Source organism: Budorcas taxicolor, chromosome 3, assembly GCF_023091745.1.
Source record: "Budorcas taxicolor isolate Tak-1 chromosome 3, Takin1.1, whole genome shotgun sequence".
Taxonomy (NCBI): Eukaryota; Metazoa; Chordata; class Mammalia; order Artiodactyla; family Bovidae; genus Budorcas; species Budorcas taxicolor.
In genome coordinates this window covers 117,317,185-117,460,112 of record NC_068912.1, presented here as the reverse complement: position 1 = coordinate 117,460,112, position 142,928 = coordinate 117,317,185, and the positions used below count along the sequence as shown (strand labels likewise).

General features: G+C 47.8%; 1 protein-coding gene across 1 annotated transcript; it reads left to right on the top strand.

Annotated features, from left to right (window-relative positions):
* The first annotated feature begins 41,472 nt into the window (after positions 1-41,472).
* Positions 41,473-132,539, top strand: COL6A3 (collagen type VI alpha 3 chain). The gene is made up of 44 exons (XM_052638006.1): positions 41,473-41,705; positions 58,909-59,026; positions 60,535-61,152; positions 66,088-66,690; positions 70,608-71,192; positions 73,293-73,892; positions 75,215-75,787; positions 77,872-78,480; positions 81,009-81,614; positions 84,790-85,404; positions 87,213-87,812; positions 88,439-88,776; positions 89,810-89,888; positions 91,323-91,468; positions 92,779-92,871; positions 93,376-93,429; positions 94,416-94,487; positions 95,248-95,274; positions 95,365-95,409; positions 95,529-95,582; positions 96,029-96,091; positions 96,724-96,789; positions 97,220-97,273; positions 99,570-99,605; positions 100,209-100,271; positions 100,994-101,056; positions 102,330-102,392; positions 103,234-103,296; positions 105,196-105,246; positions 105,442-105,477; positions 106,158-106,220; positions 107,242-107,304; positions 108,532-108,564; positions 108,648-108,684; positions 108,781-108,792; positions 108,895-109,388; positions 111,185-111,281; positions 112,039-112,737; positions 113,950-114,052; positions 117,051-117,700; positions 119,404-119,667; positions 120,726-120,824; positions 130,234-130,398; positions 131,731-132,539. Exons 2-44 carry the CDS (start codon positions 58,939-58,941, stop codon positions 131,772-131,774), a joined length of 9,786 nt encoding a protein of 3,261 aa, XP_052493966.1. The 5' UTR covers positions 41,473-41,705; positions 58,909-58,938; the 3' UTR covers positions 131,775-132,539.
* Positions 132,540-142,928: the final 10,389 nt, after the last annotated feature.

Genomic DNA, 142,928 nt, shown 5'->3' with positions numbered 1-142,928 from the left:
CAGTTGAAAATGGGCCTCAGACATTTGTTATTCCCATTTTTTTAAGTACAAAGATAATTCTCCCCATCTTGGCATTCTGAAGGGGACTTTTGTTTTCCCTCTCTTCTGAGTGTTCTTTTCCAAGCCTGGTAAATGTCTGCTCAGATGACGGATAAGAAGGACCACGTGACTGAGGAAACTTCCCGACTTGGGGGTGGGGCCTGGCGGCCTCCTCCTCCCCCCACCTCAACCAGGCCAGGCCTGGCCCAGCCTCCCTGTCTCAGTTCCAGCCTCCCTGCCTTGGGCCCAGCCGGGGTCTGGGGGTAGGTGGGGCCCAGGGATGCTGCCGCAGCCCCGTCAATCCGAGCCTCTCCACTGTGCCTGCCCTCGGGCTTACGATGGGGCATGATCACCACAGCCCTGTGTCTGGGTCTCCACTGCGACTCTGATGTCCTGGGAAACTGGGGGTCGCAGGTCATCTGCGCCCTGAGCATGCTGCACCCCCCTCAAGTTCCTCAAGCAGCCCCTCCCGATTCAGTCGAGTCCGACTCGACTGCAGCCCGCCAGGCTCCTCTGTCCATGGGATTTTCCAGGCAAGAATACTGGCGTGGGCTGCCATTTCCTCTTCCAGGGGATCTTCCCGGCTCAGGGATCGAACCTGCATCCCTTGTGCCTCTTGTGTTGGCAGGCAGGTTCTTTACGGCTGAGCCACCTGGGAAGCCCAGCCCCTCCCATGGGCAGGCCTAAAATAAAACTTTGTACTGAGATGGCGTGCTCGCCAGCCCAGAGAAGCCCCTGCCCACATCCAGGCTTGGGAGGGTGATGGGAGGGCCATGAGGGTCTGAGTCCCATGTTCTGTGCCTCCCTGAGGGCTGGACACCTTGAAGGTCACAGTCATGTGGTCCCTGTCCCCCTGAAGTACTGGGACGAGTGTGGCCAGGAGCAGTTGGGGACCGTCCCTCCTGAGAGCAGCCTGCCTGCTCATCCGGAGGGACCTGCCCCGTCCAGCGGCAGGAGTCGCCCCATTCAGCTTTGTCACCGGCTCGGGCAGATGGCCGAAGGACAGGGCGGCTCAGTCATGCAGGCAAAACCAGACCACCGGTGACCGCGAGCTGGGGGAGAGTCACCTCTTGAGAAGCCGGGGTGCAGGGGAGGGCCCCTGCCTGGCTCCCTGGTGGGATGCTGTTTGCTGGTGGGGTGGGGCAGGGAACTTAACCGCATTTTGTTCTCCTCTGTGTCCTCAGGACCCAGAACAGTTCAAGACTCCTGGGCTGGACACGTGAACAGTGTCCCAGCACCCCCCCTTCAAAGCTAGTCTAGACTAACAGCAAGGTGTGGGTTAAAAGGTGGATTGAAGGAAAATCCCTTGGAGCCTCCAGGCCCAAGCTGGAGTCTGGCCCTGCCTCCCACTGGTCACTGGTCTCAGGCCTCCTGCTTGACCTTTCTGGGCCTCAGTTTCCCTGTTGGGAGATGTGGGAGCAACAGCTGGTGGTGCTAACTTTGTTGGAAGGCGTGGGTGCAGGGGCCGTGGGGAAGCAGCCACTAGGCCTGATTATCACGGTGATTTGTTGTTCACCAGGGAAGCGGTGACTCAGACGGTAAAGGATCTGCCTGCAATGTGGGAGACGTGCGTTCGATCCCCAGGTCGGGAAGAAGATCCCCTGGAGGAGGGCATGACCACCCGCTCCAGTACACTTGCCTGAAGAATCCCCAAGGACGGGGGAGGCTGGCGGGCTATAGTCCATGGGGTCGCAAAGAGTCGGATGTGCTGAGCAACTGAGCATAGCGAAGCGGGAGCTGGGCTGGGTCTCGTCACATCTCATTGTCCAGTCAGTCACCCAGGACTGCCGGCGGTTCGCCAGGCTGATGGAGCTGGGACACGGTCTCCCAGGACACACCCAGGAGGCGCAGGCAGAGCCCACCTGAAGCCAGAGAAAGGAGCGGAGGTGCAGGGCTCCTGGAGGAGGCGGGTCGTCAGGGGAACCAGGCGGCTCTGCCAGGGGTTTTCAAATTACCAGCCACATCAGCGTCGGAAGAGCAAGTCTGACTCCACATCAGATTCGTCCTTTTACTTACCTTTCTATTCTGCTGCTTTGGCTTGAGTTAAAAATGTTGCCTAGAGCCAGTTTTGATGGCTAAATCAAAGGTCTCTCTTGGTGAATGTCACATTGCCCTTGAAAATATGTGGGTTATTTTCGAGTATCTTTTGATATTGAATTCTGACGAGCATAATCCCACAGTGATCCGAGAACAGACCCCGAAAATTTGCACCTTGTTTTATGCCTCCGGATACGTTCCACTGGCCCCTGGTTTATAGTCCGTGGGAACTTGAATTTGTACCCTGCTGTTGTGTGAAAATTGTATTAATCTTAATTATGTCGAATTGGTTCACAGTGCTTTTCAGATCTGCTGAATCCTTCTAGTCTTCTGTCTACACATTCTGTTAATTTTTGAGAGTTTGAAACTCTAACTAAAAATCTTAATTTATCTGTTTAAAAAATAGTTGTAATATATAGTAGAACCGTATGTAACTTTGTTTTGTATTTTCCAAGTCTCCTGTAAATATGTTATCATACTTTCATAATTTAGAAATTAAAAATTAAAAGTTTAATTTTTTGAAACAAAAAAATTTTAAGTTATGAGGAGTTCTGATTCTTTGAGTGCCAGCTGCCTGTTTTCATTGCTTTGTAACTGCAATAAACGCTGTATCTTCCTTTACCACACAGACAGACACAGACACAGACACACACACACACGGAGATGTTGCCTATAGCCTGAAATATACAGGAGACCCCAATCTCAAGGCTCTGACCTCTAAGAGTATAACACTCTTCCATTCGCATAAAAATAATAAAAAGTTGTGGGACAGAGAATAACAGTGGTCCTGTTAGAGGTTTACAGGAACACTGTGATCTGATCTGCCATGGCCCTCCCTCACCTGGCCTTTAAAAATGCTCTGCTGAAACCTTTGGGGAGTTTAGGGTTTGGGGCATGAGCCACCATTCTCCTTGCCCGGCCCTGCACTAAACCTTTTTCTGCTCCAAACTTCAACATTCCGGTATTGTTTAGACTCTCCGTGCATCAGGTACACAAACTTGCGTTTGGTAGCTCAAATAATCAAAGTCATTTACTTCCAAGCATAATCAACTGTCTGCTCAGTAATATGGATTTTTCCCAGGTTGTCTGCATTTCCTGAACTCTATGTCCCCTTTGGAATAATTAATATAATGAGATGTCGTGAAAACGTCTCTGAACTTTGATAGAATGAGTAACACACATATTTGGATTTTTTTTTCTTAGTTGAAAAAATAAAACTTATTAGCAAAATCCATAATGTAACACTGTCGGAAAATTAAGCACTTCCTGGCGCTGTTCCTGATTGTAATGATTTCAGGTTTTCCTAATTATTCTGCCCCAAATGTTCATCTTTGTCTTTTGTTCTGGTGTGAAGATGCTCTGTTCATAAAACATCATGAGGCAAAATGGCTTTATGTGTAGGTCCATCACTCCTTGGTAACTGAGGCAATTAACACACACTGATATTGAAGTTTTACGTGTATGAATTCTATATCATTAGCGAAACATTAGCCTGCTTGGCTTGACATAAAATCTCTTTTTCCTCCTCCCTGATGAAGGAATTTTTTATTTGGAAAGCCTAACAGAGGCCTGAAAACAAAACCACATGCAGTTTTGTGTATCACAAACTCTCTGCTGAAAGCAACAAAGTTGAGAACATCCCTGGTGCTAGGGGTTACGAAGGCTGCACGCATCATGAGTGCAGAGGGGCATTTATTTTTTGAACAAACAAATGACTTTTTGTACTCTCAATCAAGAAAAAAATCTGAGTATTTACTTACTGTCTGCTAATTTGCTAATCTGGTGAGTTAATCCTCCACAGCTTCAAAATCCCCATTTGAATACAATAATTTGTCAAGCCCGGAGCTCCTCCGCATACTCTTTTACTCCACAAATACTTGAATGCCTACTAAGTGTGTGTGTTGGGGCTACCCTGGTGGCTCAGAAGTGAAGAATTTGCTTGCTGACACAGGTTGGATCCCTGGGTCGGGAAGATCCCCTGGAGGAGGAAATGGCAACCCACTCCAGTACTCTTGCCTGGAGAATCCTGTGGACAGAGGAGCCTGGCGGGCTACTGTCTGAGGGGTCGCAAAGAGCCGGACAAAACTTAGCAGCTAAATAACAGCCACAGTATGTGTGTCTGGAGGTATACACAACAGAGGAAGTCCCTGCAGTGGGCGGGAGAGCTGATATTCTGGTAGAGGAGAAAGAAGAACCGAGAAGCTAATTGCACTGTTACTGAATCCAGACAACAGGCTAATAAATTGGGGAATGAGTTGGGCAAGGAATAATGACTTTATTAGGAAAGCCAGGAGACTGAGAAGACGGCAGTCTAGTGTCTCAAAGAACCATCTTACCACAGTCAGAACTCAGGCTTCCTTTATACTAAAAAGAGAAGGTGGTGTGTGTGTGTGTGTGTGTGTGTGTGTGTGTGTGTGTGTGTGCCGGGGGGAGGGGGGCGGGGGGTGGTGGTGGTGGTGGTGATTGGTTTTTGGAGCAGAAATACTTCCTTTTGCAGCTGCCCACAGAGGTCAGCTTGCAGATGCTCCTGTAAACCTCCAAGAAGACAGGAGTTCTGTATTCTGCAACTTTCTATCTCCATATGAATGGAAGAGCCTTACACTCTTAAAGGCCAGAGCCTTGAGAACAGGCTGTCCTGTGTAATTCAGGCTGTAGCAACATTCTTCTACAAAACAGCCAGCCTGACTACCTGCCGGCAACAGAGCTCAGGGTTAAAGTAAAGGAACAGATGTGACAGTCAGGTTGGTTCTTCCTTATCACAGCATCAGGAAGACACTTTCTGATAGTGGGAGCTCCTCCAAGGTTAACATGCTGGCAGTTGGGATGGGGGCTCCCTCCTACGGGGGTGGGGGGTGGTGATCTCACTCACTACGGTCACACCGTGGGCTACTCCCAGGCAGCGGCCGAGCATGGGGAGTCCTGACCCAGGCCCCTTCCAGGAGCGGAGGGGCGCTCTCCAGTGGAGACTTTGCCTCTCGGATGTCTCGATGGCCTGGGTGAAACTTTCCTGAAGCTGCGGTGGACTCGGAGACTCTTGCATCCTCTTCTGCTTTCGCAGGTGTCAGACCAGCATCCTGCCTGCAGGCTGGCCCCGCCCCCACTGCCCCTCCCCGTCCTCCTGCACAGGGTCCCCCCACCACGCCGTGACTCCTGCACGTCCAATCTCTTCTTGGCCCCAACTTCTTAATAGGACTGAACCCATGGAGCCTATTGGAATAAAATATGAGTATTGAAAACGTGTGTTGTGGCAGGAACATAAGGACGACACTTGGCTGGAAGCATCTGACCCCATCCATGTCCAAGGTTGCTCAAGGCCGCTTGCGTGTTGCATCTTATTACCAAGCTGCCACCGTGACAGCATTTCTTTCCCTCCTTCCCTCCGTCCTTCCTTCCTCCCTCCCTCTCTCTTTCCGCAGAGAACAGGGTCCTGGCCACGCTTGCCTCTCTGTGATTCGTATTGCGCCCTCTCAGAGGGTCCCCAGGCTCTGCCAACCCCTGAATAGCTTCCTTCCATTTCAGTGGCCTCTGCAACATTGTAACAACCCAGCCTGAAGGAACATGTGTGGAAATCTTAGCTGGAGAATCAGAACTGGGTGTTGCTCAGGATGCGGAAAAAATGCAGGGTGTTTCCTCTGCTAGGCACTTGATCCACACCGCGGTCTGTCCCGCAGCAGCGCTGAGGCCCTGGCCAGGGAAGCTGCTGGAAGACCCACCCGGGATCTGCCCACCCTGCCCCCTGACCTCAACTGTGGGTCACCCCACGCTTCCCTGGGGATGACACCAATGCCCCAAACCAGAGCACCCCCTCCTGGGGGGCTGCTGTGTCCAATGGCGGGTAATGGAGCCAAGAAGTCCTCCCCTCCTCGGGGTCCACAGCTTCTCCCACCAACAGCACAGACTTTTCTCGGAGAAGGAAGGGAAGCCCCGGCAGCTGGTGCTGAGTGTGATGCGCTGGGTCTGTGGGAGGGGTGAACGTGATGGGCCACAGCCGAGCCGCCAGTGGTGCTAGGAAACACTTCCCTCCTCATCATGGATCTGGTGGTGCTCCGCAAACGGCAGCTGAAGTCTCACCTCCTGTGATGGAATGAACTCTATGCTGTATAACTGTGCGCATAATTTAATGCAAATTTCAGAATTTAGAAAGGTGTCAGGGTGAAACCCTTTCAAGCCTGGCATAAAAAGTCTGATGGGTTGAACTTTTAATGTATGTGCATCTTACCTCTGCCCAGACTGACCGTGGGCCCTGTCGGGGGGGACATAATGTGGGATGGAAGACGGTGCCAAGGGTGGGTGTCTCTGACCCCTTTGGTCTGTTCTCCCAGGCTCTGCGTCCAAGTGGGTTTTGAGGTGTCTCCTGGACACTGTTCCCTCCTCCAGTGGCACAGCCCTCTCTTCTGGACACTGGTCACTTGTCTCCACTGCATGCCTCTGGCTAGAGACCCGTAGAGGTCAGAACAGTTCTACTGTGTCTGGTGTCCCCGAGGTGCCCCACCCAAGGGGTGCCTTCTGGGGACAAGTGCAATGATGCTGGCTTTTGTGTCTACACGTGGTCAGTGGGTGACCAGCTGCTGAGCCACGGGGTGTGGTGACCTGGCTAGAGGCAAGCCCTGAGGTGGGGGTCTAGAGGGAACCTGCAAGGACAGGGTGTCCAGGAGACCCCAGGATGGCCCTGCAGAGGGGTCCGGCTGAGCCACTGCTGCAGGGAGTTTCGTGGAGATGTGACTTCTTTGCTGAGCAGTTCGGAGAGACACGGAGGCGACTGTCGCTGCTGAGGAGTCTCTTTGGATGGGACTGTGTGTGGAATGGGATGCATGGCCTCCCTTCCCACCAGCCTCTGCAGCTGACCTTTCCATTCCCCAAATGAGCTCACGTCCTCACTGGGCAAGGGGGCCAGACAGACCCCTTCCAAGGGCAGCTCCCTTTATTGATTTCCTGTGGCTGCTGCAAGTCATCACAAACTTGGTGGCTTCAAACAATAGAAACTGATTTCCTTGCAGTTCTAGAGGCCAGAATCCACCTGCAATGCAGGAGACCTGGGATCGATCCCAGGGTTGGGAAGTCCCCTGAAGAAGGGAATGGCAATCCACTCCAGTATTCTGGCCTGGAGAATTCCATGGACAGAGGAGCCTGGCGGGCTACAGTCTATGGGGTCTCAAAGAGTTGGACATGACTGAGCGACTTCCGCTTGCACTTTCCGCTTTCTAGAGGCCAGAAGACCGAAATCCAGGGGTTGGCAGGGCTGCGCTCCTTCCATCGGCTCTCGGCAGGGAGATGTCCTCATTTCTTAGAGCTTCTGGGGATCCCAGGTGATGCTTTGCTTGTGGTCACGTCACCTGTCCTCTGCACCATTCTCTCCTCCTCTCTTCTCTCTCTAGCCTCTTATAAGGGCACTGCTCATGGCATTTAGGGCCCATGCAGGAAATCCAGGATGTTATCCTTGTGAAACCCTTAATTACATCTGCAAAGACCTTTTCCCGAATAAGGTCAAATTCTGAGGTCCACGGGGGTTAGGACAGATCTTCTGGGGGAGCTGCCAGTCAATCTGGGCTTCTTGGGTGGCTCAGTGGTAAACAATCCTCCTGTGAATCAGGAGACAGAGGAGAATGTGGGTTTGCTCCCTGAGTCAGGGAGATCCCCTGACGGAGGAAATGGCAACCCACTCCAGTATTCTCGCCTGGAGAATCCCATGGACAGAAGAGCCTGGTGGGCTACAATCCATGGGGTTACAACGAGTTGGACATGACTGAGTAACTGAACATGCACACAGACACGCTGTTCAAAACACAGTAGCTAAGCATCCGACACATCCCCTTCTCCAGGCGTAATCCCTGTAAGACTCTGCAGAGGCTCACAGAGGAAGACACGGGACACAGCTACGTGTTGATCTCCGGGGGCCTCTCTGCCACGTGACAGTAAACGGTGAGAAGGAGAGACGTCTTTTAATTTCTATTTGTTTAGTGCGGGTTTGCATTCTGTGGGCACAGAGCAGGTAGAGGGGCAGACCAGCTTCTCCCGGATATACAGCTACTGCCTCTTCGTGTCATGCTGGTGCCTGACTCCTTCTCCAGGCTTGCAGACCCTGTCAAGGTTACACCTTAACATTGGCCTTGCTCCCTCCTGGGTTGGCCTTCCTCTGGGGTTGACCAGTTGTTTGGCCACCAACCAATGCCTTGATATCCCCCATGGGTCACTCCTCAAACACCCAGACCCCAGTGAGGGAGCATGGGTTCACTGCGGCTCCAAGGGGGCATTTCAAGAGCAGAGCCTTCCTCCAGAGAAGGGGCTCCGTTCATTCCAGCTCAGTTCAGTCACTCAGTCGTGTCTGACTCTTTGTGACCCCATGGACTGCAGCACGCCAGGCTTCTCTGTCCATCACCAACTCCTGGAGTTTACTCAAACTCATGTCCATTGAGTCAGTGATGCCATCCAAACATCTCATCCTCTGAGAAGGGGCTGGCATGATAATTTTAGGCTGGGTAGTATGTCAGAAAGAGTCCGTTTAAGGAGGTAGTGGAGTTGCTCAGTCATGTCTGACTCTCTGTGACCCCATGGACACCGGGCTCCTCCGTCCATGGGATTTTCTAGGCAAGAGTACTGGAGTGGGTTGCCATTTCCTTCTCCATTTAAGGAGGTAAGTACTCCTCAAATTATAGTAATAAAAACATACGTGAACATTTAAAAGCAGTGGTAGAAATAAAAGAGCAGAAACAGGATAAAGAGAAGGAGTGGGTGAGAGTGGGCCAGGAACACTGCATTATTCCTCAGAAGTGCTGACACTTTCTGTTTGGGGCCTGTTGCTTAGTGAAATTCCACAACTGGGGCGTCATTCCTACCGGATTCAGGCTTGTTCAGAAACCTCATGAGACCAACGGTTTCTACTATTTTAATATATGGGTCAGTGGAAAACGGTTGGAAATCTGGTAGCTGGTTAAAATTTCACAGGCCAGACCCTGTTTGAATAGACACATTTATACTTGAGTTGATGCTCAAATAAATCACACTGAGAAGGGTAGAAAGTTTGTCAGAAAAAAGTTTTGGAGGGTGGGAGGAGTGGGACTCTCAGAGACAGGTTGCTGTGTGGGCGGGCCACTGGAAGACCACCGCCCCGCGCTCCCTCCCCCCGCCAGATGCAGCCTCAGGTCTCAGGACCCCAGCTGTCTCCCTGCTGTGACAGAGGTCACGACCTACGACCTAAGCCCTGTGGCGAGTGTTTTGTTTCCAAGAAAACTTGCCCCAAGCTTGAAAACTCCAGATGGACACAGGGTGAGATCCCCAGCTTGTCCCGAAGGGCCAGGAGTCCTGGCCACTGGGGGCTGGCATGCCTGCAGGGCAGAGGCCCCTTTGGCCCCTGGGTCCCACCTGGCCTAAACCACACGGGACTGTAGAAATGGGTGTGAGAGAGCATTTGGGAGGGCAGTGCCAGAAGGGGGGCGGCATCTAGGAACCCCAGACTGGTCTCTGGGAGGTTTGTGCATGGAGGTGGACATTGATATGGACACACAAGCATACGTGCACACACACACACGTATGTGTGCTCATGTTTACGTGTGTGTGTGTGATTCTATCACTGGTCTATCTATCTGTCCATCTATCCCACAGGTATAACTGATAAACCTGGAGCCAGCCTGGGAGCCTGGGCTCTGGTGTGTGGCCCCCTTCGGGGGAGCAGAGCAGAGACTGATATCCTTTACCTGCTGGTGGGCCAGATGAAACCTCTGGGGAAGGGAGGATAGGGCCAGTTCCCAGCAGCTGGGCCTTGGCCTGAAATCCTTCAGGGCTCCAGAGAGCCATGGATTCCTTCATCAGCACCTCCAGAGGGGAAACAGCCCAGTAAAGATTCTATAGAACTGGCTTCTGAGAACTATGCACTATGTTTAATTAAACAGTAAGTTGATTAACATAATATATAATATATTTAAATATATTCAGCTGTATAGTATAATTAGGTTATATATATTCTATTGTGTGTTAATGTGTATAATACATAGCATAATATAATCATCAATCACTTATATTCTGATTTTACCCAAAAGATATTGAAAGGGTATTCCTTACTATGCACACACACATACCCTCTTATAGAAAGTATATAAAATAAGAGAAAAGGCCAAATCAGCTGGAAAAAAGGGTTCTAAGATAAAGATTGGGAGAGGGAAATTTCTTTTCAAAATTAGTGATAGAAGGAGGTGACTGCATAGCTTCTGAGACAAAATTCTTGAAATGTAGGATCTCTGGAGAAGGCAACGGCATCCCACTCCAGTACTCTTGCCTGGAAAATCCCATGGGTGGAGGAGCCTGGAAGGCTGCAGTCCATGGGGTCGCTAAGAGTTGGACATGACTGAGCGACTTCACTTTCACTTTTCACTTTCATGCATTGGAGAAGGAAAAGGCAACCCACTCCAGTGTTCTTGCCTGGAGAATCCCAGGGATGGGGAAGCCTGGTAGGCTGCCGTCTCTGGGGTTGCACAGAGTCGGACACGACTGAAGCGACTTAGCAGCAGCAGCAGAGGATCTCAGTGATGTCTTTCTGCAGCTGGGCTCTGAAGATGCTGAGAACGTGGTAAAGAAGGCTTTCGGTGGGGTCAGGCTGATGGAGTCCAGGAAGCTGGCTTCTGCCCCTTGGATCTGAGATGATGGTGGGCTTCAGACTGGAGAAGGAACCACATTTCTGTCACCCCTCAGAGAAAGTGAAACCGAAAGTGTTAGTTGTTCAGTCCTGTCTGACTCTGTGTGACCCCGTGGACTGTAGCCCACCAGGCTCCTCTGTCCGTGGGATTCTCCAGGCAAGAATACTGGAGTGGGTAGTCATGCCCTTTTCCAGGGGTTGAACATGAGTCTTCTGCATTGCAGGCGGATTCTTTATTGTCTGAGTCACCAAGGAAGCCCACCCCTCAGAGGGGACCTCTGAAATCACCTAATCTCAGGTAGCTTGCAAAATCAGAGAGGAAATAGCTTATTACAACGCTGTAAATTCCTTTTATCAATTGGATACTGAAAATGAGTTTTAAAGACTTGTATACATTTCATCGCATTTTGCCATAACTCGTAGCAGAATTAATGGAATAACATAGGTTAAGGTTTCACTGTTGACCTTGTTTGGTTTGGATCCAATAATTCTTCACCTCAGTGGACATGAGTTTGAACAACTCTGGGAATAGTGAAGGACAGGGAAGACTGGTGTGCTGTAGTCCCTGGGGTTGCAGAGAGTCAGACACGACTTAGCAGCTGAACAGCAATAGCATACTTCTTTCTGATGCATTTTGGCAAAACAACTTATAGAAAAAAATTTCTCTTCCTAGTAGAACTGACAGGAAGATGGATCATTTCATAAAGGAAGAGCTGTGAGCTTTTGAGGAGGTGAGCTCTCTGTACCATGGGGACTGTAATGAGGAGGAGGTCCTCAATCAGCAGAATAGCTGATGCCGAAAGTGATTCTTGAAGTTTCAAAGTTCTTTCTTCTGCTGGACTTCTGGCGCCTCTCTGACCAAGGGCGAGGGCACCCCCAGGCAGGGTCGCAGAAGGGCTCTGCCTGGATGAGGGCTTCCCACATTCTCTCTTCTTTCCTCTTTTCTTCCCTCCCTTTTCTAAGGCTGCTGTGGTATTTTTATTTAAATATCACCATTACAGGCCCAGAGTGTTTCATCATGCAGATCAATTCTAATCACTTTAGACATCTCTAACCTAAAGCAGGAATGTGTGACAGAAATAACCCAACTTACAGATTCATTTTGGGGGCCTTTTCCTGTGTTTTACTGTATATTAAGTTCTGCCAGGGCTGGGGCTGCCATCAGCTCCTAGCATCTGCTGTCAGATAGGAAATGCTTGGCAAATCCTTAAGGATTAACAATATAGCATTCAGATGCACTCGCCTGAAATTCCTGCTTTCTGGGATTCCTTCTGTGGATGATCTCAGTGGCTCTGGTATCTGGAGGAGTTTCCAGCTCTCCTCACTCCTTCTGAGGGTCTGGGGAGGGCAGGACGCACCCACCTTGGGATGTGAATCCAGCCTTCTTGGGAGGGAAGCAGCGCCCACCTTGGTCCAGCAGATATCAGGGTCCTAACAGGATGAGGGAGGGTGGTGAGGGAGGCCTCTAGAAGACACTCTGAGGTCATTGGAAAAGACCCTGATGCTGGGAAAGCCTGACAGGAGGGGAAGAGTGCAGCAGAGGAATGAGAGGGTTGGATGGCATCACTGACATAATGGACATGAGTTTGGGCAAACTCCAGGAGACAGTGAAGGACAGGGTGGCCTGGCATGCTGCAGTCCACGGGGTCACAGGGAGTCAGACTGAACCCCAATAAGCACCGAGGTCTTTGGAGTCACTGTTAGGTTCTAGTGGCCTGATGGAGACGACTGGTCAAGCTTGGTCCCCCTACAGGGCCTCATTCATTACTTCCTGGGTGATGTGGGGACAGAATGCGTGAGGACAGACAGACAGGGGGCTGGGAACATCCACAGGGGTCATGAGAGTCTTCAAGTGCGGCTATTGCAGAGACCAGTACTCGAGAACGCGAGCACCACTCTCGGAGAGTTGGAGAACTCAGGTTTATGACGCCGGCAGGCCCAGAGGAGTTACCACTCCAAGCTCTGAGCCCCCAACAAAGGGACAGGCAGGCATGATTAAGTGGGTTTGCGGGTTTGCAGGGGGTGGGCGATTGCAAAGAGCAGGACAAGGGTGAGTGAGATAAGCTCCAGTTCCTAGTATTGTGAGTCCCCGCTTTCTGAGACTGATGTGATCCAGACTTTGCAAGGAGCAAGCAGAGTCACAGAGGAAGAAGGAGCAGGAGGTTACGTAAAAGTTAAACTTCTCCTCTTCACAGCCAGGACAGCAGCATGGCTGTCCTGGGCACCGAGTCACTCACCCCAGGTCCAGCTCATCCCAAGACCTGTCCCTCCCTCACGTTCCTGCCTCGCAGGAACGCTCGTAGTTCTGGGCACCCGCCACGCAGCTCCGGGCTTCCCCTCTGCTGTCTCTGTCCCTTTTCCCTGGGATGCCTTCTCCCCGCTGCCTCCACACTCAGAAAACTCCTATACATCCTTCCAGATGCGGTTTGGGCATCCTCTCCAGGAAAGCTTTCCTGACCCTGCCACCTGGGGTGCTCAAGGAGACAGGTCCCAGAAATGACTGAAGTAGGGGTGGCGAGGGGCATTAGTGGGGAGCTAGGCTTTGTAAATAAGTTCCAGATGATTCTGAGAGGCAGCCCGGCTTATAATCACTGCTCTGCTCCAAGTGTTGAAAGCGAAACTCGCTCTGCTGTGTCCGACTCTTCGCGATCCCATGGACTACAGCCCACCAGGTTCCTCTGTCTTCGGAATTTTCCAGGAAAGAATACTGGAGTGGGTTGCCATGCCCTTCTCCAGGGGATCTTCCAGACTCAGGGTATGAACCTGGATCTTGTGCATTGCAGGCCAGTTCTTTACCGTCTGAGCCACCTGGGAAGCCCAGTTGCTCGCAAAGGCCATGCTATTTATATGCTTATTTTTGGGGTAAGCTTCATCAGTTCTTCAAACTTTCTTCCTGGAAATGAACTTTCAACCTCAGGTGCTGGATAAGACACTGCCAAATGAAAACGCCAGGCATGAAAAATCGGTGCCTGGCTGGTTTGACGAGGATGTTCTTGGGGAGGTGAATGGATGAGTGTCAGGTGCCTGCCTCGTGGCTCAGAGCAGCTGCTACACGATGAAGAGAGAGCAATGGACGCCACAGGGGTTTCCTACAGGCAGGGAGCGTCCCACCCGTGGGCATGTTAATGTACACACACAGTCTGCATGACACCCTTGTGGGCAAGTATTCCCCACCCCTACCTTACAGAGGTGGACCTGAGACTTGGGAAGAGCAGGGCCTGGCTCTGGGTGACTTGGTCCAGATGGGATTTGGTGCAGACATTCTGGAACACAGCTGGCTCAGGTCTGACTTCCGCAAGCAGAGGCTGAGATGGATTCTCCCCCGAGTGACTGACCGAGGGATGCCCCCGGGGACACAGGCAGGTCTGGAGGATGGGAGCAGGGGATGGGGGGAAAGGGAAGCCGTGTGCAGCCATGCGGGCTCTCACCGCGGCTCTGGGGCACACGTGGAGTCTGTCCTGCACCATTTGCACCCCCGCTTCGGCCAGTCTTGTGCTTTGGGCCTTGCTCAGCAGCGGGGACAGTGGGGGCACAACTTCCTGGCACTTCTGGAGAGGTGGCTCCCATTAATCAAGGACGATCCTGCAGAGAAGGCTGCCGGGGAACGAGAGCCTTTCTCAGCCACACCTGCAGCTGTTTGGGGCTGGGCTCCCCTGACACGACAAGGGGCCCCAGGGGCTGGACAGGGAGCCCCAGGTGCGGCAGTAAGGGCCCTACCCCTAAACAGGGTGCAGAAGTGTCATCCGCCCCACCAGGCCCAAGCCTGGTCAGTGCCGTTCTTGAGAGTGGCCTGCTTCTGGGGTCTTCCCTGGGCTCACGCATCGTGAGCGTGGCAGCCATCAGTAGGTCTGATCCCTCGGCATCTCTTTACCACTGCCGGGGGGCATCCGTCCCTGGAGGGAATAAGGAGGTGACAAAGGGATGTCCTGAGGTTGTTCAAGCCCTTCCTCTGTGCTGAGGCCCACTTGGTCTGTGTTTTGTGTCTGTAGCCCTTGGCAGGTCCTGGCATGAGCAAGCCCTTGGTAACAGCTTGCTTGTATGAGTGAATGAATGAATGACTGGCTGAGTGAGTGAATGAATGAGTGAATGAATGAGTGAATGAATGACAAGTGAATGAATGAGTGAGTGAATGAGTGAATAAGTCAGTAGTGAGTGAGTGAATGAGTCGGTGAATGAATGATAAGTGAATAAATGAGTGAGCGAATGAATGAGTGAATGAATGAGGGAGTGAGTGAATGATAAATGAATGAATGAATGAGTGAGTGAATGATAGTGAATGGATGACTAGAACTAATACGTGAATGAATGAGAGTGAGTGAGCAAATGAATGAGTGAGAGAGCAAATGATAAGTGAATGAATGAATGAGTGAGTGAGTGAATGAATGAGTGAGTGAATGAATGAGTGAGAGAATGAATGAGTGAATGAATGAGTGAGTGAGCAAATGATAGTGAATGAATGAGTGAATGAATGACTAGAGCGAATGATGAGTGAATGAATGAGTGAGTGAATGAATGAGTGAGTGAATGAATGAGTGAGTGAATGAATGAATGAGAGTGAATGACAGTGAATGAATGACTAGAGCAAATGATAAGTGAATGAATGAGTGAGTGAATGAATGAGTGAATGAATGAGTGAGTGAGTGAATGAATGAGTGAGTGAGTGAATGAATGAGTGAGTGAGTGAATGAATGAGTGAGTGAGTGAATGAATGAGTGAGTGAGTGAGCGAATGAAGCAATGAGCCTCCAGCCTCATTGCTATCAAGTTCCAGCCAGGAGGCTGCGGGGGAGACAAGGTCTTGCTTTCCGTCCCTCCTCAGTCTCTGGGCAGGACTGCAGCCCGCTCCCCACCCCCCTGCCCGCCCCCTACCATTCTCAGAACTTGGGTGGCAGAGTTCACGTGTGTCTGTCTTTTCAAGTGTTCCCTGTGCTTCCTCAGGATGCTCGGCTGCTGGGGGTGAGGAGTGATGGGGAGCTTTGGCATGCCCGGGGCTCAGGGCTGGAGGGGTGAGGCGAGGCGAGGGCGGGGTGGAGACCCGCGGGCACCGCCGTGGTTACCGTTTACAGCGGCCAGGCTGCAGCAGCCGGTGGAAAAAGGACTTCACCGGTGCCTGTAAACTGTGAATCAGGGGCCGCCCTTGCTCGCGGCTTCCTCGGTGAGTGTCCCATTCATTCTGCCTCTGCAGGGAGGGCTGAGGGGCACCGAGAAGGGTGTGCTCCTGCCACCCTTCCTACGACCGGCTGCGGGGCAGTCTGTCTGCTCCACCCGAGATGCCTCATCGAGCCTAGCCCGCCGGCCCCTCCCGGTCCATGGCTGCGGCGCAGGCCGGAGGGGAGCTGGCCCTCCTTTGCCGGCCTCCACCCTTATTCACTGCCAGGTCATCTTCCGCTGTCTGCACCCACCTGCTGATCGCCTCCCGGTCCTGGGCGGGGGCAGGGAGCCCACCCTCCTCTCTGCGGTCCTCCCATCTCCACCCACCCTCCTCTCAAAGGGTGCCTGGCTTTCCCCTCTCTCACGGCTGGCAGCAAGGTGCTGGGTGTGGAGGGTGAACCGCCTGGGTCCAGGGCACAGAAGTGACCTCCCACAGCCCCGGGTCTGAAACGGCAAAGCTTCTTACTTGTTAGATGTAAGAAGCTACTTGTTAGATGCTAGAACATTCTGCAGCCTTTGAAACGCTTTCACTTAACTCCTCTCAACCACGCTCCACTACAACCCTGTTGGACCAGAAAGATGGGCGAATCCTCCTCATTTTACCAGAGAGAAAACTGGAGCTCGGCTGGAGTAACTGGTTCAAGGTCCTACAGCCAGTCGGTGCAGAGCTGTGTCTGCACTGCAAGCCCCTGGGCAAGCCAGACGTGCCCCCACCCTGCGCTCTGCCCCTGCTTGTCCGCGCGCGGGATGTGTTAGTCTGTTCTGTTCTCCCCCGCCTCCCCGCAGCCTGCAGCTCTAAGCAAACACTAATATTCTTGTTTCTGTTGATTCTCCTATTTGGACAACACGTATAAATGGAATTATGCAGTGTGTGGCCTTGTGTGACTGGCTTCTTTCCTTTAGTGTAATAGTTTCAGGCTTAATACAGACCGTAGCATTTCTCAGTACTCCATCTTTTTAAATGCTGAATAATACTCCAGTGTATCAATATGGCACATTTTATCCATCCACTCAGCCGCAGGTGGACAGTTGTGTTCTTTCCACTCCTGGATATTCTGAATAACGCTGCCTGTAACATTTTGTGCACGTTGTGGGTGTGGGTATGTATGCTTTTCCTTCTCTGGTATATACTTAGGAGTGGAATTGCTGGCTTCTGTGGTGACTCTATGTTTACCCTTTTGAGGAACTGCCAGGCTGTTTGCCCAAGTGTTCACCAAACTGGTGGACTTTCACACCCCCACCAGTAGTGTGTGAGGACCCCACTTTCCTCATATTCTCACCAGTACCTATCATCTACGCTGCCCCCGGCAGATGGAAGTGGTATCTGGTTGTGGTTTTGATTTGCATTTCCCTGAAGGCTGTCATGTTGGGTGTCTTTTTATATTCTTATTGGCCCTTTGTATATCTTCTTTGGAGAAATGCCTGTGAAGATAGCTTACCCATTTGAAAATACTGGGTTGTCTTTTTATTAATGAATTGTAAGAGCTCATTATACATTCTAGGTACAAATTCCTTACCAGACAAATGACTTGCAAATATTTTCTCCCATTCTGTCTTTTGACTTTCTTGAAGATAGATTTTGAAGCACAATAATTAAAAATTTTGACGAATTCAGCTTGTCTATTTTTTCCCTTTGAATCCTTGTTCTTTTGGTTATATCTAAGGAACAACTACCTAATCCAAAGTCATGAAGATTTAGCCCTATTTTTTTTTTAATCATTATAGCTTTTAGATTCATTTTGAGTTAGTTTTTATATATAATGTATATGATGTAAGATAGGGATCAAATTTAATTCTTTTGAATTAAATATTCAGTTGTCCTAATGCCAATGATTGAAACCTTTGTTGAAAATCAATTGAACATGAATGTGAGGGTTGATTTTGGACCCCATTCTATCCCGTTTATCTTTATGTCTATCCTTATGCAAGGCTCACGCCGTCTTGATTACTGTTGCTTTGTATCAATAATAAGCTTTAAAATCGGAAAGAGTGAATCCTCCAGCTTTATCCTCCCTTTCCAAGCTGGTTTTGGCTACTCTGGGTCCCTTGAAGATTTCTATGAATTTTAGAAGCAGCTTGTCAATTTCTACAAAGCAGTCAGCTGGAATTCTGATAAGAATTGTACTAGATTGGTTTGGAGAGCAGTACCACGTCAGTATATCAACTCTTCGAATCCACGAATGCAACATGTCTTTCCGTTTATTTAATTTTCCCTAATTTCTCTCAATAATGTATTGAAGTTTCCAGAGTATAACTTTTGCACTCCTTTTGTTCATTTTTTCTAGGTAATTTGTTCTTTCCGATGCTGCTGTTAGGTTGTTTGGTATTTTCTGCTTAGATGGTCATGTCATCCGTGAACCACTGCAGTTTTGTTTCTTCCATCTCAATCCGTGCATTTATTTCCTTTTCTTGTCTTATTAGACTATGACTTCCAGCGTGATGTTATTAGGAATGGTGAGAGAAGACATCTTGATTTTAGGGGCAAATTGTCCAGTTTTTCATCACTAATTATGACAGCAATACACTTTCTGTAGCTTCCTTCTATTTCAGATTCGCCAAGAGTTTTTCCTTCATGAATGGGTGCTGGATTTTACTGAATACTTTTTCTGCATCAGTTGATATGATCATATGATTTTTCTTCTTCAGCCTATGGATTTTCAAATGTTGAACAGACTTGCATTCCTAAAATAAATCTCACTTGATTATAGTGTATAATTCTTTCTTTAAACTGTTAGATTCAATTTGCTAATGTTTTATTGGTGACTTTTGCATGTATATTCAAGAGAGATATTGGTCTCCAGTTTCCCTTTCTTGTAATGTCTTTATCTAGTTTTGGTAATAGGGTCAAGCTGGCTTAATGGAATTAGTTCTGAAGTGTTTTCTCTGCCTCTATTTTCTGGAAGAGACTGTGGAGAATTGGTATCATTTCTCCTTAAATATTTGGTAGAATTGATCAGTAAAGCCATCTGGAACTATTGTTTTCCTTTCTTTTTTTGTGAAGTTGTCAGCTATTGATTCTATTTCCTTATTAGATATTCGGATGATATCTTATTCAGATGATCTGTTTCTCCTTGGGTAAACTTTTGTTCTTTGTTTTTCAAGGTTGGTGCATTTCATCTAAGTTATCAAATTTGTGGGTAGTGGGAAAGAAGTTGTTCAAAGTATCTTTCATTGCTCTTTTAATGTTAATGGGATCAGTACTGATGACATCTCTTTCACTTCTGAGAGGGGCAATTTGTGTATTCTCCCGTTTTTCCCGATTTCCAGCTTCTAACTGGCTAGAAGTTTATTAATTGAATTTATCCTTTTAAAGAAACAGGTTTTTGTTTTGACTTACTCTATTATTTTCCTATTTTCAATTTCCTCAAATTCTGCTAATTTTTATTCTTTCTTTTCAACTTAAGAAGAAAATTAAATTGCTTTTCTTTCTACAGTTTTTCAAGGTGGAAATTTAGATTACTGATTTTAGATCTTTTTTTCTTTTCTAATATATGCATTTAATGATACAAATCTTCCTCTAAGCATTGCTTTTCACTGCATTGCACCACTTTTTAAGAATTATACTTGAATTTTCATTGAGTTTGAAATGTTTTAAATTTTCTTTGATACTTCTTTGACCCACCTGTTATTTACAACAGAAATACGTGCTATCTCTAAATATTTGGAGGTTTTCCAGCTATTTTTCTGTTACTTTAACTTCTGTTAAAGTTTAATTGTATACTTTACTTGATATGATTTCTATTCTTTTAAATTTGCTAGGGTGTGCTTTAAGGCCCAAAGTATGGTCTATCTTTGTGAATATTCCAGGTGAATACAGACATTGAGAAAAATGTCTCTTCTGTTGTTTTTTGATAGTTTAGTTCAGTTCAGTCGCTCAGTCATGTCTGACTCTTTGCGACCCCATGAATCACAGCACGCCAGGCCTCCCTGTCCATCACCATCTCCCAGAGTTCGCTCAGACTCACGTCCATCGAGTCCGTGATGCCATTCAGCCATCTCATCCTCTGTCGTCCCGTTCTCCTCCTGCCCCCAACCCCGCCCAGCATCAAAGTCTTTTCCAATGAGTCAACTCTTCACATCAGGTGGCCAAAGTACTGGAGTTTCAGCTTTAGCATCATTCCTTCCAAAGAAATCCCAGGGCTGATCTCCTTTAGAATGGACTGGTTGGATCTCCTTGCAGTCCAAGGGACTCTCAAGAGTCTTCTCCAACACCACAGTGCAAAAGCATCAATTCTTTGGTGCTCAGCCTTCTTCACAGTCCAGCTTTCACATGCATACACTACCACATGAAAAACCATAGCCTTGACTACTACTACTACTACTACTACTACTAAGTCGCTTCAGTCGTGTCCGACTCTGTGTGACCCCATGGACTGCAGCCTACCAGGCTCCTCCACCCATGGGATTTTCCAGGCAAGAGTACTGGAGTGGGGTGCCATTGCCTTCTGCATAGCCTTGACTAGACGGACCTTAGTCGGCAAAAGTAATGTCTCTGCTTTTGAATATACTATCTAGGTTGCTCATAACTTTTCTTCTAAGGAGTAAGCGTCCTTTAATTTCAAGGCTGCAGTCACCATCTGCAGTGATTTTGGAGCCCCCCAAAATAAACAGTCTGACACTGTTTCCACTGTTTCCCCATCTGTTTGCCATGAAGTGATGGGACCGGATGCCATGATCTTCGTTTTCTGAATGTTGAGCTTTAAGCCAACTTTTTCACTCTCCTCTTTCACTTTCATCAAGAGGCTTTTTAGATCCTCTTTACTTTCTGCCATAAGGGTGGTGTCCTCTGCATATCTGAGGTTATTGATATCTCTCCCGGCAATCTTGATTCCAGCTTGTGTTTCTTTCAGTCCAACGTTTCTCATGATGTACTCTGCATAGAAGTTAAATAAGCAGGGTGACAATATACAGCCTTGACGCACTCCTTTTCCTATTTGGAACCAGTCTGTTGTTCCATGTCCATATTGTAAATGTTAATTAGATCACAGTTATTGATAGTGACATTCAGGTTCCCTATATCTTCATCTCTTTGACTGATGTAATAACCCCTGACAGAGGCAATTGAAGCCTCCGAGTAGACTTGTCCGCTCCCCCCTGCAGTGCCGTCAGGTTTGCCTGGCGTGTTCTGATGCTCTGTTGTCAGTGCGTACATGTTAAGGACTGTTGACTCTTCCTGGAGAAATGACTCCTTATCATTATGTAGGAGACAGGGATCAAGACCATCCCCATGGAAAAGAAATGCAATAAAGCAAAAGGGCTGTCTGGGAAGGCCTTACAAATAGCTGTGAAAAGAAGAGAGGTGAAAAGCAAAGGAGAAAAGGAAAGATATAAGCGTCTCAATGCAGAGTTCCAAAGAATAGCAAGAAGAGATAAGAAAGACTTCTTCAGTGATCAATGCAAAGAAATAGAGGAAAAGAAAAGAATGGGAAAGACTAGAGATCTCTTCAAGAAAATTAGAGATACCAAGGGAACATTTCATACAAAGATGGGCTCGATAAAGGACAGAAATAGTATGGACCTAACAGAAGCAGAAGATATTAAGAAGAGGTGGCAAGAATACACAGAAGAACTGTACAAAACAGATCTTCATGACCCAGGTGATCATGATGATGTGATCACTAATCTAGAGCCAGACATCTTGGAAAGTGAAGTCAAGTGGGCCTTAGAAAGCATCACTATGAACAAAGCTAGTGGAAGCGATGGAATTCCAGTTGAGCTATTTCAAATCCTGAAAGATGATGCTGTGAAAGTGCTGCACTCAATATGCCAGCAAGTTTGGAAAACTCAGCAGTGGCCACAGGACTGGAAAAGGTCAGTTTTCATTCCAATTCCAAAGAAAGGCAATGCCAAAGAATGCTCAAACTACCACACAATTGCACTCATCTCACATGCTAGTAAAGTAATGCTCAAAATTCTCCAAGCCAGGCTTCAGCAATACGTGAACCTGAACGAACTCCCTGATGGTCAAGCTGGTTTTAGAAAAGGCAGAGGAACCAGAGTTCAAACTGCCAACATCTGCTGGATCATGGAAAAAGCAAGAGAGTTCCAGAAAAACATCTATTTCTGCTTTATTGACTATGCCAAAGCCTTTGACTGTGTGGATCACAAGAAACTGTGGAAAATTCTGAAAGAGATGGGAATACCAGACCACCTGACCTGCCTCTTGAGAAATCTGTATGCAGGTCAGGAAGCAACAGTTAGAACTGGACATGGAACAACAGACTGGTTCCAAATAAGAAAAGGAGTATGTCAAGGCTGTATATTGTCACCCTGCTTATTTAACTTCTATGCAGAGTACATCATGAGAAACGCTGGACTGGAAGAAACACAAGCTGGAATCAAGATTGCTGGGAGAGATATCAATAACCTCAGATATGCAGATGACACCACCCTTATGGCAGAAAGTGCAGAGGAACTCAAAAGCCTCTTGATGAAAGTGAAAGAGGAGAGTGAAAAAGTTGGCCTAAAGCTCAACATTCAGAAAATGAAGATCATGGCATCCGGTCCCATCACTTCATGGGAAATAGATGGGGAAACAGTGGAAACAGTGTCAGACTGTTTATTTTTTTGGGCTCCATAATCACTGCAGATGGTGATTGCAACCATGAAATTAAAAGACTCTTACTCCTTGGAAGGAAAGTTATGACCAACCTAGATAGCATATTCAAAAGCAGAGATATTACTTTGCTGACTAAGGTCCGTCTAGTCAAGGGTATGGTTTTTCCTGTGGTCATGTATGGATGTGAGAGCTGGACTGTGAAGAAAGCTGAGGGCCGAAGAATTGATGCTTTTGAAGTGTGGTGTTGGAAAAGATTCTTGAGAGTCCCTTGGACTGCAAGGAGATCCAACTAGTCCATTCTGAAGGAGATCAACCCTGGGATTTCTTTGGAAGGAATGATGCTAAAGCTGAAAAACTCCAGTACTGTGGCCACCTGATGCGAAGAGTTGACTCATTGGAAAAGACTCTGATGCTGGGAGGGATTGGGGGCAGGAGGAGAAGGGGATGACAGAGGATGAGATGGCTGGATGGCATCACGGACTCGATGGACGTGAGTCTGAGTGAACTCCAGGAGATGGTGATGGACAGGGAGGCCTGGCGTGCTGCGATTCATGGGGTTGCAAAGAGTCGGACACAACTGAGCGACTGAACTGAACTGAATGCCCCTCTTTATTTCTGATCATTTTACTTGCTCTAAAGTCTGCTTTGCCTGAAATTAATATGGCTACTCCAACTTTCTCTTGATAAATGTTAGCATGGTGTGTCTTTCTCCTGTTACAGTCTATTTATCTCAGTCTTTAAATGTAAACTGAGGTTCTTATAGAAAATACGCAGTTGGGTCTTTTTAAACGATGCCCTCTGACAATCTCCATCTTTACTTGGCACGTTAAGACTATCACCGTCTCAAGTGACCACTACCGTAGCTGGGTCAGCATCTCCCATGTTTGGGACTGCTTCCTACTTACTGCACTTGGCCTGTATTTCTTTTCTTCCCCCGCCCCACCCTTCTTACGCATTGTCTGGTTTTCATTGAGAATTTTATATGATTGAATTTACTTTCCTCCCTTGAAGTGAAGTTGCTCAGTCGTGCCCGACTCTTTGCGACCCCATGGACTGTAGCCTACCAGGCTCCTCGGTCCATGGGATTTTCCAGGCCAGGGTACTGGAGTGGGGTGGCATTGCCTTCTCCAGGGGATCTTCCCGACCCAGGGATTGAACCCAGGTCTCCCACACTGCAGGCAGAGGCTTTACTGTCTGAGCCACCAGGGATATCATTATACATTTTAAAAAGTACTTGCTCTTCTGGAGCTCACTGTACACATTTACAAATAATCGGGGTCCACTTTCAAGCAACACTCTATTGTTTCACAGACAGTGAAGATATCTTACAACAGAGTATTCCCCATTTCTCTCCTCCATCCCTTATAACATTGCTGTTATTTAATTCATATCCATAAGCTATAATCACCTAATATGTTGCTTTTACTATTACTTTGAGCAGTTAACTATTATATCAATTAAGAATGAGAAGAATTGTTTTGTTTTGCTTATACATTTACTGTTTCTCTGATGATCTTCCTTTCTTTATGAATATATATGTTTTTGATATCCCTGCCTTCTTAAACCCAAGGGATAATCACTGGCTGGTACTGGAACAGCACTTAAGAAAGTCACGGTACCTTACCATATGTGAAACAGACAGTGGATGGAAGCTGCTGTGTGACACAGGGAGCTCAACCTGGTGCCCTGTGATGACCTGGAGGGGTAGGGTGAGGTGGGGGTGGGAGGGAGGTTCAAAAGTGAGGGGACATAAGTCCGCTTATGGCTGAGGTTCGAAAGGGAGGGGACATATGTCCGCTTACGGCTGGTTCCTGATGTCGCACAGCAGAAGCCAATATAACACTGTAAACAATTATCCTCCAATTAAAAAAAAAAAAAAGCCAGGTACCATGGAGACAGGAACGGGGAGAGCAGCCAGAGCGGACGCAGCAGAGCTTATGAGCTTCAGTGGGGCCATGGGGCCAGGCTTGCCTTGCCGGCTGCATCTGTCCTGGGACACGGGTGAACTAAGGGTTCTGACAACCCCCAGAGTCCAATGGAGCTATTCAGCAGTTTATGCTGAAAGTTCTTGCCAAGTTTGGGACAAACTCACAGTTCTTTTGGGTTAATGGAAGAAGAGAATTTTGCCCCCATCCCTGTACTTATTCCACTTTTAATTTGTGCACATTAAACTTGGGCTACCTACACGCGCATTATCTTGAATAACTGTGACCCCAAGTAATTTTTCTTAAAAGCTGTATCAAAACTACAAATGCCTTAATTTTGGGTAGGAACGCAGGGCTAGAAAGCTAGGAAGGAAGGCAGAGGGAATTCTTCTTTCCCTCTGAGGGTTGTGACTCAGAGTCACTGAGGTGTTTGGATGACTCAACACCTAAGTTGGGAAAAACCAGGGTTGAGTTTCGTGAAAGAAAAATCTCATCACAGTGTATCTTCTGACAAAGATTTAAACAGGGAAAAGCTGTTTCCATTTGGAGGCTAAAGATACACAGAATAGAGAAAAAACTCAGTGTTCTTTGCAGGAAGCTCGTGGTGAAGGGTGAGAGAACGTAGCAGCCCACAGGGAGGCCTGCAGGAAAACGAGAAGGCCATCAAGACGGACCCTGTGACTTGCAGGGCTGGGGAACTGGGACGCCGAGTCCCTGATCCAGCTCTGCGGCCAGGTCTTCCCATGGCCTGACAAGGCTTTTTCTGGCTCAGTTTCCTCATCAGTAAAATAATTTGTATTAGATGCTCCTTCAGGAGACCTTCCATTCTCAGCTCCCCTAGTTCTATGGACTGACGCATTTTACAAAAGAATTTATTTCTTTAGGTTTGGCTGTGCTGGGTCTTGGTGGCTGCGGGGCTTTCCTCTAGCTGGGCTGACGGGGTTCCTCTTGCTTGTGCTGCTCAGGCCTCTCACGGCGGTGGCTCCTCTTTTTGTAGAGCACGGGCTCCAGGGCTTCAGTAGTTACGGCTCCCTGGCTTTAGTTGTCCGTAGCTTGTGAGGCCTTCCCAGGCCAGGGATCAAACCTGTGTCTCCTGCATTGGCAGGCAGATTCTTTGCCGCTGAGCCCCCAGGGAAGCCTTTGGACTGACCCGTTTTGACATGAGGTGAGGTTTTTTCCTTTTTATGTTGAACAGACTTTTGGGATTAGACTGAAGAGCGAGTTGAGAGCAAGGATTTGTCTCCTTTGCTGACCGACAACATTCAATTAAATTGTGAGAAGTGGTTTTGCTTGGCAGTGCATTTGTTTGCATGCTAGGAATTGAGGAAGCTTGATTTTCTGCCAGCTCCATTGCAGAACTAATCTCAGCAGACATCAAGATGTTTTAAGAGGACGGAGAAGTAAGAAGTTTTGAGAAAAAGCTATGAACGGAGGAAGAAGCAAAATGAGGGGCTTGGGTTGTGGGACTCTCTCTGAGCCTGTCTGACCCTCACGCATCTTTAGAACTAAACTCTGAGTCCAGCTGATGTCTTTCTTCCTCTCCCTCCTTGGAAGAATGTGCAGGGACCAACTGCTTGGGTTCAAATTTCTGCCCTGCCATTGATTAAGAAGGGTGAACTTGGGCAAATGTCTTAATGGTTCCAAGCTTCAGCTTTCTCATCTGTAGATGACAATTATGACAGCAACATCTTATGGGGTCTTGGTGAGGTTAGGGTGGCAGAGCACGTGATGCCCTTGGCATTGGCTCTGCTTGATCCTGGGCATTATCACCCGAGGGTGCAGACCTCCCTGAAAGTCACTCAGACCGTACAGCAGATGAGGTTTCCCGACCTTGGGCTCCACTGTTCAGAGCCTGGGCCTCCCAACAGAAACCCAGGAGCTAAGCATATGGTGATGAACCAGGCCAAGGACATAAAACTGGACATATTTAAGGCAAAGAGAAGGCACAGACTGTCTTCCACCATCTTTGCAGTACGTAGTGGTTGCAATCAGACTTCTATGCTGGTCTATTAGTCAGCTTTGCTGTGATAACAGTCCCTAAATCTTAGGGCTTCTAACACTGAATGCTTATCTTTTCATCACGTTGCACAAAGTGGCTATGGGTTGGCTCTAAAAGTTCTAGTCCCTGCGTCCTCTAGCTTGGAGAAGCAGCTCCTGTCTTGGACACACTGGTTTTGTAGCAGATGGAGACAGAGTCACAGGACTGTAGAAATTGGGAGGCATGTCTTCCATATCGTGTTCTCACACACCCCACTGCCCTGAGCAAGTCGCTCGGTCTAGCTTGACAGTGGGGTGAGAATTAGAATCTGCACAGCCTTTTGCTTCTCCAGGGGATCATCCCAACCCAGGGATCGAACCCAGGTCTCCCGTGCTGCAGGCAGATTCTTTACCAGCTGAGCCACCAGGGAAGCCCGTGCACACAGTTGGATGCTGTAAATCAATAACCACTGGAGGGAATGCATAATCTTCTGGGGGAAGAGGATGGATATTAGGGGAACAATAATAAGCTCTACCACACCCAGCACACTTTCCTCTTTTTCTTGTAAACAAGGGAAAAGCAGAGAGTCCTGGGAATTTCAGATAGACTTTGCATGGTGGAGTGGATTATTCATTAGATGGAATCCTTACATCAATGCAATGCCTACTGCTTGCTAAGTGTTTGCTGAATTAAAGAATGACACAATACAGACATAGCTGAGAGGATCCCGTCCTGTTCTTTAACAGCCATTTTATATGTGTTGTTTCAAATATTTTGAAACACAGAAGCTACAGTGAATTTCACTGACCAAACAAGGTACATTTGGGGAACATCTTTAAAAATTATCTTTTGACCTTCTTTTCTAAGCAGGAAAAATCCCTTGGAACACAGAAATGGCAGTTCATTTAGAATTAATGGAAACCAGATATTTATAGCAATGTTTAGAAGGATTCGGAACCCTTCCCTAAATAAGCCTTTTGTCTTAGAAGAAAGATTAAAAGCACTTTTTGAAGGCAAAATGGTATGGCACAGCTAAAACATCTCAGTCCATGTAAATCTCAGACACGACTTGTAAACAGCACTGTTCTTTTTGGCGTGCAACCATGCTCCATACGGAGTGTTCCATGCCACGCCATAAACCTCCCCTTCGGATCACCAAGGAGGAGGTTTACTACTGGTTTGTGGAGAGATTGGACTCTGCTTGACAAAACAGAATCTGTTCTAATCATGACAGAGACTCAGTTTTAGAAAAATAGATGAGAGAAAGCTTTAGATGAATGTTCCCCTTGCTCCTGCCTCCTATAGTGTGAATCCTTAATGCTGAGACATCAAGATTCAGTGAAATGTCCTTTGGTTAAGTTCCGGTTAATACAATAACCTGCTGAGGCTGTGTTGAAGGGTGTTGAGATTTGGATTTTAAGAAAACATGTCAACACTTCTTTTCTTCAACGATGCAAGCATGTGTATACATTTATGCCTCAAAGTTTTAAACTTTGAGCCAAAAAATCCACTTCTCCAAATCTAAAAGTAGCACCTGGGGACACAGAAACTTGATGCTGTTGGGAACCCCTCTCGGAGTTTTCTGTCCTTTAATCATCTTCAGAAACTTTGGAAACCAAGTATTAAGCCTACAGCTGAGTTATTTGATTTTCTTCCTGATTTTCTTTTTCTTTCTTTTTTAAAAAGGGACAATTAAAAAAATAAACTAAACCCAGAAACTCTCTGTCCTACCCTTTTTGAAATCATCTGAACTCTCTTCCTTTTTTTGGATATTTGTCTCCGTCTATGTGAAATACTCATACCGTTAGTCTCAGCTTTCTCAGCCACAAAGATCTTCTGACTTCCTTCTATGAAAATGAGTACTCTGCTTTCTTGTATCCACCATTTCCCTCTTCCTATTGATAACTTTATTATGTGTTTGGCTTAAATAGTTCTTCCGTGTTTACATTTTTAGCAGAAGTGCTAATGACCCCTTCTCTGCTGCGCTAGTCTCTGTACCTAGGCATATTTCTTCCCCAAGCCTCTTCCGATAGTCATCAAGCACAACGTGAATCTATTATCAGTTTCCTAAGTTCCTGAGAACCCCCCTTTTGGACTCCTACCCCTCTTGTTCTGGTCCTGGCTCGTTGATTGCCAGGCTGGCCGCACAGGTGGTTGTTGCATATCATCTACCTGCTTCCCAAGTGGCACTAGTGGTAAAGAACCTGCCTGCAAAGCAGGAGACTAAGAGACACGGGATTGATCCCTGGGCCAGGAAGATCCCCTGCAGGAAGGCATGGCAGCCCACTCCAGTACTCTTGCCTGGGGAATCCCATGCCCAGAGAAGCCTGGCGGGCTATGGTCCATGGGGTCACAAAGAGTCGGAGACGAAATGCCCTTTTCCTGCATCTTCTGTTAGAGTCCTGTCTCTCAGAGCCCTTGTTTTCCACTTTCTGGTTTTCCTTGTCATTTTGGTGGAGCGCATTCTTTAGTAGTCTCCTGAGAAAAGGTACTGGAAAATAATTTTCTGAAATCTCGCCTAGTGGTGTCCTTACTCTGCCCTTTGTTATCGTTCAGCCTCTCAGTCTGACTCTTTGCGACCTCATGGGCTGCAGCACGCCAGGCTTTCCTGTCCTTCACTGTCTCCTGGAGTTTGTTCAGACTCTTGTCCATTGAGTTGATGATGTCATCCAGCCACCTCATCCTCTGTGGCCCCTGTGATTAATAGGTGGTTGGATGCGGCATTTTAGGATGGAAATATCTATTTTTAACAGACTTTTAAAGGCATGGCTCCATGGTCTCCTTGTTTCCAGTACTACTTCTGAGAATGTCTAATAGTTCTTCTGGTTCCTAATTCTTTGTTTAAACCTTCAATCCCCTTTTTCCCTTTTTGATGTTTTGTGAGCTTTTAGACTCTTCTCTTTGTTTGCGGTGCTTTGTGAAATGTGACAGAGATGTGCCTTGGCAGAGGTCCCTCTTCATTCTTTGTTTCATTTATGGTCCAGAAACTCAGACCCTCCAATTCTGGGATTTATTTATTTTTGTATTATTTGCTAATTTCATCCCTATTGTTTTCTGTTCCTTCACTCTGTACTTCTCTTTCTCAGACTTTGCACCTCTTGGGTGAGCCTGTAATTTTCTTGTCTTTCCTGTTTTATTTTTTTCTGTCTTTTTGATTTTTGTCATACTGGCTGAGGGATTTCCTCTAGTTAATTGTCCAAAATTTTCTATTGAATTTTTTAGTTTTCCTAAAGTATTTTTTTTTTTTTTTGCATTTTACCACGATCAAACTAATTAACACATCCATGACCTCACACAGTTCCTTTTGTGTGTGTGTGTGTGTGTGGTGAGGACACTTAAGATCTGTTCTCTTAGCAAATTTCAAGTGTCCAAAACAGGTTTATTAACTATTATTACCAGGTTGTGCATTAGAGCCCCCAGAACACATTTCTCTTATAACTGAATTCATGCCAGCATCTCCCTGTCTCTCCCAACACTCACTCTCTGGGCTTCCTTAGAATCCACATAGGAGTTGCATTTGCTATCTTATTTTTACCTACTACTGATAAACGCTTTCTTATTCACTAAATATTCTCATTTAAGAAGCAGCATCCTTTTCTTGTTCCTTGGTTTCTCTCTCTGTGAACTGCTATGAATATCCATCCTTACTCTGCAGAGGAGTTTTCTCTGCTTCCTTCAGTGTCTCTCTCTCCTGTAAGCTGAATTTAGTTCATCTGTGTTCAGGATGGGGCTTGCTGAATGATGGTTTCCACAGTGGGGTGAAGATCTGCCTATTTTTCTGCAGGGCCTCCTATGTATCAGCATCTTCTCAGCTTTTTCTCTTTGTCCAGTGAGTTTTTCTTTGTGGAGGAAATTTCTGGTTTTCTGTGGGGAGAGTGTAGTGGGTTGAACTGTCTTTCCCAAAAATGGTTCGTCCAAGTACTAACCCCCTGGGCTTCAGAGGTGACCTTATTAGGAAACAGGGCTCAGTTCACTTCAGTTGCTCAGTCGTGTCAGACTCTTTGTGACCCCACGGACTGCAGCATGCCAGGCCTCCCTGTCCATCACCAACTCCCAGAGCTTGCTCAAACTCATGTCCATCGAGTCAGAGATGCCATCCATCTAATCCTCTGTCGTCCCCTTCTGCCTTTAATCTTCCCCAGCAGCAGGGTCTTTTCTAATGAGTCAGCTCTTCCCATCAGATGGCCAAAGTATTGGAGTTTCAGCTTCAGCATCAGTCCTTCTAAAGAATATTTAGGACTGATCACCTTTAGGATGGCCTGATTGGATCCCCTTGCAGTCCAAGGGACTCTCAAGAGTCTTCTCCAACACCACAGCCCAAAAGCATCAATTCTTCGGTGCTCAGCTTTGACCTCATTAGGCAACAGGCCTGTTGCAGATGTAATTGGTGAAGATGAGGTCACAGAAGAGTAGGGGGACGCTGATCTGGTCTGACGAGTGTCCTGGTAAGAAGACAGAGGCACGCGGGGAGAAGCCCTGTGACGCAGAGGCAGAGGTTGGGTGAGGAGTGCCGGGGGCACCATCAGCTGAAGGAAGAAAGGGGGTCCCTCTCCCAGGGGTTTCAGAGGGTGCATGGCCCTGCTGACACCTCAATTTTGCACTTTCAGCCTCTAGAACTGAGACACGAGACATCTCTGTTGTTTAAGCCTCCTGCTTGTGGCACTCTGTCACAGCAGTTCTAGGAAAGTGTTCCAGAGGGCATGTGCCAGCTGCTGCTTGCTGTGGGGGCCGAGGGGGCAGGAGAGGGACAGGATGGGACAGTGAGCTGGGGAGGGGGAAGGGGGGCTGGCGGGGGCAGGGGACTGGGAGAGGGGAGGAGGTGGGAGGGGGCAGGGGTCCAGGAGAGGACCCATCCTCTACAAAGTGGGTTCAGGAGGCAGGCTTTATTTAGCTCCACATCCTTCAGGCTAGTTGAGGGTCTCAGGCGTGCGTTGTGTGCCCAGTTGCTCAGTCTTGCCTGATCTTCGAGGGCCCGTGGACTGTAGCCTGCCAGGCTCCTCTGTCCATGGAATTATCCAGACAAGAATACTGGAGTGGGGTAGCCATTCCCTTCTCCAGGGGATCTTCCCGCACCCGGGAAACGAACCTGGATCTGCACTGATAGGTGGATTCTTTACTACTGTACCACCTGGGAAGCCCAGCTGAGGGTCTGGCCCTTGCCCTGTGCTGTGTCCGCGGGTCCCTGGGCCTGAGTTCATCGCTCTGGGAGTGAACCTCCTGGTTCCTCTGGGGGTGAGAAAGGCGTGGCCCTCATGGGGCACGGCTGTGGAGCCTGTGTCCTCGTCACTCGGACTCCCAACGAATCCTCGTGCTTTCAGCCTCAGCTCACTCTTGAAAAGCAACGGGAATCTCCCAGTTCTGAAAGACCTGCCTCTGCACACCGGTGTCCAGTTCTCAAGGCCCGCAGCCAGAGGTCATGGCTTCCAGGAATCCCTGAACCCTCGCGGAAGGAGGCGAGGGCGCCCTCTCCTGGCCTCCCCAAGAATTTGCGCCAGGCTTCCTGTAGGTCCCGCCTGGCCTGGAAGGATGCGTTTCTATCTGATGCATCCTCCCTGCACAGCACTTTTCCACACAATAGTCCTCAGTGCGTGTTTGCTGGATAAGTGAATGGATTGAGAAGACATTGAAGCTAAAATGAGAAGACATTTGACTTTATGCTTAAGGCTAAGATTGTTAAAAAAAACCCAACCCACCCATTCTTTACGGATGGAAATTTATATCTCAAAGCTAAAAAAAAAAAAAAAAAAAAAAAGAGTCAAAATTGGGACTCTGGGAGTCTGATAATTATAAAACCAAACATCCATCTCCTTGCTGGAATTTTTGAATTCCAATCAACTGCAAAAAGTTTCTTGGCCACTCTCACAGTTGGGTTTGCCATCCTTAAAATGAATTGGCAGAGCATGGTTTATAGCTCACAAAATTCTAGGAAGAATGTTATAATTTTGACTGGGCTATTTACACAGATTTTCCTAGAGTCAGCTCAGTGCTGGCAGGCTACCTCTGCTCCATGCATCTTCTCATTCCCCCAAACGCAAGGCGCTCACATGTTCCCCCAAAGTTATTTAAGCAAGATAAATAGGAAATTCCTCTTGTTAGGCAATTCTTTGCAACAGCGTGTACTGTCACGAGGTGTTTTCTGAACCCTTACAGTTGAAGACTTTCCTTAGGACGCAAAGCCCTCCCCCATGCCTCGCTGGGTGGACGCTTTGGAGAGATCACTGGATGTCTAATTTCCATGGCAGGCGTTTGAGGCCATGTGACACCCTGTGACAATGCCTTCCTGTCTGTTTGATTAGAAAAAGTGGCTCTAAGAAAAGTCAAAGAATTAATGGAAAAGGATCTGAAAAAATATATATAAATTTATTCAGTGCATATCTGAATTGCTTTGCAGTAAACCCAAAACTCACAGAACATTTAAATCAACGATAATTTAAAAGAGAAATCAAGGAAAATCAAGACAGGGTCCATCTGTACTACAGCAGAAGTGATCATGGAATTGCCGTGGTCGTTATTGTGATGGCCTGACTGATCTGCTACCCTTGGACTTAAATTAGCAGGTTGCTATGTGAAGAGTTTTTATTAATGGATTAGGCAAGACTACTTTGATCACTGATCTTGAGATCCTAATGAGTAAGTTTCGGCTCACAAGATCAAAGGTAGACTGCCGGTAGGTAGGATGAGACCAGCCCCAGGACAGGCTCGGGGTCTGCACGTCGGGAACCAGGAAGCTGACGGTATTCTTTCTTCTCCTCTCCTAGCGGCTTCCTTCTCTCTCGCAGCCTTCCTCCCCACGGCGGCAAACATGGCCGCTCCTGGGGTCTGGAGACGGCTCCAGGCCAGGCCTGGAAACCCGGGGCCAGGCAGTGCGGACCCCTGTGTCCCGCAGCATCCCTGGATCGACCAGCGGAGGCAGTGCCGGACGGTTCTGCGGGGAGATGGCGGCCCCTGTGAAGCACATGGTGAGCAGGAAGGGCCTTTCCCAGGGGGCCAGTACCCCATCTAGACGAACGGCAAAGCGGATGTCTGTCCACTCTCTGCGTATGTTTTCCTTCAGAGCTTGCTGTGCTTAATTTTTCTGATTTTATTTTTGTATGATTCTTATGAGAGTATAGTTGATTTACAATACTGTGTAGGTTTCAGGTGTACAGCGAAGTGAGTCACTTATGCGTATATATACACTCTTTCTCAGATTCTTTTCCCATAGAGGTCGTTAGTAATGAGTAGAGTGCCCTGTGCTAACAGTAGGTCCTTATTAGTTCTCTGTTTTATGTATGCACATGTGTGGGAGTGCTACGTCGCTTCAGTCCTGCCTGACTCTTTGTGACCTCATGGACTATGGTCCTCCAGGCTCCTCTGCCCATGGGATTCTCCAGGCAAGAATACTGGAGTGGGTTGCCATGCCCTTCTCCAGGGGATCTTCCCAACCCAGGGATTTGAACCTGGGTCTCCTGCTTTGCAGGCAGATCCTTTTACTACTAAGCCACCAGGGTATCAGTCAGTTCAGTTCAGTCGCTCAATCGTGTCCGACTCTTTGCGACCCCATGAATGGCGGCACACCAGGCCTCCCTGTCCATCACCAACTCCCGGAGTTCACTCAGACTCACGTCCATTGAGTCCGTGATGCCATCCAACCATCTCATCCTCTGTCGTCCCCTTCTCCTTCTGCCCTCAATCCCTCCCAGCATCAGAGTCTTTTCCAATGAGTCAACTCTTCGCATGAGGTGGCCAAAGTACTGGAGTTTCAGCTTCAGCATCAGTCCCTCCAAAGAACACCCAAGGCTGATCTCCTTTAGGATGGACTGGTTGGATCGCCTTGCAGTCCAAGGGACTCTCAAGAGTCTTCTCCAACACCACAGTTCAAAAGCATCAATTCTTCGGCACTCAGCTTTCTTTACAGTCCAATTCTCGCATCCATACATGACTACTGGAAAAACCATAGCCTTGACTAGACAGACCTTTGTTGGCAAACTAATGTCTCTGCTTTTCAATATGCTATCTAGTTTGGTCATAACTTTTCTTCCAAGGAGTAAGCGTCTTTTAATTTCATGGCTGCAGTCACCATCTGCAGTGATTTTGGAGCCCCAAAAAGTAAAGTCTAATACTGTTTCCCCATCTATTTCCCATGAAGTGATGGGACTGGATGCCATGATCTTCGTTTTCTGAATGTTGAGCTTTAGGCCAACTTTTTCACTCTCCTCTTTCACTTTCATCAAGAGGCTTTTTAGTTCCTCTTCACTTTCTGCCATAAGGGTGGTGTCATCTGCATATCTGAGGTTATTGATACTTCTCCTGGTAATCATGACTCCAGCTTGTGCTTCTTCCAGTCCAGCATTTCTCATGATGTACTCTGCATAGGAGTTAAATAAGCAGGGTGGCTATATACAGCCTTGACGTACTCCTTTTCCTATTTGGAACCAGTCTGTTGTTCCATGTCCAGTTTTAACTGTTGCTTCTTGACCTGCGTATACATTTCTCAAGAGGCAGGTCAGGTGTCTGGAATGCCCATCTCATTCAGAATTTTCCACAGTTTATTGTGATCCACCCAGTCAAAGGCTTTGGCATAGTCAATAAAGCCACCAGCGTATAGCCGTGTGTATATTGCAGTCCCAGTCTTCCAATTCGTCCATCCCCCCACCCCCTGGTGACCATAAGTTTGGTTTTCACATCTGTGACTCTACTGTTCTATAAATAAGTTCATTTTTTTTTTTTAAGATTCCACATGTAAGCGATATCCTGTGATAGTTGTCTTTCTGCGTCTGACTCACTTGACTCAGCGTGACTCTCCCTGGGTCCATCCGTGCTGCTGCGATGGCGTTGTTTTGTTCTTTTTCAATAGGTGAATAATATTCTATTGTAGATATACCCCACATCTTCTTTAGGTAGCTTGCTGTGCTTTGGTAACTGAAGGTGAGACGTCATTTAGCTTTAGACCCCCAAATTGCTACAACTGCGTTCTTTGAAGAGCAGACTGAGTCGGCGTGAGGATTGTGCCAATATGCGCACACCAAGTGCACACACGGGGAGCTGGGCGAAGGGGCAGCGAGCCCACTGGGTGTTTCTAACCTTGCTCCAGAGCCTGGGATTGGGTGGGGCTGACTGGGGGTGGAGAGTCTGCGTTTGCAGCCTGGGGCAAGGGAGGAGGAAGTAAAGGCTGGAAACCAGGCTGAAGCAAGTGTGGTTGCTCCAACCCCAAGTGCCCAGCATTGATGCTGCACCGTGCTGGACACCCCAGGCACGGCTGCACTTGGTCCCAGACCTGTGGCTTGTTAATGGCAGGGAAGGACTAGGGCCTCGTTCCTACCTGGGCAGCTCACTTTCCACTGGGCTGCTCATGGAGGCCGAAAACCTGCACAGGGATGGAACGAGGACTCCCATGCACCCTCCAGCCGTGGGGTCAGAGGAAACCTCAAGTCCTCCCCCTTGGTTGGACTCAAAATCCTTCTTCTCTTGAAATAGTTGAGTTACCTCCTGGGTTCTTTCTTTAAGCGGACTTTGGAATCCCGCATCTCCCCTGGGATGAAACTCCAACCTCACAACAAGCAAATCTATGAAGACAATCGCACAGGCAGATGCTTGCTGTGGGCTCTGAATGCGGGAACTCTGCAGGCGAGCAGAGAGCCCTCTAGAGTCTCTCCTCCCCTCCCTACCCCGGACTCTGGCTCTTCTAGGAATTTGATTTTTATCTTAAAGGCAGAAATGCTGGGTAACTTTTCTTCCCTGCTCAGTGCTTCCTACACATCAGCAAGCGCAGGATTTAATGCCCAGGTTTGTCTGCACACATCCAGACAAACGAAGGGCCCCTCCAGGCTGCTGTGATGGGACAGCCTCCCTGACTGTGTGCCCTGATCTGAGACCCTACCCCTCCCCACACTCACCCAAGGAAGATGGGACTATTTGTCTCTTTGGTGACTGCTCCAACTGGTGACAATGTGCTTTTCCTTTTATTTTAGGATTATTACACTCTTTTAAGGTCAGGACGTAACTATGCAGAATTGAGATTCTTCCTTTCCCACAATGCTGTCTTCTCCATGTCTGCCGGTCATTTCCCAAGTCTATGGATTCCTGTTGAGACGAGGTCTTCGGTCTTGAGCAGTGTGCTGGGGCTGAAGCGTCGGGGTGCTGGCTCCAGTGTGGTGAAGCCCTGGAGCACACAGCTCTGAACTGGAGGCTCTGGCCACCGTGGCAGGGGCTTCTGGCTCCCTTACACTCTGTTAGTGCTATCAGTGCCTGTTATGGGATGCTGGTTGCTATGGCAACCAACAGGGGATGGGCGTGGTAGTAGAGAACTGATCCAAGGGGATTACTGAGGACACCAAATGGAAAAGGGCTTAACTCACATGCACTTACAGAAGCTCATTCCTGTGAGCTGGTTGTGAATCATTCGACCCCTTGCTCCCAAGGCGTCTGTCAGGGTTATTTCTTAAGATTCTCATGAGCTCCCTGGGGCTCCATGTCAACTGTGATGCCAGTTACAGTTTCAGGGTCACGCGAGTGGTGTTATGTACATTCTCCTCCCCCTCAGCATGGACTTAAATGAAAAGGAAGAGACGGCATTGGAGGAGAAGACATTTCACATTTCTTCTAAAAATGAAATTGAAATCCATTTAAGTGTAGACTTCCACATGTATGGCTGAGACAGAGCAATTCATTGGAAGAGCTTGTGTCCCTGTGGGCCGACTCTGTGTGTTCGCTAGTGCAATGAAGTCTGCAAAGGGCAGAGAGACTTTATCAGAAAGAAGCGCCAAGAGAGAAGTGCAAGACGAACAACAGAGTCCGCATTCAAGGGAAGAGACTCACAGGCTGAGAGGCCACTGGATACAGGAAACTCTGTGCGTCACTGAGCCAGAGGCTGACGGCACACGTATCACATCTACAGTCCCGTTTGGGCACAGCGCTATTCCCTTTTTGTTCAGTCATATAAAATACATAAGCACAGGCTGCTGGAACTGCAGGAAGCTTCAGAGCTGATGTAATAATCTGTACCAGTCGGGGTTTCAGGCAGGAAACAGAAACCTCTCTCCTTGCTGTGAGCAGAAAGGGATCCATCGCGGGGAATGATCAGGAGGGGTCAGCGGCATGAGCCGGGGCGGGGCCTCCGGGAGTAATTCCCAGGGCCGCCCAGCATCGCCTTCCGCTCCATTCTGGGAGGTGGAGAAGCAGGGTGCTGCGCTTCGGGGCCCGGGTTTAGGGTCACGGCTTCGACCCAGGGTTATGGGAAGGAAGACAGGGCAGGGCAGTCCGCAGCCTACTCCACGCCATGCTGGACTTTGGGGTCTGGCTGTCGCTACTGCCTTCACAGTATGGGGGCCTGTGTCCCTCACTTGTGTCTGACTCTGTGACCACAGGGACTAAAGACAGCCCTCCAGGCCCCTCTGTCCATGGGATTTTCCTGGCAAGAATACTGGAGTGGGTTGCCGTCCCCTTCTCCAGGGGACCGTTCTGCCCCAGGGATCGAACCTGGGTCTCCTGCACTGCAGGCAGAGTCTTTACCACTGAGCCGTCAGGGAGCCTGCTGCCTTCACCACCTCCCTGTAACTCCCCCTCGGCACCCAGGAAGCTGGGGTCTCCCTTAGACCCACCACACCCACCCCAACGCCTCCCGAAGAGGCAGCTTCCAGCAGCTGGGGGTAATCCTCCAAGGAGGGAGCTGTGGCTAGGGCAGCTGTCTTGGCCTGGGAAGGGGTCTGGGAGGGGCTAGAGCCCCATTCTGTACTGGCCGCTAGGGAAAAGACCAGCCTAAGGAGCAGAGAAATCACCACCACCTCCCAACCCACCCCCACACCCCTGCCCCCAGTGTCACTCCAGTGCATCCTCACCCGGAGCTCTAGCTACAGTGAAGCCTGGGAAAGAGGGGTTGCAAGTTTCTAACTTGTGCAGAAGGGGAAGGGAGGAGGTACCAGTGTGGGTTCAACACAGCAGTTACGGGGAAACCAGACTGTGAGATTCGGTGACTTCTGAGTTCCCTTGGGGGGCTGCCAGGCCCAGACCCAGGACCGTCGGTGTTGCGGTCAGAGCTGACTTCTGGGATGGTTTTGTCTTGGAACCAGGTGGCGGGAGGAACTGGTCATTTCACCGAGAATCCCGGATCCCAGTGATTTAGTGAGAAAACCATGGGAGCCACAGTGCTCTCTGCTGAGTGCCTGGGAGGATGTGGGAGGGTTTCCACCAAAGGCTGCCAGCTTCCAGAAGTTTCTGTGACCACGGGCTCTGTTGGCGAGAGTCTAGATTGTCAGTGATTAGTTACAGTTAAATATTACGGAGACCTGGTTCTGATTAAGCAAGGGTTTTAGTTTCTTTACCCTGGAGAAGGAAATGGCAACCCGCTCCAGTACTCTTGCCTTGAAAATCCCATGGACGGAGGAGCATGGTGCAGGCTACTATCCATGGGGTCGCAAAGAGTCGGGCACGACTGCGCGACTTCACTTCACTTCAGTTTCTTTAATGCTTGTTCTAAATGATGCATTGCCATTGCTGTTTAAATAATGTTGATAGTCATTCTTAATACCAAGGAATGTATATTCTCTGTGATTTTGAAAAGAAATAGCTGTATTGGTATTTGAAAAAAGGAACCGCTGAATAGAGATACAGAGGCCACACCTGTTCTGGGAACCTCTCTGAGCGGTGCTGCTTGGGACAGAAAGTGGTGAGCGAATGTTCCCTCATCTGCAGCCTGTGATGTGCCTCGCAGAGGTGGCTCCCGCAGACCCAGCCAGAGAAGTGGCAGCGCGTGTCCAGGCCCGTGGGTCCGAGTCCATGCCAGCCCCTCGGAGTGGGGACGCTGCTGGGACATGTGCTTTCCTGTGTGGGAACCCTGACTGCCCACACGTGACGTGGGCCGTGCTGCTCCTGCTAGAGCCCCCGTTCATTTCTTCTTCCCCTGCAGGAGACGGGCAGGGAGGCACCTCAATCCAGCTCTTTGTCCCCATCCTGACATTCTTCCAGCCGAGCCCCCGGGGTGTAGAGAAGGGGTGAGCCTTCCGGTGGGTGAGTAAGGGGGGCCCCTGAGCTGCAGGGGGACCGTGGGCACCGTCTCTCCTGTACCATCTTCCCTTCCTCCCTAAATGCAGGAAATCGTCTGGAAAGGAGTTAATGATACCTTGACTCCCCAAACTGGCTCTGGAAGGATCTCCAAGTGAAAAGTATCCTTCAGATGTCTCGCTTTCTCTTTTTAAAAGATTTTTTACTGAGGTATGATTTAAAAAGCTGCGTTAGTTTCAAGTGTAGAGCAAAGTGGATCTGACATATATACATATACATATACATATACATATACATATATATACACTCCTCTTTTTTTTAAGGAAAAGAGTTCTTAAAAATTTATTTTAATTTTATTTTTAATTGGAGGATAATTGCTTTACAATACTGTGTTGGTTTCTGCCATGCACCAACATGAATCAGCCTTCGGTATACATATGTCCCCTCGCTCTTGAAGCTGCCTCCCCATTCCGCCCCTCTAGGTTTGAGCTCCCTGAGTCAGACAGCGAATTCCCTTTGGCTATCTATTTTACCTATGGTAATGTGTCTGTTTCCAAGCTACTCTCTCAAATATCCCACCCTCTCCCTCCCCTACAGGGTCCAAAAGTCTGTTCTTCATGTCTTCGTCTCCTTCGCTGCCCTGCGAGTACCATCCTTAGCGCCGTCTTTCTAGATTCCACACATTTGAATTAACAGACATTATTTGCTTTTCTCTTCCTGATTTACTTCACTGTGTGTAAAAGGCTGTAGGTTCATCCACCGCATTAGAACTGACTCACGTGCGTTCCTTCATACAGTCAGGTAACACTCCGCTGTGTGTGTGCTCCACGTCTTTCTCCTCTGTTGATGGGCATCTAGGTGGCTTCCATGTTCCAGCTATAAATAGTGCTGCGACGAACACTGGGGTGGAGGTGTCATTTTCAATTATGCTTTTCTCAAGCGTTATGCCCGGTAGTGGGATCGCTGGGTCGCATGGTAGTCTTATTCTTAGTTTTTTAAAGGAATCTCCATACTGTTCTCCAGAGTCGCTGTATCAATTTGCATTCCCACCAATTGTGCAAGAGGGCTCCTTTCACTCTTTTTTTTAGATTCTCTTCCCATATAGATCATTACCGAGTATTGGGAAGAGTTCCCTCTGCGATACAGTAGGTCCTTATTCTCTGTTTTGTATATAATCACGTGTGTATGTCAGTCCCGGTCTCCCAACTTACCGCCTCCACCTCCACTCCCTGGTAACAGTAAATTTGTTTCTGCAGATGTCTCTTGATATTTCACATGACTTTTCAGCAGGGTCATGTGATGGGTGGGCAGTGAGAAGTTTAAGGCGTCTACAGCCAGAATTCTGATCTGAGCTCTGCTACAAAGCCAGGTTCTTCCCATCTGTCAAATGGGACCATAATCTCACTTAAGAAAACATGACCTATATCTGTTTCAAAGGTGGAGAGAGATAACGCATATCAAAGCACTGTGAACTGTACCAGCTTTGCAGAAACACAAGTTCTTTCTCAAGGGTCTTCCTGTAAATCTGAGCATGATAAACCTTCTTGTTCCCCTTGTGTGTGTCCTGGAGTTGGGACCTTTCGCTTCACAATCGGAATCATTATACACAGAATGACCAAAGGAAAAAAAAAGGATGTAGCCTTTTTTTCTTGCCTTTTCACTGGCAAACAGAGCTTTGGTTAGCCGAACGCCAAGGCGATTTTAATGGCTGGTTTTTTAATATCTGAAAGGGGAGGTTATTAGGAGAAGTCTCAATTCAGAAACTTCAAGAAGTGGGAGGGTGTGGTAAGGGTGGACGGGGGAGACTGCATTTCCTGTTTTCCTTTCAGATGGTGTTGGGAAACACTGCTGGAAAACCATGGAGACCCACAAAAAAAATTCCAGAATTCATTCTCCTTGTGGCCGCCGGGGGCCCAGCCCCAAAGGTGATGAGTAGAAGGGGTGGATTTTTTTTTTTTTCAAGAGTTGGGGTTTGCAGGCGTCCAGCTCTGGGCTCGTGGGGTGAAGACAGCCTTCCGAGGTGACATCAGCTCGTGGTCCAGGCCAGAAGCGACAGAGCAGGAGTCTGGTTTTCATTTACAGTGTTGGGGCAGGCCCGCTGGGGAGGGGGAGAGGAGGGGGCGGAGGAGGGAGGAGGAGGAGCTGGAGGGAGCCTTGACTGTATCCCTGGACCCTGTCCAGTTTGCAGCTCAGTCCTCCACCAAAGGCCGCTCAGTTCTCCCGCGCGCCAGCCTCCTGCGAAGACCCCGAGAGCAGCTTTCCGCCCGCCCAGGGTCCCCTTTCCCCGCCCGGGGTCCCCCCTCTCCTGCAGAAGGGAAAGGAGACGCAGCCCGTGGGGGAAAACCATGCGTCAGAATCGCACATAATTGAATATCGAAGCCCAGGGACGCAGGCTTCTCCAGGTTTGCTCAGGGTAAGTGCCCCTTCGCCCCTGTTCCCCCGGTTTCGGGTTTGTGGCCAGAGGGAAGGGCTTCAAACCCCGCTGACCACGTCTCGATGGCTCTCAGGTTCGTGCCCTGAGAGTCCCTTTTCAGTAGGAGCTGCGGTCTCTGGAAGCTCCAGCTGATTTTTTCTTTCTCCGTGTGTGCCACCTGGGTCTCCCCTGGCGGGGCTGAGGGCCGGAGCTCCCGAGTCCTGCAGTGTGGTCTGTCCTGTCCATCCTTCTCTGCTTTTTGGGCTCACGGTTTATTTTATTTGACATTGCCTCCTCCTTCGAAAGCTCAGCTGGAATCTGAGAATCGGCTTTGTTTGCAGAAGTGCAGGGATCCCAGAGCCACTTTGGAGAGACTCTCCCCGAGGTGGCCGGTGTGGGGGGGCTGGCTGAGCACCTCTGTCGCCCACCGGGAGACGGGGGTGACTTTGCTGTCCGGGCAAGGGGCAGGTGGAGGCTCCTCAGCTCTCACCATCAGGGCTCCATCTTTTCAGGAATCTGAAGTCACTGCTGGTGCCTTGGTCCCCTCTGGGGTTGCCTAAAGGAGCTGCCAGGGTCAGAGGAGGAGAAGGAATTTGGTGTTTGGGCAGCAGGCCTGGTGGATAAGGCAGGGCCCCTGGGGCCACGAGCGGGCCTGCATTGCCCAGATGTGTGGCGCGTGCCAAGCCTGGAGGCCCTGGGGCTTGTTCCCCGGCTGGGAGGGTGGGGCCCCGGTCCTCTCGCCCAGGATGGAAAGTGTTCCCTGATAGTCACGAGTCTGCTCTGGGGACCTGTGTCAGGGGCTACTGTGTGCGGTGGGCTCCCTGGGAGGGCCCAGCGGAGCCCTGGGGGCTGTAAACAGAGATTGGCATTTCACAGCCAGCCCGAGGAGTGAGTTGAGAGGCTGGTCTGGACCCCAAGAACAAACTGCCCTAGACGTAGGGGAGTGTCCTCCACCCAGTGGGGACTTGGAGGAGCTGGCCCTTGCCAGCCGCTTCTCTTGCTGAACAGTTAACTCTGCACGAGAACCACTGGGTCCCATAGCTACAACGGTGCTCGGACCCCAAAGGGAGAGACAGTTCTCACTCAGGGATCCCCCATCTCTGTGACTTCAAAAAACTGAACAGAAATGACTTTAAAATCAGGTTGTGTGTGTTTTTTTTTTTTTTTTTGGTTCCTAAGCAAAATGTTATTGAAAACCAGCTGGTTGTTGGATGCTATTGGAACTCCTGAGCTCTTTGGCTGGGCTAAAGAGAAAGGAAGAGACTCTTGGTGGGAGCGCTGAGGTGCGGCTCCCTGGCTTTAAAGATGCTCCTGGGCTCTGAGACGCTCAGTTACTTGCAGAGGCCGTGGCACCAGTAGGCGGCTCAGAAGGCAGTCCAGTCTTTACCATTTCAGGGAGGCAGACAGCCCAACCGTGGAGGCCCCCGAACTAGCTTGCATCGCGATTTGAAATGTGCCATTTGATTCTGTTCTCCCAGGAGAGACTGCCCTCCTGTCATATTCTATGAAAAGTGACGGGGGAACTGGTGTATGCTCCCCAGGGTTCTCCCAGCTAACAGGGAGAGGAGTGCCAGGCGAGAGAGCTGGTCCCCAGAACAGACCTGGGTTTGCAACCAGAGCAGGTGAGCTGGCTTCCCGCATTCAGGCCACCTCTGGGGATGGGGCCCAGAGGGATGGGACCTGCATTCTGCCCCATTCCTGAGTGGACTTTGCTGAGGGTGAAGGCAGAGGGGTGGGAAGGTGAGGGGTGTTTGTAGGAATTCAAGATCTAGGAATGATCACATGGTCTCGAGCTCTTCTTTGTTGAGGCAAAGGTTTTCCATTACCAGAAGGTGTATTATTATTATTTTTCTTTCTCCACTCATGGCAGTGAGAAAATCATTAAGAAGATCCTGGGTGGAGAGGAGGCTTGGGGAAGAGTCTCATCACAGGGTGGTGAGGGTGGCTCTTCTTTTTCCAGTGGGGGAAATGGAGGGTGTGGCCACCCCCACCTTCCTGGGAGGTGGCTGGGGAAGCCTCTAGAATGTTAGCCCTTGGCCCCCGGCTCTTCCAGCACTTGGGAGGGTGTGTGCCCCACCCCACCATGCTTGTGGCCCTTAGTGGGTGAGATATATGGTGAATATCCAAACTGGGGGTCTTAAGGATGCTTTTGATGCCAGATAAGCATCTTTCTGAATAGGAATTGTTCTTATTTCTGCACCTCCCTTCGTTTTCAAAGTGTTGAGGATTCACTGCTTCTCATTCGCTCATCATAAGTGCCATCTGTGATTTTGTACCTTAGAACCTAATACATCACTGATGATAAAGTAGAAAGAAACTCCTCTATTCAACGGACAATTGATGGTGGGTTTGTGGCTCCAAGGAGGCTCCCCATCTGACTTTGATTTTAAAGCCAGCTTGAAATCAGACCTCCTGCCTTTTGAAAGTTAGCAGAGTTTCGCCCGGGAGGCTTCATCCATGCCCTCGCTCAACTGGTTAAAGTGATCTTTGTCATTATCCAGTTTTATGTGAAATTCTACATTTAGGATTTAAAATCCACTGGGAGGTCCTGAATTCGCAGGAGGCTGTCTTGCCCACATGCTAATCACTTTAGGCAAATGTTTCACTTGAAAAGTAGTGTCAGTTTCCTTTTTGGAAGAACCCAGGGATCGGTTATCTCTTGGGGAAGAATCTTGGGCGGGTTCCCATCTGAAGGGGACTTTCTGTCCCAGCAGCCTTTCCACCAAAACCTACAGGAGCGAAATTTTCACGGTGTCTTTGCTGTGGACAGCAGGCTGTAACACCACACCACTGCTATGTAAATAGCTGAAGACCCGAGGAGCTGGCATTTAAAAAAATCCCATTAGCAGCTCTCACTAAGGAAAGGAATGCTCAAAAATGATGCAGGTTTTCAAGCAGGGAAGCTTAAAAAAGTTCCTGCTTCTTCAGACAGTCTTGGGCTGTCTTCATCCACTTTTCTAGATATGGATTCTCTCTCCAAACATCAGGGAGATGATCCTACCCTTTTAAGAAAAAAAACCACTGTTTGTCCCCTCTGAACCAGGGGTGATGACCATCTGAAATTCAGGGAGCACCCGCCGCACCCCGATTTGCAAAGAGGAGTTCTTCTGGGGAATTCATTAATTTTTGAGAATGTAATTTGAATACCTTCTGGCCTCATTGGTCTGTTTCGGGAAGGACGGGAAAAGGTGAATTAGTGTCTTCCTCCTGGGAAAGCTTTTCCTGAACGTGCATTCTGCTTTCTGTCCTCTAGAGGGCGACGCATCCCTCTGAGCCCTGCGCGGTGCAGGGAGTCTGGGGGCTCACAGGCAATCTGTTGAGTTACGTCTCAGCAGAGCTCGTTGGGTCACGTTGGGACCCACCTAGAGACTGTTTCAATACCTAGTTTTAAAAAAAATGTGACTAATATCTGAAGTAAATGTACCGTTAGGATTTCACTATTTTCTTTTGAGGTGAACGGCTGCTTGCGGTGAAGCAGGCTGTATTCTAAAGTACCTTCATGCAAGGGCGTTGACCAAGTAAGAACTTTTAGAGGAAGCACGTTACTGGTATCTACTGAGAAAGAGTTTCAATTAACACGACGCTTTTTCAGAACCCAGTCTGCTGTATCCGGGTAGGATTTCTGAATTTTAGAAATAGAAGGGATGTTAAGACGGAACTAACCCAGTAACTCCCAAACTTTGGCCCATGTGTCTCATATTCCTTTAAGCTTAATAAACCCCATTGTGCTCCAGGGCGGGGAACTCTGGGGGGGGGGAGGAGGGGACAAAAATGACTAAGACTCCGCCCTGCCCTCGCCTTAGGGCAAATTATTGACTTTGGCAGGCTATTGACTTCCGTTTGGCTACTTGAAATATCCCCAAATTACTACCTTGGTGGATGTTCTGCCCACACCCTTGACACCTCAGATGAAGAAATGGAACCCAGAGGGGTGAACTGCTTGTCTGAGGTCCCCAGAGTATTAGTTGCTCAGTCGTGTTCGACTCTTTGCGACCCCATGGGTTGCAGCCCGCCAGGCTCCTCTGTCTGTGGGATTCTCCAGGCCAGGATACTGAAGTGGGTTGCCATTCACTTCTCTAGCGCATCTTCCCGATCTGGGTCCCAAAGCAGAATCAGCATTTCCTGGACATGCCAGTGTGCTCTCACAGGTGGGTGTTGAGGACCAGGGATATAACACGAGAACACATCTTCAGGAGTACATTTTGGAGTATCACGAGAAGAAAGGTGCTTTTTTTGGCCATCGACCAATCTTTTATAGAGTATCATATTTTATTTAGCAGAGAGGTAATTGTTGCTTCAAAAAAAAAAAAAATCTGGAAAGAAAAGAAAAAAGCAGAAAAATAGGACAAGTATGAAAAGTTCTGCCAAGCCCTCTCCCGAAGGCTGTTAGTCTTTCGTTGGGGCCTGGCTGCGTTTCACATAGTGTGATCCTGGTGTTCTCCTGAATTTTAAGATGTTTCATGAAGTACAGAGAAACATCTGCAAGGTAGGTGTGGCTAGGGAAAGGTCTGAAAGAAGTGCTTCTGTCCAGCCCCCCTGGTTCAGCCCATACCTTCGGTTTTCACGGACCCTGGGCATCGAGCATTGGCCACTGGAAGGGAGAGCTTGTGAACTGATTTAATTTCAAATGCAGAACTGAACAGCAGCTGGAGATGACTCAGGTCTCAAGAGAAGCCATTCCAGGAAACGGGCTTTCTCTTCTGCAATCCTCATCAGTTGATTCAGCAGCCCAGAGCCAGCTCAGCTAAGCCCAGAGACACCCCCCAACCAGCACTTGGTGGGCTCTCTGTTTCTCATGGGGGCAGAAGGAAACCCACCAGCAGTCAGAGCCTAGGGCGACAGATGGAAAAGCAGCCGCAGGACCACTGCTGGTTAGAGCATCGGGAGTCAGCCTCATTCTACACGTAAAGCCGGGGCGGCTGGGAGAGATGGACTGACCTTTACTGACTGAGACAGGAATGCAGTAGATTTTTTCCAAGCTATTATACTAAATCCACGGTGATATTTTATCAGCTACTTAAATTTAATTAAAATGAACTATTTAAAATAATTATCTGGACTTGAACATGAATCAAATTAGAAAACAAACAAAAATGGTTAAGATTCCCTTACCATCTGACATTTTAGCCGCTTTGTTTGAACAGTCCTACAACGGAAGCCCATGGTTTGGAGAGGCCAGTGGCCCCTAGTTCCTGGCTGGCGCAGGCAGGGAGGACATACCGGCATCTGCCCTGGAGCCGATAGCACCGTGTGTCACGTGGCAGGGATGGAACGGGACGTTCCTGCAGTTCCTTTTGAAGCATCTTCTAAGGCATTCTCTTCCCTTACGTTAAATCTGAACTAGTCTCTGCCTAATGCTTGTCACTAGCAAGAGAAACCTCACATTTAAGAGGGTAGAAAGTTATTTACGTGTGCATCGTGCTATCTAGTTTTTCCAACCACAGCAAACGTGGAACTTTCTGCTTCGTGTTTATTATCTTGGACCCTAGCAATATGTCTTTAAATAAATTTCCGAATATCTGGGTGGTTAATCTGGAGGTTCTTCAAGGTGCCTTTATGGGGCAAAGGAAGGTGGCCCCAGACGGTGCTTGGCAGAGCCTCATGGGCCCTCGTTCTGGGAGGAGGTTACCTGTGAGGGCACAGTCCCATCTTTCCTTTCCGGATCGCTCTATTCCAGTGTATGAGCTGCTGAACAGACTTTTCTTTTTTTTCTTTTTTTATAACAGGCACTTAAAAATTGAAGTATACTGTTGATTTGCATGTTGTGTTTCAGGTATACAGCAAAGTGATTCAGTTATACATACATGTTCTTTTTCAGATTCTTTTCCATTATGTTACTACAAAATATTGAGTATAGTTCCCTGTGCATGCATGCTCAGACAGTCCTGTCTGACTCTTAGACCAACCCGGTAGACTGTAGCCCACCTGGCTCCCCTGTCCAAGGGATTTTCCAGGCAGGAATACTGGAGTGGGTTTCCATTTCCTACTAAAATAGTTCCCCGTGCTATGCAGTGAGTCCTTCCTGTGTATCTATGTTATATGCAGTGGTGTGTATCTGTTCATCTTAAAGCTCCTAATTTACGCTTCTCTCCCTTGGAAACCGTGTTTGTTTTCTATGTCTGTGAGCCTGTTTCTGTTTTGTAAATAAGTCCATTTGTATCATTTGTTAAGATTCCACATATAAGTGGTATCATGTTGTCCCTCTTTCTCTGCCTGACTTACTTCACTTAATACGATAATCTGCAGGTTTATTCATGTTGCTGCAGGTCACACGATTTCACTCTCTTTTATGCCTGAGTAATATTCCACTGGGCATATATACCACATCTTCATCCATGTGTCTGTCGATGGACACTAAAAGTCTACAGATAATAAACGCTGGAGAGGGTGTGGAGAAAGGGGAAGCCTCCTACACTGTTGGGAATATAAATTGGTGCAGCCACTATGGAGAACACCATGGAATTTCCTTAAAAAACTAAAAATAGGTCGACTGTATGATCCAGCAATTCCATTCCTGGTGTATATCTGGAAAAGACAAAAACTCTAAATTGAAAAGATACATGTACCCCAGTGTTCATAGCAGCACTGTTTACAGTGGCTAAGACATGAACAGACATTGTTTTACATGACATTACCAGGAAGATCCAGAGGTCTTGAATCTGATACTCAGTGTCTGACAAGGACACCAGTAAGTGGCAGTGAGCCCAGGCTGACACTTAAGATCAGAAGAATTAAGTTTTGCTGTCATAGGACACACCTTCAGAGCCTGGGAGATGATTGCTTACAGATGTGAATGTGTGGCTAATATTTTCTTCTGTAGCACAATTTCATGGAATGGAAATGTGAGATTCAAATTGTAAAATAAATGGTACAAAAGAAGCTTCTGATGCATTTCTTTGGAGGGGGTCTTCTTACAGTTGTTCCAAATTGCTTGCTTTAGAAGTTTCCCCCAAAGCTCTTTCAGTAGCAATAATATGTTAAATGCCCATGTCCTCCCTCCCTAACTGAAGGATCTAATAAACCCTCTTTTAGCTTCCTCTCTGGGACAAGAATTTTCCCCAAGATTCAGAAAACAAAGAGAAGAAGAAAGAGGAGAAGGACAAGAGAAAGAGAGAGAGAATAGGGTGCTGCAAGCTGGAAGCCCCTGGGGTTGAGAGAAATGTGACTTTTCATCTCACAGCAGATGGCAGGGCTCTCTGGCTGCGGTCTTCCACTATTTCCGCAGCTCCCACATAAAACAGGACAGTCAGGAGTTAACAGAGTGCTAGAACTTGATAGGAGGACCAGCCTGGTTTTAAAAAGCAGTGCTTGGAGAAGGCTAAATAAATGACTTCAAAATGGGAGCTCTGGATACATTTAAGTCTTTGTTGGAAAATGATTTCCTTGTGTGCATGTGTGTCTCTTTCTTAAAAAAGATTTCCAGACATGGAAAATGAAAAAGCTTTTGAGTAGACTTAATGAAAATTAATCTCATGAAATTGCAGAATAGCTTGGGAATGTCACTGGACTCTGAATGCAATTTTGAGTTGAAGGGCCATGGAGAGTAATCTTCATAATGAGAGGTGTCTTTTTAAGTTTTAAGTGGACAGCTATGAAAAGGAAAAAGGCATCTCAAATTCTTTTTAGAATGAGACCAGTTAAAAAAAAAAAAAAAAAGACTTACTAATGCTCAATAGAAAGATAAGAATTGAATGAAGTCCTATGACTGGTCATAGGACTGGATCATAGGACTGGATCATAGGATCTATGACACAAAGCTGCATAACACCCCATCCAACCCAAGGGTCTTAGGCAGCCAATTCTGACTTTTTTCATATTTGAAAGGACAGCAGCAGACAAATGAATTCTGTTGATACAGAATCTGTGGTTTGTCACCACCGAAGAAATTAGGTCTGTTCCCACCCCCGCACCCCCCACCCCCGCCAAAGAAAAGACATGGGGAGTTTCCTTGAGACTGGGGCCAAGTCTGGCATAGCCTGTTAGCATTTCCTGCCTTTGGGCTTTGGAAACGCAAACTTTCCTTAGGTTTCTGGTTCAATCTTGTTTTTAAGTGGCAGTGGACAAAACACTTAGTCTCACCTGGGTTCAGTTTCCCAGCTATAAAATGAAGGAAAACACGGCCATGGGGCTGTGGGAGGAGGACATGGGATCCCACCACTGAGACAGGGGCTTAGCAAATATGACTTGTGCCCTCTTGTCTCTGTTTCTTGGGCGTGGGAGGGAGAGTTAGAGGAGGACAATGAAGGGCAGGGAGTGGCTGCCTTGTTCCTCCTTATTAAAACGGACAAGCTGGGTGATCATTTGGGGAGATGATGTTTGACATCTTTTAATAATCTAAATGAAAGAAAAAAGTCTCCAAGATTGGTTGCCAAGAACTTCAGTTGTAAAAAGTGGGATGCCAAGACATGATAAACAATAGGAGAGATTTAGCTGCAAACAAAACCATGCACAGATCTTCAGCAGCTGGGCTGGGCATGCTTGAGCCATATGACCGGCTCCCAAGCACTGCAGCAGGACGACTGTGGGGGAGCTGAAGGCATTCTTCCCACCTGGGAATTCAGCTCAGCCCAACATGTGAGCTCATCAATCATCCGTGGAGCCTGGAATCCTCACCATCCGGCATTCAGATCTTCTGTCTTGCTGCCAGAGCTGGGAGAGCATCTCCCCCTTGCCCTCTCCTTGCCTCCCCCTCCTGTCTTCCCCTCTCTTTCCCTTTCTTCAACATCTGGGTAGATTTTAGGGGAGGCAATCGCACCACACCGTATATACTTTTCATTTCTTTGTGTCCCAATGAGAAGCACTTCATTTAGAAGTCTCCTCTACGAGAGATTAAGATCTCTGAAACAAAAATCTTTACATATATTTTTCAATCAATTTAAAGCGCATTTTCCCTAGAGAATAAGTAGTAATTAATGCCTCAGAAGATTCCCTGGTGGCTCAGTGGTAATAATCTGCCTGCCAGTGCAGGAGACGTGGGTTCAATCCCTGGGAAGATTCCCTGGGGAAGAAAATGGCAACCCACTCCAGCATTCTTGCTGGGATAATCCCATGGGCAGAGGAGCCTTGCAGGCTACATACAGTCCAAGGGGTCTAAGAGAGTTGCACATGACTTAGCAACTAAACAACAAATCAGACTGGACAATTATTTTAGACTTTGTCAATAGAGACCCCACCCAGTGTTTAAGATATGGCAGAATACACGGGTTCCATGAAGTTGGATCTGACCCTGCTGTAAGATATAGGTCTATGGAATTCTCCAGGCCAGAATACCAGAGTGGGTGGCCTTTCCCTTCTCCAGGGGACCTTCCCAACCCAGGGATCAAACCCAGGTCTCCTGTATTGCAGATGGATTCTTTACCAGCTGAGCCACAAGGGGAGCCCAAGATATAGGTAGGGATGCTAAAAACAAGCAAAACCAGCAAAAACCACTCAATTCACCCATGCTCTCTGTCAAGACTGTCTACAGAGTTGCCTGAAGCTGGCCCCATGCCACACGCAGTGGCTGAACAGGTCTCGTCTCATATCCTATTTTTTCTTCATGGATTACACTGTCCCGTGCTTTGCAGTAAGGTCCTATACTATTTTCATGCCCTCTTTCCAAAACAAAACTACTACTTAAAATCCTGCATCTTGAACTGGACCTCCCAGAAGAGTTGCATCAGATCTTTTTCTTGAAGCAGTGGTGCTTAAACTTCAGGGGGCAGTTAGAAGAGATGTGGCTAGAATCACAGGTGAACATGGACCCTGTCCCCAGAGACCCCCATAGACACAGGTATATTGTATACATTTGTGGGAGGTTGACAAATCCTTTGAAATCTGTGGATCCATATAAAAAAAAAAAAGATTCTTGACCTATTAGAATATTACAAGTTGTCTTCAAAAGCACAGGCTATATTTCTAGAAAGAATCCAGTAAAATGTAAATAATGTAGGTGGACAATTTTCCCATAAAAGAGTTTTCTAGTAGGATGATTATTACTGATAAAGAAACCTGCCGTTCACTTTTAAGGGAAAGAATCAGGAGTAGCATATGTACGATGTACTTTTACACTGCTCTAAAGTGTATATCCTCAACTGAGAAAACCTACAAAGACTACAAATACTGTATGTGCTTTTCTCTTTCTTTCTAAAGACAAACTCAGGAATAGGTTGAGCAGAATTTGAGAAAGAAAGGTATGGCTGGATGGAAAGGTCTGGAAGATTCCCAGGGTAGAGAACACTGGGGCAGTGCTCGGACAGAGGCTTGGTGGGTCATCCATAGTGAAGAAAGCAGAGCAGCCAGCCATGCGTGGGTTTCTACGTGTGCCTGTGGGGATTGCCCTGAGCACCGAGCAGGACTTGATTACAGTTTGGGGACCCTGTGGAACAAAAGCTCTGGATGCTGGGGAAATCCCTTCCTATATCATACAGATCCCTGTCTAACACGTGTCAACTATTTCAAGCCAAGAGGACTGGGCTGTGTTGCTGGAATGTTACCACTGGCTGTCACTTCACTGTGGAAAGAAATATGTTCTCTTGATGACTGGCCTTTTGATCATCTTCAGAACAACCTTTTCTTCTCACTGTTAATACATTTCCAAAAAAACAGTTGTATTGACGGGAGGTTTTGTATTAGCCACTGGTGTTGTGTCTTCAAGCTCCTGGAATTTGAATCACAGGGTAAATGTGTCTTATCACAGGTGATACTTTTGGTCAACTTCCCCGGGACATCCAAAGCAACTGCAGGACTTGGAATCCATGCTCTTGTTTACAGTTTTGTCTTTTTCCATTCCACCAGTTTGGCAGGCTGGACTGGCCCGGGGCCCACACTCGGCTCTTGCTATTCCTCACAGCTGGCCCCCATCTCTTCCCTCTGGGCCTGACCTCAGACAGGAAAAACCACGAGGCTGAGCCCACTTCATTCACAACCTTGGGTGACAGCCTCAGCAAGGGGCTCTTTGCTCTCCTTCGCCCTCTGTGCTGTCTTGCTACGAGGTCCATCTAGACACCAGTGCCCTGCCAAGGCCACGTCTCTACCGGACAGACTTGCCTCTGCTGTCATTAGTTCCACTGCTCTAGAATGAAACAGGAGAACCTGAGACCATCCTTAACATGTCTTCATCAGCAGTAAGGGACAATGGGATTCCTGAATTATGTCTACAATGGACAACCACGAACGGAATCACCCAGCCCATGGCATGTCCATGGCAAGAGGAAAGTCAAGGTAGGAAGATCAAGCAGGTGCAGAAGCCTAGGCCTGAGGTGGAGCGGATTTCACAGCTCTGATGACACTATTAACAGTTGGGACAGAAATAACTTTTGTTCCAGGTCTCAGTGTTTGTATCAGATTCTTTTTCACTTTCCTGAGATTCAAGTCCTCTTCCCCAAACCTTAACATTTTGCTGGCAAACACTTGGTTTTTTCTTCCTCTCTGGTTGTTTCCTAGTGCCAAGGAAATGTTATGTTATTTAATTATAGGGGCACATACATATGCTTTAAAAAGATGTGTAGTTGTATTGTTTTTTTTATTTTAGAGAACACTTAGGTCTTAAAGATTGGTGGTGGTGGTTTGATTACTAAGTTGTGTCTGACTCTTGTGATCCCATGGACTGTAGCCCACCAGATTCCTCTGTCCGTGGGATTTCCCAGGTAAGAATCCTGGAATGGGCTGCCATTTCCTTCTCTAGGGGATCCTCCCAGTCCAGGGACTGCACTCCCACCTCCTGCATTGGCAGGTGCACTCTTTATCACTGAACCACCAGGGAGGCCCATCTTAAAGACTGTCACATCTCAAAAAGGAGATGCCACATTTTTACCATTCCTGTTAAATTGATGGCTACATTACAGGTGTACAATTCTGTTCAGTCACTCAGTCCTGTCCGACTCTTTGTGACCCCATGGACTGCAGCATGCCAGGCTTCCCTGTCCATCACCAACTCCCGGAGTTTACTCAAACTCATGTCCATCGAGTCGGTGATGCCATCCAACCATCTCATCCTCTGTCGTCCCCTCCTCCTCCCATCTTCAATCTTTTCCAGCATCAGGGTCTTTTCAAATGAATTGGCTCTTTGCATCAGGTGGCCAAAGTATTGGAGTCTCAGTTTCAGCATCAGTTCTTCCAGTGAATATTCAGGACTGATCTCCTTTAGAATTGACTGGTTGGATCTCCTTGCAGTCCAAGGGACTCTCAAGAGTCTTCTCCAACACCACAGTTCAAAAGCATCAATTCTTTGGCACTCAGCCTTCTTTATGGTCCAACTCTCACATCCATACATGACTACTGGAAAAACCATACCTTTGACTAGACAGACCTTTGTTGGCAAAGTAATGTCTTCGCTTTTTAATATGTTGTCTAAGTTGGTCATAGCTTTTCTTCCAAGGAGCAAGTGTCTTTAAATTTCATGGCTGAAGTCACCATCTGCAGCGATTTTGGAGCCCCCCAAATAAAGTCTCACTGCTTCCATTGTTTCCCCATCTATTTGCCAGGAAGTGATGGGAATGGATACCATGATCTTAGTTTTCTGAATGCTGAGTTTTAAGCCAGCTTTTTCACTGTCCTCTTTCACTTTCATCAAGAGGCTCTTTAGTTCCTCTTCACTTTCTGCCATAAGGGTGATGTCATCTGCATATGTTTATTGCAGCCCAGCATTTCGCATGATGTACTCTGCACAGAAGTTAAATAGGCAGGGTGACAATATACAGCCTTGACGTACTCCTTTCCCTATTTGGAACGAGTCTGTTGTTCCATGTCCAGTTCTGTTGCTTCTTGACCTGCATACAGATTTCTCAGGATACAGGTAAGGTGGTCTGGTATTCCCATCTCTAAGAATTTTCCAAAGTTTGTTGTAGTCCACACAAAGGCTTTGGCATAGTCGATAAAGCAGATGTTTTTCTGGAACTCTCTTGCTTTTTCGATGATCTAACAGATGTTGGCAATTTGATCTCTGGTTCCTCTACCTTTTCTAAATCCAGCTTGAACATCTGGAAGTTCATGGTTCACTTACTGTTGAAGCCTGTCTTGGAGAATTTTGAGCATTACTTTGCTAGCATGTGGGATAAGTGCAATTGTGTGGCACTTTGAATAGTCTTTGGCATTGCCTTTCTTTGGGATTGGAATGAAAACTGACCTTTTCCAGTCCTGTGGCCACTGCTGAGTTTTCCAAATTTGCTGGCATATTGAGTGCAGCACTTTGACAGCATCATCTTTCAGGATTTGAAATAGCTCAACTGGAATTCCATCACCTCCACTAACTTTGTTTACAGTGATGCTTCCTAAGGCCCACTCGACTTCTCATTCCAGGATGTTTGGCTCTAGGTGAGTGATCACACCATCATGGTTATCTGGGTCATGGAGATCTTTTTTGTATAGTTCTTCTGTGTATTCTTGCCACCTCTTCTTAATATCTTCTGCTTTTGTTAGGTCCATACCATTTCTGCCCTTTATTGTGCCCATCTTTGCATGAAGTGTTCCCTTGGTATCTCTAATTTTCTTGAAGAGATCTTTAGTCTTTTACATTCTGTTATTTTCCTGTATTTCTTTGCACTGATCACTGAGGAAGGCTTTCTTATCTCTCCTTGCTATTCTTTGGAACTCAGCATTCAAATGGGTATATCTTTCCTTTTCTCTTTTGCCTTTAGCTTCTCTTCTTTTCTCAAGCTATTTGTAAGGCCTCCTCAGACGATCAACCATTTTGCCTTTTTGCATTTCTTTTCTTGGGGATGGTCTTGATCACCGCCTCCTGTACAATGTCATGAACTTCCATCCATAGTTCTTCAGGCACACTTTCTATCAATCTAATCCCTTGAATCTGTTTGTCACTTCCACTGTTAAATCATAAGGGGTTTGATTTAGGTCATACCTGAATAGTCTAGTGGTTTTCCCTACTTTCTTCAATTTAAGTCTGAATTTTCCATTAAGGCGTTCATGATCTGAGCCACAGTCAGCTCCCAGTCTTGTTTTTTCTGACTGTATAGAGCTTCTTCATCTTCTCCTACAAAGAATATGATCAGCCTGATTTCAGTATTGGCCATCTGGTGATGTCCATGTGTAGAGTCTTCTCTTGTGTTGTTGGAAGAGGGTGTTTGCTATGACCAGTGCGTTCTCTTGGCAAAACTCTGTTAGGTGTACAGAATTACCCATAGTTTTTAAAAACCACAGGTAACTTCTCCTGTTTTTTTTTTTTTTTTTTTTTTTTTAGGAATTGTAGTAAAACATTCATGATGTGAATTTTGCAATCTTAATTCTTTTTAAGTGAACAGTATATTCATGTTATCTATATGTACCTTGTTTACAACTGATGTCTAGAACTTTTTCATCTTGCCAAACTGAAACTCTTTACCCATTGGACAGTGATTCCCCATTCCCCTCTCCCACCCTCTAGCAACCACCATTCCATTCTCTATTTCTCATAGCTTGACTATTTCAGATACCCCACATCAGTGGAATCTCTTGGTGATTGACTCGTTTCAGTCGGCATAATGTCCTCAAAGTTCACTCATGTTGTAGCCTGTGACAAAACTTCTTCCTTTTATTTAAGGCTGAATAATATTTCTTTATATATACACGCCACGTTTTCTCCATTCATCTACCGATGGGCATTTATTTGATGTTATTTCTACCCTGTGACCAGGTGGCACAGTGGTAAAGAATCCACCTGCCAGTGCAGGAGATGCAAGAGGTGTGGGTTCGATTCCTGGGTTGGGAAGATCCCCTGGAGGAGGAAATGGTAACCATTTCCAGTATTCTTGCCTGGGAAATTCCATGGACAAAGGAGCCTGGCGGGCTACAGATCAGGGGATCTCAAGCAGTGAAATATGACTGAGTATGCACGCGTGGCTGTTTCCATCTGCTGGCTATTGTAAATAACGCTGCGTTAAACTTGGGTGTGAACATATCAAAATCTTATTTTCAGTTATTTTGGATACATACCCAGAAGTAGGACTGATGGGTTATATGGTAACTGCACTTTTAACTTTTTGAGGAAACTCCATATAATTTTCTGTAGTGGCTGCAACATTTTACATTCACACTAATGGTGCCTAAGAGTTCCAGTATTTTTACACTCTCATCAACACTTGTTTACTATCTTTTTGATAGTGGCCATCTCAGTGGGTGTGAGATAATATCTCACTGTGGTTTTGATTTTCATTTCTCTGATGCTGAGTATTCTTTCATATTCTTATTGGCCATTTGTATGCCTTCTCTGGAGAAATGTCTATTCAAGTCCTTTATTTTTAAATCAGAGTTTGTTGTTATCATTATAAAGTTGTGGGTGCTCTTTATATATTCTTGATGTGAAGCCCTTATCAGTTCTATGATTTGCAAACATTTTCTCCCGTTCTGTAGGTTGCCTTTTCTCTCTGTTGATTGTTTCCTTTGCTGTGAAAAGTTTGATAAAGTACCATTTGGTCTTCTCTCATTTGGGCTTTCCTGGAGGCTCAGTGGTGAAGAATCACGTGCAGTGTAGGAAATGTGGGTTTGATCCCTGGGTCAGGAAGATCCCCTGGAGAAGGAAATGGCAACCCACTCCAGTAGTCTTGCCTGGGAAGTCCCATGGACAGAGGAGCCTGGTGGGCTACAGTCCAGGGGCTGCAAAGAGCCAGACATGATTTGGTGACTAGACAATTATACAGTGCCATTTGTCTGGCCTTGCTCTTGTTGTCTGTGCTTGTGGTATCATATGGAAAAAATCATTGCCAAATCCAATGGTATGAAGACTTTTCTCCTATATTTTCTTCTAAAAGTTTAGTAGTCTCAGGTCTTACATTTAGATTTTTAATCCACTTTGAGTTAGTTCTTTATAAGTGCTGTGAGGTAAGGGTCCAGGTTCCTTTTTCTTTTCGCATGTGGGCATGCAGGCTTCCCAGCATCATTTGTTGAAGAGACTATCCTAGGCTCCCTCCCCTCCAGGCTGCTGCATGGCATTGGGCAGGGTTCCCTGTGCTGTGCAGCGGGTCCTTATTGGTTGGTCGTTCATTTTGAGTATAGCCATGCGTGCCTGTCTATCCCAAACTCTATTATAGGCGCTGTTGGTTTGGTTGGTTTTTGTTTGCAGTTTGAATATATCTACTTGAATGAATGAAAAAAATAACCAATAATTTTGATTGGCACACTCCTCCTCTCTAATGCTGCTATGCAAGCCTCTGACGAGGGAACCCCTGACAAGTCTGGGTAGGGGTAAGAAGAGTCACTGACTCACACGCACAGATGCAGCAAGGACCAGCTCCAGAATCTGTGGGCTCGGTGCAAAGTGAACACGAAGGGTCTTTGCCCTGAAGTTATTAAGACTTTTAAGCAACACCAAACCATTATACCAAGCATGGGGTCCTGTGAGACTGCACAGGTCAGATATCCATAACCTAAGAAAGAGTCAGGGGAAACCAGAGCCTTGGATCAAGGGGAAGAGAAAAGAGGTGATATCTTGCAAGGGGAACTAAGTGGAGAAGACCTAGGCCTGTTCTTTGGAGGGTCATTAGGAAAAGCCGAGACCCTCGAGCTGAGCTCACTGGAGATTGGAGGGTGATGAAGGTGTGTTGTGGGTGGGGATGCTGTGAAGTGTGGGGTGGGAAGAAGGTGGTGTTTGCTTGAAGGGAAAAGGGAGCGTGCCACCAGCTACTGGGCCCATCCAGACATGACCCTGGCTGGCTGGATGTCAAGTTTGCAGGCAGACCACGCTACGAGGCTGTCAGCCCTCAGGACTGGCTTCAGTCTTGCTAATTCAGTATCTCTGGACATGCTCCACTCTGCGACTGGAACTGGGAACACAGCAGGTTTTTGTTGGAGGAAAAGTGGTAAATAGTAACGGAGAATAAAGGCAAGATTCAAAACAGTCCCAGCTGCTGTGGTGTTTTTGCGCACAATGGGATGCAAACAAAGCCCAATCTCTCCATGAAGTGGAGCTTCCCGGTGGGATTCCTGTAGACGTGCCTGACAGGCCGGGCATCAGCAGCCTCCCCTTTGTGCCTGTGGGTGCCCTTCCTCCCCACCCTTTGCATTTTGCCATATGCTTCATGATATGCTATTGTTACCTGCCTTGAGAGAAAAAAAGGTTGAACTGCACAGTTTCTTAGCTATGGCCAAAGTCCTACAGTCACTAGATTCAGAGACTCCGTGTCTCTGTTTAGCTGAAACTATTTTTCATCCAAGGGATAAATCCTTGATTCACTCGTTAGTAACCGGAGAGTCAAAACCTGATGGCTCTCATCTCCCCTGTTTTCTCTCGTAGGTTCTCACGTGGTGCTTAGACACAATCAAAATGAGGAAACATCGGCATTTGCCCTTAGTGGCCATTCTTTGCCTCTTTTTCTCAGGCTTCTCCTTTACTCATGGTCAACAACAGCCAGGTAAGATCCAGAATCAGCTCTTTATTTTATTAAGAGGGACAGTGTTCTGTTTTAGATCTCAGACATCATGAGCTGGAGAGAGAGCTTAGATAGGCTTTGAAGAGAGAGCCAAGCCATTGATTCAGGGTGTTCATTTATTTTACAGACTTTCTCAGCTCCTCTTTATTCAGGTGTGAGAGAGAGACTTTTTTTAAACGGAAACTTGGGTTTGCTGTCTTGGTGGTGGGTTGCAAGTGGTTTGTTTTTACATTGGGTGTGAGCAGAAAGTTTGTATCGAAAATATTTTGCCATTGGAAGAGCTTTTCCACATTTCTGGCACTGGTTAGTGTCTCAGCACATAAATCCCAGAGAAGACAATGATTAAGAGTAAAAATTGTATTTTCTGAAAAAACAAAACAAAACAAAACAAAAAACAAAAAAAATACCAGTCTTTCTCACTCTGGACACAGAAAGACATTTTTTATTTAGAATCATCAAACCTTTAAAAAAGTCAGTTTCCTGAAACTGTGTAAAAATAGATCCTACCTAATCTTATTAAGAACTTGGAGAGTTCTGGAAAAATGAGAAATGGTGTATGTGTTACAAGCTTGGAAGGTTTGACTTGGGTCCCTCTCCTTGTCTTGATGGGGTTCTTCCTCCAGATCCGGTAGTTCTTAGCAGGGAGGTGAGGACCACCCCAATGCCAGGGGAACATGGGTTGGGGCATCAGGTCAGCCCCAGGTAAGTAGAGTCCAGGAGTCTGCTGTGCCCTGCCAGCCTGGCCCAGGACAGGAGGGCATTCCCTAGCCACTCACAGCCTGGAACCTGGAGCCTCCTGCTCCTACTTTTTGAGAGACCTGGATTCATCTTTGAAAGGGGTGAATACTGTTCAACGTCTCAGAGGGCTTAGATGGCTCTGAAATGTCGTATTGAGTTAAGGTACCTTTCTTCCTGCTAGGGAATCTCAGCAAAGAAACAAACAAACAAAAAACAAGCCTTTGCCCTTTGCTACAGTTATACAAGTCTTCTTCACTTAAGATGTATTCATGACATTTACTTTTCTTGCAAATTTCCCAAAGCATGGGAGACTAGTTCAGGTAAAACAGTAGTATGTTTCAGTATTCCATTTTGCCAAGGCCCCAGACTGAAGAATGAGCTTCTAAGGTGATGTTTGGTTATCTGGAGTAGGATATCCTTCCTGTCTGATCAGGTGGGTCTTGGGGTTCAAACTGCCACAAGGAATCATCTAGAGGTAAAGGGCACCCCAGGGAACGTTTGTCCCCATTCTGGAACCTGCTACTGGTTCATGTGTGGCAGTCATTGTATATGGAACTTGGGCCAGTGACTGGGCACCAGCAGCTGCTGAGTCCACGTGTCCAGGTCCCCGTGTCTCAGGTAAGTCAGTGTCCCCACCTGCCTCACACGTGATGCGTAAATTATTCAGTCACAGCAACGTAGAAACTGAGTGAGCTGATGGGAGGTCATTTCTTGAACAGGAGAAACATCTAAACCAATGTCTTCTTTTAAAGATGTCAAAAATGGTGCCGCTGCCGATATAATATTTCTAGTGGATTCCTCTTGGAGCATTGGCAAGGAACATTTCCAACTTGTTCGAGAGTTTCTATATGATGTTATAGAATCTTTAGCAGTGGGAGACAATGATTTCCGTTTTGCTCTGGTCCAGTTCAACGGCAACCCACATACCGAGTTCCTGTTCAATACGTATCGTTCTAAACAAGAAGTCCTCTCCCATGTTTCCAACATGTCTTATATTGGGGGCAGCAATCAGACTGGAAAAGGATTAGCATACGTAATGCAGAACCACCTCACTGAGGCTGCCGGAAGCCGGGCCAGTGACGGAGTCCCTCAGGTTATCGTAGTGTTAACCCATGGACACTCGGAGGACGGCTTTGCTCTACCCTCAGCGGAACTTAAGTCTGCTGATGTTAACGTGTTTGCAATTGGAGTTGAGGATGCAGATGAAGGAGCCTTAAAAGAAATAGCAAGTGAACCGCTCAATATGCATGTTTTCAACCTAGAGAATTTTACCTCACTTCATGACATAGTAGGAAACTTAGTGGCCTGTGTGCATTCATCCATGACTCCAGAAAGGGCTGGAGGCACAGAGACCCCTAAAGACATCACAGGTAATGGCAACGTCACCAACCTGCTGCCTGCCTCGCTCTTCTTCTGGAGATAAGCTTGGCAACCGCTGGCATTAAGGCAATCCTCTCGCTAAAAGGCGGTGGGGTGGATTAGGGAAGAGATGCCTGTTCACAGGCCTAAAAACAAAGGTTTGAATATTCTCTGTCATCCCCTTCCAAAATAGAGCATTCACTCCCTCCAAAAGGAATTCTGCCTTTGAAACAATTAATATTCCAACTCCAAAAAACACACATGCTGATATTATGACCCCACAAGCAGTGCTTTTTGGACAAAAAGCCTCAGCGTGGCTGGGCAGGACTTTGACAAAAGTCCCTCCATTTGTTCCTGGGAAAGAGTCTATTTCCTTTAAAGAAAGCTCAGGGTCTGAAAGAGCTCAAGTGAGAGGGGAAGCGGGCATCCACTTTTGGGTCCAGTGAAGCAACACACAGAGCTCCTCTCTTTGACGCTACGGAATTTATTTCAAAGACTTGATAGAATTGTGAGAAGCCTTAGAGATTTGTTGTTCAATCACTCAGTTGTGTCCGACTCTTTGCGACCCCGTGGACTGCAGCATGCCAGGCTTTCCTGTCCTTCCCTAAGTCCATCTCCTGGAGTTTGCTCAAACTCATGTCCATTGAGTCAGTGATGCCATCCAACCATCTCATCCTCTCTTGTCCCCTTCACCTCCTGCCCTCAATCTTTCCCAGCATCAGGGTCTTTTCCAGTGAGTCGGCTCTTGGAAGCCTTAGAGATGATCCAGTCCCAGTCTATTTTGTAGGAATTGAGTCCAGGAGCTGAAGTCACTTATGTGTTGGCTCTGGATGGGGTTTTTCTCTCTTCTCCTCCACACTGTCACCATCGTTGTACCCACAGAGATGCTTCTGATTCCAGTGGTTCTCGTCAGTGTCCTGATGATGCAAGGATTTTGGATGTGTGTTCATGTCCAGTGACATGCAGAGAACTAATTGTCTGGCAAGTTACTTAACCAGTCACCCCCATTAGCTTTCTTGACAGTGCAAAGTGACTCATAGGGAAGGAATTCCATGTAAATTTACATGTGTTGCACCACTGCGATTTTGACCAATACCCAGGACTAGGTTTCCTCATCAGCAACAGGCAGGGTGGAGGGAATTCTAGAATGGGCAGAAAGTTAAGGTGGAACCAAGGGCCTCTTACTGAGATGAGTTCCAGAAGGAGAGATGTGCATCCCCCAGGATGAAGGGAAAGGAGAAGAAAGAGATCAGAAGGAAAAGGAGAAGAAAGGGGTCATGTGGCTAAGATATTGAAGTAGAAAGGGAAGAAGCTGGGAGAGTTCAGCTTGAGCTGGCATCAGGCATTTCAATAAGAGATGACAAGGCAGGAGACACAGTGGTGTTTGGGCGTGTAGAGTAAGCTGAGCTAATTTTGTTCCAGAAGTTGTGCCTAAGATGGTTTCCCCAGTGGTTACCTGTGATGTCAGCTTTGATAGGGGTGGAAGGACTCATGGCGCTACCAGTGGGTCTGCTTCTAAGAGAGTAGTGAGGGACAGTCTGGATGATTTGCATTAGACCTGAAGGTCATTCCCTGCTTCAAATGGTGTGTCTCACCTCTGCCTTGTGACACTAGTGCCAACTCTGCCAGATTATAGGGAAAGAAGGTGGCACTCCGAGAGCACCTCAAACCAAACACTGCAGGTTACAAGGAGAGTACAAGATGGCAAGCCTAATGACCTTCTGCGTTTGCTACAATGTCCTCTAATCATTGCATTTCTGAATACAACTCATCCATGTCAAAAATCAATGAAGAGGATTAGGAGCGAAATGGAACATCTTCTCTTTATTGATGTTTTGGCCAATTCAAGAAAATGGGTGGATGAGTTTGCCTTTATGTTTAACCATTATATAAATGGATAAACAATTAGATTACCACATTAATGCAAAATAAGCCTATCAACATAGTCTCTTTCCACACAGATGACAAAACCTTTGTTTTTATGCCAAGAAAGCATCTCTGTCTTCTAGTGCCCAAGCCACTAGCAGCTCCAGGGTGGAATATTAATCCATTTATATTGTCTTTTCTAATTAACTTTACTCTGCAATTTCTCTTGTATCATGTTCCACTGCGTGTTCCACAGCAGAAAAAAAAAAAAATTCTTTCTTAAGGTTTTTGGAAAAGGTAGTCAGGAAGCCATTATGGAGATAGCTAATAAGTTAGGGCCATTTCTTTCCATTATCTATCCACTAGGTAACTTCCCCCCACCAACGTACATATGATCATCACTGTTCTTAATGAACTCTACTCAAGCAATCCCTGAAAGTTGTGCTTTTGAAAATCCCTTTTATAAATGGACATAAGATACAAAAGCTTTACTATAACAAAAGCTAAAAAGGTGACCTACATTCAGTGAGGACGAGTTTTCTTTTCTTTACAAAACAAAGATTTAGAAAACTAGCAAAACGTATCTGCGGTTTTGTGTTTGCATAAGAAATACAAATATGATCTTTTATATTTTTCTTGAAAAAAGGAGCATCCCACTAGCTAAAGAAGGCACTGTGTTCACACCAGTGTGCTCAGGAAAAGTGTTTCCAACAATGTTGAAAGCCCCTTCAATTTTTCCATGGATGTTTCAAAACTTTTCCATAGAAAATACCACTGAGGGTGTGATACTAATACATGAGCCATAAAAGTAGAAAACCAGACAGTTTCATATGTTAAATGTTAGAAAGATCTGATTCCTCTTAGAGTTAATATTGGTCCCTGGTGTGCCTTGCTGTACACAAGAACCCGTGAACGCGTGTCTGTTTGAGGCTTCAGCTCTCCTGGATAACAGCATGCCCTTGTGTGTGTCCCATCGTGTGCATAAGAGAACAATGTTGTTTTTTCAGTGATGACAAATTATCCAACATTTTTCTATGACCTGCTGCTGTTCAGCTTTTTAGAAGACAACACTCAAGGGTTTTCCCTCAGTGTTTATCTTATTTATTCTATTGTGGACTGCAATCAAAAAGGAAGTAACAAATTAATAAGGAATGAGTCATCCTGCGATTTAGGGGTCATTTTCCTTTTACTGATCTTAGGCTCAGAGTTAGTCTTTCCTGAAAAGGTCTTGGTTTGGTAAGTAAGGGGGAAATCTTCCTTTGTCCCTCAGGGTCATTGGCTTAGGTCTGGGCAGTGTTGAGGAATTTTGTGGTATGGTTTGCGGAGCCTGGAACTCCTGGGAGAAAGTGAGCCATTGCTATAGCCTGCAGTGTAATTCACACTGCTGGAGCCACATCCTCCCAAAGGTCCCTCGGGAACCTTGTGGTTCCACCGAAGAGTAAAATGCTCTGGAATTCTTAGCAAAGGCTAAGTTAATATCTTAGATGCTCTTACAAGATATTTCCACACTAGTATCTTTCCCTATGCAAGGAATTCCTCTGCAAAATTGTTGTTAGGGGTTTCTTGCCTGTAAGCAGAGAAAAAGACCAGTTCTGATTCCAGTAATCCTAATTCCAGCCATTCCTGGTTCAGTTTACCCAAGCAGAAAGCTTGGAGAAGAACATCCCACGCGACAAGATTTGTATTCTGTTTCCATTTGGAAATAAAAGGAATTTTGTTAGTACCAGGAAGAATTAATTTTACATATAAAATGTTCACTGTCATTACAAATATCAGAATGAATGAGTTTACATATAATACAATTATACCCCAAATATAGCTTCCTAAAATCCAAACTATAAATACTGTCTATGCTTACATAAAATCTCTGCCTATTCCTAACACACACTTAAGTTATTAAAAAAACACTTACTACAATAATTTTGCTTTTCCTATGGTTTAAATCAGGCTGATTTAAACGTTCTAGCTGAGGCTTTGAAATATTCCACCCAGGTTGGTAGTTTATTGATTGCCAATTCCTTGCTCAGTGCTTCTGTGAAACCCCCATTCTCAGTCACAGAATGGACGTTTCATGTTTGCCATTGTGAGGAGAAAAGAGGTCTTGGTCAGCCTTTTTATGTCCATTTGTCCAAGCCCAGAACTAATTCTGATTCTGGGTCGCCTAGATACCCACGGTCCTGTCAGGCACTTGGTCTAGGATGTCATGAAAATAAGGTTGGATAATTATGTCATGACTGGTTTCATATCACTCTGCTTAACATTGTTCTGCATTTTGTGATTGAATATAGAGGCAAAGGTAAAATTAAATGAAGAAAACATTCATCCTAACCCCAGGTCTGCATCTGAGTTTTACACAATGAAAACAACATTTGAGAAAAGAAAATTAACCCAAAATGTAGCGAGTATTTTTGGATAAAAACTGAGGATGTAGTTTGAGTTCTTCTTTTCATATTTCCCAAACGGAAGGTTCATAGCCATTTTGGTTTCTAAAGAAAAGCAAAGCATAAACAATGGTTGCTCGAGGAATCACGTATTTAACGTACTGGGACAATGAGTCACCAAAGCCTAGATCTGAGATTCTGTTTTCTGCTGTGGATCTGGACTGAGAAAATTCTTGTGATCACTTGAGGATTATAACAGAAATGTCCTGAAATTCGAAATCATCTTTAGACCTTTGTTATTGTGGTCTTTAATTTTCTCCTGTAGGTCAGGTAAGACACAATTCTGTGTATCTATGGTTCCCTCCAAATTCAGTAGAAAATTTCAGAATATACCCAAGACTTCTCCCAGAAAAGTAAACATGATCTTTTGAAATTTAACTACAAAGATGGTGCAGAGGAAACTTTGCTATTAAATAAATGCCCCTACTGAACACCATCATTTCTGTTAAGAAGTTGCCTCTTATCCATTCAGAATGCAGAACTAAAAGAGAATTTCACGTTCCTTAATCAACATGTGTTTTGTTTGTCCATATTTCGTGTTTCTTATTGGTTTCTCAAGAAACATGTCAGAACACCGAACGATGCATGTGATCACTTGTTCTAATGCTTTCACATTTTTTGCATTTCTCTCTTTTAAAGCACAAGACTCTGCTGACATTATTTTCCTTATTGATGGATCAAACAACACCGGAAGTGTCAATTTCGCAGTCATTCTCGACTTCCTTGTAAATCTCCTTGAGAGACTGTCAATTGGAACTCAGCAGATCCGAGTGGGGGTGGTGCAGTATAGCGATGAGCCCAAAACCATGTTCTCCTTGAACAGCTACTCCACCAAGGCTCAGGTTCTGGATGCAGTGAAGGCCCTGGGGTTCATTGGTGGAGAGCTGGCCAATGTTGGCCTTGCCCTGGATTTTGTGGTGGAGAATCACTTCACCCGGGCGGGAGGCAGCCGAGCGGAGGAAGGGGTTCCCCAGGTGCTGGTCCTCATAAGTGCTGGGCCTTCTAGTGATGAGATCCGAGACGGGGTCGTAGCACTGAAGCAGGCTAGCGTTTTCTCGTTTGGCCTCGGAGCCCAGGCCGCTTCCAAGGCAGAGCTTCAGCACATAGCTACCAATGACAACCTGGTGTTTACTGTCCCGGAATTCCGTAGCCTTGGGGACGTCCAGGAACAATTACTGCCGTACATTGTTGGCGTGGCCCAAAGGCACATTGTCTTGCAACCGCCAACCATTGTCACCCAAGGTACGTATGCTTTTCTCACCATCTGTGTGGTAGTGGGTGTTCTGTGTGTGGTTCTGTAGGAGTCAGGCGGGCGCCTTGCAGAATGACTCGCCTTGGAAGAACCTGTAAGTACCTACGGTCCAGTCCTTCCTAGATGAGCTAGTTCTTGGATGTGGTGTCTGGGATGGTTGCGGTGTTCCAAAACACCCCCAAAGATCTGTGAGTGCGTGGAAAGCTCTTGGTGGAACACGAATTGTCAAGAAAGTGTGCTTTCATGGCTAATTCAACAAACCTGTTACTTTGAGGTTATTCAACACCATCATTCATTCATTCATTTCAGTCGCTCAGTTGTGTCCAACTCTTTGTGACCCCGTGGCAACATCATCATACCATTTACTTATCATGGGGTTTCCAGTGGCTCAGTGGTAAAGAATCCACCTGTTCAGTGCAGGAGACAGAGGAGACAGGTTCAATCCCTGGGTGGGAAAGATCCCCAGGAGGAGGAAACGATAACCCTCTCCAGTAGTCTTGTTTATTTCAATGAAACAAGAATTCCATGGACAATTCCATGGAGAATTCCATGGACAGAGGAACCTGGCGGGCTACAGTCCCTGAGGTTGCGAAGTGTCAGATATGACTGAGCGACTGAGCACACATACGCAGGTGTGATCTACTCTATTGCACTCGTCTGAAAAATGGATCTCAGCGGATCATTGCGATTATGAGAAAATTACTGCAGGACAACAGGGTTGAGCTCTGAAAGTCAGCCTGTTTGACTGTGCTGGCTTCTGAGAACTGTCTCCCCAGACTCACTTTAGTGACGGGTAACAGCAGCGGCACTTCTGGAAGTAAGAAGTAACAAAGCTCTCACTTGGGGGTATTTATGGGACTTTTTCCCCCTCCTCTTGTTGAACTGAAGAGGAATTCTGTTGATGGAGGGATTCTACACTCAGATGGTGGGCCTTTGGCAAAGATGTCCGATTGGAGTCATGTAAAGAAACATGAAACTTGTCAAGTCATATAACAAAATACATTTCACCAATGTGGGAGGGGGGAGGTATATTCCAAAATTTAAGTAAGAACCCAGTGGCTCTTGATGTAGTGGCAGGTAAAAGTCTGACGGACTCAGGTGCACCAACTACCACCACTGGTAACCTCACCTGTCTGTCAGAGACTGTATTGCCAGTGGTATTAGGCATATTGTTGGGTGGGGTAAATTAAGATTTGGTGCAAAATTACATCCTGAAAATTCTCTTGATATTTCCAGACACCTGTCTGACTGAAATACAATATCGTAAGGTTTTTTCCCTGGGCTGGCATGCTTTCGGAAACAAATGAACAACTTCCATAGGTTTTGTAACTACTCAGGAAGTGCCACTGCAGCAGACTGGACCTTTGGTACTGGGTCTTACGTTACCCAGCTGTGTGATCCTGGGCAGGCCACACAGCCTCTCTGGGTTCCAGTTTTTTCAACTGATGACAAAGGATGAAAGGATATTTCTATTCCAGGAGAAGTTTCAGGTTCGTTCTTATCCATGGCAATCCAGGCCCTCATGTCAGCTTTCCTTAGCTAACTCTCACTCCTCACTTACAAAAACATCTTTGGTCTCTGTGATTCATTTGTAAATGTTCTACAAATACTCTTGGCGATCCGGTATGTGCTGGACACCATGCCAAGCATTGGAGACCCCAGCGCTGGTGGACCAGACTGATGTGGCCGCTGGTTCATTACAGTGGGAGACAGATCACAAAAGTGGAAAAAACTACTCCCAGAGTATGCCAGAGGAGGACACGAAAGGGGGCTGTCTTGGAAAGAAGGAGGGAAAGAGCTGTAGGAGAGTGCCCAGGGAAGACTGATCAGAGAAACTGCAGGACAGAAGCAGAAGGGTGGCAGAGGGAACAGGTGCCAGGGGAGGTGGTCGGTCCTGCAACGAGAGGGAGCCTGGCCCCACCCAGAACTGTGGAGAGGAGGTGGCCTGGAGTTCCCTGATGCCTGGGCCCCTGGAGAAACCTTTGGTTTAGGGGGTGAGCATTACCAGCTTGGCTGAGTCTTCCAGGGGCTTCTGTTTTCTCAGTGAAGCTCAGGGTACAGGGGCACCTGCCTTATTGGAGGCTGGGGTCCCTGAGTCACTGAAAAGAGTTGCCCAAGAGTAGCCTTGAGTCACCCTAGGTGGTTGCAGAGGAAGACAGCAGCAAGGAAGGGCCGTGAGGACTGGACATTTGAGGTGACTTTGCTTAGGAGCAAGAGAGAGATGACCACTTCCAGTCCTGGCTTGTGAGGGCAGAAGGGGACTCGACGACCTGCTGGATGTCAATCAACAGGGAGCTGAGGGCTACAGCCGACTGGTTACAGGACCTTCAGGGTCACCTCGTCAAGGGGGTTGTGCACCAGCCCCAGCAGAACCCTGTGAAAGAGGGGAGAGAGAGCTGCTGCCCACCCCCACCGCCAACTCTCACAGCAGGAAGAGGAAGTCCCTTCCTGGAGCGGGGCTTGAGGGGGTGGGCAGGGGAGGAGATGGGATGAGTCAGCCCGGTGACTGGCAGATGAAGGGATCCGCCTTTCTCTGCATCTGTTCACATGTTCATACATCCTAGTGAGGACAGGAAGCTCTGCAGTTGTGGTTTCAGCACCTGCACCTACAGTATAGACGGGGCGTGTGTGACAGTGCGTGTGTTCAGGTGTGCTTAATGTCCGCGTGTGTCTAGAGGCACACACGTGGTTACCTGCACAGCTGTAATGTGGCTTTTATGTACCTGTGGAGAGAGGGAGAGGAAGGAGGCAGGGGATGTGGCTTCATGTGTCTGCAGCCTTCGTGGAGAGTTGGAGGACTAGGGATACACTGTTCACACCACAACTTAATGCCAAAGCAGTGGTCCTCACGTGCCTATCCCTGGATGCTTCGTGTATACGCTACCTTACATGTTTCTCTTAAAGAAGAGACTCTGGACCAACAATGTCAATGTAGTCAACGTTAAGTAAACTGAGATGTTACACACCATCCATCTGACTGCATGGAGCAATGAGGGCTCCCCATATTCAGATAATCATTCAGTAAGCTGCAGACACACCTGCCTCTGCTTGCACCATTTACCATCTTACAAGTCTCAGAAGCCTTCTCCGGTTTCTGGGTCAGGTGCTGAGGTCTGATACGTGACTTGGTTCCCGAGATTCAGGCGAGTTGCCTGAGAGTTGATACAACAGGTGTACACAAGTTCATAGTCACTTTGAGGCAGTGATCTTGTTGAGGCATTTCTGCTTTATGATTTGTCTTTGAGTTATCATAACCTTAACATGTAATGTGGGAACTTCACAACACAGGTCTCTTAAATAAAAATACTTCTGGGCCACTGGCTAGTTTTGACACTGATTTCCTTTTGACATTGATTATGATGCCAAATAATTAGTGTTTTTCTCCTTGACTGCAAACATCAAGGCACAGACCAGAGAAATGAAGGGAATAGGGTGTTTGTGCTCTTTCAAGTTTTGTACTTGGTGAGAGGTGTTTATGAAATCAAGGTTGTGAAACACAACACCCTCTGAGCAGGCACGGATCAATTCTTTAATTACTTGAGCCATGGCTTCATTCTAGCATCTAAAGCCCCAACAATGGATTTATGGCAGAAAAGAGCTTTCTGACTTTTTTAGTGTCAATATAGTAAATAAGTGGTGAATAAAACTACACTGATTTTTGAACAACTGTTTTGTAAAGCATTCTAAGAGAAGGTAGGGGGGTTGGGGAGCCCCACCTGCCAGCAGTAGGGAAGGACACGGCTGATACTAACGCATGAGTTAGGATAAATCCCTCAGGGGCTCCCACCAACTTGACACTGGCAAGAGCAACTGGAGCTCCCCTTGGGTGGAATTAGCTATGTAGAGGGTCATATTGAACATGATGGGTCAGGCCATTCCACTTACCTTGTCACGTTGCTACCTACAGTCATTGAAGTCAACAAGAGGGACATAGTTTTCCTGGTGGATGGCTCTTCCAAACTGGGACTGACCAACTTCAATGCAATCCGCGACTTCATTGCCAAGGTCATCCAGAGGCTGGAGATCAGACAGGATCTTATCCAGGTGGCAGTGGCTCAGTATGCAGACACAGTGAGGCCAGAGTTTTATTTCAATACCTACCCCAGCAAGAGGGAGGTCATAAACGCCGTGCGGAAAATGAAGCCCTTGGATGGCTCGGCCTTGTACACGGGCTCCGCTCTGGACTTTGTTCGGAACAACCTGTTCACGGAGGCGGCCGGCTACCGGGCTGCCGAGGGGGTCCCTAAGCTTCTGGTGCTGGTTACAGGCGGTAAGTCCCTAGATGCGGTCAGCCAGCCCGCCCAGGAGCTGAAGAGGAGCGGCATCCTGGCCTTCGCCGTCGGAAACAAGGTGGCTGACCAGGCTGAACTGGAAGAGATCGCTTTCGATTCCTCCCTGGTGTTCACTGCCACCGAGTTCCGACCCGCCCCTTTGCAGGGCGTCCTGCCCGGCTTGCTCGGGCCTCTCAGGACCCTCACTGGAACCACTGAAGGTACGAGGCGGGGGAACCAGACACACACATGATAGGGCGGTCTGCAGGGTGGGGGTGGGCAGTCAGACACGTGATAGGGCGGAGACAGCCACGTGATAGGGCGGAGACAGCCACGTGATAGGGCGGAGACAGCCACGTGATAGGGCGGAGACAGCCACGTGATAGGGCGGAGACACAGACGTGATACGGTGGTCTGCAGGGGGTGGGGGTGGGGAGTCAGACACGTGTTAGGGCTGTCACCAGGCGGAGCCTTTAGGGAATAAGCAAATTTATTTTGTGTTAGACTAAGATCAGACTCTTAAATGATGGAACTGAAGCCGCCAACTAGATCTACTTTGAGTTTCATCATACCCTGACTTGACAAAGACAGGACTTAAAATGCCGTGTGCTACAACTGTGTGTCATAAACTGTCATAAAGTAAGAACATGTCACTTAAACTGTAGGACCAGGGGCCATCTGTCTTTGGCCAAAGCTTCTGGCCGAGGCGCTCACTTCTCAGTCCTGACCTCTCACCGAGTTCCCAGTGTTCTGTCTGCACTGGTGACTCCGGTCCAGCCCCGCCTCCCCCAACCACCAAGCGTAGCCTGGCTCCTCCCTTCCCAAGCAGATGGTCTGCTTCTAAATGGTCCGAAGCTGACCAGTGTAGAGCATTCACCCTTTCCTCTCTTGAAGGAATTCCTTTGATGGGGAAGCACAGTAAGGGGATGAGTGTGCAGATAAAAAGCAAGTGGTTCTCCAAACCCCTCCTTTATTATGGTTATCAGTGAACAGTTATTTTTAAAGACACAATAGTGATCTATGAGCTTACGAATTGAATGAGTGCAATTCACCGTCCTTAATGAAGATGGATATCACGGAAACAAGCTTCCCTGCCTCACAACCTAAACCACTGGAAGAATGTTCGATGCATGACCCACGGTGCATGAATGCATGCTCACTCATCAAGCACTCTGGTCTTCCAAAAGCCTCCCTCCCTCCCTCTCTCTCTCTCATTTCCTTAAAACTTCTAATCTACACTTTCATAGCTGAAGTTCAGTTTGATACAACAAAGAGGCTAAAAGTAGTTGTTAGGTTCCAATTTTAGGGAAACATCAGGGAATAGATGGGAAAGAATTTTTTTTTCCCCCCAGTGGCTTGTGTTGGGGAAAACACTCTGATTTGAGAAATACTTTTGATTCTTCAGGCTTCCCTGATCAGTTGGTAAAGAATCTGCCTGCAATGTGGGAGACCTGGGTTTGATTCCTGGGTTGGGAAGATCCCCCAAAGAAGGGAAAGGCTACCCACTCCAGTATCAGGAGAATTCTCTGGACTGTATAATCCATGGGGTTGCAAAGAGTCAGACAGGACTGAGCGACTTTCACTTTTATCCTTCATGAGGATGAGGGCCTCCTTGGCCAAGCATAGCAAAGAATTTCTTTGCATTTTAATGTGTTTCAGTCATTCCGTGATCTCACTCAGGAGGAATCCTCATGGGCACTTGCTGGATTATTGCCTGGCAAGGCCATGACTCCCCGTAGAGGAGTCTCAGTAGAGAATGAAAAATGGACCTTCCTAGGAAAGTTTCAAGATGAGAGCAACCTAATTTTATTTTTTATTTTTTTTTAGCCTTAGGGAACTTGTGTTCTCAGGTTAACGTGGGCTAACACTTCTGTCTGTAAGTGAAAATCTCTGTGTAGATGTGTAGAGGGAATCCCTGGGGGACCCAGTCTCACCCAGGTAAACCTGTCTCTGTTCGTGGCTATAAACTGACTGATGCTGAAAGACACAGCACCCTTGTAGCTTTCATTTCCACAGAAGGAATGCTCCGTTTCAAGGATTCTGATCACTATGGTTGGTTGCAAACATTCTAGCTTTGGCACTGTATCACTCTGTGACCCAGCTGGGTTTCATAACCTTGGCTATCAGTACACCTCACAATCACCAGCCCCCACTGGAGGAAAATATGCAGCCTTCTGCCATATTTTATGAGATGGACGTGCTTGGCCTCACTGGTGTTCTCTGTATTCTACGTGTTGGCATGTGTGCCCACGTACGGGCACACATGAGGAAGTCCTCTGCGGTTGTGTGTGTCTCACTGTGTTTTCTGTGCTCCACTGCAGTTCACGTAAACAAAAGGGATATCATCTTTCTTTTGGATGGATCGTCCAACGTCGGAAAGACCAATTTCCCTTATGTGCGGGACTTTGTCATGAACCTAGTTAACAGCCTTGATGTTGGAAGCGACCACATTCGGGTCGGTCTAGTGCAATTTAGTGACACTCCGGTGACGGAGTTCTCCCTAAACACCTACCCGACCAAGTCAGAGTTGCTAGCTCACCTGAGGCAGATGCAGCTCCAGGGGGGGTCGGTCCTGAACACGGGCGCGGCCCTGAGCTATGTGCACGCCAACCACTTCACCGACGCTGGCGGCAGCAGGATCCAGGACCACGTGCCGCAGCTGCTGCTCCTGCTCACAGCCGGGCAGTCTGAGGACTCCTATTTGCAAGCCGCCAATGCCCTGGCGCGTGCGGGCATCCTGACCTTTTGTGTGGGCACTAGCCAGGCCGATAGGGCGGAGCTTGAGCAGATTGCTTTTAACCCGGGCCTGGTGTATCTCATGGATGATTTCAGCTCCTTGCCAGCTTTGCCTCAACAGCTGATTCAGCCCCTAACCACTTATGTTAGCGGAGGTGTGGAGGAGGTGCCTCTCGCCCAGCCAGGTAAAGCTCTGTGACTGCTCGGGGCTCCCTCTCCTCTCCCCCCCAGACACCTCTTTGGTGGGCAGGTGGCCTGGGCTGAACTCCAGAGGCTGGCGACGAGCTGTGCAAAGATGATGGGGTCCCTTTGGTTCATGGATTTTTGAAGGGAGGCTCAAGACACTGTACCAGCAAGCTTAGGTCCTCTGTCTAAAGGGTGTTTGTCCTTGAAAATCTAGAAAATCCAGCTTATGTTCTACCCAGGTTATCCCACCCTGGATTCAGAAGCTTTTACTCATTTATTTATTTATTTTTGCCCCAATGTCTCTGAAGATTCTGGCGTGCAAATCTGGATGGAAATGGGAGACAAACAGAGAGACAGCAAGCTGGATCCCCTTTCATACATGAGTATACATTGGGAACATCTAAAGTGAAATTGATTTTCTTGATAGGATGTTTTTATGTTCCAAATCTGCTGTCTCTAGAAAAATATTTGTCATAAGCCTAACAAAGGCTGTGTCTTTTTGTGATGGTAAAGTGGTTTCCAAAGGCAGTCTAGGTGATGATGACTATGGTGGCAAGTTAATAAGATGATGACTTACGGACCCTTACTTCCACCAGTTGCTGACATCACACAGATGGGTAGCTAGATGGAGCCCACTGAAGCCTAATCAAAATAGTTCTAAGAGTGGTCTGAACAGAAAATAACATGCACGTGACACATTGTAGCCCCCGACTGGCTGCTGCTGTGTTTTCTGTAGTCAGACCGCAGCAGACTGGAAGTCACTGACAGAGATCCTTACCCACGGAGTGGTGATAGACACTATCTTGGATTCTAACCCATAACCTCAAATTTAATGGAAAGAGAATCCAAATAGAGCACTGATGACACCTGATTATGTGTCAGTTACACTTGGGTGGATAACCCATAGCAGCCTTTGTCACTAAAGACAGATCAGTTTTTAAGCACAAGGAGGATAAGTACCATGTTTTCAGAAGTTGGTAACAATTTGGAAACACCATCTGTTCTCCTAGAATGATTGGCACCTGATGCTAGAACAGACCCCCCCCTAGGCTTTTCTTTGGCTTGCAGCCTTGAGGAAGCAGGGCACTAGATTGGGCAGATGGGTCCAGTTGTCCTAGCCCTGTGCACAGATGCACTGCTTTGAAAGGGGGCATTTGAATGGCAGCTGGTGTGGGTTTTCTCCTCCCTTGCTGGTACAGTGGTCCTCAGGTGAACTGCCCGAATCCCCATGACCGAAAGCTGGCAGTGCTGGGCTGAGGTCGGTTTGGTGCCTATTGTGTTTTTGTCCCTCACTGTGCCCCACGACCCACTTTTGTTGCAGAGAGCAAGCGAGACATCCTGTTCCTTTTCGACGGCTCAGCCAACCTCATGGGCCAGTTCACTGCCGCCCGCGACTTTCTCTACAAGGTCATCGACGAGCTGGACGTGAAACCTGACGGGACCCGGATCGCGGTGGCTCAGTACAGTGATGACGTCAAGGTGGAGTCCCGTTTTGACCAGCACCAGAATAAGCCTGAGATCCTGAATCTCGTGAAGAGGATGAAGCTCAAGACGGGCAAACCCCTCAACCTGGGCTACGCCCTGGACTACGCACAGAGGTACATCTTTGTGAAGTCTGCTGGAAGCCGGATCGAGGACGGAGTGCTTCAGTTCCTGGTGCTGCTGGTGGCGGGAAAGTCATCAGACCGGGTGGATACGCCCGCACTCAACCTGAAGCAGAGCGGGGTGGTGCCCTTCATCCTCCAGGCGAAGAACGCGGACCCTGCTGAGTTGGAGCTGATCGTACCATCCCCAGCCTTTATTCTGGCTGCGGAGTCTCTTCCTAAGATTGGAGACCTGCAGCCACAGATCGTGAACCTCTTAAAATCAGTGCAAAATGGGGCACCGGCTCCAGGTAAGGCACAAGACATCTGGTTGCTTCTGCAGTCCAGCTCTCCCCAGTGTGAGCTGCCTCTAGGCTGCTGGCTCCAGGTCCTCAGGCAGAAGCCCTCCTTGGTTTCCAAGAAAGATAGGTAATTTCTTCAGTTGTTCGTTGTTCGGTCCCTAAGTCATGCCCAACTCTTTGTGATCCCATGGGACTGCAGCATGCCAGGCTTCTCTGTCCTTCACTATCTCCTGGTATTTGCTCAGATTCATGTCCACTGGGTCACTGAAGCCATCCAACCATCCCATCCTCTTTCACTCCCTTCTCTTTCTGCCTTCAATCTTTCCCAGAACCAGGGTCTTTACCAATGAGTCATCTTTTCACATCAGGTGGCCAGAGTTTTGGAGCTTCAGCTTCAGCATCAGTCCTTCCAATGGATATTCAGGGTTGATTTCCTTTAGCATTGACTGGTTTGATTTCCTTGCAATGAAATATGACTTTTCGTTCCCAGGTTGGCTCTCTGACTTCTCTCTAGGGAAAAACAGAAGAATCAGGGTGATCACTTTTCAGGACATTAGACTGTTTCATCATAAGATGCATTATAAAGATTTAGACATATCAATGATGAAAAATAATTATTTTTCTAAAACCAATACTTTTATTATGTGCATAATAAAAGGCATATAACATGGTTCCATTAGAACTAAGAGAGTCTTCTTCTTCACATATTTCCCAAATATCTTATTTTAAGTGGCTGTCACTGTGTTATATATAATTCATTCTCTATTTTCATTAGAAACACAAAGCATGAATTGAGACAGGCACATTCCTATTATAAATGCTATATTAAAGTTTCTGAGTAATAATCTTTGTTACCATGACTTCATGTTTAACCACTTTCCACTGGGTGATAAAAATGCAGGAACAAGAGTAATTAATTTCACATATAATCCCTTTGATTGAAAATACAGAACCTAGAACTTCTCTTCAATGACGATTGGGCATATCTACTGTTGGTTTTGGGTGGTTCACTGGACATCTGGGTTACATTTCCCTCCATTGACCCGCTGTGACTTGCAGCAACTCATTTGAAATCTCTCATCTATAAGGTGTGATGGTTATGCAGATTCTGCCAACCCATATCTCTTCCCCGCCCTCAACATTTCTTCTTGAGTACAGCTTTGAATGTTAACGATACTGTTCAAACATACAAAAATTCTAAAATAATTTTTGTTATTTTAATTATTAATAATTTCCTATGGCTGCTTTAAAAAATTATCATGATTTTTGTTGCTATTGTTAAGTTGCTCAGTCATGTCTGACTCTTTTTCACTCCATGAACAGCAGCATGCCAGGCTCCCCTGTCCTTCACTATCTCCTGGAGCTTACTCAAACTCATGTTCATTGAGTCGGTGATGCCATCCAACCATCTCATCCTCTGTCACCCCCTTCTCCTCCTGCTTTCAATCTTTCCCAGCATCATGGTCTTTTCTAAAGAGTTGGCTCTTCACATCAGGTGGCCAAAGTATTGGAGGTTCAGCTTCAGCATCAGTCCTTCCAATGTTTATTGAGTTGATTTCCTTTAGAATGTAAAGCCACCAAATTTGACTTAAATGACATATTCAATGGCTTGAAACAGAATGATTTTACTATCTTAAGTTTTAGAGGTCAGAAATCCAAAGCCCGTTTTATTGGGCTAAAATCAAGATGTCACCCTTCCTTTTGGAGGTCCTGGCTGATCACCCTTTTTCTGGGGTCTAGAAGCCACGTGCACTCTGTGACCCACGGCCTCTTCCCCTCCATCTGCAGAGCCAGCAGGGTAGCATGCTCTCTTGTCTCTGACCTCTGCTTCCTTCCTTACATCTCTCTCTGAGTCTCACCCTCTTCTCTGCCTTTTAGAGGACACGCGATTGATTACAGTGGATCCACCTGTATAATCCAGCACACATCCCCATGCCCCTGGTCCTTAATTTAACCACCCCTGAACATTTTCTACCGTACAAATGCCAGGGATTCAGAGTTGGATATCTTTGGGGGCTGTTACTCAGCGCACCACGGTTGGTATGAAATTGTCCCTTTCCTGCCTTGAGTCACAGAGGCGGTCTTCCTTGCAGTTTCAGTTGAAAAGGATGTGGTGTTCCTGATTGATGGCTCCGAGGGGGTCAGGAGCGGCTTCCCGCTGCTGAAGGAGTTCGTCCAGAGAGTGGTGGAGAGCCTGGACGTGGGACCAGACCGGGTGCGCGTGGCCGTGGTGCAGTACAGCGACCGGACCAGGCCCGAGTTCTACCTGAATTCCTACATGGACCAGCAGAGCGTGGTGGGAGCCATCCGCGGGCTGGCCCTGCTGGGCGGGCCGGCCCCCAACACGGGGGCCGCCCTGGAGTTCGTCCTGAGGAACATCCTGGTGGGCTCCGCCGGGAGCCGCATAGCGGAAGGCGTCCCCCAGCTCCTGATTGTCCTCACGGCCGACCGGTCTGGGGATGATGTGAGAGGCCCCTCTGTGGTCCTGAGGAGGGGAGGGGCCGTGCCCATTGGCATCGGCATTGGAAATGCCGACATCACTGAGATGCAGACCATCTCCTTCATCCCGGACTTTGCCGTGGCCATCCCCACCTTCCGGCAGCTGGGGGCCATCCAACAGGTCATCTCGGAGAGAGTGACCCAGCTCAGCCGCGAGGAGCTGAGCAGGCTGCAGGCGTCTGTCATCCCCGTGACGCCTCCGGGTAAGGAGCCAGTTCTCTGGCACGTCCTTCCTTAAAATATCTGGGGCTACTGGGACTGTGGGTTACAAAGGCTTCTCAGTGTTGTTTCCTCGGCCATGGGGAGTTAAAACTAGGGTTAAATGAAGAATTAGGAGCCGCGTGGCCTCGGTGGCCAGAAACGACTTGGAGAGAGGCCGAGAGTTGTGTTTTTAGCCAAATTTAAGTCTGAAAAGAGAAGTGGGCTTGGTTTACAGTTCAGACCCCTAACTCTGCATGAAGGCTTCTGTGTTGATAACTGAAGAGAGGGGCCATCTAGTTGATAAAACTCCCGTTCGATGCTGGGTCCTCGTTACCCTTGTGGGTTCAGCTGGCAGCCTCCGATGGTCAGGGACGGTGTTCGTCCCAGGTGCCTCTGTCAACCTTGGGCACCGTTTCTGAAATGTTGATATTCTCAGAGCCCAAGTGTGAAGATGGAGTTTGAATTTGCTTGGCGCAGAGAAGGGAGTGTCTGAACTGGCAGGAAGGCCTCCTGGCTCTCCTGACCTCGGCTTATTCTACTTCCTGTTCTGCTTCCCCAGGCTTGATGCAGAAGAAAGGGGGCTCAGATAGGCCCACCCCTCCAAGAATGCCCACGGAGGACCTCCTCTCCCTGGGCCCTCGGGTGGGGAGGGCACAGTGGAGAACAGGCATGGACAATGTCACCCCTGCGTGGTTCACGTGCTACAGAATAGCGTCTGCATCCAGGGATGGGGAGGCTGGGGTCAGCGGGGTGGGGAGGGAAGCGTGAAAGCAACTGAGAGAAAAGTAGATACAGGAAACCATTAGGGCGGGTGAGAGAGGGGGGCAGCGTCCCCTCGCTGGTGTCCACGCAGAACAGAGCACTCCCTGTAAGCCTTCCTTGGAATGTTCTACAGGGCTCACCATCCAATAAATTGGGGGTAACTGTGGGATAAATGCAGTGAGGGTTTTGTTGGCTGTTCCCTAGTTGATGCGTTTTGTGTGACTTGCTTGGCTGCAGGAATCTCTCTCTCTCTCTTTTATTTTTTCTTTTATATTGGAATACCATTGATTTACAATGTCGTGTTCGTTTCAGATGTGCTGTGGAGTGATTCAGTCATACATACACACATATCTGTTCTTTTCAAAAATCCCTTTTCCCATTTAGGTTATCAGAGCCGATTGAGTGGAGTTCCGTGTACTATACAGTAGGCCCTTGTTGGTTATCTTTTTAAATATAGCGGTGCGTATGTGTCAGCTCCAAACTCCGACTTTATCCCCCACCCCACCCACCACCTTTTTTATGGTGCATTTGAGGCACTGGCGCTCCCAGGAAGGCTCTTTGGAAATGCTGGCATCATGTGTGGCAGCTTCTTTAAACACAAGCACATGTTTCTACAGCAGTGTGACTCCTGGTCCATCTGCTTTCCCCCTCTTCAGGATGACTATTTTCTACCTTTTCCTCATCCTGCTTCATCTACACCTCTCCTTCTTCAGTTTACTCTGAGCTGGTGATCTTGATTTCCATTTCACCGAGAAAGTATAATAAAATCAAAGAAGAACATCTCTGCTTCCCCTGACAGTCTGCCTCCTCCCTATTCAAGAGTGCCTCCCGCAACTCTCCTGTCTCCTGCATCATTGATTCTCCAATGCACTGGATGGACCCTTTCATGATATGTACGCAGTGCCTTTCCTTCTCTCGTAAAAACCCCCGGATGCCCTGCTCACTCCTCCAGGAGGGTCCCAGTCTCCTTTAAAAAAATTTTTTTTTAAAAATTAATTTACTTCTTTTAATTGGGGGCTAATTACTATACAATACTGTGTGGTTTTTGCCATACACTGACAGGAATCAGCCACGGGCGTGCATGAGCCCCCCGTCCTGAAGCCCCTCCCCCCCTCCCGCCCCATCCCATCCCTCTGGGTTGTCCCGGTGCACCGGCTTTAAGTGCCCTGTTTCATGCATCGAACCTGGACTGGTGATCTAGCTCACTGTATGATAATATACATGTTTCAGCATTATTCTCTCAAACCATCCCACCCCGGTCTCCTCTATAAGCATCATCTTCACTGCCTATAGTTCTCTCTGAACTCGCCCTAGGCTGCTGTTCGCGCTCCCCGCTCCACAGAAAGTGTGCTGGGCAAAGTCCCTCCATCTGGCAAATCCTAGTGGTCAGTGTTGGGCACTGTTCCGCTTGACCCGTGAGTGTCATCGGGGTGACCCGGGGTGACCCGGGTGAGGGTCAGTTGCGACCCCCTCCCTCCTGGAACGCCGTGCTCCCTCGGTCTAGGTTCGGCTCCTGCGTGTCTAGGCTCTTCCTCCTGCAGCCATTCTCCCTTACCCTCTGCTGCTGCTTCCTCTTCTCTCTGCTGTGTCAGCACTGGATTCCCCAGGTTCCTCTCCCGGGGCTGGTATTTTAACTTGAATAGTCTGAATTAGGACGCCTCGCCTGCCTGCCGGGTGTCAATTCTGTGACACACTGGGAGGCGGTTCATCATCACAAAGGCTCTGGTGCCAGTGGAGTTGAAGCCCTATGATAACATTTGATTCACAGTGGTCAGCGGCAAGAGGGACGTGGTTTTTCTCATCGATGGGTCCCAGAGTGCTGGCCCCGAGTTCCAGTACATCCGAACGCTCATCGAGAGGCTGGTCGACTACCTGGATGTGGGCTTCGACACGACCCGGGTGGCGGTCATCCAGTTCAGCGATGACCCCAGGGTGGAGTTCCTGCTGAACGTCCACTCCAGCAAGGACGAGGTGCAGAACGCGGTGCGGCGGCTGCGGCCCAAAGGCGGGAGGCAGGTCAACGTCGGGGGTGCCCTGGAGTACGTGGCAAGGAACATCTTCAAGAGGCCCCTGGGGAGCCGGATTGAGGAGGGTGTCCCTCAGTTCCTGGTCCTCATTTCCTCCGGGAAGTCGGATGACGAGGTGGACGACTCGGCCGTAGAGCTCAAGCAGTTTGGCGTAGCGCCAATCACGATCGCCCGGAACGTGGACCAGGAAGAGCTGGTGAAGATCTCGCTGAGCCCCGAGTACGTGTTCTCGGTGAACACCTTCCGAGAGCTCCCCAGTCTGGAGCAGAAACTGCTGACACCCATCACCACCCTGACTGCCGGACAGATACAGCAGCTCCTGGCCAGCACACGCTACCCACCTCCAGGTGAGACTGGGTGTTGGCTATTGCTCTTCTGTTGTATCTTCTAAAAAAAAAAATACACACACACACACACACACACACACACACATATATATAAATGGGCTCAAAGGCCATGATGCTCACAAGTAAAGCTAACATAACAGACACCTGTGATGGAACCGGTTGGGACTGTGGCTTGTTGCAGGGAAGAAGGGCATCAGGAAGGGCTGACGGCAGGATTTGAATTTGCCAAAGACGGTTTTGCGGAAGGCTTGAGGAAGTGGGACTTTGCCCTGGATTGAATGTTGTTGAGAAGGGGGAGTAGTTCTTTGACTGGGTATTTTACTAACTCTCATGGCTAAAGTTGTAATTGGTAAAGAAACAGTGGTCACACCTGTGATCCAAGATGGGGGTGGATATTTGGTTACTTTTGTCTTCTTTTTGTCAGTGTTCAGACACAAAAAGAGCATGGCTTTCCCTGATGTTGGTGTTCTGTGAAATCTTTGGTGTTCCACTGGAGAATCCAGGGCCTGGCTGTGTGTGCTGGGCCAGCTTTTCTGTTTTCAACATAAAATGGTTCCATTCCACGACTTGCTCAGCTTTTGTTGTGCTATTTTTTCCACTAGAAGTGGCCAGTGTGTTATGAGGCAAAAGGTTGAATTCGTTGAGAGGCAAGATGTGAGCTATTTAATAAATGACATCCAGGAAGTACCTAGAAATCTAATTAATAGGAAGGTATGGTTTATCTTTCCTGAAAAGTGAAAGTCTTAGTGGCTGAGTCATGTGACCCCATGGACTGTAGCCCACCAGGCTCCTCTGTCCATGGAATTCTCCAGGCAAGAATACTAGAATGGGTTGCCATTTCCTTCTTCAGGGGTTCTTCCCAACCCAGGGATCAAACCTAGATCTCCTTGGGTCTTCTTTACTATCTGAGCCACCAGGGTCCCTTATCTTTCCTAGGACTTTTGATTAATTGTATAGTGAAAAAACTGATTCATGCAAAGAAGACAGGGAAATAATAGTGAAAATGAAAATTTTGTATAAATGCTAGAGATATGTGAGGAAAAAGAAATACTGTGAATCAAACACCGTGGGAGAGAGTTGGGATTCTCCTGGCTGTCACTGGCTAAGTGGTGGCCTTTGTCCTCAGGTGTAATAATAAGAGCTGTCTCTCTTTTCTTGTGTAATAATAAGAGCTGTCTCTCTTTTCTTGCATAATAATAAGAGCTGTCTCTCTTTTCTTGGGTGATAATAGGAGCTGTCTCTCTTGCGTCATAATAAGAGCTGTCTCTCTTTTCTTGTGTCATAATAAGAGATGTCTTTCTTTTCTTGTGTCATAATAAGAGCTGTCTCTCTTTTCTTGCATCATAATAAGAGCTGTCTCTCTTTTCTTGCATCATAAGAGCTGTCTCTCTTTTCTTGGGTAATAATAAGAGCTGTCTCTTTTTTCTTGGGTAATAATAAGAGCTGTCTCTCTTTTCTTGCGTCATAATAAGAGATGCCTCTCTTTTCTTGCGTCATAAGAGCGGTCTCTCTTTTCTTGGGTAATAATAAGAGCTGTCTCTCTTTTCTTGCGTAATAATAAAAGCTGTCTGTCTTTTCTTGCGTAATAAGAGCTGTCTCTCTTTTCTTGGGTAATAATAGGAGCTGTCTCTCTTGCGTCATAATAAGAGCTGTCTCTCTTTTTTTTGGGAAATAATAAGAGCTGTCTCTCTTTTCTTGCATAATAATAAGAGATGTCTTTCTTTTCTTGTGTCATAATAAGAGCTGTCTCTCTTTTCTTGCATCATAATAAGAGCTGTCTCTCTTTTCTTGCGTCATAATAAGAGATGCCTCTCTTTTCTTGCGTCATAAGAGCGGTCTCTCTTTTCTTGCATCATAAGAGCTGTCTCTCTTTTCTTGCATCATAATAAGAGCTGTCTCTCTTTTCTTGCATCATAATAAGAGCTGTCTCTCTTTTCTTGCGTCATAATAAGAGATGCCTCTCTTTTCTTGCGTCATAAGAGCGGTCTCTCTTTTCTTGCATCATAAGAGCTGTCTCTCTTTTCTTGCATCATAAGAGCTGTCTCTCTTTTCTTGGGTAATAATAAGAGCTGTCTCTCTTTTCTTGCGTAATAATAAGAGCTGTCTCTCTTTTCTTGCATAATAATAAAAGCTGTCTGTCTTTTCTTGTGTAATAAGAGCTGTCTCTCTTTTCTTGGGTAATAATAGGAGCTGTCTCTCTTGCGTCATAATAAGAGCTGTCTCTCTTTTTTTTGGGAAATAATAAGAGCTGTCTCTCTTTTCTTGCATAATAATAAGAGATGTCTTTCTTTTCTTGTGTCATAATAAGAGCTGTCTCTCTTTTCTTGCATCATAATAAGAGCTGTCTCTCTTTTCTTGCGTCATAATAAGAGATGCCTCTCTTTTCTTGTGTCATAATAAGAGCTGTCTCTCTTTTCTTGCATCATAATAAGAGCTGTCTCTCTTTTCTTGCATCATAATAAGAGCTGTCTCTCTTTTCTTGCGTCATAATAAGAGATGCCTCTCTTTTCTTGTGTCATAATAAGAGCGGTCTCTCTTTTCTTGCATCATAATAAGAGCTGTCTCTCTTTTCTTGCATCATAATAAGAGCTGTCTCTCTTTTCTTGCGTCATAATAAGAGATGCCTCTCTTTTCTTGTGTCATAATAAGAGCTGTCTCTCTTTTCTTGCATCATAATAAGAGCTGTCTCTCTTTTCTTGCATCATAATAAGAGCTGTCTCTCTTTTCTTGCGTCATAATAAGAGATGCCTCTCTTTTCTTGTGTCATAATAAGAGCGGTCTCTCTTTTCTTGTGTCATAATAAGAGATGCTGGTCTGTGTGATCTCAGTCTCTGCTGGTAGTAACGGTCATGATTCATAGATTATGGTCATCCAGGATTTGTTTCTAAGTGCTGTTGCTTTTGAAAGAAGTTGTAACCCAGACTGCAAAGCCACCATTAAACTCAGAAAGGGGAAGTTTTGGAGAACTGACAATATTTCAAGGAGCAGAAATTGTTTTGATGCAAAAGGCCCGATTTGTAATGACTGATTAGAAAACGTGGGAGACAAGCCCATGCACATTGGCTGGTAGTTTTCGCATTAATTAGCGTGATGGTGTCATGGAGTTTAAGTTCAGAAACGAAACCAGATGCGCGCCAGTCCTGTGCTGAGTTTTCCTTTTCCTCCTCACCCGCAGCTGTGGAGGCCGATGCTGCGGACATCGTCTTCCTCATCGACAGCTCTGATGGCGTGAGGCCGGATGGCATCGCACACATCCGGGACTTTGTTATCAGGATCGTGCAGAGACTCAACGTTGGTCCCAACAAAGTGAGAATTGGGGTCCTGCAGTTCAGCAACGACGTCTTCCCAGAATTTCAACTAAAGACCTACAAATCCCAGGCCAGCGTGCTAGACGCCATACGTCGCCTGAGGTTCAAAGGGGGGTCTCCTCTCAACACTGGCAAAGCTCTGGAATTCGTGGCAAGGAATTACTTTGTCAAGTCTGCCGGGAGCCGGATAGAAGATGGGGTGCCCCAACACCTGGTTCTATTTCTGGGTGGAAGATCCCAGGATGATATTTCCAGGTATTCCCAGGTGATAAAATCTGCAGGAATTGCGAGCTTAGGGGTTGGAGACCGAAACATTGACAGAACAGAGCTGCAGACCATCACCAGCGACCCCAGGCTGGTCTTCACGGTGCGGGAGTTCAGAGACCTCCCCAACATAGAAGAAAGGGTCATGAATTCCTTTGGGTCCTCCAGGGCCACCCCTGCACCTTCGGGAGTGGACACACCCTCTCCCTCAAGGCCAGGTATGTGCTGGGGGCCCTGGGACTACAAAGTGGTTATTATTTTATTTTTATTTAGTTTTAATTGAAGGATAATTGCTTCATAATTTTGTGTTGGTTTTTGCCATACATCAACATGAATCAGCCATGGGTATACGTACGATCCCTCCTTCTTGAACCTCCCTCCCACCTCCTACCCCGTCCCACCCCTCTGGGGTGTCACAGAGCTCCAATTTGAGCTCCCTGCGTCATACAGCAAATTCCCATCGGCCATGCATTTTACATATGGTAACGTACATGTTTCCATGCAACTCTCTCCATTTGTCCCATCCTCTTCTTCCCCCGCTCTGCCCCGTGTCCATCTGTTCTCTATGTCTGTGTCTCCATAGCTGCCCTGCAAATAGGTTCATCAGTACCACCTTTCTAGATTCCACGTATATGCATTAGTATATGACATTTATTTTTTTTTACTTTCTGGCTTGCTTCACTGTGTATAATAGACTGTAGGTTCATCCATCTCATTAGAACTGGCTCAAATGTGTTCCTTTTTATGGCTACATAATATTCCATTGTATATACATACCACAGCTTCTTTATCCATTTATCTGTCAATGAACATCTGGGTTGCTTCCATGTCCTAGCTATTGTAAATAGTGCTGTGATGAACACTGGGGTTGCATATGTCCTTTTCAGTTGTGGTTTTCTCAGGGTATATGCCCAGTAGTGGGATTACTGGGTCGTATGGTAGTTTTATTCCTAGTTTTGTAAGGAATCTCCATACTCTTCTCCATAGGGGGTGCATTAATTTACATTCCCACCAACCATGCAAGAGGGTTCCTTTTTCTCCACACCCTCTCTAGCATTTACTGTTTGTAGATTTTTTGATGGTGGCCATTCTGAGGGAACACCAACTATTTTTTAATTGAAGAAAAGCAGTCAACATTCATTTTAATGGTTTTCTTCTCTCAGATTTGTGGCTGTGATACTGTTACAAATTAAATGTTTTTTTTTAGTTGCTAAGTGATGCTTGAGTCTTGGTGACCCCCTCCCTGGGGGAACTGAGAGCTGTCCACCTATAGCTTTGACCTCATGCTCCTGGATCTGACCTTGGGTGCTGCCAAGAGCAAGTTGAGTTCCTCCACCAACCCATGTCTTTCTCAGCTGCTCCGCAGGTGATGGCCATGCAGACATCTGGAGCAAACGATTAGGGTTGCTTTTCCATGAGGCATCGCATCCCACTTAGCTCTTTCATGTCCTCTTTCTGTGCTGGTGGTGGAATATCCCACACTGCCCTGGATCTCCCTTCTCTCGACTCTATTCTCAACTCCATGGTTAGAATTGGGAAATTCTCTTCAACGAAGCTTTTGGCATGCTGTCCAGCAGTCCTCCAAAGGTGCATGCAGTCTGCTTCCTGTTTTCTAGCCTTTCTCCAGCCTTCCCTTGCCTTGCCTCTAGGACACATCCCCACTTCTGCCAGACACTATCATTTGCTTTTGACCAGGAAGAAAGAGTTCAGTGGCATTTCCTAAAACACTTGACACCATGGACTGATGAATCCATGGCAAAACCCCATTTTGCATGGGATAACTGGGGATCTGCTGAGTTCCCACATCTCCTTTCCTTTCATTTAGATGATTTATCATTTATCTTCCTGTTTTGGGCATGATGGTTTGAGGGCTGTGAATCTGGTAACTATAGAGTCGTGGACTAGAGCCAAGGTGATCACTGTGAATGAATGACAGGAAGGCCTTATTTTAATCACTTTCTGCTTGGTGATTTTGTTCTGGGTATGGAAACTGAATTTCCCCTTTTCTCATCATCATCATCTTTAGAGAAGAAGAAAGCTGATATCGTGTTCCTGCTGGATGGTTCCATCAATTTCCGGAGAGACAGTTTCCAGGAAGTGCTCCGTTTTGTGTCAGAAATTGTGGACACAGTTTATGAAGGGGGCGACTCCATCCAGGTGGGGCTAGTCCAGTACAACTCTGACCCCACCGACGAGTTCTTCCTGAAGGACTTCCCCACCAAGCAGCAGATTATCGACGCCATAAACAAGGTGGTCTACAAAGGGGGAAGGCACGCAAACACCAAGGTGGGCCTGGAGCACTTGCGGCTGAACCACTTCGTGCCCGAGGCAGGCAGCCGCCTGGACCAGAGGGTCCCGCAGATCGCCTTTGTGATCACGGGGGGCAAGTCGGTGGAGGACGCTCAGGAGGCGAGCATGGCGCTCACACAGAGAGGCGTCAAGGTGTTCGCAGTGGGTGTAAGGAACATCGACTCGGAGGAGGTTGGGAAGATAGCGTCCAACAGCGCCACGGCCTTCCGGGTGGGGAACGTCCAGGAGCTGTCAGAACTGAGCGAACAGGTTTTGGAAACTCTGCACGATGCGATGCATGAGACCTTATGTCCAGGCATGACTGATGTTTCCAAAGGTAATGTCCTTTAGGTGCATATATTCAATCCTGTCTTTTCAATGCTGGCAAGTTATCTGGTTGCCCAGGTGCCCAGAGCTGGCCTTGGGTCTCCTGCAGCACCTGCTGCTTCTGGGACCGACTTACATCCACGTGGTTGGGTCCTGGTTGTCACCTGCCTCTGTGATAGGATGTGTTTCCTGGATAGGAGTGGACGTCTGTCTTTTCTTGCTCTTGCCAGATTTACCCCTCCTGTCGAATCCCCTAAATAATTCCCCTAAATAATTCAGACTGATTGATGTCTATTTCAATTTGTAGGTTCCTTAGATTATTTGAGACCAGAGTGAATTCTCAAGTGTGTTTAGTCTAAGGCCGACACTTGGGATGCATCTAGACACTGGCTGTATTCTGTGCTAGAGCTGATTAAGTCCCCAAAGCCAACATACTGAAATGCAACAGTTTCGGTTCCTAAGAGTCAGTATGCATTTTCCCGGTGAGAGAGGCGATCCAGTTGCTTCTCAGAGCTCGTACACAGATGATCTCATCTTGCCCTTGGGTGAGCGTGTCCACGTCCCCAGCTGTGCCTGTACGTTGAGAGTGTCTCAGCAGCTTGACTTTGAGCTCATGGCCTTCTTCTCCCTTTATAGCCTGTAACTTGGATGTGATTCTGGGCTTCGATGGTTCAAGAGATCAGAATGTCTTTGTGGCTCAGAAGGGCCTCGAGTCCAAGATGGACGCCATCCTGAGGAGAATCAGTCAGATGCAGAAAATCAGCTGCAGCGGCAGCCAGCTGCCCACGGTGCGGGTGTCCGTGGTGGCCCTCACACCCTCGGGTCCTGTTGAGGCCTTCGACTTTGCTGAGTACCAGCCGGAGCTGTTTGAGAAGTTCCAGAACATGCGTGCCCAGCACCCCTACGTCCTCACTGCGGATACACTGAAGCTCTACCAGAACAAGTTCCAGCAGGCCTCGTCGGACAACGTGAAGGTCAGGGCGGCCACGGCGTTTCTGCTTCCTGTGTCACCTCTGGGTTTTACTGGGCAAGGGTCATACCCTGACGCCCCAAAAGCCCCATCCCCAAACTGTTCTTCTGTGGATGCTCTTCATGTTTGGTGGGGTTGGTGGTGCCTGTGTATAAGAGTCCTTTGTCATCAACTGAGCTGAAATGAAATATCTTTGTTTTACTAAAGCTCTTAAAAAACAAAACTTGAAAATCAGTAGTTACGCTTGAATGAGTTGAATTTGTGACTAATGCATGTTTAACCATAGTCCTGCCCTTTAAATACGTTATGTTCTCTATTTGTATATAATTTTATCTTTCCTTCTATGTTTGCACACACACACATCAGTTCTCCAGGGCCGCCATAGCAGAGCTCCGCAGGCGGGGTGGCTTAAGCAACAGTAATTTGTTCTCTTGCAGCCCGGGAGGCTGGAGGTTTTTTGGGAGGTCTCTCAGCTGGGCTTGGAGACGGCATTGTCTCTTCTGTCTCCGAGTGGTTTCCCCTCTCTGTGTCTGTGTCCCAGTGCCTTGTCTTAGAAGGACACCGGCCATGTTGGATGGGAGCCCACTCTGATGACCTCATTGACTTCATTGCCTCTTTAAAAGCCCCGTTGCCAAATACAGTCACACTCTGAAGCACTGAGGCTTAGGACTTCAAACTGTGAATTTAAGAGGGACACAGTCTAGCCCATGACACACATGCACACCCCTCCCCCACATGCACACCCCTCCCCCACACGCACATGTGACGCTACATCTCCTGAATAAGAGAAAGAGACAAAATTCTTATTTCCATTGTTGCTTGTGCTTTTTAACAAATCAAGCCCTGCAACATACCCATTTATTTTATACCCCATCTAGTATCAGGGAACTATGAATAGGGGGTGATTGGTTTTCAACCTTGGCCCCCTGTTTCCTCCACCATGAAGTGAAGGATTTGAACTGGCTGATGTTCCTTGCAAGGGTCTGTGATGTTTATTTTTAATCTCAGCTGGGTTTTCACACATCTTTTATCTTCAGGTGGTCATTCATTTTACGGATGGAGTGGATGGGGATCTGGCTGATGTACAAAGAGCATCAGAGGAACTCCGACAAGACGGTGGGTTCTGGGGAGTTTCTAAATGGGGGGCAGGTGCACTGCTGGGCTGGAGAGAAGCGAGTTCGCTAACAGACCCTCTGGGGCAGCGGCTTGTCCTGCGGGCACCTCTGTCCAGCATCTTGGTCCTCTTTCACCTGCCTGAGGGCATGGGATGAACCAGCAAGTACCCCTCACTTACAAAGACCAAGTCCTGACACAGACTCCATGGTGTCCTAGGCCCATTCATGTGGTACAGTGTCTAGAAAGCTTGATGTTTTTGCAAAATAACATTAAGTTTTGATTCATTTGTACATTTGATTCATTTATACATTTATCGTATAAATTAGGAATTACTGTGTTTTTGGTTTGCAGTTATCACAGCTCAAAAATAGTATAATGTTAAACAAAGTTAACATAAAATAATGAAAGCATATTTCCCAAATTTACTGTGACTGGTTTGCAGTGGTACCTGTTGCCAGATGTACTATTTGATCATTTGCTTTGGAATTTGATAGCGCTGACGATAGAAAAAGTAAGTACTAACATCAGAGGTTTAAGAAGAATTTGTGGAAGCATGACTTAGCTCAGGAATGTTCAGTTTATTAGCTTGCTTCTCCAGAGCAATGGAGAAGAAGCTCCTGTCATCTGATTTTGGAGGGGTGGGATTTCAGTTCTTCCCACAGCACATCTGTGTTAGGTAGGACCAGAACTTGAGAATTTATGTATGTCATAAATGACAGTGTCATTTCCTATAGTTGCATTCATCAGTGTACGTTTTTGACATCTTGGGAACAATTGCTCCGAGGAGTCCAGAGTTCTAGCATTGCAGCTCTGCAGAATAGCTAATAGTGTGATTACATGTGTTTCAGTTAAAGGTCAACTTTTATTTATTTGTGTTATTATTTTTAACTGGAGGATAATTGTTTTACAGTGTTGTATAGATTTCTGCTGTACAACACCACGAGATCAGTCATAGTTATATATATATTCCCTCCCTCTTGAACCTCCCTTTCCCTTCCCATCCACCCCTTTAGGTCATCACAGAGCTCCAGGCGGGGCTTCCTGTGTTATACAGCAGCTTCCCACTAGTTATTAACATCTATTTCACACGTGAGAGTGTGTATGTATCAGTGCCACTTTCTCAATTCGCCACACCCTCTCCTTCCCTGGCTGTGTTTGTAAGTCCATTCTCTATGTCTGTATGTCTCCATTCCTTCTCTGCAAATAGGTTCACCAGGGCCATTTTTCTAGATTCCATATATGTGTGTTAATATGTGATATCTGTTTTACTCTTTGTGACTTACTTTCCTCTGTGTAACAGGCTCTAGGTTCATCCACCTCACTATAAAGCCAAATTTTTATACTGAAGTTTTCTTTAAAAAATAGAGGTGGGAGGAAAGCACTATGTTTCTTGAATGTCCATGTGAGAAGTCTTAAGTGGACCTGTCCCTGCAGGTGTCCGAGCTCTGATCTTGGTGGGCCTCGAACGCGTCGCCAACTTGGAGCAGCTCATGCAGCTGGAGTTTGGGCGAGGATTCATGTACAACCGGCCCCTGAGGCTGAACTTGCTGGACCTAGACTATGAACTAGCCGAGCAGCTTGTGAGTGTTTTGTGTATCTGTATACATGTTGGTCTAGATGCCGCAAGTTGGGGCATCTCAGGATAATACAGTCCGTCATCACCAGGCAAATGGAGAAGAGACTCCTGGGTGGGCAGCTTAACTCCTCTGATTCACTACGGACCTGCTTTGTTGCCATCATGCAAGTCCTGGGAAGGGAGCTCTCTGAGGACTGGAAAGACAGCCACCCGGGAAACGGGTGTCCAGGCGGCTGTTGCCTCAGAGTGGCCTCTACTCTGTTACTGAGACGTTTTTCCCTTTATAAGATGACTGAGAAGTCATAGCATTGAGATCAACCCTCTCCAAGCCGGAAACAGGAAAAATAAGAGTAGGCAGGAAAAGAAAGATCATCTCTAGGTGGAAAGGGGCTTCTATTGCCTTCTCCTCTAGTTTCCTTTGCTGCAAATGAGGACAGACCATGAGGCTTCCTAATCCCCCTGAGTTCAACTTCTCAGCTGGTGGGTTAGAGGTGAGCCTGGGGGCTTTGGGATGTGGGCCTGAGCGTTCAACTCAGAGACTATTTGGTGGAGGCAGCAGTGAACCGCAGAATTCAGTGACTCTGCCCATTCTTTCCCTCCTGCCTTCTTCCTAGGACTGGGGTTAGGATGTTTTTTTTTATTTGAGTGGAAGGAGGTTAGTAGACAAATTTGGGACTTGGGAGAGCATGAAAATTCTAGGAAATTCACTGCAAGCAAATGCATTGACCCTCATGAATTCAGCAGGTGGGAATGTATCTTGGGTGTGCGCTTTCCCACATGAGGCCAGGGGCTGGGCTGGGAGGTCATGTCCAGGGTATCTGATGGATGTTGGAGGCCTTGGTGACCAGAGGTGCGATGCTCGTGGCTCAGGCAGGGACCCCACCCCATGGCCACTCCCAGGCCTTCTCTCTAGGAAGGTACCCTGTTCTGTGACTCTGCCCAGGGCTCAGGGAAAGACATATGGTCTTCTCTAAAACCCCCCTCCATCCTGGCCATCTGCAAGGGTTTGTTAGGCTTTGCTTTTTGCAGCTTAAAGATATCTATGTTATACTTAGCAACTGAAGCTTGAATATCTATGCTGGAAACTTTAGAAGTAAGGCCCAGCCTTAGGTGAATATTTTATGAATAGGATGTATTATCTTTGGCGGCTCTTCAGACTCTGTTTGTGACATCCCATAGCCTGCTGATGGCTAAGTCTTCGAGGAAATGTCACAGGGAGTATGCAGTTTCTTGCTATGAATGCCACATTCCTCAGACTTATGCTTTTTTCCTAGGCATTTGCTGAGGGGTGAACTTTGCCTTTTGTCTCGGTAGGACAACATCGCTGAGAAAGCCTGCTGTGGGATTCCCTGCAAATGCTCTGGACAGAGAGGAGACCGAGGGCCCATAGGCAGCATCGGGCCAAAGGTAGGTGGCTTTACCCTCTTTTCCACCTGAGACTAGCTTCAGAGCTGGCGCTGCTCTGGCTGAGGTTTCTCCTCTGTCACGGCGGGGAGATGGAGAGGGAGGAGCAGGAATAGCTGTGCTGTAGGACAGGGGTCTGAGGGGCAGACCCTTCCCCGTGTCTGCTCCTGTCTCCTTTCCATCGGGTTCAGTTCTGCATTGTTTCTTTAACTTATAAAACCATGTTGAGACCAGTGGCATCATTGACTGGCAGCCTCACTACGACGGTCAGCAACGATTCTTTGCACTTGCTTCTAAGTTACAGGAAACACACAGTATTTCTTGGCAGATCAAGAGCCTTAAAGATCCTGATAGAATAATTGCACTGAAATAATGTGTGGAAAGCTGTCACCTTCAAGGGATACCTAATACACGGCTCTGCTGCGTGAAGGAGGATCAGGGAGGTGCTTAAGTAGGAAACAAAGAAAACCGCAGCTCTTAACCAAGCAACTGATGACTTTGTTCTAGGGCATTCCTGGAGAAGATGGCTACCGAGGTTATCCTGGTGATGAAGGTGGACCTGTAAGTCAACGTTGCTTTATTCCCTAAGTCTTTATTCCCTCCTTGTTCCTTACATGTTGGGACTGAATTGTGGAGTTCATCTGTTTCATTTCCAATCTTTCCCCTTGGGAAAACCATGAATTCCTATCTGTCTTAACAACTCGACTCAGAGCTCTGTGCTACAGGAACTGGTCTGAAGCATGTGGGTATGAAGTGCAGGTCTTCACTTATTCCATCTCAGAAGGGGGACAGAGTGGCTTTGGAGACAGAGGGTCACCGGGGATACCAAACCCGGCATCTGCCAAATTCAGATACCCAGGCGAGAGGCGAGCGGGCTGGATTGGGGTGCAGGGGAAACCTCGGCAGGATTTTAGGGGTGACACCCTTTGAGAGGAGCCTCCCTGAGGGCGGTTGGGTTATCAGGAGCCAAGGCGTCCAGTGGGGGTGGGTGGAATCTGCAGCAGGGCCTTTGGGAAGCAGAACCTGACCCAGAGGTGACTTGAGAGGTTTTTGAGAACCGACAAGGCCCAGCCTTGGGATGGAGATAGAGAGCTCCTGATGGGGACAGAGAGCCCCAGTGGGAGGACTGGAAGGTCCTCCCAGGAAGGACAAAGGTCTGGAAGGACTGGAAGCCACAAAGGTCCCATCAGCAGAGCTGGGTGTCAGCGCTGGGCCTGGACCTCATTGGAGAACTGAAACCAGGGACCACACTGAGGAGCAGCCAGCCTGAGGGTCCTCCAGGGGCCCAGTCCTCACCAGACACAGTCCCCCAGGGCCTGCTCGTCCTCTGCCCACCAGGAGGCGCCCTGTGCTGCTGAGTGCCCCAGCCGGTCTCCCTCCAGGGCAGGGATCTGCAGGTTCCAGGCCCAGTGCAGGGAGCCCGGAGGCCTGCCTGGCACATCACCCATCAGCCCCGCCTAATGCAAGCCCTCCTCAACGATGCCTGCTCGGTGGACACACTCGACAAGAAGGTCCAACCTGCAGAACCCCTTTGTGTCTCCCCACAGGGTGAGCGCGGTCCTCCTGGCGTGAACGGCACTCAAGGTTTCCAGGGCTGCCCCGGGCAGAGAGGAGTCAAGGTGGAGTGTGGGTGCCCCTCAGTGTGGGGAGGGGACCCCTGCAGCCCCGCACGTGTGCAGAAGGAGGCAGCTCCTCCCAGCACCTCCTGGGGGAGGGGGATGCCCTCCCGGCTTCTCCGCTCAGCGCTGGGCAGCCGGCTGCCTCGCATGGAGGTGGCCCCGGGCCTGGCGGGTTCAGGAGCACAGGCCGTGTTGGGAAGGGAACCTGAGGTTGGAGAGACAAGCTGCCTATGGCAATGTGAAGTGACCAGCAGGTACTGACAGGACAGAGAGAACCTGGGCTGGGCCGAGAGAGGACTGGTGCCCAGAGTCTTTAGAGCCACGGACCTGGGGGTAGTGAGGGAAGTGGGGGGGCAGAGATTGGGAGAGGACTTCCGTGCTGGAAGTTTCTGCATGTGAAACACTTGGATCGAGGGCGGATGACTCTTCTGCATCTGCTGGAGCTTGGGAGCCCATGTCAAGGGACCAGCCCCCACACTGCAGTGCTGTGAAGGGGCCTCCTTGGAGCTCCTGCCCCTGGCCTGCAGCCCCCCAATCCCAGGGGGGCCGACAACACCCATGTACTCAGGTCCAGGCAGGCTAGCCTATGATCCCTTTTTGACGGAGAGAAAGCTATCCCAACAAGTGAATCTCTAAAACTGAATTTTTCGACCCCGCCCTTTGTGTTGGGGATGGGGAGGGGTCAGCCCGTAGCCTACTCTGGCTTACCCTCTCCAGCCTCCAGGAAGGAGCTCACATTCCTTCTTCCCTTCCCTTCCAGGGCTCGCGTGGATTCCCAGGAGAGAAGGTACTTCAGCCTGGTTTTCTTTGTATGTTTAAAACTTTCCCAGTATTCTGCCAGATTTTGCACTCACTCATGCATCTTGTCCCCTGACAGGGTGAATTAGGAGAAATTGGACTGGATGGTCTTAATGGTGAAGATGTAAGTGAGTTTCCACTCTTAAGTGCACACTGCGCTTGGGCCTGACGATGCTGGTGACTGATCCGTCAGTCTCCGGCAGACATTGCGCCAGGACTGACGTTTTATTGTTGCCTTTGCAGGGCGACAAAGGGCTGCCCGGCACTTCTGGAGAGAAAGGGAGTCCAGGAAGGAGGGTAAGCATATGTCCATAGTGTGGCTGTCCTGGAGAAGCGACGAATGCTTCACTCAACGATGATTACTTTTACTTGTATATAAGACCGCTTCCTCTGGGCAGCCTTCCCTGACCTCCTCTTGGGGTGCGTTCTTGGCATCTCCTAGGTCCCCTGTCAGTCATGACATATTTACGTTGTCTTTTCTTATTTGGAGAGTATGTCCCATGGGGCAAGACCCGAGTGTGTTTTGTTGAAATAAATCCCCAGCGCCTGATACAGTGCAGGTCTCCATAAGTACTTGGGGATTACCTGAAATGCTTGGAGATAGTTTTACCTTTGTGGCAAATGAGTAAATGGTAACTGCTGGAGCACTGTTCAGTTTAAGATTTGTGATGGGACGAATGCAATTTTGAGGGCGAGATGAAAATGTGAGACATTCTCAGGCTCTGCTTGTGGTTTTTATTTAGGGTGACAAAGGACCCAAAGGCGACAAAGGGGAGAGAGGTGATGTCGGGATCAGAGGCGACCCGGTAAGAGGAGCTGACTCTTCGTCACTAATACGAGACTTGAGCCTGGGGAACAGGGGTGTGGGGAGAGGTGGATTGACAGGAAGGATTTCACCATTGAAATTGCTTTAAAGCATGCTGGCAAATATGTGGTTTGTCCTTTTCTTAGAATTTTGGGGAGGCTAGAGATGTCTCTGCTCTCTAACTGCAAGATAATTCTTTGCAAAGCCTCTCCTATTAGGACCCAAGAAGCTTCCCTAAAGTGTGGTCTCGGGATGCTTTAAGTTTGGGTTAGAGAAAGAGAAGCGTTTACAGCTTTTCCTGTTTTATGGGGCTATAAAACCTGTCAGCAACTGACCACCACTGGGCCAGCCTCTTGGGGTCCAGACAGGACGAGGCAAGCGTGAGCCTGGCCGCCGTCCTCCCCAGGAGAAGGAACAGGGAGGAAGAGCCATCACCCCCACTCCAGCTGGGGCTTAGAGCGATGGCTGACCCCACAGCAAGCTCTGTCGGGCGGGATGGGCATTACCTGAACGGGATGCGGCTGAAGCACTGAGCTGCAGACGTCACTGCAATTTTCCTGGTCCCTGGCCCCCCACAGCAGTGGCTTTCTGTATACGCATGTGTGACTTACTCCCCACCTGTGCTCTTTTCAGGGCAATTCAGGACAGGACAGCCAGCAGAGAGGAGCCAAAGGAGAAACCGGAGACATCGGCCCCGTGGTACAGTGCTCTGCGCTGTAGATCCTCCCTGCAGTGCGGGCCCGGGGGGCTAGCCTTGTGCTGGGTCATCGCCAGCCCTGGGGGCCGTGGACGGGGGCCTTGAGGCTGTGGGTGCACAAGGTCGAGGTTGGGAGCAGAGAACCTGGAACCCAGCGTGCATGCTTGAGAAGGGGTCTCTGAGGGGAACTCAAACAGCCCCTCCCAAGAGGGGTTTCTTCTGGGCGGAGTTTGTGCCCCCTAGATGTTTCCAGAGAGTGTGTGTCAAGCCAAAGCCTCGTGGGGGGCAGAGAGCACCTGTGTCTGAGGCATCCCTGGCGTGGATGACTGGCCCTCTCTGTATGCACCCCCGTCCCCCGGCGTCTTGGGCAGAATTTGAGTTACACAGTCTTCTTTGCGGAGAATCTTACATCAGTTTTCTTTCCCACGCCAGGGTCTCCCTGGGAGAGACGGGGTGTCTGGAGGGCCTGGAGAACCTGGGAAGAGCGTGAGTGTCTCTTGGGGCTTGCGGGGGTAGGCTTTGAACTATTTGCCTAACTCTGCCAGACTTCCTACTCAGAGCTACTGAGCAACTTTTTATTGGGGGAATTAAGGGATTTTAGAAGCCACCTGTTGCTGCTTCTTCATACCCTTTGTCATTATCATTTACTCTTGACCCACCCCCAATCTGCTTCCTTCCCCTCCTGAAACAGACCAAAGTGTTGAGTCACTCAGTCCTGTCCGTCTTTTGGGGACCCCTTGGACTGTAGCCTGCCAGGGCCCCCTGTCCATGGGATTCTCCAGGCAAGAGAGAATCTCCCACTGGAGTGGGTTGCCATGCCCTTCTCCAAAACAGACCAGACAGACACTTTAAAAAGTAACATCTTTGCTGCTTTTGACTATTCGGCCAGGCTTTATCCCACTGAATAATTAAAAAATTCAACAGAAATACAGAAAGAGTGAGGGGATTAGGGGCAGGGAGGCAGACGGGGTGCGTGTTTATTTTGTTTGACAATTGTTTGTTTTTCTTCCGCTGCTGTAAGTCAAGCAGTGAAACCAGAGCCAGTTTTCCAGTGAAATGCTTCTCGCAGTTGCTTCTCCAAGGCATTTCAGAAATGCCTGCTGCAGGCCACTCACTGCCTTGTCTTTGTCTTTGTCTTGTTGAAGAATTGCTGAGGTCAGAGGGGGATGGATGATCATTGGGAAGCCATTTGAATGCTTCCAGGGCCCAGGGGGTACCCGGAGCTCGGCCCTCCTAGCTGGAAGAAGATGGTCCAGAAGCTTGTGAATCCTTAGTCAGTTCAGGGTGCTGGTGGGTGCCTGAGACAGGTGTTTGCTCAGCATCCTGCTGGGGACGGTGGTGGGGCTGAGACCGAGGCCCCCTCCGCTGTGTCACCCGGGGAAGTCACACGCTGCGGGATCCATAGCTGGATCACTCGAGGGTGTCTGCTGGCAGCAGCTTTTAAAAGAAATGAGCAGATTCTTGCTGATGGGGGCTTTCAAAAGAAATGACTCTTACCTGTAAGCAGATGATATACTATGGGCATCACCTTACTTTTAACATTCAGAAGAAAACTTCAATTTTGAAAACTACTCTCTTAAAAGTCTCGAGTATAAATTTTGAGTAATACTATTGATCTATACAATGGAAAGCAGTGATGAAACACTCCACTGTTGTGCTGTCCAGCTTTGTGAACAGAGCCAAAACTTGTTTCCATGATGAGCACAGAATTCAGTTGTATTTCTAAGCATGGGTAGGAGCTTGGGGTTTGAGTTCAGTGTGGTCAAGTTGGGACTTCTGTTAGGAGCTCCCCAAGTGAGGCTCACACTGAGATGAAAGCCGTCCTCTCCTGGGCTGCCTCCTGTCCTGTGTGGCCTGAGCACAGGTGACCTCCAGTCGTACTCAGGGATCACTGTGAGGAGTGAGCAGGTTGCTGCCCTGTGGAGGCGTGGCCTGGCGGCACCTCTCCCACCGGTCCACAGTTCATCCCTAGACGGAGGCCCAGGTCTTCACTGGACGAGCTGCCATTGCAGCGAGTCACGGCAGAGCGGCGGCCCCAGAATATCGCTGGGTGGTCCATGGCGGGCCGTGGACGTGCTTCTTGGGTTGAGGAAGCAGACGGGCCATGCCTGTCACAGGCTGGCTGATGACAGGCTCTGGAATTCCACCTCCTAACCTCGCAAAAATGTATCCAGGATGGGGGCCCACCCCCAAACCTTTCCACCAAAGAGGAAGGAATCACAAGGTGGGACTTACTGGAGTACTCACAAGCATGCCCACGTTTATTTGAACTAAGGTTCGCTTCTGGAGCATCGGGGAAGATGCTGCTGAGTCTTGAGCCCAAACCGAGACAGCCGGGCTTTTAGGTTGACGCACATGGGCTCCGGACACGTTACTTAACCGAGTGTGTGTTATAGTTGGCTGGGGCAGTGTGGAGAGTGTGGGGCTTCCTTCCATTATAATTGCTGTCTTACCTCCCTCCAGTTAGGAAAATGCAAGAAAAATAGCCAGGTCGGCATTCCTGTTTTCTTGAAACTGGCTGGGGCCACGTAGCCCGAGGACTCCTTGTTTTGCTTGGCAGGTCTGAAGTCATTCTCAAATCTTCCATTTAGGTGATTGACAAGGGCAGCGTGGGAGCACACCCTTCCCTCGGTGGGGTGGGGGGGAGGAGGGGAAAGGTGTCACTCATGAGAGTTTCCTGCGGGCCGGTAGGCACAGTGTCTGGCTCCCAGCGGGTGTGGCGAAGGTGCCCACTCCTCCAGCCTCCCTGCCTCCCCTTCACAGTTGTGTGGTTTCTCCCCAGGGTGGCTTTGGCCGAAGGGGACCAGCAGGAGCTAAGGTAAAGCCTCTCCGTCGCCATCTCCTTGATGTCATGACTGTATAACTCACCAGGGGCTCCCAGGGGCTGGCCCTCCCGTCCCACCCAGAAATTAAGAGGGACTCTCTCTTTCGCCATCAAGGCTTGTGGCTCCAACAGCAGCTTTCCTACCATCTCCTTGAATTTAGCCTTTTCTGCAAAGGCTTGGGAGAATCTTGATGATGCAGTGAGAATGGTTATCAGAATGAAAGTGGCTGTGGGAACAGGGGATGGCGGAGAGGGAACAGGAAAGAGGCAGGAGGCCGTGTCCTGGACATCTCCTGCTGGGGCTGTGCCCACTTACTGGTCTCGGCGGCTCTGCCTCTCAGCTGTCTCTGTGAGCCAGGTGTGGGCCGAAATAGCTTCATGTCATGAAGTCATCTTGAGGAAAAGGTGAGATGAGTGGGGCAATCGATTCTAAGGGTGCCGAGTGACAACTGGCTCTGCATGTCCAATGCCTCTTCCTGGAGCTGCGGTGTTACTTCTGACCCCCCAGAACAGCTGGGACAGTTCCCTGCACCCTCCTCCAGATGTGACCAGAGCACAGATGGCTGACCTCTCCCTGCCTCTTCTCTCCTCTCAAAGGGCAACCAGGGCAGCCCCGGCCCGCAGGGCCCTGTGGGAGAGCAGGGGACCAGAGGCGCGCAGGTCAGTACCCCGGCATGCCCGCGTGTCCTGTGATACGTTCCCAGATGTCTTGCTGTTGTTGTTTAGTAGCTAAGTCGTGTCCAGTTCTTTGTGACCCCATGGACTGTGGCCCACCAGGCTCCTCTGTCCATGGGATTCTCCAGGCAAGAATACTGGAGTGGATTGCTATTTCCTCCTCCAGGGGATCTTCCCAACCCAGAGATCAAACCTATGCCTCTTGCATTTCCTGCGTTGGCAGGCGGATTCTTCACCACCGAGCCATGTCTTACCTTATATTTTTTTTAAATTGAGGTGACAGTCAGTTTTGCAAAATTGAACACAAAATTTAATCTTTTGAAGGGGCACTGAGAGCATTCCCAGCATTGCCCAAGCAGCATCTCTATCAGGTTTCAAAGCACGATTATTATCCCTCAAGGAGACACTGTGCCCATTACGCAGTCATGCCGCACCTCCCCCCCAGCTCCTGGCGACCACTGATTCCCTTTCTGCCTTGGTGGACTGGCATCTTCTGAACCTTTTATACGAACAGAAGCATTTACCAGGTGGCCTTTTGTATCTGGCTTCCTTCACTCAACATCACGTGTTTGAGGTTTATCCATGTTGTGGCCTGCACCAGGGAGCCGTTCCTTCCCGTGCAGAGTAACCTTCCGTTGTGTGGGTCCTGTGGTGGTCGTGGTGGTTCACCTCCATGCAGCACTTACGTGGGCATCTTACTTCTTCAGGGTCCGCCTGGTCCCACCGGTCCTCCAGGCCTGATTGGTGAACAGGGCATTCCCGGACCTCGGGTAAGTCCGTCTTGACCCCTCTTTCGCTAAACAGCCAGCATGGATAGCCTGTGTTTCGTGGATGGTGGGACCCCTCAGCCCGACACTTTCACAACACAGACCTCAGTTCTCATAGTAACTGGCTCATCTGCCCTGAGGAAGTTAGAGACCGTTTTTCTTGGGACTCCTTGGGCTAAGTTCCAGTGGACATAGGCCGGGTGGGTGGTGAGCAAAGGAAGGATGGACCTCGCTGCAGAAGTCTTAGGGTGGACTCAGGAAGTCAGATGAATCTACTAAGATGCTCAGATTACACCGTACTGCTGGAAATTATTTCTGTGCTTTGATATTCTGTGTAAAGAAATTCCCCCACCCTTAAGTGTGATGTGGAAGATGGTCCTTAAACTTGCCACCACTGCAGACGTCAGCATGTCTCAGCTGTTAGCGATGATGAGCAGAAGCAAGTTGGTGTAGCTGAGACGGGCCTGGGTGCCCTCACACTCCACACTTTGGTGTCCCTGGGGTCTGCAGTGATCCTGAGGGAGCCATCCTACTGTTGTTACAGAAAATAGTCATGACTAATAAACCGGCGAAGAACTGACCTGAGGCTAGGTAAACGCCCAGAAGTGTCTTGCAGGGCCAGTAGGAACTTTGTTAGAACCGCTATTTGCTTGGGAAGTCTTTCCTCAATTTGAACTCTGATAGATACCTATTTTTAAAGCTTGTGTGTTTTTCCCCTAACATATATTTAAGCTCTGATTAGTCAAGACTTTTTTGATGGTGCAGAGGTGAGGTGAAACTCTTCAAATAGCAAGCAATACAAACAGCCATCACCATCTGGATTTGCTGGGCCTGGCGGGGTCATTTCTGGGCTCTGTGGGCTGTCCTGTATTTTAAGAGCCGTGTCCCTTTGTTGATCTATTCTCTCACTCGACGTTTGAGTGTGTATAGGTTTCCACACCTGTAAAATCAGGTGCTTGTGGGGAGGTGTGGAAAGCGAGAGGAGGGAATGCTGTATACAGCTGTGTGGTTGTCCCTAGTCAGTAACTCAGGAGGTGAACGTTAATTCCTGGGATGTGTGCACACATGTGAAAAGAGGTCACGCTCATATTTTAGGTTGGCATAGGCCCTCTCCATGCATGCTTGCACGGGGGCCTCCAGGGCTGGAAGTGGCAGAGAGCTGCAGGTTCTGACCTCCGTGCAGAGGCCGGGTGGGGGCTGCAGGAAGTGGGATTCGGACCCTTTGACTTTGGAGGGGTGGATGCCTTACTGCCTCTCTCCCCTCCTCCTGCTCCAGGGAAGCGGGGGAACCGCAGGTGCTCCTGGAGAACGCGGCAGAACTGGGCCCCTGGGAAGAAAGGTTTGTCTGGACAAGGGCAACGCGTGTCTCTGGAGGCCAAGCCGCCCCTCCCCCAAATACCCCGTCCTGGCTCCCTCATCTGTCAGTCTGTCCAGCTGCTTGGTGTGCACACCCTTCTCCCCTCTGGTCTCTTCCACCCGCCGCCCCTGCTGACAGCGGCTGGGCCGGGGGATCACCGTCCCCGCCTCGAGGGTGTGCATGGGCTGTGAGCAGTGGATTGGTGTGTACCCGCGTAGCTAGGACACCAGCCACTGCTGGCCTGCCGCATCTGAGTCTGGGCTTGTGAGGATGGCTCAGGGAGCCCAGGGCACATCGAGTACCTCCGGACGCTTTGAGTGTTCTCCAGATGGTCCAGCAGCCTCGCTGGCCGCATGCAGCTGGTCCAAGGGCCCCAGAGCCCAGCGGCTTTGGGTAAGAGCAGCTTGCTGGATGCAGGCTGACAGTCTGCAAGCCCCGGGAAGAGCTGCTGTCCTTCGTCTGAGACGCAGCATTTCTCGGGGAGAGCAGTGAGTTCGGGCAACTCAGCCTCGCCTCTCTGCCCCGAGAGAGGCCTCGGGGTTTCACTGCTGACTCCATGCAGCCCTCTTTCCTGTGCCTGCCTCTCTCTCCTCCCTGGCAGCCTGTCCGCTTGCTGTAATGATGGAAAAAACAAACATAGAAGCCTGCCTGGATTCTCTTCCAGGAGTTCACGCATGAGCCCTGCAATGTAAAAAACTCACTAACCTCAAAATCTAAAAGGTGAAGCTAGCAGCTTGTGGCAGCCTGCCAGTGACATCACGCAGAGCAAGCGCAGTCCTGAAACCACAGTTTGAGTCGTCTCAGCCCCGTTTCTCATGTCTAGGGTGAGCCCGGCGATCCAGGACCTAAGGGAAGCATCGGGAACCGGGGTCCTCGTGGGGAGACGGTAAGGTCGCCACGTGCATGGGGCCCCGGCTTCTGTCGACTCTGCTGAGATGCTCGGGGAGCAGGCAGTTGGGCCTTGGGCTGGGCTGGGCTTTGTCATTGCCGCTTGTGTTGGTTCCATGCAGTGGCAAGCTGCTTCTTATGTTACTGGGGATATGATTGAAAATAGTGAAACATGGTGCATATGAGTTCCAAAATACTTCTTATTTCATTGGAGAGGTAGTGAATAAAGGCGGGTTTTCTAGATTTTTTTTCCTGAGGAGTGAATGTGGCGGTGTCTTGACCCTCGAACCACTTTCATTTCAGGTCTTGCAAATGCTTTTCAAGTCCGACTAGATGGAGCTTTTCTGTAAAGAAAGAAATGTCCTTGGTTTAAAAGGGACTGAGCTTTGATAAGATCTCAGTTCAGACTGAAACAGTTTGTTTTGAATGAGATATGAAAGTGAAAGTGTTAGTTGCTCACTCCTGTCCGACTCTTTGCGACCCCATGGACTGTAGCCTGCCAGGCTCCTCTTGCCATAGAATTCTCCAGGCAAGAAGACTGGAGTGGGTTGCCATTTCCTTCTCCAGGGGACCTTCCTAACCCAGGGATCGAACCCGGGCCTGCCACATTGGCAGCCAGGTTCTTTACCATCTGAGCCACCCGGGAAGGAATGAGATATCCCAGAATGGAAATTCTTACTTTGGGAATTCACTTAAAAAATATTTTAAAATCCTCTAACTGCTCACTTACAATAATGTTGTAACATATATTTATATCTAGGGAAAAAAAAATATCTCCAGCACATTGGGGAGTTTCCTAAGATGAGTTATGACACCTAAATACTCCATACATGGGCCAGGTTGATCTGACCCGTGATCCCAAAGCTTGAAAATATTACTCTTGTGTTTGTAATTTCTCTGTAGTGAATGGCAGCTTAAAAATCCATTGCTATTGCTTAGTCTCAGAAGCAGAGGGGAAAAATAAAATCAAACTTTAAAAACGACTCAAATCATTGAAAAAAAATCTCTTCTTGATTCTGTCTCTATTAATTTGGGGCAATAGCTCTTTAGTTGTTTAAAACTGTAAATTAACTAAGGGGCATGTTCTGCATGTGTTTTAGCGGTATTATTGTATATTTCAAGTACATCCTTGTGATTCTTTTGGGATAATGAACAGTGTCCGGTTCGCAGAGCCCCCAGGAGAGAGTGATAGGGACGAGTCTCCGAGTACAGGGAGACGGGTTTTAGGAAGAAAGGAGGTCTAGAGCCGTGACCTGGAAGGAAGGGAAGGGGCGCCCAGGAGAGGGGAGCAGGGGCTGAGCAGAGAAGACGCAGGGAGGTATAGATTGAGTCCCATGCTCTTTGTTTGAAGTAGAATCAAAGACTCATGGGGCTTCCCTGGTGGCTCAGTGGTAAAGAATTTGCTTGTCAATGCAGGAGCTGTGAGTTCAGCCCCTGGGTTGGGAAGATCCCCTGGGAAGGAAATGGCAACCCACTCCAGTATTCTTGCCTGGGAAGTCCCATGGACAGAGAAGCTTGGTGGGCTACAGTCCATGGGGATGAAAAAGAGTCAGACATGACTTAGCAACTAAACCAACAACGACAAAGACTCATAGATCCATAGGTCAAGGTGACCTTCAAGAGTCCTATGAACTCTAAGATTCCCTAGTTCCATGACTCTTTGACTCTACATCCAAACAGCATCATTACCAACAGCTTGTAGCAGTTTTTTACATTGTAGTCCATGAAGCTCACCCACCTATAGACACGGTCTAGTTCACACTGAAGGGTGGGTGGGTGTAGGAAATTTCCCCTGAACTATACCTTGATCTGACGCACTGCTCAAGGCTTTGGACAAAGAAGGTCGCGGAGCGCCTGACATGGATCCCTGCAGCAATGCGTCTTTCCATTCTTTCAGGGAGATGATGGGCGAGATGGAGTTGGCAGTGAAGGACGCAGGGGCAAGAAAGTATGTATCTGCCGAGGAGTCTTGAACTCTGACATGTTGTAGTTTTAAAGATTTATCTCACAGAATTTAATCGTAACATGGTGAACTTCTTCTCTTGGTGACACTAGATAGATTCCTTTTCTGCTTGAGAATAATTTATGTTAAATGATTTTACGTTGGGACCCAAATATTGAGTCATTTATTTATCTTTTATAGGGAGAAAGAGGATTCCCTGGATACCCAGGTCCAAAGGTAAGCATTCCCCTAGTGGGTAGACATCTTCATTGTTTCGAATGAGTCTGATGGGAGCACGGCTGAAGGTCACTGTATCTTGGGTCTAGTCGTGGGTTAGACATGAACTGAGTAACCCTGGGAAAGACCCAACTTCTGTAAGACCTTCCTTCATCAGTCAGATGAAGATGATGATAAGCACTTGGCGTGGCCCTTGTGAGGATTAAATGAAATGACACTGCAATAAAATATAATCTGTACACATGCCTGCATGCATGCCAAGTCGCTCAGTCATGTCCAACTCTGTGCGACCCCATGGATAGCAGCCCACCAGGCTCCTCCGTCCACGGGATTCTCTAGGCAAGAACACTGGAAATGGCAACCCACTCCAGTGTTCTTGCCTGGAAAATCCCATGGACTGAGGAGCCTGGTAGGCTACAGCCCATGAGGTCACAAAGAGTCAGACACGACTGAGCGACTTCACTTTCACTTTCTCCAGTAATCTATATAATGCTGTCATTAATGTGAATTCTAAGTTCAGTAACCTTAGACTAAATCTGATATCTCAGTGGAAAAGTCCATCAAAGTCCAGCTACATCCATTTGGCTGCCCTGGGAAGTGTGATTCGGAGGTCCCCAGGGACCCTCAGTTGGACTTGCCATTCCAGAGCTTAATGTGCTTCTTCCTGGCTGTCTTCCCAGGGCAATCCTGGTGAGCCAGGGACAGATGGACCACCGGGACCCAAAGGCGTCAGAGGCCGAAGGGTAAGTTTGCCTGCCCCTCGGCTGAAGGTGGAGAATCAGAACCTTTGTGGCAGCAGGCCTGAACCCTGAAGACTCCACTGCTTCTTTCAGAGTTACCTTTCTTCACTGTGACCCGGCTGGAGTTGTGGGGGTGGGAGCAGAGGAGCCCTCACCCTGGACGGACGTCCCCCTGACCCCCTGCAGCGGTGCCAGTGCTGTCTCCCTTTGGTTATGCTTCCCTGCAGGGAGGTCTGGAGGGCCCCCTCCTCCGATGCATCTCGAGGGTCACTAGTCCACGGTCCACTCCATGCATGGCACCAGGGGACTCAGAATGAGTGACGTTGAAAGTCTGTGTGGACACAGTCGGTCATGCCCACTGGATGTTGCAGACAGGATTCCATGAGATGCACAAAGTGCTCACCAGGGTTCCAGGCTCGGGTCGAGCAAGGCTGAGACCACGTATTCCCTTGCCTCCCCATCGTGCTAAGACTCCTCTTTCTTAAGCTACTTTCCGTTGTGTGTTTTTCTCCCTAGAGGATATTTACTCATCCTCTAAAATTGCACTGAGTCTTGAATTAGCAATTCATGACCTAGAAACAGGGAAAGGTGTCTCACAGGTATTTTTAGCTTAAAATACAGTTAAATTCATCATCATTATCCTGTTAATTTGCTCAGTGAGGACTTTCAAACTAGATCATTTACTACTCATGATGAAGTTTGAAAACACTGGCCTGGTTCTCTACATTCGAAGAGTAAGCTCATGATTTGTCAGTTACTGATTTCTTGCACGTCCATCGTGGTCTTATTAAAGGTTCTCAGGCCAGCATCTTCTCCCCTTGACCTGCCAGAGAACAGAGTTTGGGGAGATGCACTCTCTTTTGTTAGGGCCACTTGTCCCTACACTGAAGGTCTCTTGAAATGAGAGATTCCTCTTGGTGATGAGGGACGTTGGACAAGATCACATCTACTATCCCGTCCAACTGTAGGAACTGAGAATTCTCCACTTTCTGTCACAACTGAGACATGTTTATTCTGCTTCCAGGGAAACTCGGGACCTCCAGGGATAGCTGGACAGAAGGGAGACCCCGGTTACCCAGGGCCATCTGTAAGTACCTACCCATTCCCAGTCAAGCTGCCTGAGGGCTGGGAGCCTTCCACATGGTCCTTGAAGACTTTCCACTATCCCCTTTCCTTATGAAAGGGTTGTCTGCATTTTTGTTGTTTATTTGCTTTTTAACCAGTTCCCTTATTGATATCACAATGAAGAAAAGACTTTTTGAATTTTAGAGTACCAAGACAACGGGCAAACTTCATGCAAAATTCTGTAATCCAGGGTGTATTGTAAGTTGCCTTTAAAATTTCCTAGTGTAGGTTTTGAGGTTTGTGTAGAGGGCAAAGAAAAGTAAACACATCTAAATACCTCTTGATTGCATCTTGAGGAAGGTTAGTAGAGATCTCGGTTCGGAGGAGACTCCCTTTGGGCTATAAAGTCCCCGAGGGATTCATAGTCGGAACCCCACTAGTGACCTGCCACCTGGAACCATGGGGGCGCCCTTCTCCAGCCCGTACACATCCTTCATTACAAATGTCTTTGTTTCCTTGCTTGAATTCCTCCTGGTACTGTCTCCTGACATTGAAATTGATGAAGTTCTAAGAAGAGTGGGGAAGATAACGCAGGAAGGAAAATAATCCCTGAAAGAACATGTTAAAGGGTTGAGTTGGTTGAACCCAGGAGAAGAAGGCAGAGGCAGGGGTCTAACTGAGGGGAGCCTTTAATGGGCGATGGTTAGTCCAGTGGCAGTGGGAGGTGCGCAGGCACAGCTGGACGGAAAGATGCTGGCTAGCCCACGAGACGATGGCCTGACCATCGGCAGCCACAGGCTGGGATGAGATGTTGAGGGCAGCTCTGGGTGTATCCTGGGGGTGGAATCCAGCCAGAATGCTCGGACCCAGAGCCTCAAGGGAGCTCTGTTGACTCCCGGGTGTCCCTCCGGCGACAGGACGTGGGAAGCCTAGGGGCAGAGTGGGGGGAAAGGCAGATCTGTTCTGGGGGAAGTGGCTTTTAGACCCAAGCTCAAATGTGTGGTTTACCCTGATTGGTGGTGAGCATCCTGGTTTCCAGGGTGCAGGGCTGTTAACCTCAACTGGAGATACTTCTGTCTCCCTTTTGCTCCTGGAGCAGTTGAGTCAAATTTAAAGGGAGAGCCTGTGAACAATCAAGGCCAGCCAGGGACCCCCTTGCTTCCTCTGGTGTGCGTCCGTGGGCCCGGGCTCTTCCTCTGTGGCACGCTCCACGTGTGCGAGGCCTCAGCCGCCCGTCCTTGCTTTGCAGGGCTACAAAGGCAGCAGAGGCGACTCGATGGACGTAAGTTGCATGCGTGCTGCCCTCACCCTCGCCCTGTGAGCCTCCTGTCCGCCTTCTTACGTCTTCTCTCCTCCCTTCTGCAGCAATGTGCGCTGGTCCAGAGCATCAAAGATAAATGCCGTAAGTACGCTGTTTTCTGCTGTCTGCACCGCGGTTTTATTCTTGCGTGTGGAAGCCCGGTGGACGTGGCTTTCATGCTCCTCTGTTCTTTTCCAGCTTGCTGTTACGGTAAGTTATCTCGGTGACTGGACTTCCTTCTGAGGGAAGCAGAAGTCCCCTTTTCCGGTAAGTAGTGTGTCTGTGAACCCCTCCCCCACCCACTTCCCACAGGGCCCCTGGAGTGCCCCGTCTTCCCAACGGAGCTGGCTTTCGCCTTGGACACCTCTGAGGGGGTCACCCAGGACATGTTCAGCCGGATGAGGGAGGTGGTCCTCAAGATTCTGGACGACCTGACCATTGCCGAGAGTAACTGCCCACGGGGGGCCCGCGTGGCTGTGGTCACCTACAACAACGAGGTCACCACGGAGATCCGCTTTGCCGACTCCAAGAAGAAGTCCATCCTCCTGGACAAGATCAATAACCTCCAGGTGTCGCTGACCTCCAAGCAGCAGAGCCTGGAAACCGCCATGTCCTTTGTGGCCAGAAACACATTTAAGCGGGTGCGGAGCGGGTTCCTCATGAGGAAGGTGGCGGTGTTCTTCAGCAGTAGGCCCACGAGGGCATCCCCACAGCTCCGGGAGGCTGTGCTCAAGCTCTCAGATGCCGGGATAACACCCTTGTTCCTCACGAGCCAGGAGGATCGGCAGCTGATCAACGCCCTACAGGTCTGTGTTCCGGGCCTCCTGGGCTCTGAGCAGGCACTCGGGCACATCCATGCCCAAATCTGGGACCAGTTTGCACCCTATAGCTTCTCAAAGCATCCAGATGAGGCTGGTATCCAAGCTGAGATTTCTAGAACAGCCTGATGGCTCTGGCACTAGTGCGACTTACTGTGCCTGTGACTTATTCCCACCAGGTCCCTCCTCGAATCTTGGAAGATATGCTCCCAGGCTGACCCTGGGAGCCCTCCCTCCCTTAGGGACATCAGCAAGCCAGCCCCCAGACTGCATCCCTATTCAAGCGTTTCTCAGCCAGGCTGCCATCTAACAATTAAACAAGTCATTTAAACAAAGAACAAGGAAGCTTTAGCTTCTGCCTGTGAAGCAGCTAAGTACTCCGTTGTCATTTGCTTAAATAACTTGTGTAATTGTTATAATGATATATATGTATATAAAATAATTGATTAATCAGTCAATCAGTCTTTGCCCAATGCCGATCCTGGTTGTGCTGTCCAAGATGGGTGGATGATGGTCAAGAAGGAAAACAGCGGCACCAGGATCTTGGCTCAGTTTTAGTTCAGTCACCTTCTGGCTTCAAGTCACTGAAAGTAACATGGTACTCCCCCTTACCTCTCTGTGGCTCAGGGTTCTCAGCTGCAACAGATGCAGAAGGGCGAGCTGGTCTCTAACATCTTCCTTTCCAAACCAAGTAGGCTATGGTTTTATCAGTGCCATGTCAGCCACGGAGAGTTGGGTCACTGGTGCCATCTCTCAGGGTTTGTTCTGCCAAACTTCAGGCCAGTTTGAGCACAAAGTATTGGGTTGGGTCTCTGCCTTGGGTTCACCAGCTGTTTGTTCCTAGCAGGGTCTCATGTGTGTACATCTCCCCTTGTGAGGGCCAGGTGATCCAGAACCTTGCGTGTTCCTTTTTATCTGCTTATTTACTGGCTTCACTGGGTCTTTGCTGCTGTGCATGGGCTCTCTCTAGTTGGAGTGGTCGGGCTTCTCACTGCAGTGGCTGCTTTTGCAAAGCACGGGTTGCAGGTGCACAGGCTCAGTAGTTGTGGCACACAGGTTTCATTGCCCTGAGGCATGTGGGATCTTCCTGGACCAGGGATTGAACCTGAGTCCCCCTGCACTGGCAAGCGGATTCTTAACCATTGGACCACTAGGGAAGTGCCACCATGCGTGTTTCTCAAAAGGATAGTTTCAGGCAGTCAATTATTCATTCATTCAATTATTCACAAAATAAATCATTACTGATGGTGTGTCAGAAGCTGTGATTGGCAGGACTTATTAAATCTTCTGGAAGTGATTGCTTGTTTTGTTGTAAAATCCCTTTCTGGACCTTGGCACATGAAAGAGGGATGGAGCCAACATCGGCTAGTTGCTATTATTGTTGCTAGAAATAACAGTTAATGGTGAGGTCCCTGCTGCTTGCTGGAGACTATACCAGGCACTTTAGCTTCATTACCTAATTTAATCTTCCAAATAACTTCATGGGAATCTACCTTTAATCCCAGATTGCGGCAGAGGAAACTGAATTCCAGAGAAGTTAAATAACTTAGCTTCAGATCCAGCAGAGAGTGCAGGAGAGGGGTTTGAACTCCAGCTCATCTCATTGGAAGGAAACCTATGCTTTTCTATTATAACCAGTGCCTTCCTTCCTAACCCTACTTCCTAAGAAAGAGGAGCTACTGGGGGGTTATTTGATTGATGTGACTCTAATGTTTTCTTCAGCTGTATTTATGGTAACATCCAGTATATTCCAGTATATGAACATTTCTTTTTGTTTAAACCAGATCAATAACACAGCGGTGGGACATGCCCTTGTCCTTCCTGCTGGCGGAGACCTCACGGACTTCCTGAGGAATGTCCTGACTTGTCACGTCTGCTTGGGTAAGCTGCTTCTCCAAGAGGAAAGCCTGTCCAGCTGCAATTGTGAAACACACCGTCCACAGGGAGACACTGAGTGAATAATCACCATCTGTACAAAAAGCCTGAGTTAAACGAAGACTCGCATGGCCCTGTATTTACCAGTGTAAATGGTGCACATGTAGCTTCCATGCTTGAAGCTGACTCCCCCCAAATAGAGCCTGTCTCTGTTAGGAGAGGATGGGGTTCCATAGGTAATAAAGGAGCAAGAGGGCTCTGCTTACGTTTTGACCTTGGAGCCCAGAATTTAATAATCTGGCTTTGTGACTTCCTGGAAAACATTCTTCAAGGAGTGGCAAAGAAGTAAGGTGTTTTTCTTTCCTTCCCCCTTTTTTTACTCTTTCATTATGCCAGAAGTGTTCATTGCTCAATCATGTCTGACTCTTTGTGAGCCCATGGACTATAGCCTGCCAAGCTCCTCTGTCCATGGGATTCTCCAGGCAAGAATACTGGAGTAGGTTGCTATGCCCTCCTCCAGGGGATCTTTCTGACCCGAGGATCGAACCCAAAGCCATATTAAAAAGGATTTTAGCTTGCTGATTAGTTTCCCCTGGTAAGTGTTAGGTGATAAAAAACTGAAATCTGGCCACAATAATGTCAGCAAGGTATACAGTTTATACATTATGTGACAATTTTAATGACCCCAGACCCCCTGCAGACTGACGTGGGGTTTCTCACTCTGAGAGTGACAGAATAAACAGGCTGCCACGCTTCTTTCTAGACATCTGCAACATCGACCCATCCTGTGGATTCGGCAGCTGGAGGCCTTCCTTCAGGGACCGGAGGGCAGCAGGCAGCGACGTGGACATCGACATGGCTTTCATCTTAGATAGCTCCGAGTCCACCACCCCGTTTCAGTTCAACGAGATGAGGAAGTACATCGAGTACCTCGTCCGACAGCTGGACGTGAGCCCGGACCCCAAGGCCTCCCAGCACTTCGCCCGCGTGGCTGTGGTGCAGCATGCGCCCTACGAGGCAGTGGACAACGCCAGCGTGCCGCCTGTGAAGGTGGAGTTCTCCCTGACTGACTATGGCTCCAAGGAGAAGCTGTTGGCCTTCCTCGGCAGCAGGATGACCCAGCTGCAGGGGACCAGGGCCTTGGGCCGCGCCATCGACTACACCATCCAGAACATCTTTGAAAGTGCGCCCAACCCCCGGGACCTGAAGATCGTGGTGCTGATGCTGACGGGCGAGGTGCAGAAGCAGCAGCTGGAGGAGGCCCAGAGAGCCATCCTGCAGGCCAAGTGCAAAGGCTACTTCTTCGTGATCCTGGGCATCGGCAGGAAGGTGAACGTCAAGGAGCTGTACAGCTCTGCCAGCGAGCCAAACGACGTCTTCTTCAAGCTGGTGGACAAGTCGACGGAGCTCAACGAGGAGCCCCTAATGCGCTTCGGGAGGCTGCTGCCATCGTTCATCAGCAGTGAGTCCTGAGTGCCCTTGGGTCCAGGGGTGGGCCCGTGGGTTTGGGAATGATAGCTGGTGTCCCCACATCGACCTGTCCATTCATTCAACCGGTGTCTATTGGCATCTCCCACGTCCCAGACACACTGGTAGGAGCCGGGGTTGCAGTGGACATAGATGGGAATCCTGCCTTCTTTCACTTGTTTGTTCAACCAGACTTGACCAGGCTTCTCCCAGCCACAGGCTGTGCTCCTGGGGGTTAATGGTCGAGGCGGGCACAGGGGTCAAGTGCACATTTATTAAGCCCGACACTAAGTATGCTGGTAAGTCACACTGAAGTGTGTCCTGAGGGGGACCAGGGAAGCTTCTAGACGGAGCAGAGTTGATCTGATCTTACCCCCTAATCCCACACTTGGCTGCTTCTGAGCCTTTGCTGTTGCGGCTCTCCCTCCTTGAAATGCTTTCCACCCTGCTTCAGCAGCGAATCCACGTTCATCTTCAAAAATTCCCTCCATGTGCCCCTTCTCACCAGGATGCTCCCCACGCCCAGGGCTTGAGCATCATTGATCTGGATGCTGTACTTCCTGCATTTGTTACATGGCCTCTCGTCATTCATTTCTGGATCTGTGGTCCCCGTAGACCACACGTCCTGGAGGAGGTGTGTCATTCACCACTGCCTTGTCCAGAGTCAGCAAAGGAAAGTCTTACAAACAAGGGAGCTTTATAAAGTATACACTGCCCCCTCCACTCCATAAAATTTTAGGGGAAAAAAAGAGGTAAAGCAAAGCTAGGCCAGCAAGTTCACGCAGGGGTCACTATTCCTGTCTTCAGAAGTTTAAAAACAGAAGCCTCGTTAAATAGCATTGAGAAAATGTTGACAGTAATGTCAACATTGTAAATGTTGATTCTCATTTGACGTTCAAGAGCTTGGAGCTTACTTACCTCTGCACTTGATTTCTCCTCTATTCCTGTCTTCCTGCACACTGAGTAAATGTTACCTTTAACCTAATCACCCAAATATTGCCAAATAGAAGATACTGATTTAAGATGTTTTATGGACTGAGAACTATTACACTTCATGTTTCAAATCACTGGATTTAGGTCATCTGGAAGAATGAATTACTTCAACAAGTATTTATGGACTACTTACTGTGTGATCCACTTAACTCCTTAGCAGAGTAATTTTAATTTGCATGTGGTTCACATGCACTTAATTTTTTTTTCTCTCTAGGTAAAGATGCTTTCTACCTGTCCCCAGATGTCAGGAAACAGTGTGATTGGTTCCAAGCAGACCAACCGGCAAAGAATCTTGTGCAGTTTGGTTACAAACAAATGTAAGTGATTATAAGTGTCTCAGAAGCTAGAGTGCTAGAGGGCATGCACAGGTCCCTTAGCCAACAGATAACTTTATGGGGTGAGGATGTTGAAATCCAGAAAATGGGACTTCCCAAAGGTCACGTGGAGCATTTCAGGAGAAGAATCTGTTGTCTCCATTGGTTTTTGCTGTGTAACAAACTACCTGAAACTTAGTGGCTGACAATAACAACTGTTTAATTTGCAATTCTGTGGGCTGGCGGGTTTTGTTTGGGCTCAGCTGGGCAGTTCTTCTGGCCTCTAAGGGGCTCATTTACATGCTTGTGATCAGCTGCTGGTCGGCTGTGGACTGATGGTCTGGGGTGGTCTGACATGGGTCACTTGTCTCTGCTCTATGCGGCAAGCCTGGATTTGTGCCCAAGGAGACTGGGCAGGGTTCCAAGAGCGAAGATGAAAGTGGGCAAGCCCCCCTGAGGTCCAGGCTGAAGCTGGCACACTTGTTCCCTATGCTCAGCTCCACTGGCCAAAGCCTGTCCAAAGCCAGCCTTGCTAGATTCAAGAGTAGGGAGCTGGACCTGTTGGGGAGACCCGCCGCATCACACTGTTAAGAGCATGGGTACAGAGAAAGGTGGGCCATTGGGCCATATGTCCCAGATATCTAACCAGTGTGCAAGGATTTCCTATAGAAGGGTTAGACACATGAAGCAAAAAATGGACTCCAGTCTTCTTAAAAGGATTAATGCTGTACTAGCATAGGTGATGGTGGCGACTGAAGGAGGCAACATGCATGATCTCCTGGAAAGAGCCATGAAGGGGTTGAGAGATGGGTAGGGCTGCGGTGCTCACAGTGATGCTGGCCACTTGGCACATGCTCTGTGGTATTATGCCCAGCACTATTGTTGACGCCAAATCCAGGAGCAGAGAGGAGGGCAGGGTGGCCATGTGATGGGGGTGCTGCACGAGGGGGACATGGTGACAGGAACCGGGGCCAAGCGCTGTGCCAGCAATCCATGCCTCCAGGAGAGGATGGAGTGTCACACTCTGGGGAAAAGGCAGGTTTTGGCTGTTGAGTCCAAATGAGATGCAGATTTGAGTTAGCCTTGCAAAGTGACTTCCTGGCTTCTCCTGGCTGACCCCCAGGTGGCTTCTTCCTACCACCCTTACGTACTTCTCTCTGCACCCCTTAACTCCTTCAGCTCTTGCCTCTGTCCTCAGAGGGAGTGCCTTATGTCAGCCTCAGTTCAGTACAATCGCTCAGTCGTGTCTGACTCTGCAACCCCATGGACTGCAGCATGCCAGGCTTTGCTGTCCATCACCAACTCCCAGATCTTGCTCAAACTCATGTCCATTGAGTTGATGATGCCATCCAACCATCTCATCCTCTGTCGTCCCCTTCTCTTCCTGCCTTCAATCTTTCCCAGCATCGGGGTCTTTTCTAATGAGTCAGCTCTTCACATCAGGTGGCCAAAGTATTGGGAGTTTCAGTTTCAGCATCAGTTCTTCCAGTGAATATTCAAGACTGATCTCCTTAGGATGGACTGGTTGGATCTCCTTGAAGTCCAAGGGACTCTCAAGAGTCTCCTCCAACACCACAGTTCAAAAGCATCAGTTCTTTGGTGCTCAGCTTTCTTTGTGATCCAACTCTCAAGTCCATATGTGACCACTGGAAAAACCATAGCTTTGACTAGACAGACCTTTGTCAGCAAAGTAATGTCTCTGCTTTTTAACATGCTGACTAGGTTTGTCATAGCTTTTCTTCCAAGGAGAAAGTGTCTGCAGTGATTTTGGAGCCCCCCAAATAAAGTCTGTCACTGTTTCCATTGTTTCCACATCTATTTGCCATGAAGTGATGGGACCAGATGCCATGATCTTGGTTTTCTGAATGTTGAGTTTTAAGCCAACATTTTCTCTCTCCTCTTTTACTTTCATCAAGAGTCTCTTTAGTTCCTCTTCATTTTCTGCCATAAGGGTAAAAGCGTGGTGAGCCTGGCAGGTTGGAAACCATTCCTAATCCAACAGTGCCCCTCCTCTGGTGCTGGTCCACAGGCTCTATTTTCCTAGCCTTTTAATATGATCTGTCTAATTTCCCTCGAATATTCCATCACGTTGGCTCAACTTTATCTTTAGGATAACAGAATGAACAAACCAACCTAGTGTCTGAAGTTTTATGATAGCATCTTGAACAAAATATACTGTATATTCCATACAGCATGACACTCCTATAAGACAATAATGATCGTCTCAGCATAAGAAACAAACAAAATTGGGTCTGTGCTGTCGTGTCTGCTGGTTATGTTGTTATTCTTTTTAAGGATTCAGAATGAATTAATAAATTGTGAGAGAAACAAGCACACACACAGAAATTAGTACAAACAAAATTGCGCAGTGAATACTTGGACTGAACTTATATGTCAACTTCGTATTTTCCAGCTCAACACAGCATCTTGTTGAGTGGATACCTGCTTACAATGAAAGTAGCTGTTAAATGATCTTAGTTTTTGGGGTGTGTTTTTCAGTTGGTCAGTTTTTATAATTAGTTTGTTGTTGTTCAGTTGCTAAGTCATGCCTAACTCTTTCTGACCCTGTGGATTGTAACATGCCAGGCTTCTCGGTGCTCCACTATCTCCTGGAATTTAGAGTATTATTTAAATATTATTTTATTTTTTATTATTCACTATTCATAAGTATTATTATAATGACAATATTTATTTTTGTTTCTTTACTTTCTCCCTGGTTTTACTTTATAAATTGAAAATAAGATGACAAGTATATTTATAGTACAATTGAAGTTTCACTTTTAATAATTCTGTTTTTTATATGCTGTTAAATGTCTTTTCTGTGGCACAGATCCTAAAAGGACACATTTAGTATATGTAATATTATATGTAATATATATAAACTACTACATGTGTTTTGCTGAGAGAGCAGATTTTACATGGCACATGGAATTATGTCTTTGTTTTAAATGGCAGGAGAAAATATGTACGAGTCAAAATAACATTTAATATATTTTAACAGAAATGTTCCAAATAATGTCACTTCAAGTCCTACGTCCAAACTGGTGACCACAACAAAGCCAGTGATCACCACCACCAAACCAGTAACAGTGGTGAACCTGCCAGCCTCAAAGCCAGCCGCCATGAGACCTGCGGGTGAGAGACCCACGGCTGGGAGATCCGAGGCCTCCAAGACTGAGGCCACCAAACCTGTGGCCAGCAAGCCAGAGGCCTCCAAGACGGAAGCCACCAAACCTGTGGCCACCAAGACTGAGGCCGCCAAACCTGTGGCCAGCAAGACAGAGGCCACCAAGACTGACAGTGCCAAGCCTGTGGCCGCCAAGACTGAGGCCACCAAGACTGAAGCTGCCAAACCTGTGGTCACCAAGGCTGAAGCTGCAAAACCCATGGCCACCAAGACTGAAGCCACCAAGACTGAGGCTGCAAAGCTCATGGCCACCAAGACTGAGGCCACCAAACCTGTGGCTGCCAGGCCCGAGGCTGCAAAGACAGACACAGCCAGACCTGCAGCGGCCGCGAAGCCTGCAGCAGCCAAACCTGCCCCTGCCAGACCCCCCGCTGCTGCCAGATCCACGGCCACGAGGTCCGAGGCCCCCAGGCCCCAGGCAGCCAGACTGGCTGCCAGCAGGCCCGCCACTGCTAAGCCCGTGGGTAAGAAAGCCGCCAGCTCGCGCTGTTCCCATTTATTGTGTCCAGGGCTTGTCCCCGGAGCCTGTTACAAAGCAAAGCAGACACAGTCCTTGATCTGGGATCTGACATCTAGATGCAGTATCTTGAACGGTGCTGATCTGAGCATGGAATTACCAGAACATCGCTTATTTTCTGTATTCAAAAGCAATCTTTCTCTCCCCTGCTGCACACCCTGCGAGGCTGATGAGTTCCATGCAAAGAGCAAATGAAATAAATCCCCCTGCCTTTGCTGCCTGTTCTCCCACGCTCCCCACCCCAACCCCAAGCCTGCACCAGGTGAGCTCGGTAGTGACCCATTCTCTCCGGGATTTAGCATGTGGCCAGCCCCCGCCCCAGCTGGAGATGTGGTTGTCTTAGGCTAAAGGGAGAAGTTCTAAGCCAATGTAGAGTTTTAGACCCCGCTGAGGGACTGAGAGAAGGATAAAGCCTGTTGTCAGCTCTTAGGCAGTGAAAAAGATGTTTCTAGGCTTTAGTTCTGGAGCTAGACCTCCCTCTCTCAGACTATGACCCCCAAAGTTCTGGATGGAGCTTTGCAGTTACAAGCCTTGTCCCCACTGTGAAGCTCATACCCACAGAAAGGAAGCCCAGGCTTTGTGCTGTGATTACCTTGGGGCATTTTGTTTAGCAAAGAGGAAAGTTAGAGCCAGACCATCCGTCTGTCCCTGCAGGCTGGACTGCGTGCTGGTACTGCCCTGGGGAAGAGTACATTCCAGGCTGGACTGGATTACCAGGGGCAGGCGGGCTTCACGGGACTCAGACTGTGTTGTTTTATTTTTCCCTCAAAGAAGACACTTAGAAGTTCCTTTGGAGTCACAAACTGAGTTGAAAAGTGAAGGCAGGATGTATGTGCTCCTGAAAAAGTGGACATTGTCTTCATTTTATGAACAGAGAGAGAGCAGGGATTCCAAGAATTTCAGGTCATGCCCTGAAGTTCCATGATGTGTATTTAATAGACTGTTAATGATGGGGCTTATTCTGTCTTGAAGATTTCAGATTAAGCACGCTGGACTGTGCATTTTCAAAGTATCTTCTTAATTAGATTTTCAACAGAAAAAAAAAAAAAGGTAGTATTATACCTGGTGGATAAATGATGAGATTTTTGATTACTGTGAATTTCACATTTCGCATATGCTGGTAGTTACAGCATCAGTCTTTCTCAGGAGCTTAAATGAGAAATTATTCCTCTGCCTCCCCTAAGCGTCAGATCAACTGTCTACTGGTACATGTCTTTCAGATTTCAGATTTCATCTCTGGCCTATGTGTTACAGTCATTTAGGGTTTTACTTTTTATCAATTAGTTTTTTAAAGTTTTTTTTATGAAGATCATTTTAAAAATTGTGTATCTGTTTGATTTTATCTGTGCTGGGTCTGCCTTGATGCCAGGGCTATTCTCTAGGTGCAATGAGCAGGGCCCCCCTTGGGTTATGGGTCACAGTTCTTAGTGCTGCGGCTTCTGTTGAGCAGAGCGTGGGCTCTAGGTGCACGGCCTCCAGAAACTGCAACACACCAGTTTAGCAGCCCCTTGGCGAGTGGGATCTTCCTGGACCAGGGCTCGAACCTGTGTCCCTTGCACTGACAGGCAGATTCTTATCCACTGCACTACCAGGGAAGCCCCCAGGGTAGCATATTGTACCTCATGCTCCCTACATCTCTCTATTCCGCAGTGAAGGCACCTCGTGAGGTCCACGTGTCCGAGGTCACAGAGAACAGTGCCAGGCTGCACTGGGAGAGGCCCGAGCCGCCCAGCCCTTACTTGTACAACCTCACCGTCACCTCGGCCCACGATCAGGCTGTGGTCCTGAGGCAGAACCTCACTGGCACGGACCGCGTCATCGGGGGCCTGGTCCCCGGGCAGACTTACCACGTCACGGTGACCTGCTCCCTGAGGTCTCAGGTCAGAGCCGTCTACCAAGGCAGCTTCAGCACGAGTAAGTACTCGGTCGCCTGAAGGACAGTCGGTACCCCTCTCTGCACAAGACATCAAACAGGGCGGTCAGGGGAACAATTCCCATGCACTGGACCTTGTCCTGAAAAACAGCAACAAAGTTACAGTGAGATCCTGCACTTCCTGCTTGTACCGAACTCGATAAATTAACAAAAGAAAAAACCGGGGTTCCTTGTGAACTATTACCCTGCCTTTGGGGTCCTGGGCTACTTGATGGAGGAGCCCTGACCCACGGGGCCCGAGTGTAGCCACTTCCCAGGGAGGAGGAAATATGCCCGCGGAACCTGGCTGGGTCTCAGCCACCCGCCGTGCCTGAGTGTCAGAAGCATGTTTTCGTGTTCAGTGAACGGAAAACACCCTGAGTCGCGCTCCGTAAGGAGTAACCAGGGAGCCCTTGGAGCTTCACCGTCCCAACACCGTGGGACGTCCACAGCCCTGCGGAAAGGGCACCGGCGTGCCCCTCCCCCGGGCCCAGGGTGTCCTGCTCTGCCCTCTGCCGTGTGGGCCCCGTGGTGCCCGTGCTGCCCCGGGGTTTGCCCTTGCGTGCTTTCCTGGTCTCTGTTCAGGACAATGCCCCACCCCCAAGTTCTCCTGGACACCCCTCCCTTAGCCCCGGCTCTTCTCCACCCCTGCCGCTCCTGGGACGTGGAGGGGGAGGCTCCCACTCTTTTCCCCTGGGCCAGTGTCATTCACATCAAGGAACTATGAATGAGGATGGGCAGTTCCCATCTGTTACCATGCAACGCAGAAAGATATGAGTCCAAAGACCATTCAGCCCCAGGGCTCTGTTTCCTAGGACGGAAACAGCAGAAGTTACGTGGAAACTGTGAGGACCTGTCCCAAGTTCAGAGGCTCTCTGTTTGCTTGATGAGATGAATCAGATGTGCAGACACCAGACAGGAGTCGTGTGTGTAGAGACTTCTTGGGGCTCTGTGTCTCAGTGGCCCATCCTTACCTAAGACATAATCCAGAAAAGCAAGCCTGCCTCAGTCTCTTACTTTTCCAAATTACTTACTAGGGGTGAATCTTTTTCTTTTTCAGAGAAAATTCAGCTTCCACCTCTGCAAGCAGAGCGGTCAGCTTCTAGTGCAACTGTCAACCTAGTGGTGAGCACAGACCGGTTGGCTGGGAGTAAAGCAGGTGAGCCGTTGAAAATCTTCGGTGCGTTGCAGCGCTAAGAAAGCATTCTTAGGGCTATGCTGGTGGGTCCAGTGGTTAAGACTCCGTCTTTCCACGGCAGGGGGCATGAGTTTGATTCCTGGTCGGGAAGCTAAGATCCCACGTGCTGTGTGGTGAGGCCAAACATTGAAAACAAAAGCGGAGCTAAAAGCAAAACTCCATACTTCATACTTAAAAGGAGAAAGTTCAGTAAATTATACTACTTTTTAAAAAAGAGAATTCTTCTGAACAGTTTAATCTGCTGGGGTTCTAATTCTCAGACCAGGAGTGACTTGTATGGAGAATGTTCCAAAGTGGCTCTGTGTGGTCCATCCTGGTCTTAACTTCCATATTCCAAGTTCCAAATGGTGGCTTACCTTGCCTGTGCCGAGGTTCTTAGAAAAAGCTGACCAAGGGCGGCTCTGGGGGACTGTAGCCAGGAACTCATGAGTCCCTTAGTCATTTCCCCAGTGCCTCATCTTGGGACTTGAGTTTATTTGCGATCTGTGATGCAGCACGGCATAGGGTTTCATCTGCGCAGTGATTTAATTTAATAAGAAACTACTCAGAAGAACACAAGACAGCTCAGTTTGGAATCCATGAAATTCGCGGGTTTGGAAGTGACCCACGGGATCGCTGCTCTGGTCCCAGTTCCCTCCGCATATACCCTGGCTTAATCGAGCCTGCCCTTCTCTTGGGCCTGAGTCAAGCATGTGCACGTTCTATGTGAAATCTGTGACAAGTTAGACGTGTTTCTGGAAGTGACAGCTGTTTCTTGTTTTTGTTCCTGGGCAGTGGAACTCTGGGTGACCCATAACCTCTCCAGGGGAACGTGAGCTGTGATTGTTCATCTGTGGGAAACGGTTATTGAAATGGCCAATATGCTTTGCTTAAGAGTATTCGGCCAAAGATATTGGTATTAATTCCACAGTCAAATTCCATGGGATTTAGATATCTTATTGGTTTATAGACCCCAAAGCAAAGGGTTTCCACTAATTATGGGAACAGTTTGTTAGTTTTGAAATTAATATGTTGGCTCCAGAGGATGAGCTAGTTAGATAGCATCACTGACTCAATGGACATGAATCTGAGCAAACTCTGGGAGATGGTGAAGGACAGAGAAGCCTGGCGTGCTGCAGTCAATGGAGTCGCAAAGAGTTGGACAGGATTTAGCCACTGAACAACAACAACCTATTGGCCCCAGTCAGGAGGAGGAAGGCGTATTTCTTTACAGAGTTTGTTTCTCTTATGGATTAGGGTGAAAGGCATTTCTTGGGTGCTGAGCTGCTTTTGTAGATCCTAGCTGTAAAAGCAGCTGTGCTTTCCCACTTTGTCCTGTATCATCAGAAGCAGCAGCACGCTCATTTTTTGAGCTGTGAGGATTCCCCATTTTACTCTTTCCATTGCAAGTTTTAAAATGATCCTTGTTTCTCCACCTCACCCTTCTTGTAGAGTCTGTATCCTAGCTCACCTGCGTTTAAATGAAGGTGGGTGGTTTCCTCCTCCACACCTCCATCTCTTTGGGCCTGCTTGGAAATATAGGACTTGGTTCTTTTAGTTGTTTCTGGAGGAGTCTTGTCTTTTACTATGATAGTATTTTATTCCATTGAATATGGGACTTTCCCCCGTCCGTGTATACATGTGTATATATCTACATCTGTATTTTTACATTTATCTATCATCTCTTAGTTCAGCCATAACCCATAATGACTTTTGACATAAGGAGTTATTAGAGAGAAGATAATGAAGTCAATACAGGAATTATGAAACTCTTACATACACAGACGTTTAATAAGGGTCAACAAACCAACTACTTATAAAGCTGCAAAATGTTTCAAAATAGTTTATATTTGGAAACAAGTTTAGGAATTGGTCTGTGATAGAGGTTGTTATTCAGCTGCTAAGTCGTGTCCGACTCTCTGCAACCCCATGAACAGAAGCACGCCAGGCCCCTCTGTCTCCACTGTCCCCCAGAGTTTGCGTAAACCTGTCCATCGAGTCGGTGATGCCAGCCAACTATCTCATCCTCTGTCACCCCTTCTCCTGCCCCCAATCTTTCCCAGCATCAGAGAGCCAGGTGTTTTTCAGGCTCCTCTGGGCTTTCCAAGTTCTTTCCTGATATAAATGTATGGGAATAATTCAGAAATTCATGTTACATTGGGTGATTCAGTTTCAACTTCTTAAGAATTGTGTTAAAAAACTTTATAAAAACTTTCAATGTTATGACGTTTAACTTAGACTGAAAAAATGGCAGTGAGGATGTGGCATGATGGTTTGAGATGTAGAAGGAAACTGAAGTCTCAGTGCCTCTGTTTCTTTTTTTTCTTTCTCTTTTGAGATATATTATTGAAGTCTATGTATTCGGAGCTACTGAAGTAGAGTTGAATTACAGTTTACAATGTTGTGTTAGTTTCTGATGTACAGCAAAATGACTCTGATATACATATATATTCTTTTCCATATGGGTTGTTATATGGTACTGAATATAGTTCCCTGTGCTGAACAGAAGGGTCTTACTTGTCTGCTTTCTGAATAGTGCTTTGGATCTGCTAACCTCACACTGCTCATCTGCCTCTCCTCCCTTGCCTGCTTTCCCCCGTGATCCCCTCGGGTTCGTAGGCTTCTTTCTTATGTCTGTCTGTGAGGCTGTTTCTGTTTGGTAAGTTCCTTTGTGTCGTATTTTAGCTTCCATGTGTGATGATATCACACGGTGTTTCTATTTCTCTGGCTTCATTCACTCAGTAAGACCATCTCTGGGCCCATCCCTGCTGCTGCAATGGCCTCCTCTCGTTCTTTTTTTTGTGGCTGAGTCGCATTACATTGTGCGCATACGCCACATCCCTATCTGTTTCTCTGCTGATGGACACTTAGGTTGATTCCATGTCCTGGCTATTGTAAATAGTGCTGCTGTGAACATTGAGGTGCATGTATCTTTTCAAATCAGAGTTTTTTCAACCCCTTTGATTTCGGCTTATAATCAGGTGACCATGGATCAGCTTTTGTCTCTGCTCTGGGGGTTCTCTGCAGCCCCTAGCCCACCCAGCATGGCGCTTGAGTTCAGAGAAGCCGTAAGGGATCCGCTAGGATCTCACCAAAGATAGGGGTCAGGACTGGTGACATTCTGACTTCAGAGTCCCTGAGATCTGTGCACATTGTTGCCACTCATTGGTAACTTCACCCCTCATAGAGTGTGGGGAAGGTGAAACTTCTAGCAAATGTGATGCTTCGGTGAGAGAAAATAATTGGGAATAAACTGCACAGTGAGATTTGGGGTTGTGTTTGGTCTTATGTGTGGTCCAGAAGGGATAAGAATATATAAACAGTGTTGAGTTAATAGAAACAACACAATCTTTAAACAGACATCTTGCTGGGCTGTCTTGTTTTTTAAGACTGAGTCACAGATTCAGGAGTAGGAAGGTATTCTCAATCCACACCTTCAACGCTTAGGTCTCGTCTCTTCACGTGACAGAGAGAAAAGAGATGTTAAAACCGGGGCTTGTGTGTCTTTCAAGGTGACGACTGGTAGTTAGATGTGTATGAACCCAAAACCTTTCTCCTTCCTTCTGACCTGTACAGAACCCTCAGCCCCAGGACCTGAATGCTGTTTCACGTGTGTGTGTGTGTGTGCGCACGCACATGTATGTCTATTTTCCTCCAGTGATTCAAGTCAGTCTGAAAGTATAAATTACTTGCTCTTCTTAACAAGCTTCTGCACAACTGATCTCTAGCCCACAAGTAACAAAACAGTGCTGTGCCTGGAGAAGTCACTTAGTAAACATTTGCACGTGAACATATGGAGTTACACGCACACACATATACACATACCTCGTCTTGAAAGCTCTTCTCGAATTGAATTAATTGGGTATTTACTTTAGAATGTATAAATTTAAAATGCATAAACAGATCAGGAGATGGAAGCTTGCTTTCCTCCCTCCCAATGCCTCCCTTCACTCCCTCCCATACAATTAAGGCATTTTAGAAATTTCCCCAGGGGGTAAAACATTTTAACAATATTCATGTTTTGGCAGAAAGGAAAAAGGAGTAACAACAAATCATTTATGAGAAACTTTACAAGTACAGTAACTGTATTCTCCCTCCCTAGCTGTATGTATATTTCACATCTAAACGTCAGTTGCCACAATATGCATTCTTTCTGCAAACCTGTATTTTCAAGACAGTTCAGGCAAGTATCATTTTTAAAGCTAGCATTTTTATGTGAACATGAATACAGTTTGATTCTTTTTGTTTTTTTGCAGCACCAGTTCACTAGAAACGTGGTTTGTGCTTGCAGAGATGTGGCCCTTTCTTGTATAGTAAATGCTAGACACTTTTTTATGTGTGTGTGCCTTTTTTACCTCATGAATAAAAGATTTACTAGGTTTTGATTCTGTCTTTGGGAACTGAATTTTGTCATAGTTAGCCACTCTGGGTTTGGGGAACATGGTGACCAGTGTTTGAATCTGTGGGCCCAAATCCTGTGAAATGAACAAGTCTCTGATCCACGGCATCCAGTGAGGGGGAGGAAGGCTGGACAGTGCTAATACCTGAGTTTTTGTTGGCGTTTGTTACTGTTCGCCGCTTTGGAAATTCACATTTAATAGATACTTCTTTACCAGAAGTGTGACCCAGGCCCCGAACGTGAGGACACCCTCACAAAAGGATTCTTTGTCTCCCCTGATGAGGCCTGGCCCTGTTTTGCATGGAGTGTGAGGTGTAGCATCAGTGTGAGGTGGAATGTGAGCAAGGCATCAGTTTGAGACGAAGGTTGACTACAGCAGCAGACCGATAGCATCATTACTAACGTCGAGGAGTCCAGGCTTTGCAGTACTACACAGTTCCGTTCTATTGCATTTTATTTAAGACGTGTTTATTTGACTGTGCTGGGTCTTTGTTGCTGTGTGTGGGCTTTCTCTAGTTGCGACACGTGGGGGTCTGTTCTTCCTTGTGGCGTGTGGGCTGCTCGTTGTGGTGGCTTCTTGTCACGGAGCACAGGCTCTGGGTGTGTGGGCTCCAGGAGTCAGGGTGCACGGGTTTAGTTGCCCCATGGTATGTGCAGCTTTCACCGACTGGGGATTGAACCCAGGGCCTCTTGATTGGCAGGCAGATTCTTAACCACTGGACCACCAGGGAAGCCCCATGATTCCATTTTAAATGGTTGATACTATTTTTTTTTTTTCTCAACAAAATATAACAAGCCCTGTGAAAAGAAAAAAAAAATCCCTGCCCACTTTTTGCTTTGCTCAGCATCTAAAAGAAACACACCCACTTTTCTGGGATGCATTTGCTGCCTGAAAATAGCATTTAGTAGCAATTAAATGAATCTTTCAGTGATTGTCACAGTCTTAAAAAAAGCACAGACTATGCTAGGCATTTTTTGTAGCGTGCTTTGTTCCTGCTGGTTTTGAGGACACTGTCATTTGTATTAGGTTTCTGTTAACCATCTCTCTCCTCCTTCTCTTATTTTTGGCTGCAGAAGCCTTGGAGAGATATTTTATATGCATATGATTAGTAAAGCAAAGACTCTGAGGGTTTCAGACAGCAAAAAAAAAAAAAAAAAAAAGACCTCAGAAAATTTGCTTTTTAAGTATTATAGAATGAATCCTAAATTATTGACCTACCTATGTATGAAGAGATGTTTCAGTGCAAAAGGGAGTCAAATAACTAACAAAATTGGTAGCATTCATTTTAGTTACTCTAGAAATTAGCAGTCTGTAGAAATGACCATGTTTTGTCTGAGCAGGCATTGCTGGGTCAGTTACACAGCTGAGAAGGAAATAAGTTCACCGATGTTTTGCTTACTTTATTGATTCTAAGATGCACAAATTTTCCCACTGTAGTACTTCCAAAATGGAAATGTGACTTGGAGTTGATGACATGTTGTGTCTTACTGGCAGCATTTTCTCTTACTTAGTGGAATATAAAACAATAATGCATCACAAAATTAAGGTATCTTGGATTTGATGAAATCCAGTATTTGTATGTTCCACTATGAATACATAGCATTGGCTGCCATAAAATGATGTGATGTGGAAAATATATGACTTTATGTTGATAGTAATTTAAAGAACTAACTTAACCCCACAAGTTGAGATACATTAAATAGCTACAAACACTTCCTCTCTTTGGTTGAAGAGACATAGCCATCTTCAAGGCAGTGTGTTTATTGCTGCACGAGAAGGTAGCTAAGTCAGCTACCATGTTTGAATTATGAAGGGTCCCAAGGGCATTTGGCTTTTTTTTTTTTACTGTGAAGCATAAATGTCTTATGAAATGAAACTCTATTGGTCAAGACCTGAAACTACATTTAACATACAGCTACAAGTACATTTAAAATAAAGTCAAAAATGCAGAAAATATTTCCTTGGTAATTCTGAGTCAGTACTCAAAATATAGACATGGGAAAGTTTTATTCATTCCCGCCAATTGTATCTGCTTCAGAGGTTTGGAAGCGCTTTACATCATGTCAACAATGTCTGGTCCGAAGGCAATTAAACCTTCCTGTTTTGAAGCCATTAAACTAATGAGGAACACAATTGCACATATTTATATCTGCACCGTAAACACTTTCCACTCCTCTTAGCCCCCACAATTTTGTTTAAGAAAGTACTTAAATACTGATAAATTGCTGGCTTGGAAAATGTCAAAGATGAGGCCTTTAAAAATGCTGCTTTTAGACACTATAGAAATCTCAACTAATAAAAGACAAGAATTTCCAATTTCACATGTTCTCAGTTTTCAGTTCAGTTCAGTTCAGTTAGTCGCTCAGTCGTGTCCAACTCTTTGCAACCCCATGAGATACCTTTTTCTAGTAATAAAACAATAGATACTCATTGTGAAGAATTCAGAACATACAGGAAAATGTTAGAACATAAACCCTCCCATTCTGATGCTTGAGAGCCTACTGTATGGCTCAGAACCTACTATGGGACTCCACTCAGTGCTCTGTGGTGACCTAAATGGGAAGGGAATTAAAAAAAGAGGAGATACATGTAATCTGTGGCTTCCCTGGTGGCTCAGATGGTAAAGGATCCACCTGCAGTGCCGGAGACCCGGGTTCACTCCCTGGGTTGGGAAGATCCCCTGGAGAAGGGAAAGGCTACCCACTCCAGTATGCTGGCCTGGAGAATCCCATGGATTGTATGTTCTATGGGGTCTCAAAGAGTCGGACACAGCTGAGTGACTTTCACTTTCATTCTTTTCAGGGTTTGATCTCTGGGTGGGGAAGATCCCCTAGAGAAGGAAAGGGCTACCCACTCCAGTATACTTGCCCAGAAATCCTGTGGATAGAGCACCCTGGGAGGCAACATGTCCATGGGGTTGCAAAAGAGTCAGACGCAACAACTATGTATACTCTAGTACACTCACTTTGCTGCACAGTAGAAACTAATGCAACATTGCAAAGCAACTGTACTCCAGTACAATTTAATTTAAAGAAATGGAGAATCCCAGGATTTTGTGTTTGGATACTACTGAGGCCCATGTTAATTTATTTCTCTTGGTTCTTCAGTGTCTGTATGTCCAGAGTGGTCATGTCCTGATATTTCATTAGTAAACCTGACTGGTCTTGGCAGCGACTCCTGCTGGAATAAAGGATGTAGAATGCAAGAGCTGTGGTTTGGTGCTGGAGAGCAAAGGTGAAGAGCAAAGGACACTGGAAAAGCCAGTGGGTCAGGGAACAGTGTCCTACTGCAGGGCTGCCTGCAGGCTGGGCATCCTCAGATCTGGGAAGACTTTTGTCTGCTTTAGAAGACCACAGCGGAGTAGGACCCAAAGAACTCAACAGGGTTGGCCAGGACGAGAATGCACTTTGAATAAACAATGTGGAACCAACCTGGGCCCCTGGGGGATGCTGTAGGGAAGAAAGAGGAGGGGATGAGGTGACCATTTGCCCAGGTTCCCACACTAATGGGGACCCATTGCTAAGCAAGGGATGTGTGTTTGTGGCTGAATGGTCTTACTTTGCTCAGTCCCCTCTTTCCTTAAAACCAGGCCTTCTCCCCCAGTGCTGGCACTTATAAGAGGAGGAACATTGGTTTTGTGAGTTATTGTCACTTTATCCTGGCCTCCTCAGGTCTTCGAAAAGCTCTGGGTAGCATTGCTAGCCTTCTGGGCCTCTGAAAAGTCTGCAACTCAGAGATGCTGTAATTGTGGGGCCACCTTCCTCCTGCAGGGGTGACAGCCTCCCCAGAGTCACCAGACAGTGTCTTAGACCAATTCTGAGCTTCAATCCTGTGCCCGTAAGCCTGGTCCATTTTGGCTGACCCAAGATTTGGTTTTCTACCTGAAGACCCAGGTCTGTCCTTTAACTTCTTGGTATCAACCAACATTTGCAGAAGCTCACCACCCCTGCCACCCCTGCAGCTGGGGAGAAGGCCCCCGGAGATGTGAGCCTGGTGTGTGTGTGTGTGTGTGGAGTGGGGAGCAGTGATTCACACATGTTAGTTACATAAACAAGTAGCGCTGTCCACTCCAGGGGCTTTGTTTTACATTTTTCAAATTTTCAGATAACAGTTGATATTAATATTAATGCGTTTTTCTCCCAGCCCGATCTAGAGTTAGCCAAAAAAACTCTGTAAACAGAAGTTTTACTGTGTGTGAACTGTAGACTTTTCTCTCCAGGCATGGTGGAAAATGTAGCTTTCACTCTGCAGCTGGGCTGTATCAGAAGCATGCATTTAAAATGCATTCAAAACATAAAAGACTTCCTTAACTGGCAAAAGAATACTTCTCTGTCTTCAAAATAGCTTTACTAGGTGACATTTTCACTGTTGTGAGTTTTACATCAGTGTTAGCACTTCTTTTGGCTTGTTAACTTTGGCTGGCCACAGAGTTAGTAGCTACATACACACGCTTATATGCATATACGCACAGACTCATAAAGGATTTTCTTTTCCCACTTTGACTTTTGTTTTTCATCAACTTGGCTTGTAGTGAAACGGAGAGTCTTGTTTTTGAACAATGTTCTGACAGAATATAATTGCTATTTTGCCAAGGAGTAGAAAACTCCAAGGTTTTAAAATTTAGGTTGCTTCTCTGGGGGTTGAGCATTGAAAGAACCGTAGACTGACTCAGTGATTGGAAAGGGGAAAACAAATTCATTTCATCTGAAATCATCCAATAATAGTTGCCAACATTTGAGATTCCAAGTGCAGTCTGTGAAGCCCTTTTATTGATAGGATTGTATTTATTGCTCTCGAAGCTGTAGGTGATTATTATGTCCCCCTGACAGTAAAGAGACTGAAACTCTGTGGGGTAAAGGAATTTTTCCTTCTGGAAACGCTTCTGCCTTCTGTCTCTGACAGCGCTGGGATTAGACCTTCAGTTCCTCGTGTGAGGAGCAGAGTCACTTACACATCCGCATTAATCCTCTTTCCCCATCTTGTTCCTCAAGATATATGTAAGTTGCCAAAGGACGGCGGAACCTGCAGAGAGTTTGTATTAAAGTGGTACTATGATTCCGTAACTGAAAACTGCGCCAGATTCTGGTATGGAGGCTGCGGTGGAAACGAAAACAGATTTAATTCGCAGGATGAATGTGAAAAGGTTTGCCCTCCTGGTAAGTGATTCTGATCTTGTATTTGTGGTTTTTGTAGATAAAGGATCCAGGCCAAGCACATCTTTTAAAGATGTTTAATGATGCTGATAGATTTGAAAAAGAAGGCAAATTGAATTTTCAGATGAGGAAGTTGTACAAATAAAATACATGGTATTCATTTTCTGAGTTATTATTATCTCCTAAAAGCATACTTGTAATTTTGCCAATGAGGAAACATATGGCTAACCACTCCTCACCCTTTAGAAATATTCCTAAGCTGCTGGGACTTCCCTGGCAGTCCCATAGTTGAGACTCCATGTTTCCACTGCAGAGGCTGTGGGTTCAACCCCTGGTTGGGGAACTAAGATCCCACATGCCACCCTGGTGGCTAAAAAAAAAAAAAAAAAGAAAGATTACTAGGTTTCTGTTATTCATAAATATTGTAACAAAAATGATTATTGGGAAAAATAATGTAGTGAAAAATTAATAAGAACCTCTATATAGTCTGTGTGCTAAGTCGCTTCAGTCGTGTCTGACTCTCTGCGACCCTATGGACTGGAGCCCACCAGGCTCCTCTGTCCATGGCATTCTCCAGGCTAAAGTACTGCAGTGGGTTGCCGTGCCCTCCTCCGGGGGATCTTCCCGACCCAGGGATCGAACCCACGTCTCTTACATCTCCTGTATCGACAGGCAGGCTCTTTACCACCAGCGCCACCTGGGAAGCCTCTGTATAGTCTGTGTGTTAGTCACTCAGTCGTGTCTGACCCTTTGCGACCCCGCAGACTGTAGCCCACCAGGCTTCTCTGTCCATGGAATTCTCCAGGCAAGAACACTGGAGTGGATTGCCATTCCCTTCTCCAGAGGAGCTTCCCGACCCAGGGACTGAACCCTGGTCTCCTGCCTCACGGGCAGATTCTTTACCATTCGAGCTGCAGGGAAGTCTCTGTATAGTCTATTCATCTTTAAATAGTCCTGCTTCCTCTAAATAACACAGTTGACAGTAAGGTCATCGGATAGCTCTGTCATGTTAGGCAACTTGATTGATAATAAAGTCACAACAGCTACACGGGGAGTCTGGGGCCAGTGCTGAATTTGCTTAATGGCCAGGCGGGTGATATCAGGAGATAGAGAGAAAGGGCTCAGAGGACACAGAGAACCCCGAAGTCCAGGCCAGGAACCTCCAGGGGAGCCGTTGAAGGAAACGAGCTGAAGAGTGAGACTGATGGTGAAAGCCCGAGGCCATGGACCATTTTCCCGAGAAACACGGTATTCTTGCGGGTCAGTAATGTGACTTTCTCCTCCTCTTCTGCCCTTCCATCCTCATCCCCTCCCCTCCCCTCCATCCACGCCCAGTGCCCATCAAGCAGCCCGGGGTTATCGCCGCGATGGGGACCTAGGCGTGGCCGACCAGCGACACATACCTCTTGAAGAAGAAGGAGTCAGCCACCGCCGGTCGTCTTTGTAGGAGCTCCGGGTGTAGATTCCCTCGCACTGTACCGTTTCATGCTTTGATTTACACCCGGACTTGGGAGGAAGTCTCTGCCGCATAACCAATCAATATGGTGCTACATGTGTCTGTGGATCTGACCCTCTTCGTCTCCGGGCGATTCCATCGTACACTCTGAACGTTGTGTAACCGTTACCCACTGCTGGCGTTTATGTGAACGTTCCTATAGACTCAACTTCCCTCTGGAGTTTCACGTTATGCCTCTTGCAGGCAAGTGTAAGATCTAGAAAATAACCCCCTGACTTCACAGCTATCCTATATACTTCTGCTTGGTTCGTTTTCTCGCCTCTTTATTAAGCATGACTTTAGATGGAAAGCCTGTGTATGGAGAAAAAACAAGAATCCAACTTTTTCATCCCCCCTGCCCCCAATCTCCTGAAATAGATTTTGAGCTGATTTTCTTTTTCTAAAGCTTCTAACAAACTAGTTAGAAGGAAGCAAAATCCCTTAATCTTGGTGCACTGTTGTGGGACCAATGCCTTAACTAAAGAACGAAAAGAAAGTCATGATAGAGAAGATTTGTTGGCATTCCTCTAATGTTGTGTGTGTGTTAAAAAAATTTTTTTTGTGCGGGGGTGGGGTTTAATTTTAATTTTAAAATTTTTAGGAAATTTATACAAAGAAACTTTTTAATAAAGTATATTGAAAGTGTGGACTTGGTGTTCTTGGTTGTGTTGTTTCTATATAGCATCTGTCGTCAGAATCACCCCTAGGCAGGGGGAACTGGGCCCTATCCAGGTGCATAGTCTTGCATATCACCCTGTGATGTCCAGTGAAGGGGCAAAGGTGCTCTGTCAGACAGTGCGTGGGAGACCTGGTGGGTCCAGCCCACTTGCCCTCCAGCGCTCCATGACCAGGTGGATCACAGTCTTCGCTTAGGGCCCCTGGAGTCTCCCTGGTCCTAAGTGCCAGACCGGCCTTCGTGCTCCCCTCGGACTTGTAGTTGTGTCCCAGAGACAGGGCCTCCTCCACTGCCTCCTTAAGATAACCGTTTCGTGGGGGTTCTGTTTGCTTCCATCCACAGTGGCTGAGAAGTGGGAGGTCGCTGGCCCGGGACTCCCCATCCCCTTTCTGGAGTCTCAGACAAACTATAAAGTGTCTTTTTCCTTTAAAGACCCTCTGTCTCTTTTCTTCAGAAACAACACAAGAAAAAAAGAAATACATATTTAGATGTTACCTTAATTCCACTTAGGAAGGAAAGTGAATTTCTATGAGAAAGCACAAGGACACTGACAAGTGCTTTTGGCAGAGCTCCTTGGGTGGGGACAGAACTGCTTTATGTAAGAAGGGGGATGGTTTGTCAGTCTGTTGATGGAGGTGAGAGAGGAGGAGTCAGCGTTTGTCACGAGCCATGGAGATGGATGGGGAGAGACTGGGTGGTCACAAAGACCCTTCACTCCTTGTGATTTCCACCCAGATCTTTAGGTGCAATTTCTAAATTCACCAATGCACTCAAACCGAGCACATTCGCCTAGCACCTGGAGGAAGAACTGAGCTTTGTCCCTGAGAACATCTGCCAGAGCAGGTAGACAGTCAGGGATGGAGGGGAGGACCGCGTGGACAGAGGAGAGCCCTGCTGGAATCTGCAGGAATTCAGGCGAGGACTTGGCACTTCACAATCCATGACGCTGGGGATTTGAGTTTACCTGCAACTTGCTGGGGCAGAGAGAGCCCAGGTGACTGTCAAGGCAACTTTGGGGGTGATTGCAAAGCTTTGAGGACTCCCAAGAAGCTCTCATGGTTGGGGGGGCCCTGGACTACCCCTGCCCTCTAGGGCACGCTGCCTGCCTCCCCGTCTTTGAAGGGCCCTCCTTTTAGCCCACGGCCAAACCAATGGAATGACCAAGAGCCCCACGATGGCCATGATATCCAGAGGGATGTTCACCCAGGGTGGAAAGTGTGGGTTCTGCGCCTTTCTCAACCAGCCCGCCCAGAGACCTCCAGCCCCAGAGGATCACCCCCCTCCATAAAAACTGGTCTGCCTGCCTCCCCTCAGGTGTATAGTCAGGCCAAGTTCATTACATCTCAATGAAGCAAAGAAACATTTGCAGTGGGGGTCAGGAAAGGGGGCCTCACTGGCAGAGTGGACTGGACAGCCTGTGTGCATTTCCTGGGGCTGCCATAACCAAGTACCACAAACCAGGTGGCTTCAAACAACAGAAATTCATCCTCTCACAGTTGTGGAGGCTGGAAATCCAAAATCAAGGTGTCGACAGGGCCACCCATACTGCCTCAGAAACCCATAGCAGAATCCTTCCTTGCTTTTCCCTACTTTCTGGTCACTCCTTGGCTTGTAGGCATGTGGGTCCCATCTCCGCCTCTGTCCTCACACGGCCATCTTCTTATAAAGACACTGGTTACATGGGACTAACACGTGTGTGCGAAGTCGCTTCCGTTGTGTCTGACTCTTTGCCACCCTGTGGACTCCAGCCTGCCAGGATCCTCTGTCCATGGGATGTTCCAGGCAAGAATACTAGAGTTGGTTGCCTTTTCCTTCTTCGATCTTCCTGACCCTGGAACTGAACGTCTCTTACGTCTCTTGCATTGGCAGGCGGGTTTTTACCACTAGTGCCACCTGGGACACCCACACAAGACCAGGGTGTATAGCCTCATCTCACCTAAGTATATCTGCAATGGCCCTATTTCCAGATAAGTTCAGATCCTGAGGTCCTGAGGGTTAGGACCTCAGCATATCTTTTTTTGGAAGGTGGAAAGAAAGAAAGTGAAGTCGCTCAGTCATGTCCGACTTTTTGCAACCCCATGGAATGTAACCCACCAGGCTTCTCCATCCATGGAATTTTCTAGGCAAGAATACTGGAGTGGGTTGCCATTTCCTTCTTCAGGGGATCTTCCCGACCCAGGGATTGAACCTGGGTCTCCCGCATTACAAGGCAGACGCTTTACCTAGTCTGGTGGGTGGCTGGCGGGGGGACACAGTTAAGCCATCCCACCGCTTTAGGGGCTCCAATTCCAGCTCCCACCTCTGAGATGTAGAGGCCCTGCCAACAGGAGGGCAGAAGCTGCAGTGGAGAGTGAGTCCTGCTGGTTTCTTATCAGCCCTGGCTACTGAAACAGTGGCTGCGGGATCCTCAGGCCGGTCCTGTTCATTTCACACTCGCATCCCAGATGCTGCTCAGAGCCTTTCCCCTGTGGTCCAGCACCGGCTGGACGCTTGGCCTGGATGACTGGAGCAGAGAAGCCCTCGGCTCGTCCCCACCCCACTTCCTCTTTACTCTCCATGCCGGAGAGGTTTTCTGGGCTGGAGCTCCGTCCTGGGCTCCGGACGTGAACTTCCCTGTTGGTCTCCATTGTTCTGTCTCAACATTCGCCCCCACCCTGGTCTCCCTTCTGCCACGGGGTTCCCTGCTGACTCTCTCTTGGGGTATAGGTCATCGGTTCTCTGGAGGAAGCTGGGGGGCCCGCTCCTGGGCAGTCTGGCTTCTGTGAACCTCCTCTTCCTCCCCCACAACCCCCTCCTGGGGATCACCTTCCCCACAGACCCTCAGCGCTGGTGTCTTCGTGCAAGAATCCAGCCTCCTGACGAGCAGTGGCAGCCAGTCAGCTTGGGTCCAGCCAGCTTCTCAGGTCACTTAATCCTCAGGAGATTTTCGTGACCTTGCCACGCTGACTGCCACACCCTTCCTTTCATTCAGCCAGGGGTCAGGGTCCTAGGGCCCAGAGGTCAGGCCCATGGTCAGTTGAGAGCTGGTTTCTGGCCCCTGACTTGGTGGTGGTGGGAAGGAATGATCAGACCCTGGTCTCCAGCCCTGGGTGTTTCTCTTAAGGCTTTTGGATGGGAGCTGGTCTCCATCAGCAGACATGGCGCTGGTCCCCGTGGACAGGTGGACGTCCCTTCCTGATGCCACTGAAGTGGGTCCCTTCCTTCCCCCCCAGGAGGTGAGGGAAGAGCACGGTGTCTTCATAAGCACATTGTTGCCCCTGAAAGGCCCCCAACCCCTCCCCTGGTCTTTGTCTATGTCATCAGTGACTGGGGCTACCCTGCAGTTGCTCTGAGCAGGGGCCCCAGCCATCAACTCTGGGGAAACAGGGTCCACCGGGCACTTGACACCAGCCTCTTGCAGGAACCTGAGGAGTGGAACTCTCTGAGTCCCAGACCCCTAGCACAGACTGAACACTGCTCCTCCTACACCCCTTGAAGTCCTAGGAGTGAGCCTTGGCACCCCAAGTCGCCCCATGAGTGTGTGTGAGCTGGCGTCAGCACCTGTTAGTGGCAGTCTCCTTGAGGGGACGGGAGAAGGCTCCTCACGTGTCCATGGTTTGACTTCACAGGCACGCTCTTGAACAAGCCGCCTTAGCCCCAGAATTCTCCTCCCCTAGCCATCACTGCAAGTCTCCCCTCCCCTTCCCTCCTCCAGCTGCTTAGAATCCCCTCCACCCTCACAGTGGTTTTCAGATCTTCCGTCAGAAAACCAAACCTGAGAGACGGCGGAATGGTGGACCCCTTGTTTCACGCACGGCGCACACGGGGCCTGTTCACCCACCGCACTGAAAACAAGCAACTTTGCATAAGGTAAAATGCATCCCCTTCTGTGTGTGTCTTGATGAGTTCTCACAAACGAGTACCTGCAGGTAACCCTCACCACGTGCACGATGGTCATCATTCCCGTAATCCCACTCAGCAGCATGTATGTGTGAATGAACAGCATTTACAGTGTTCCTGACTTTCCCCCAGTAAATTTACAAGTAGAGATTTATCCCAAGGGAACCATCAGTTCAGTTCAGTTCAGTCACTCAGTCGTGTCCAACTCTGCAACCCCATGAATCACAGCACGCCAGGCCTCCCTGTCCATCACCAACTCCCAGAGTTCACTCAGACTCACATCCATCGAGTCGGTGATGCCATCCAGCCATCTCATCCTCTGTCGTCCCCTTCTCCTCCTGCCCTCAGTCCCTCCCAGCATCAGAGTCTTTTCCAGTGAGTCAACTCTTCTCATCAGGTGGCCAAAGTACTGGAGTTTCAGTTTTAGCATCATTCCTTCCAAAGAAATCCCAGGGCTGATCTCCTTCAGAATGGACTGGTTGGATCTCCTTGCAGTCCAAGGGACTCTCAAGAGTCTTCTCCAACACCACAGTTCACAAGCATCAATTCTTCAGCACTCAGCCTTCTTCCACAGTCCAACTCTCACATCCATACATGACCACTGGAAAAACCATAGCCTTGACTAGACGGACCTTAGTCGGCAAAGTAATGTCTCCGCTTTTGAATATGCTATCTAGGTTGGTCATAACTTTTCTTCCGAGGAGTAAGCGTCTTTTAATTTCATGGCTGCAGTCACCATCTGCAGTGATTATGGAGCCCCCAAAATAAAGTCTGACACTGTTTCCACTGTGTCCCCATCCATTTCCCATGAAGTGATGGGACCAGATGCCATGATCTTCATTTTCTGGAAACCATCAGAGATGCACAAAAATTTATGTTCAAGGATATGGCATTATGTGCAATGACAAATATGTATTAGAGATCATCTAAACGGCCAACAAGGAAAGGATGCTTAATCAACAAAAGAAAAAGACAGCCATTAAATATGTCATGATGCAGGTAAATGGTCCTTGCAATTAATCAATTGATGTATATGCTACAATGTTAAAAAATATACAGATCTGTGTATTTAATATGATGCTTTCATATGTGTGCATGCACACATGTGTACTTCTCTTTGGTGAGAAAAAAATAAAGTAAATACCACAAAATTTAAGCAGCGGTTATATCTGGCATGGTGATTTAAATGTTCTTTAAATGTTTCTACACTTAAATTTTTTCTAAAATAAACATGTATTACTCTTACCAAGCAGTTATTTTAAAATTGAAGATATTTTAACATACAAATGACACTATTTGAAAATTTTAATTGTTTTATAATTTGTGTTGTATGGACGTACTTAACCACGCACCATTCATTCATTCTTTTGTTCCATAAGGGCTTACTGAACGTGTATCATGTGCTAAACCAGGTCTAGGCACTAGAAATGCAGTTCGTTGGAACTGACCTAGTTGGGGGAACCAGACAATGCAAATGCAGCTATAAAATGCGAGGAGGTGGGAAGAGAGGAGGAGAAAAACAGCCCTGGCCACCTTTCCGATTCCTGTGGTGCCGTTAGCATGTAGGGATGCCCAGGAAGAGAAAACGTGGTCTTTGGGAAAGCTTAAATTAGGCCGCACACATCACTGCAGCCACACCTCACACTCACACCAGGGACACTCAGATGTGCAGAATCAAGCCCAGCTGGAGGGAGGGCTGCCGTCCTGGGGACCCCATTCAGCCACCAGATGTGCTCCCTACTCAGCTATGGCACTTTCCCTTCCCAACGTCCAGACCTCATCTTGAAGCTGCATTTTACCCCAACATTAGTTATAAAAAGAAGTAGAACAATCCTGAATGGGTTCCGTTATCCCAGATTTTCAGTCTCACACTAAGATCCCATTTTCACATAATTCTGTCTTGTTCAGTTCAGCTCAGTTCAGTTGCTCAGTCGTGTCCGACTCTTTGCGACCCCATGAATTGCAGCATGCCAGGCCTCCCTGTCCATCACCATCTCCCGAAGTTCACTCAGACTCATGTCCATCGAGTCCGTGATGCCATCCAGCCATCTCATCCTCTGTCGTCCCCTTCTCTTCCTGCCCCTAATCCCTCCCAGGATCAGAGTCTTTTCCAATGAGTCAACTCGTCGCATCAGGTGGCCAAAGTACTGGAGCTTCAGCTTTAGCATCATTCCTTCCAAAGAAATCCCAGGGCTGATCTCCTTCAGAATGGACTGGTTGGGTCTCCTTGCAGTCCAAGGGACTCTGAAGAGTCTTCTCCAACACCACAGTTCAAAAGCATCAATTCTTCGGCGCTCAGCCTTCTTCACAGTGGAGACAATTAACTAACTAATTCATATGACAGCTGAGCACATTGTATGTGTTCCTCTGGGCTTTTAGGGTGAAGTAGAGAACAAACCATACAGGATCCCTCACCACACAGGGCTTATGTCCTCCTGGTGGGAGACACACAGAATGCAAGGACCAAGATGAAGAAGGATCAGTTCAGTTCAGTCGCTCAGTCATGTCCGACTCTTTGCAACCCCATGGACTGCAGCATGCCAGGCCTCCCTGTCCATCACCAACTCCGAGAGCTTCCTCAAACTCATGTCCATCAAGTTGGTGATGCCATCCAACCATCTCATCCTCTGTTTTCCCTGTCTCCTCCCTCCCTCAATCTTTCCCAGCATCAGAGTCTTTTCCAATGAATCAGTTCTTCACATCAGGTGGCCAAACTATTGGAGTTTCAGCTTCAGAATAAGTCCTGCCAATGAATATTCAGGACTGATTTCCTTTAGGATGTGAAAGGTTGTTGCCGAACCACGAAAGACGCCCGGATTCTTCGCCTCTGGAGGAGAAGAATTCAATCAGGGGCCAGAGATGAGGCTTGATAGTCAGAGCTTTTGTGTAATTTTATTAAAGTATAAAAGAGATAGAGAAAGCTTCTGACATAAACATCAGAAGGGGGCGGAAAGAGTGCCCTCTTGCTAGTGTTAGCAATGGAGTTAAATACCTTTTAATTAGTTATTACAGTGAATCAAAAGAATGTCTGGAGGTTGTAAAGATCTTAACAGACCCACTCCCATAATTTACATTTTAAGATAACAGGATTAGCCAGAAGGTTTTCAGGAAGGAGAAACTGTCCTCAAGCAGGATACACTGTTGTTATATAATCCTTAGTAAAGCTAGTAAAGTAATGCTCAAAATTCTCCAAGCCAGGCTTCAGCAATACATGAATGGTGAACTTCCAGATGTTCAACCTGGTTTAAGAAAAGGCAGAGGAACCAGAGATCAGATTGCCAACATCCGCTGGATCATGAACAAGCAAGAGTTCCAGAAAAACGTCTATTTCTACCTTATTGACTATGCCAAAGCTTTTGACTGTGTGGGTCACAATAAACTGTGGAAAATTCTGAAACAGATGGGAATACCAGACCACCTGACCTGCCTCTTGAGAAACCTATATGCAGGTCAGGAAGCAACAGTTAGAACTGGACATGGAACAACAGACTGGTTCCAAATAGGAAAAGGAGTACGTCAAGGCTGGATATTGTCACTCTGCTTACTTAACTTTAATGCAGAGTACATCATGAGAAACGTTGGGCTGGAAGAAGCACAAGGTGGAATCAAGATTGCCGGGAGAAATATCAATAACCTCAGATATGCAGATGACACCACCCTTATGGCAGAAAGCGAAGAGGAACTAAAGAGCCTCTTGATGAAAGTGAAAGAGTGAAAGTTGGCTTAAAGCTCAACATTCAGAAAACGAAGATCATGGCATCTGGTCCCATCACTTCATGGGAAATAGATGGGGAAACAGTGGAAACAGTGTCAGACTTTATTTTGGGGGGCTCCAAAATCACTGCAGATGGTGATTGCAGCCATGAAATTAAAAGATGCTTACTCCTTGGAAGGAAAGTTATGACCAACCTAGACAGCATATTCAAAAGCAGAGACATTTCTTTGCTGACTAAGGTCCGTCTAGTCAAGGCTATGGTTTTTCCAGTGGTCATGTATGGATGTGAGAGTTGGACTGTGAAGAAAGCTGAGCGCCGAAGAATTGATGCTTTTGAACTGTGGTGTTGGAGAAGACTCTTGAGAGTCCCTTGGGCTGTAAGGAGATCCAACCAATCCATCCTAAAGGAGATCAGTCCGGGGTGTTCACTGGAAGGACTGATGCTAAGGCTGAAACTTCAATACTTTGGCAACCTCATGAGAAGAGTTGACTCATTGGAAAAGACTCTGATGCTGGGAGGGATTGGGGGCAGAAGGAGAAGGGGACAACAGAGGGTGAGATGGCTGGATGGTATCACCGACTTGATGGATATGAGTTTGAGTGAACTCCAGGAGTCAGTGATCACAGGGAGGCCTGGCGTGCTGCGATTCATGGGGTCGCAAACAGTCGGACACGACTGAGCGACTGAACTGAACTGAACTGAATCTTTAGTACAAAGTTTAAACTGAGTTGTTCGTTGTGTAATCATCAGTTCCAGGCTTAAAGATAAAAACATTTCATGTGACTAAGGAATGTAGAGGGAAAAAAAATTGTTTATCTTTTCCTCCTCCTCGAGAATTCCAGACCCTTCTCTCCTTGGGGACCCCTGGACTTCTTATCAGCCTACCTAGGAATTGACTCTCAGATGGACTGGTTAGATATCCTTGCAGTCCAAAGGACTCTCAAGAGTCTTCTCCAACGCTGCAGTTCACAGGCATCAATTCTTCAGTGCTCAGCTTTCCTTATGAAGAAGTATATGCAGAATCTAAAAAAATGATACAAGTGAACTTATCTACAAAACAGACACAGAGTCAGATATGTAAAAACCATCTGGTTACTAGAGAGTGAACGGGGGATGGGCTGGGAGCTTGGTATTGACATATACACATGAATGTATATAAAACAGGTAAATAATAAGGACCTCCTGTATAGCACAGGGAACTCTACTCAATGGGAAAAGAATCTAAAAAAGCGGATGTATGCGTATGTGTAACTGATTAACTCAGGTGTACAGCAGAAACCAGCACAACATTTTAAATCAACTATATTCCAATGAATATTTTTTTAAAAAGAAGCAAAAGGTGGACTTGATTTTGCAGGAGGCGACCAGGCTGTGGGGCAGGAGGCAGGCGGTGCTGTGCTGGGGTGGCTGCCATGTTTCAGGAGTGGGAACACCATGGGCCTCGTTGAGAAGGAGATGGAAAAACACCTGCAGATGATGAGGGAGATAGCCAAGGGGGTAACTGGAGAGCCAAGGAGAGAGTTTGGGGCAGGCAGGGCCCCGAGAGCAACGGGTGTGCATTAGATGGAGGAGAATGCCATGAGCTGGGCTGTGTTGTGTGAGAGCAACGGGCTGAGGGACCCTTGGGAGCCCAGATCACCCGACTAGTGACATGGAGCCATTGTTCAGCAGCTCCATCCAGGGACTTACAGCAAGGTCCTTGACCTCACAGGATCCACCAGTTGCCGTGTGTAGATGAGACGTGAGAGCAATGAGGGGCTGACACCAGTGATGGGCAACAACATCATGGTGAGGCTGCAGCAGAAATTCACATGAGAGGTGGTGGTGACAAGGACCAGAACAACGGCAGACAGAATGAAGGGGGACTCCAGGGACACTGTGATCTAAAATACGCAAGAATTGATAGCAGTGTGGCACTACAACCAGCCCCCCGTTAGATCATCCGTCCTAACTTTGGTTCAGCAAAGTGTGGTTCCAGCTGTAGGACCTCTGCCTGGAGACAGATGTGGACCTCTTTCTGAAAACCTTTCTTTGCCAGACTGTACCATGGACTCCACATCCTCACTCCTGAGCTGTGGCATGCCCCTGATTCGAGGGTCCACCCAATGCTTTCTGGGGCAGCTGCAGACAACCCCCTGCCTGGCTGTGTGGATGGAGGTGGCTTGCCATGAAAGAGCACCTGTTTAGAATTTTGTGAGCAAGAACTAAACTTCTACTGGGGTAATGCGCTGAGGTTTGGGGCTGTTCTAGAAGACAGTATAATCTTAATGAACACAATTTACTTTTGCCCAGTAGCAGCTACGTGTCAGGCTTCACACACATTATCTCAGGCCGTGTTTTCTGGTAGCAGTCACTATACTAGCTGTCCAGATGATGAAACAGAAGGTCAGAGTGGTCCAGGTCACCCAGCTATGACCTAACAGAGGCTGCATCTGACAAAGTCTTCGTGACCCAGAAGTTCTCCCCGAGTTCCCAAAGATGTGCTGGTCCCAGGGAACCTTCACTCTCTTTCTCCAGGGGCTCTTTGGCAGGAAGTTGGTCCAAGCTCTGACTCTACATTTTCTTCCAGCACAAAGTTTGCCCTTCTCAGCACACTTTTCAAGACCTTCTGTAACTCTCAGTGGAAAGAAATTCTCTCTATCCTTCCCTTTTCCTTTAATGACAGTTTTCCCATCATTTTTCCCCATTATCCAGAGCTGCTCTGGCTCAAGAAGAACTCAGAGAAGCTGGATATTCTGGGCTTGTGCCTGGATCTCTGGGGCTGGGT

Coding starts and splice junctions, on each gene's coding strand:
- COL6A3 (XM_052638006.1), top strand. CDS start 58,939: ATGAGGAAACATCGGCATTTGCCCTTAGTGGCCATTCTTTGCCTCTTT. Junction 93,430..94,415: donor CTGGTGATGAAGGTGGACCT/GTAAGTCAACGT, acceptor GTCTCCCCACAG/GGTGAGCGCGGTCCTCCTGG. Junction 100,272..100,993: donor AGGGGACCAGAGGCGCGCAG/GTCAGTACCCCG, acceptor TTACTTCTTCAG/GGTCCGCCTGGTCCCACCGG.